The sequence below is a fragment of the Lacerta agilis genome, chromosome 3 (genome assembly GCF_009819535.1).
Source record: "Lacerta agilis isolate rLacAgi1 chromosome 3, rLacAgi1.pri, whole genome shotgun sequence".
In the NCBI taxonomy this organism is placed as follows: domain Eukaryota; kingdom Metazoa; phylum Chordata; class Lepidosauria; order Squamata; family Lacertidae; genus Lacerta; species Lacerta agilis.
In genome coordinates, this window is record NC_046314.1 from 32555933 (window position 1) to 32693497 (window position 137565).

The 137565-nt window shown below is 40.6% G+C and overlaps 1 protein-coding gene and 1 long non-coding RNA gene across 2 annotated transcripts; both read right to left on the reverse strand.

Moving 5' to 3' along the window:
* Positions 1-1892: 1892 nt before the first annotated feature.
* Positions 1893-76000, reverse strand: LOC117044557 (protein eyes shut homolog). The gene is made up of 7 exons (XM_033145375.1): positions 75934-76000; positions 68567-68671; positions 66980-67119; positions 58896-59062; positions 41403-41656; positions 35914-36018; positions 1893-1969 (listed from the first exon to the last, which is right to left on the reverse strand). Exons 1-7 carry the CDS (start codon positions 75998-76000, stop codon positions 1959-1961), a joined length of 849 nt encoding a protein of 282 aa, XP_033001266.1. The 3' UTR covers positions 1893-1958.
* Positions 76001-94942: 18942 nt separating this feature from the next.
* LOC117043496 lies at positions 94943-105306 on the reverse strand. The gene is made up of 3 exons (XR_004426197.1): positions 105119-105306; positions 99303-99430; positions 94943-95070 (listed from the first exon to the last, which is right to left on the reverse strand). It is a non-coding gene; the product is annotated as an uncharacterized LOC117043496 (long non-coding RNA).
* Between the last annotated feature and the right edge of the window lie 32259 nt (positions 105307-137565).

Here is a 137565-nt window from a genome sequence, read left to right on the forward strand (position 1 = left end):
AAACCCCCTCACTATTTAAGTAAAGTACTCAAAAAAGTATTTCATTTGAAATTATCCATATATTTTTTGTTGTCCTTGAAATAACTGCCTATTTGATCAGACATTGCTTTCATTTACATAGAAAATCAATGAAAATCCATCATTTGGACATATGTTAAGTGAAAACAGTTTCTGCAGTAATAAGCTAGTATCTTCTGAATTAGTTCAAGGTCTAGGCAGCAACAACTCTTTCATTAGCATAAAGAATGCTAAATAGCACAGAATAAATTTCGTTTCAAAACATCTCAGCAGGTAATAATCCTAAATCTAATTAGTGTCCTTTCTAATTTTTGTAATGTGTCGCCCTTAATTGAACTTGTATCACAAGATCATTGATTTGTTACTTATCAAAAAGTTTATAATATTATGTAAAGCGGATTTCCACACTTGAATGATCAAAATGCTGAATAATGATCAGTAATGGTAACTTACTGGTGTTTTTCGTGGGGCCCTTGAAGTAAACAGCAAGAGTGATTAAACAGATCATCACAATAGAACGATTAAGTACCTATCAGCTTTCATTATATTAAAATAATAATAATTTTCTTTCTCCCATTTTAAATATTTGACCATGGCACTGAGAATTATCTTGTAAACAAATGAGAGAATCCTTGACCTTTAAGCCAGGATGATGCATTGAGTGAAGAAACTACTGTTTTATGCTGCTGTGTGTTTTTTTCTGGCTGTGTGCACACTCGCGCCGCTGGTGGGGGAAGCGGCGTACACACCATGTTAGCCGCTATCTATATCTCTCCTGCCCTTTCCTATGAAATACTACATTTTGATGCCTTCCCCCCTAAACTGTCTTCAATCTGAACAGAGAAAAAGAATGACCTAGTTGCATTTTAAGCCAGTAATGTGCACACAGCCACAGTGGGGCGGGGGACACTGATGCATAAAACTAGAATTCGTAGTTCCAAGGTGTGAGGATCAGAAACTTTGTAGACACCACAAATTATAAGCAACATGAATCAGTCATGATGCCTGAGGTGGGGCGGGGGCACCTTCACAACAACACTGTGAGTGCTGCTTGCCTGGACAGGACTGGACTGGCAGTGAGGAGAAAGTGGATGCACTAAGCAACTTTTCCCTTTTCTTGCGAGGAATCCTATTCGGAATAAGGGAATTTCGCTTAAAAAAGGGAAAAGTTGACAGCTATGCCCAGGTGGCCCCAAGGTCATTGCTGCCTGGCCCCAGCAATGGCCATGTGGAGAAGGTGAGTCTGCAACCTTGCCTCTCCACATATGCTACTACTGATTATATTACATAGTGCTGTAACCCACCTTGGGGTGAAGAGCAGGGCATAAATAAATAGTAGAGCCCGACATGTAGATAGCACCGTGTGTGTGTGTGTGTGTGTGTGTGTGTGTGTTTGTGTTTGTGTGTGTGTGTTTTAAAGAGAAAATCCAAAAAGAAATGTAGCAACAAGAGGTCACAAACCCAACCACATCAACATCTGATGGAGGACGCCAGAATTTGTGAGCTGAGATTATGCGCAAGGTGGGGAAAGAATAACAGTTTTGCCTCTCTTGAAGCCCAGGCTCTCTTGTTTATTTATTTTATTATTTTATTAATTAAATTTGTATACTGCCCTATACCTGTAGATCTCAGGGCAGTTCGTAGCATAAAACCACACACACACACAGCACAACATACATAATTAAAAACAAGAAGAGAGTGGCAACCTACAATGTCCTACTCAGAAACTACCCCTCCCCCCAAATTCCTGTACACACATGCTGAAATGCAAATATCTCTTGGTGAAAAACTAAAGCAAACACAGCCTTCGGTACAGTGACTGATTCAGAGTGGAGAATCTTTACAAAAATTGGAATAAAAGTAAAAATTAATTGCTTCCACTAGCAGCACACCTATAATCTGGAGATCTCAAGTACTCTCCAGAATTAATTCATTAAGTTTCACAATGCCCCTGTGAAGGAGATAAGTACATTATTATACAAGTTTCATAGATGAGTAAATGAAAGTCTGCAATTAGGAGGAGTCATGGTAGCACAATAACAATATCAGCCCAGCGTGACATAAGAGTAAAACACCAAGATGCAGTGATTGGGTCTATTAATAAGAGAAACAAACAAAACAACATTCTGCTAAGAAAAAAATAACTACATTTTCCTAATGTGTACGATTTTAATCAGTCAAAGAGAGTGATAATTGCAAATCTAATACGTGCAGTGCAAAAGTTTGGATGGTTCTCAGCGTGCCAGTGAGTTGTCCTTGAGAAAACATAGGCTATCACCTAGAAGAAAGTGCCAGATGTCAATTTCTTTGCCCTTTCCCAGCAAAGGAATGAAATCCCTACCATTTCCTTAAAACCAACTGAATGGTTCTTGGCTGTCCGTAAGAGTGAAGCTCATGGGGAAGTGAGGGCCCAGCCACACTTTCCCTTAAGTTTGTGCCACTTTGCCCCAATTTCAACTTTTTCCTGGGTTGGGTTACCCACTTGTGATTTTTGCCTCAGATTTTACTTCAGACCTCTGAAACCCTGTGTTTTCCCATACACTATTCCTATAATCAGTAGCTCACTTTTTGTTTTATCTCCACCTTCATCTCCGCCCACTCATGGCAGAGAGTCAGAGAATCAGATACCCAGAGAATCACAAACCCAGGTAATCAGAAAATTGTATAAATCAGAAACTGAGAGAATCACCCAACATATACAAAAGGAGCTGGGACGCTTCCAATACATATTATGTATTAAAAGGTAAAGGGACCCCTGACCATTAGGTCCAGTCACGGACGACTCTGGGGTTGTGGCGCTCATCTCGCTTTAATGGCTGAGGGAGCCAGTGTACAACTTCTGGGTCATGTGACCAGCATGACTAAGCCGCTTCTGGTGAACCAGAGCAGTGCACGGAAACGCCTTTTACCTTCCCGCCAGAGCAGTACTTGTTTATCTACTTGCACTTTGACGAGCTTTCGAACTGCTAGGTTGGCAGGAGCAGGGGATGAACAATGGGAGTTCACCCCATCGTGGGGATTTGAACCACCAACCTTCTGATTGGCAAGCTCTAGGCTCTGTTGTTTAACCCACAGTGCCACCCGCGTCCCTGAATATTATGTATTGTTATTGAAGACAGAAAATAAAGCTGTGATTGGAATCATCACAACCACTGAAAACAAATAAGCGAGAACACACACAATTTTTGTACATATATTGTTTGATCACATGTATTATATTTCTTGAGGTATTCCATGCATGGATAATTCAGGAGTAAACAGTGGCTTTTCCTAGGGAAAGCGGCAGGAAGAAAAAAGCACCCCTCAGACATGTGATGATAAAGATACAAAATACTAGAAATCATTCGACAAAGAAAGTGCGGATGGGCTCTGAGTCTGGGAGATTCATTTCAGCAGTGAAAGACTGCTCTCAAGTGAGAACTGCAGTGATTGGGAAAGCAAAAACATTGTTTACTATACAAAATCCGGGGAACTATGGGCTAGAGAAATGAAAAAGGCAGATGTTTAGTGATTGCCCACACTTCATTTTGAGTTTAGCCCAAGTTAACATTAGCAGAACTCAGCCTTCTACGCAATTACTGTCGTTAATCACAACGAAATATATTCATTTTAATTGCTGTGTAACCAATCTATAAATTCACTATCACAGGGTATTCTGCTGCTGTCAAGGTGGGACCACTGACAGTACGAGGACAAAAATCTCTGGAGGAGCTCCTACTTGAAAAGGGACAATTGATATAATGAAAAAAGACCCGTTCCCCCGCTCCTCCTCCTCCTCTCCCTGCAACATTGTAAAATCAATTTGCTGACAGCTCATTAAAAGCTTTCTAATCATTTCAAATAAGTTCCGTAATACAAAATGGTTGTCATTTTACATCTGTAACTTTCACAACTTTTATACGCTGAAATGACAGCACTCAGATGGCATGCCCTGAAGAGAAATAGTTTAAGGACTATTCTTTAAAACTGCTCTCTTCCCTTTCCACAATATTGTTTCCTGAGACAGAACTAAAAGCTCTTCTTATGTACTGAATTTTGTGTCACACATTCAGTTGTGCATTTGGAAAGCACTATTTCTAAATGTGCCTCCATCTTAGCAATGTGGCGTACAACAAGATGTATACAATAAAACATAAAACACCATTGTAGAACACTGCACCCTGTAGGATCAATGCCTCCGCTCAACAGCCGCTGGCAGAGGCAGTGATCCTGCAGGTTGCAGGGTGCTCACTCACAAGTTAAATGTGGCTGTGCTGAACTTCCTTGGCAATTGCCCACACTTACATATAGCTCCGTTGGTTAGAGGGTGGTGCTGATAATGCCAAGGTTGCAGGTTTGATCCCTGTATGGGACAGCTGGTTATTCCTGCATTGCAGGGGGCTGTACTAGATGGTGAGCAGGGTCCCCGCCAACTCTACAATTCTATAATTCTATGTTGAATTTTATAGCATTGTGGTCACTGTTCCCAATTGGATCATCACCATTTGCATCTCACCTCAGGTCCTGGATGTCACTTAAGAATAAGTCCAAGGTTACCCCCCCCCCGGTTGGTTCCATGGCCAACTAGTCTAGGGCCCAACATTTAGGCCAGTGGTTTTCAACCAGTGTTCTGTGACACCCTGGAGTGACTTGAAAGATGGTCGGGGTGCTGCGGGCAACACTGGTCTCTGTCCCTCTTCCTTCCCTCCCTCCTCTGATGAGCTCTTATGTCTCTGCCTCCCAAAGGCTTGCACAGCTGTTTGTTGCAGCAACCCTGGCTACAAGCTCCCCAGGTTGCCAGGAGCTGGGGCCACCTCGGAATAAGTAAGTAAGCAAGCAGGCAGGCAGGCAGGGGAGGGAGCACAGCCAGCCAGTCCTTGCTGTTGGGAATGGACAAACAAGTCCCAGACCCCTGTGGGACAGTGTGAAAAGGCATCTCTCTTTGGAGTGGGGGGGGAAGCTCAGAGATCAGGGGCAGTGGCAGCAGCTGCCCAGAGGACTCCCAAGGAGAAGGGAGGAAGCTGAGGGAACACTCCACAATGGAGGGTGTTGAAATAGGGCTGAGGGGCTACCATCTCTGTAGGCAGGGGGTAACATAACTGGGCTCCTCAGCCCCACAGGGGTGCCGCAGAAAGAATGTAGCTGTGGGCTCAAAAAGGTTGAAAACCTCTGATTTAGGCTATCTAGAAATTTTGCCTTTTTGTTCTGACTCGAAAACACATTTCTCCAGTCTGTGAGAGGGTAACTGAAGTAAACTTTTCCTACCGCATTTCCTCTTTTGGATGCCTCTTTGATTTCATTCTCCATTTCAAGAGGACCTGGCACGAAGGAGCATTCATTCATGTTAATCCTCACCTGCATGCTAAACTGGTGCTTTCACAGACACAGGTTACCACCTCAGGGAAAACTAGACCTTGAGGATCATATACATTTGTGAAAATTGATGTCTGAAACTTCACAACTGGAATTGGATGCCTAGTTAGAAAATAGTTTGTTCTCTGTCCCACACCAGGCCTCACAGCTTGTGATTCACCGAGCCCAAGGGAGATCAGAATGTGGACAGGTAGCTTGCACTCAGGTTGCCAAGGTCTGCATGCCTATTCCAAGTCATTAGTAGATTGAACTGGAATTAGAATGCTGAAGGTTTTAAAGAACCCTTGGTCTGAGTTTGGTCCATCTCTTAGCCCTCAATGTAGATCAAAGCTGGTTTCTATATATAATACACTTTACTAAGCACATCCTCCAGTGATGTCCACCTGCTTGCACAACAGAAATCCATTTGTGCAACAGGACTTCTGGTGTTTCTTCTCCTCCCTCCAGGCTCTCACAACGTCCCAAAATCTGCTCCAAAGAAACACGCTACATTGGTTCTCGCCTTAAGACTTTTTGCTTTATTTATCTTTAAACAGCAAATACTTTCAATAAGATAAATAAAATGTTTTCTTCCTCAAAATGCTGCATATTAAAGACAAGGTTCCAGAGCTGAATTTCCTCTCTATTTTACCATGCGGTGTTACGGAAAGCAGCACTTAATATTTATGCAACGTATAAGGAGAATCTTTATACTGCTTCACATGCCACCGTTGAAAACAAAATACTTACATGGCTGATTTACTCTGACAGTTCCTTTTTTTCATTGCCATACCTAGAGCACACTATGCTAATTTAGCTACTCATATGTGCAAAGGCCTGCCCTGTAAAGTTGATCTATATTCTCCCTAAAAAAAGAACAAATGCTGTGTCTGCTGCCTACTGATAAATTTAAGCATCCCCTAGTTCTGTTGCCAGGGTTCTCTAGTCAGCTGCCGGGGCTCCAATGCCCTGACAGGGCTCCAATGCCTGCTCTGAGCCCACCTTTGTGTGTGTTTTTTACTTGGCATGGTACTTTGATGAGCACCAAGTGGCCACCATTTTATTTTCCCACAAAGACTCTGACCTAGGGTCAGCTCAGGGGCATTGTGGGAAGTTAAAAGGATGGCTAGACACAGCCACTCAACATTGCCTGAGGCCTCCCCACCCCTGGCAAAAACTCACTTACCAGAGTTGTACATCTGCGGCAACAGCTTCCAGCATGAGTTCCCTGTGGGATTGCACAGGGGCCTCACAATATCTCACTAGAAGGCAGAAGCTGCTGGAAGCCACATTGGTATCCTATGGATTTTGCCACCCAAGGTGTCTGCCTTAGTCCACCTCATGACATGAGTACTCCCAAGGGAATGTAGACCTCAACAAAAACAAAATTTCACAACCCCAGCTATACACACTAATACTAGAAATTCAGACTAAATTGCCAATAAATTTTCATGAGGACTAACAAAAATGCAAACTGATGTGAAAAAAGTAGAGATGCAAACTTAAGAGTGGAAAAAATGGAAACTGGGGAAAACCAAAAGTGACAGACTTCCTCATTCTTAGTTGCTTCACTTCTCCCCTGTTTATTCATGTGTATAAAAATTAGTTCATTTATTATCCATGTCCCAACAAAGATTTGATCATTAGCAAGTGTGTAAGTGCATGATTGTTCAACATGTAAAGCATAATGTTGACATTTGCAGCTATGTATGTTGGCACCAAGCAGGCACTTTTGCCACAATATTTTGATGTTTCATCTTGAGTTGGGGAAGGAAAGATATCTAGGTGTTACAAAAACATGCTGGTAATCCTAATAAGGATTTAAACTGCAACTTTATATTCTCCTACCTGGGAGTAAATCCCACGGAACTCTGTAGGGATGAGTAGATATGTATGTATAGGGTGGCGTTGTTCAGGAATTGATGACAGTTACTGCACTGTTATTATGGTTTGATCAAAGTTATTTTAATGCATTGCTTGTATACTTATATGTTGAAATTCAGTCTTTGCTAACAAGTCTACACTCAATACATGGTGCTAAGTTCATAAAAACATAATTCCTAGAAGAGTTGCTACTTTATATTAAGAACCTAGCTTATTTGAATCATTCTCTGGACACTTGTGGATGAGTTACACTTCTCTGAGCACAAGGTATCAATAAAGCTACATGAAATTCACAGTACATACTTACAGGAAAAGGAGAGAGAATGAAGGAGAGATGGATTGAACACTAATCCCATTGCACTTATACTGCATTTGCCCACAGGAGCAGATATTTTAGTGCTTTCTGATGCACTGATAAACGGCAATGTGCTCTCAAGTCCAGCAGCTGAGCAAATACGTCTGTGTCGGCTCTTCATGAATACACAGCCATATAGATGCAATCTCTTTAAACACTGCACAGAAATTACTGTCTTCTATAGAAGGCGTTTTAACTCTGTACATAAACAGACCTTGAAATTATAAATCACGCAGTGTGAATACCTGCAGGCTTAAAGGTTGGAATAAAAATTACCAAGCACAGAGGCCAGCTTTGAGCAACATCAGCCAGCAAATCATCCACCCAGGCTACAGTGGAAGGGACATTATTTCAAGCTACACTGAGTATTACAAGCTGCAAAACAAACCACCCTGAAAAAGATAATTAGATGCATAATTTCCTGTACTGACTGCATGCAAAGTCCAATCAACCTAAACGTGTCATTCTACTGACACATTTTTGCTATCCTTAATGTCAACTTGCTACAGCTTGCTTCCACCCTCTGTGCTGATATTTAGGGTGAGGAAGGGTGCCAGAGTGCCTTCAGGTATACTTTGCACAAACCAGGATATTAGAAAGACGACTTTAAAGTTCATCTGCACAGCAGATTACAGCATTCGTACAGAAATATCATGGTTTGTTGGCAAAATCGATGTGCAGCTTTTAACACCATGAAAAAGCTTCTATGCTTTGCATCAGAAAAAATGTGGTTATTTATAAATTTCGATCTCTTCATATATATTTATAAGTAATATATGAAGAGATCTAGAAATCTAACAAAATTCATTTAGTATAACAAACTATATTTTAAGATATGTTTGCAAACTGAGTACTGATGAACATTTCAATACATTTTAAGAATGACCCAGAATGTTACTTTTCATTCTCTCAATTCTAGTCATTAGTATTTTTTATCAATGCTTGAATAATTTTTTGGTCTCTGTGACATCTTCATCTCCACATCCTTATCTTGGTTATAATTCTAGTCCTTAGGTCCAGGGATAAATTGTGCTGCATACAATTTCACTTGAGCTCTGGCCTTGTTGTTGAGCTCTGGAACTTTTTGTTTCATCTTTGCTTTTCCAATATATAAGAAATATATGGGCAGGTATGATTGAGCAAAAGCTAAGCACTCCTAAAACCATTTAATTTCAGAGGAATATAGTTAATATGTGGACATCTCACTGCAATTAATGGAACTCAAAGTACTTCAATCTTTTTTATGCATTCAGGCAGTTTATTCCTTTTTCATGACATTTCCCTATTAATTCCTGCATTATATTTTTGAGCTTTCATGTAATGTAAAAGCCATTTTTTTGAAATATAGGGAAATATAGTGCAAGATGATTATGATGATTGTTGCTGTTATTGTTATTATTACTATTATTTATTAAATTTCACAGGATAAATCACAACATAAAAACACAAAATACACAACTAATAACCTTCCCCCCAGCACATTTTAAAAGGGCATCAGATGTCCATCAGCCAAAGGCCTGGTTAAAAAGGAAGATTTTGCCTGGCGCCTAAAGGTGTATAATGAAGGGTGCCAGGTGAACTCCTCTGGGGAGATAATTCAAGAATGGGGAGCCACTGCAGAAAAGGCCCATTCTCGTGATGCCACCCTCCAAACCTCTTGTGGAGGAGGCACACAAGAAAGTTTATCACTGATTTCTGTTTTATTTGCAACAGTTTTTTTTCCCCTGGAAGCCTTTCTGGAAGTGGGTTCAAATATAATGTGGAGATTAACAGTTAGGTAAATGTTGGAAAAACAGACTAAACTGCTGTGTGAATGCAGCCTGAATGTGTTGCCCATTTAGGCTCAATTGATGAGAAACTAACCCTATTGGCTTGCAACTCATGAAACCTAACTTCTTGCATGGTTTTGCTTGTTGGGACAGCAAGGTCATTGTGCCTCATCAGTTGTGTGGCAGGCAGAAGTTCAAACCATTCCCCATTCTCTTGAACATTCCTCACATACAGTTGACCTATTGCATCTATTACATCTGCTGCTTTTGCTTCGCTTCAGCAGACCTCAGTGGTTTCTGTGCAGCCACACTTAAATTGTCCCTTTCAGGCAACAGATTTCTCATATACCTGAAACTCTGGGGACCCAGACTTTAGTTCACAAAGTGCTCCCTGCAGAGTATGCATATTCTTCTTCTATTCTTCAGGGCAGTTCTCCTTATGAGAAGTTTCACTGGGTGATCATGTTCTCTACTTTCAGGGACCAAATTTTGAAAGGGCGATATGTATATTTATTCTCCTTACACTTGAGATACCGGTAACCAGAGGTCAAACCAAAGGAAGAAACCATGAGACACCCTTTGAGTCCTTGTCATGACATTGGGATTGATTGCAAAAACAGAACAAGAAGGTGTATCAGGGAAAGGAACAGGGAACCTAGACACGTACCTGGCAGGAGTTTGAGAATAATTCTATTAAAGAAATGTTTGCCACCCACAGGCTTAGAATCACAGAATTGTAGCAGTGGAAGGTACATTGAGGGCCATCTAGCCCAACCCCCTGCAATACAGGAATCTCCAATAAAGCATCCATGGCAGATGGCCATCCATCTTGGCTTAAAAATCTGCAAGGAAGGAGAGTCCACCACCCTGCAAGGTCAGAAAGTTATTTCTGCTGTTTAGTCAGAATTTCATTTCTTGTAATGTAAAGCCATTTATAAAGCCATTGAACAACAGGCAGAACCCTGAGGCACCCCACTTGCCACTTTTTACATGATGATGAGGAACCATAAGTGAGAACTCTTTTGTTGGTCAACCAGCTACAATCCACCTAACAGTTACCTCCTCCAGCCCATATTTTGCCAGCTTCTTCACAAAAATATAACGGGGGACTTTTGACCAAAGCCTTACTTAAATCAAGCTACACTACGTCCGCAGCATTTCCCTGATCCATCAAGTTTGTAACTCTATCAAAAGAAAAAAGAAATGAGATTTGTCTAGCATGACTTGTTTTTGAGAAACCCATGCTGGGTTTTAGTCACTTTCTAAGCACTCACAGATCCATTGTTTAATTATCTGTCCAAGGACCTTTCCTGGCATCAACATCAAACTGACGAATCGGTAGACTTGCACAACCTGCTCTAATGCTTCTCTTTCTTGTTCCAGCTGAGTCTTTATGAAATATTCAATACCACATAATAATTAAAAGATTATTTTTAATCATGGCTCCTCCCCCCCTGCCCCAAATTGAACACAATTCAGCAATCCATTTCACATCACTCTGCAAACCTAACCCTCTTTCTCAGGCTGGCAACACCTGTTGTTTTAACCACTCTTCATCTTTGTTCTTCACGTACCGCTTTTGTGTATGTCACATTGCAGGCAGGAAGCCTTTATTACACTGGAGACAGACTCCTCCTCCTTAATCTAAGGCATTTGTGTCATTCCTGTGCTGCATATTGTGTTAAAAGAACAGCCATTTATCTGTTTCTTTGTCTTCAGTTTCTATTACCTACACTGTGTCTAATTAAAACCCATCAAGCAGCCATGACTTCTTATCATGGCACATACAGATGCAGAATATTTTTGTCCTCCCATTATTTATGGATATCCTTGCTGTTATGTTTGACTAAAATATTAACTCTCCCGACAATCCAGCAAGATACTCCTCTCTCTCCTCTCTCTTTGTAATTTGAAATTAAAGAGATTGCCAAGATGCTGATGAAAACTGTCCAGAGGTTTGTCCTAGTTCCTGCTTAGTTATCAAGCAGAATACAAATTTCTGCTTATTTCACTGTGCAGTTGCTTGATTTTTAAATAGCACACAATTCCCATTAATTGCATAGCTCTCCTGATTATCAAAGTCCACTTTCTGTGTTGCGTTGGCTCATGCCAGCGGTAAGTCAAATTACTAGAAGCCAATTATTCCTTTGACCTTTTGATTGCTGAAACACTGATAACTGTAAGTGAATTGTGGGTAAAGAGACGGGCAACTGCAGAAACTGGCCAGGATTCAGAATCCTAAGAATTTTCTTTAGATCAAAAGAGAAGCTTGAGATAAATAAGATTTTTTCTCTCCCCCTCTTTTAATCCTAGAATTGGGGTTCACACAAAATCAATTTCTAGTAGGTTGAAGACGAAGAAAGGAAAACACTTCATGCACGCATAAATTCAAAGATTAGAAAACAATTGCCAGTTTACGTCCAGAGTTAAGACATATGGGCTCAAGCGGCCACAAAATTGGGAAACTGACAGATAAGGCTCATGCCTTAACAGATGTTCCTCATGATTGGCAGAGGTATTGTGCAAAAGCATAACTTCTGCTTGCTTACAACTTACCCCTCCATGCACCCATACTTTTCAGAACTAAGCCTACACAGGGAGGGTGGAGTGCCTGCAAAGAGCCTCCATCCACACCCAAGTCATTCCAGAATCATACCTACTACGAGCTGCCTCAGGCAGGAAGCCAGTAGCAGCAGCCATGTAGAGGCAATTGGAGGCTCCCTTGCAACCACAGCTTCCTCCACTCAGGACAAACACTAGCTCACCCTCCTCCCTGAGCTCGGTGGCAGCAGCACTGCTGGGAGAATCTTCAAGAGGGGCCACACACCACTGCTTCTTTCAAGGCAGTGGGAATAACTCCCTCCATAGAGAGGCATTAATTACTCCCTGGGCCCATCCATTCAATCCCCTCCTCCTAGATTTTTCCAGCCATGGTGGGCAGGGACCAAGTATCCTTTCCACACCTTCAGGAGGCTACAACCACACAAACAGCTACACACAGCAACTTGATGGTACCCCAGGGACCTTCAGTGGGCCTGCAACATTTGTTTTGCACAAATCCAAGCAAGTTGGGCATCAAAGTACTTCACAGATATCTCACAGCAGGCTACAGTGTGGTTGGTTTTTAATGATACAACATTGGTCTGGACCGGCTGATTTACCACTCTGTACAGCTCTGAAGGTGATTTACTGAGTGAGGGCACAACAGAGATTGAGAGGTATGATGTCTTCACTGCCGCAACTGCCATACGATCTACACTGCTGTATACTCATACCTCTGTTTGGAGAGATTTGGAATGGTCCTCGCACCACCTGCACTCCAGCCACTGTCTGGCCTACTTCATTGTCCAGAGCTCCTCAGAAAACCAAGCAGCCTCGCAGACAACTCTGGCTAGGGAGGGTTACTTATGTGTGAATGTGCTGATGGTCCTCAGCACCTCATTACTTCTCAGTGAAACTAGGCCTGGACAGGAGCACCTGCCACACTGCCTTGAGCATTCAGAATTCCTCACGTTTCTGCAGCATAAGAAGCTATGTAGGGTTCGCATAAGAAGTTATGTGGGGAGCTGGGTTAATGATGAAGATACACAGCTCTGAACTGGGAGCTTATGCAGAATCTAAAGAGATCTTTTCCCCGTTTCACTTTTGCAGAGTGTTTAATATCTCAAAGGGTCTATTAAACTGCCTTCTGTTTGTACGTCTGCGTCTTAAGCAGCACAATGGCCTTTCCTCTAGATTATGAGGTCCCATATTATTAAACCAATTTGCATTTAGCAGTTTGGATTAGGGGATTTTGTAATCAGCCCAATTATTCTTCCGAGTGTGACTAAATTCTGTAAGGTGGCAATTGTTTCTTTTTTGTGTGGGTTCATTAACAAATATTGGACTATGAGAAAAATGAAATGAAAAAAGCAACATAATAAGATTAGGAGGGCTGATCCTTCCCAAAAGAAAAGAAAAGCTGACCACTGTGCATTAGCATACACTAATTTGTTTAAACAAATGCAGATTTGAAACAGCTCATTTGCAATCCAGGAGATTTAGCTTTGGAAACATAGAAGGGGGAATACAAGAAAAAAAGTGAAAAGTCACACTAAAAGCCAGTAGATAGGAGGACTGTCAATGGTCAACTGCTTTCCTGTTGGCAGGCATTTGTACCTCTAACAGCTTTGATTTTCCATAACAGGTTTCAGAAGTGAGTCTGTTTAAAATAGTTTGCTGCTTGACAGAGTCAGACTGCATTACATTGCTGCGTTTGTCACCTGGCATTGTTTGGCTGTGAAAATGACCATCACAGATAAGCAATCACAGATAGAAGTTTTGTGTTTTCTTTTTTTATGTATGCAAGTAAGCTACCCTTCAACAGAGGCAGGCTTGTTTAGCTTCTCACCTCAGATGAGTTTCTTTCTCTACCCCAACATTTCAACATCTTACAGAGCAGAAAGATGCAGAGATGAGCCACTTCCGTGAAGTGTTTCCAAGGGCTATGCATGTGCAGACAACATACTAAGAAAACCAACCATCCTCAAAGCTCCAATTATTTTGTTTAATATACATGAAAGTAAGAAATGGCTATGTATATGCTGTCATTTTATTGGTGGTGCACTTCGTCAATCTCCACAACAGAATATTATGTGCTCATTTATGCAGAAAGATTGAACAGCATATTGTGACTGCTTATTCTTGTGCAATGTGATACAGTATATGAGAATGAAACTTGAACATGACTGGGATGAGATGCAGCTTTATAATTAAGATTACACTGTAACAGCTAAATTCTGTCATGACAAAACCTTATGTACAGAAACGGATGAAGGAAAATGTTGTGTGATGTGTTCTTTAATTTGCTAAGTTCTCTTGCTTCTGGAGAATTCACATAGAATCAAAGAATTGTAGGGTTGGGAGGTACCTCAAGGGTCATCCTGTGGGTCATCTAGTCCAAACCCATGAAATGCAGGAATCGCAAGTAAAACATCCATAGCAGACAGCCAACCTCTGCCTAAAAATCCCCCAGTGAAGCAGAGTCCACAATCTCCTGGAATTTTGGCCAGAAACAAACTGGCAGCCAATGCAGCTGTTTTAAAATGCAGGAGTTATATAAGTTCTAAAGCAATCTGGATGCTGCATTTTGGATCAGCTGAAATTTCCAAATAGTCTTAGTAAGAACTACTGATGAAGACAATTAAAAGTTAATAGAAATTTATTGTATGTGGCAAGGGAGCCAATGTAGAAAGCAATAACTTTATTGTAGTGACAAGTGGAATTGATCAAGCAACCTGAAGAATTAAAGATGATGAAATATTCTATTGTAACTTAGCCTAATCATGGGCAGCTAAAAAAACCTCATATTGCTTCGCTGTTTGTGCCTGCCTCCAGTGAGCTGCTCCTTCCTCTGTTGTTTGTCCTGTGCTGAATGTTAGGTTGTAAGGCACAGACCTATCCTTACAAATACAGTAATAGTAAAAGAGGTCTGAGAGAAGAGGCAGGAAGGACAAATAAAACAGTATTGCGTAGACTATGCAAGACATAGTGAGAGTGGACCAATAATTTTAGTGGGTGAGATCAATGGATTTCTTATTTGCACATTATACGGTACATTTTGAGGGTCAGGCTGATTCTATATAATCTATGAGTCTAATAAAGGAAGGGTGTGTTTTTAAATAATAATAAAATAATAATAATATAATATAATAATAATAATAATAATAATAATGGTTTTGTGTTGCAGATTGGCTAAGAAAATGAAAAGATCAATTCTCAGTGTGAAATTTGTTATATGTTGCCAAGGAAAGATGCTCTAATCACTGAACACGTACAAGTTCCAGTAGATACTGCTGTTAACATTTCTGAACTTGCTGATTACAAAACAAACAACAACAATATGCAGGCAATAATGCCATTTGCATCTGCCTCTTCAGGCATCTGATTTTATTCTGGCACTTCTAGTGTATTAATTTAGTTTCATGTAGAGATGGGAAGGCTGGGGGGGGGAAATGGAAAAAATGGGGGGGGACAGGGTTTTTTTCAGTTTTTTCCAAAGCCGTCCCCCCCCCCTCCCCGAAAAATTGAAAAAGATAGTTTGATATAGTTTGAATATTCCACAACACTATTCCCCCCCCCGCACATTTTCCCTGAAAAAAATGGCTTTGCCCCAGGCCTTCCAGCACCCACACTTTGGAGCTCCCTGCTGACTGACACCAGGCAGGTGCTCTCACTGTACTCTTTTTGGCAACTGCTCAAAACTTTTTGTTAGGGCCCAGCCCATCTGAACACGTAGAAGCTGCATGCGCTTTACTTCCTTTTAACCACTGCTGACTTTAATCATCTTTGAATACTCTGAACTACCTGCTTTTAACTGTGTTTTATCAATCATTTTAATGTTCTGTTGTATATTTTTGTAAACTGTTTAGAAAGCTCTCTTACCAACCCACAGTTTATAATATATAATAACAAATTCAAATTTTTTTTTTAAAAAAAACACACGCATTCCTTTTCCTTTCAATCAGAGTTTGATCCTTAATGCAACATACTATTCAGTAACTAGATGTTGGTTACTTCTGGGCCTGCCATGAAAAAAAATTGCCTTATGCTTTGCCCTGGCTGTCCTCAAGTAGTGATGGGAAGGCCTGAAAAAAAAAACCTGAAAAGTTGGGGGGGGGACAGGTCCCCCCCCGTTTCTTTCCAAAGCCATGAGAAAAATGACAAAGAGGAAGAGGAAGAAGAAATGGGAAATGATAGCAGTACTGGTATTTCAGAAAATGAGATAGAATCAACTGCATGTATATGTTGTGTCTTCTGTTTTGTTTTGTTTTTGTTTTTTGTTGTTTTTTAAGCACTAATCAAAGGATAGACCTTTTATGGAGCTTAAATATTGAGGTGGACCTTAACTTTGTTTGCTGTTGGTGCTAAGGGGCAAATCTGATTGTTTTTTATGTTGATGTTTTCTTGCTTTTTGGGTTGCTTTTGAGGGAAAGGGGGATGGTTACCTGTTTTATTGCAAACATACTACTTTTGTATACACTGCATTTCACGCAATTTGTAAAACTACTCTACACTGAACTTTTTTTTTCCAATTTTTCATTTTTTCCAGAAAAAAACAGGGGGGAAACTGTTTCCCCCCCCTCATGGCTTCAAAATTTCTGGAAATTTTACACCTCTAGTTTCATGCTATCAGCCTTTCCTCTATCATAGGTAAGGTGATGCCTTTTTTGAACCAAATACTACAATAATATGTGAACTTCCAAGTTACCTGGAATGCTTTCTCAATCAGGATAAAAGCTGCCAATAATAATAACTCAAAATTTTTATATGCCTGCATCAGCAAGTTTCTCAAAATGTATTGGCCTATTTTCCGGTGGAAGCAGATACAATTTCTGCAAATTCCTGCATTGTGCCACTTCCTGCGGTGTTCCAAAGGATCTCCCAACCATTGGAAGCAGATTTTTAGGGGATGCTAAAGGGGGCATCAGCAAAAGTAAACCTCCATCAGGGGGGAATATCCCATGAGCAGACTTCATTCACAGATCTCTATAACCCATATCTTCAAGATCTTTGGGCTGCATCCAATACCGTAGCTCCACTCACACAACAGACTTCTGTATGCACAATGGAATTTGCTTCTCCTCTCCTGACCACGCCAGCCCTCAAAATCAGCTCCAGAGGATTGGAGGACTCTCTGGAGCAGATTTTTTTTTGGGGGGGAAGGGGTGCAGAAGGAAACACAAGTCCCACTGAGTGAGCAGAATTTCACTTGCATAGCGTTGGAGACAATCCTTAATCACTGAGATAGCAATAACAACAACTGTCTATATACAGAACTTGCCCATGTGTCATTTCACTGCAATCTAGTGCTCAGTTATGGGTAGCGCAGTCCCACTGATACAATTAAGGTTAAATGGCCCACTTTTACCAATTAAGGGTTAAATGTGGCTACTGATAAGCTTGCATGTGGCCTCTTAGCAGAAATAATAAATACATTTGGGTCTATTTAAACCTAGATGTATCTATAATGCCTGAATGTTTTTAAAATATCAAAATATGACCAGGGTTGTACTCTGCATAGATAACTGGAACTTCATAGTCTGGCTTCTGATTGCTTATAAATTTGAAATACCAGTAATAAAAATGTAGAAATATTTACTGTTAATAACTATACATAAGACTGGTGTGTGAGAGAGTGAGAGTGAGAGAGAGAGGGAGGGAGAGAATCACAATATAGGACTGACTCTGCAGGTGTCCGTATTTTTCAATGCATCACGTTCTATAGATCACTAGTTTTATTCAACATAGTTGTGCTGCCCCATTGGCTTCTCAACGGTGATCACGATACCACAGAGTGCTCTCTTGGGAAAGGAGACTTAGTCATAGTCAGCCTTGCGATAGGGGAAACATTTCAGTGTGGACCTTTCTAATTCACACTTCCTGAAACAATACAACATGTGGTCACCAAGGTTGTGGAGAAGAGAATGCAGTTATCAGGCTGAAAAATGTTCCTCACCATTGGGCTACAGTATATTTGCAGCCCCTTGTGGCTTTTCACTAGTCTTTTCTACCAAGTACAATACAACAGAAGGAAATATGAGTTCAGGCTTAACAATGTACCTTTCAGCACCTGTCCAAGGGTACCACAAATCTCTGCTGCTTATGCCACAGGTTGGACACTCATGAACTTCAACAATCAAAATGTTACTTCCTCTAATAACATCCATAAATCTGCAACCTCAGATGAGCATCTTCAGCCTTCCCAATGATCTGGTACCAGCCCTGATTGGATAGTAGGAGAACAGATTCTAGGGCAGCTTGCACCCCACTATGTATCTTTAAAAAATAATAATAATGCATTTTAATTGGCTGCTCAAAAAAGAGAGAGGCTACACTGTATTTGACAGGCTTTACACCCCTTCCCCTGTTTCTTTCATATTTCTAATATCTATATATTGTATCATATTCTAATCTCCTGCATATTTGACATAGTCTCCCAGGAGAGGATGAATCAATGAATACTTCAAATAAAACAATGGATTTCAAATAGACTATCTTTATTCATAGGGAGAGGAGAACCACCCTTTGATTTTTCAACCGCTGGGCTGAACACATTCTTTAGAGTTTTCCTCTAAAAGGTATGAATTGCTTTAAGTTAAAGGCTGATTTTCAATGGCTGGTTTCTAAAAATATCTCCACTACCTTTTTATCTTTAGTAAACAAAGTGATTTCTCTCAGAGGGAAGGAAAACTGAACAGCTGGAATGAGACTTTCATTATCCCTATTATGAGATGAAATCTCACATTTGGGGGGGGGGAGGCAGTTCCCACCGTCATCCTGTAAATACAGAACAGTAGAGTGATGAAAACAGAGGGAAAATATATATGTGGGACCACCTAGTGATACACAAGCAAGCAATTTTTCAGATGGTCATAATATTCTGAAAACTTTAGTGAATCCATAGCATGCATTTCCTCCCTCCCTTTCTTTCATAGAAAGACTCACTAATTATGTCAATGCTCAAAACTGCAGCCCTACACATCCTAATCTGAGAGTAAGCCCCAATGACGCACAATAGGGTCTCCTCTCCTTCCAAATAAACATGAATTGTGTCAGGAAGGGATTGACAGATCAGGCTGTTTCTGTTCGGTGTCAGTTCAAACATAGATTCAGGTCATCCTATGTTTTGTAGATTAAGACACACACACAAAGAAAATTTGCATCTAACCTGTGCACATTTTATATGCATGCTTCCCCTAAAATATTAAGTTTTGTAAGCTTTTCCATGCATTTCCTCTCAAATGCAAATATTCCCCATAAAATATGCATTTTTTTAAAAAAAGCTGAAACTGCATTGCACAATGTGGAGAAGTCTGTGATCTGAATCAAACCTGTGTTCTAATCCAGCGATAGGTCTGGGTCCAGTAAATTAGATCAGATGACTTTAAAATGCAGACTAAACACATATCTTTTCCATCCCTACTGCTGGCTTGCATGGTTTTGAAAGGTCCTCTTAATACCTACACAGAAACCCCCTAATGATAAAGGTGTTCTCACTGTGGCAAGGCTGTAATAATGCATAGGTGAGAGATATAGTATATAATGTTTACCTACTGTATTAGGCAAGTGGGAAGAAATAATATATTGGCCTAGTTTGCATGTAGCCAAGCTATGATTTTTTGTGAACAAGCAAATATACCTCTAGTGCCCATTTACAAAATGGTGGCTGCTTCACTGCTGCCCAGGTCTTGCTGTTACTGCACTACTCAGAGCTAATCCATCGTTTGGCTTAACATTTTTTGCAAGCTCAGGCTGAACAGTAAATCAAGAGCAAACCTTAGTTGTAGATCGTGGTTTGTTTGGAGCAAGACAAACCATGAGCCTGGATTTGCACATAACTTTAAGCCATACCATAGCTTAGCTCCTGGTACTGTGTTGGGAGCTGGTCCAGGGAAGTAGAAAAGTGGTTGCTTGCTTGTTCATGCTAAGCTGTAGTTTGGCTTAGCAGCATGTGTAAAATGGGCCATTATAAAAGTACTCATATGAAGCTGGTCTATACAATCTAGCAAACTAGAATTAGTCCGTCCCCCCCATTTCAGGGACGTATCTACATTAGTGAAGAAACAACGATTTGAATACACTATAAACATGCAAGACCAGATGGCGCCAGAGAGTAGGAAATACTTAAACACAATTTTCCATAGGGCCTTTCTTCTTTCGTTATAACAATCAAATTTATGAATTATTTATAGCGGTTTTCCCCCTGTGCGTAGACCCACCCAAGTTGACTACTGGTTCTGGCCTCAGCAGCTCCTGTTATAGATAGGGATGGGGATGAATCATAATGCAAATCTACCCAAATCATGCATTCTGAACCAAAACCTATCTGTACTTCGAAAGTCATACTTCAAATTTTATAATGCAATTCTCCAATGAAATAATGTGTACAAAAATGCACATATTAGGAAAAAGTGAGCATAAAATGCCTACCTTAGTGAAAATAGCCTCTAAATGCATTATATTAGGGGGAAATTCTTGCAAAAATGTGTATGTCAGGCAAAATATCATGCAGAAATATATAAGGGTAAATTTGAACTAAAATGCTAATATATTTCCATTTTTTAAAAATAGCAAACAGATGCAGATATGTGCAGAACAGACTTAAGATTGAAAAAATGAAAATAAATTGAGAGAAACCAAAATTGATCAATTCATCCCTAGTTATAAACGGTTTCCTGTACACTTTTGAGGAGAAATTGCATTCTGCCTCCTAGCTCAATCAAGACCAATAACATATGGGTGTCTTTGAATAATTTGTGTCATCTATGGAAATTGCCTGAGCCTCCTTAGGTAGGGCCCCCCCTCATACTTTTATGATCCGTTGCAAAAAGTTGTCACCGCAGAATCTCCATTTATTAAAGACCTTCTTCCAGCTTTGGATATGGAAAAAACAAGCCCATATGTCTGCCATAGCTCTTCACCTCACTTGGCAGGCCTATGTGTCCAGTCCTCAACTGACAGACTTAATTTGGCAGAAGACAATTTATCCAGGTAAAATTTTCTTTCTGAAAACATTAAAGGAAGCTGTATTGCCAGTCTCAGTCCACTTCTACAGGAGACACTTCTCATAGGGGATTCAGAAAGTACTTAGACTACAGGGCTGGTGATGAATAATAGATGGGGCTGCTGTTGAAGAAGAAACAGATTTAAAGCAATAATTCTAAGGCGTATTCAATTCCTGTTGGAAAATTCCAAGCTAATAATGCTATGGAAAAAAGCCAGCTATTAAAAAAACGTGAAACATTCAGGCCATAACCAATGAATTATGTACTAATTACCAGAACATTTTGGTGAAATTTGCATTCTTCCAGTTTCCATTGTGACTTGACCCCCCTCCACCCACGAAAAAATAATCCCACTTATGTTATTAATTCCAGAAACATTTTATTAACTCATGTCATATCACGTTATGCATGACAGAGAGTTATTCAATGTGACTTAATACATTTGAAAAGATGTAGCGTGTCAGATGTCAGAAGAGATAGCAATATTCTCCACTGAAACCAAATAGCAATTAGTAATATCTATAATGGAAATTACATATCCACTCAAGACTCGATTCAGCCAACCTTATCCCCCCAACCCCAAATTCCAAAATAATTATTTTAACATCTACATAACTATCTCATGCCACTGGGGCAATACTCATCTTTGCGGCAGAATGCAGACTTTTTCTTTTCTTTTTTGCATGCTACTGACTTGTTATATATTCAGACTAAAAAGTATGATTTGGAAGTGCAGAGAGAACAAGGAGGTTAACAGAGAAAAGCAAAACACTGCAATAAAATCATAACACGGATTATCGTCCACTCTTATCATAATGATGCAGTCTTCTCGATTTATAAAAATGTGGAAGTAGCCCCAGAATAATGTGGATAATACACTCCTGATTTATAGGGTTCTGATTTATATGTTCCTTCAGTTTATTCATTCAATTAATGTTTATAGCACCTTTTCATAAACAAATTCTTCCCAAAGCAGTCAACAGACTACCTCAACAATATAAACAATAAAAGACAACAAGATAACAGTTCAAACCCCTTTATTCTGGCTGGCTGGGCGAAGCGAGTGCTGTGTGGATTAGGTGTCACTCTAGCCAACCCTCCTCACTTGGCTGACCCCCCCTCCCCCAAAAAAGAGCATACTGGCAACTTCCTAGCCAGCAAGAGCCAACACCACTCTACCCCCAGTCTCAAATCAATCACAGGACAGCGTAATGGTCAAACATCCTGCCCGCCCCCCCCTATGGTTCGTGTGAGCATCAGGATTTGGGAGTTAGGGTTGAATTTAAAATAAATCCCACTAATTTAGAACACCATCTTCATTGCAACATAATTTTCTTATTCAATGTGTTTAAAACTTGCAAACTAGTCACTTGTACAAGTCGAGACTCCAAAAGTATGCACCACTTGTTGTTTTGAAGAATACTTCCTCTAATTTCAAATTTCTTGCTTTGCTTATTAAAGCACAATAATAGATCAACTGACAGTTCACTTACATGGAAGATCTATACGGGCAGCTAATGCCCATTTCACGAGCGCAGTTCAACACTGATGGTACGGCATATTTGGATAGCACACAATATCACTTTAGCCAGCGCATTTGATTTAGAGATTTTAGATGAGAGATTAAAACCAAAGGAGGCGAGCAGATCTGTAAAAAGTTGAATGACTGTGATGGAGGCAGGAGATGGCAGAGAAAGAATTTCTCAGGGCAAGTAGAAATGGAAGCAAGAAAACAGCAGGAGGATATTGTGATAAGAGGCCACATCTGCTTCTGTAGGTCTAGCCAAGGGGATAGAGTTCAGGGGCTGATGAAACGAGAAGCAAGTCTATGGGAACAATAGACACAGGAGAGAGAAATATCAATAGCTCTTTTCAAAAAGAGGTAAAGAAAACCAAGTGCGCTGAAAAGTCACAAGGTGCTGTGCTGCTCTCTAGCTAGCAGAATACACATTTTGACTTGCATTCATTCCATGTGAATAATGACTATTCCTGTTGCATTTCCTGCGGTAGGTATTTCACCCCCCCCTCATCTATTTACTAAGCACCTTCAACACAATACGAGCCACACAGCTTTGAACGCTCCTGTTTAGGTGGAAATATTGTCAAGGTTGATGAAAGTGTTGTATGGTTGCAGGGAGGAGGGGAAGTGACCAGATAGTTGGAAGAAGGAAGGGAAACGGTTTAACACCTCTCTCTCTCTCCTCCATTGCAACAGTGCAATCCCATGAACACTTATACGGGAGTAAGTTTCACTCAAGACAATAGGGATTATAATGTAAATTGGCTCATTGCCCTTCCACTTGTGCAAAAGGGATTTCCTCCTCCTCATCCCTCAAATTTGATTGTGGGAGGGGGTGCACTGGGGAACCGCCAGAGCATCATGCAGGGGGAGGGAAAGGGGGATTGTACCATCTGGCAAGCAGGAGCGTTTGCACAAATGGAACAAGTGGCGGAGCGTGATTCTGAATTCTGCCCATAATATGAACACACACAATATGCCTCTGCATAATTAATCCACTCCTCTCCTTCTAAGGACGAAATTACTTCTTACAAGCAGATGTGTGTAACAAACTTTCAGCACTGCATAGCAACTCTACAAGGGGTTGACTTGGGAGTGGGAGAAATGGGGTGGCAAGCATTCAACTCTTTTCCTGCCCCCTGATTCTCAGCATCCAATTGCTCCCTCCTCCCTCCTCGCGGGGTTCCAACTGCAGGTTCAACAAGGAAAAGCAACATGGAAGAGTGAATTGGAACACAGCTCTCCCTCTCCCTCCAATCTTTTACGAAGACTCACCTATGTTGTGATGCCATTATACTGTGAAATTCCTTACCCCGGTTCCACATAATTAACTATTCAGGAAAGCACTGTAGGGAGATGTAACTTGACACAGGACTAGAATCATAAATGGAAAGAACTCTGTTGCACACAGTTCCCACGTGAAGGTTTCTCATAGGCATCTGATTGGCTATTGTGAGAAGGAGATGCTAGACTAGATGGGCCTTTGGCCTACCCAGCATGACCTTTCTGATGTACATTATTTGTTACTGACCCCATGCCAAGCATCACATCTAAGTCCATCCTAAATATGTGTCTTTAGAAAAATAAAGATTTGTTGCTGGTAATTTTAAGGCCCTCAGCATCTTTGGCTATGGGTATTTCTGCTGAATGATAGAAATGGTCTCCACCACACCACTGAACACGCTGCATAAACAACACTTCATAAGAGACAATAGTATAAATATTCTTAAAGGCCACCATTGCATCTCTCCTGAGAACCAGCATCCCTTATATAATGCTGAGCATGTAAGCTCTAAAAGACCTTCCTTTTATTAAGTTTAAAAAACTGCCCCCTCATGCAAGATTGCTTGTGGCTCCAAATACCAATAAAATCTATTTAAATGACATGTCTCATTACCGCATGCAAAATCCCAGCCCTTAAAATTTTACCTTCTAGCCAACAGAATGTTTAGTGTTCTGGGACTTTGTATTTTAACATACAGCCATGTTTTACTGACATTTTCATAGTCCCTGTAGTTCTGCAGGTCATTATTTTTGCTTCCAATTTCTGCATAAGGAGAGAATTTATCATATAAGCACAGAAGATTATGCTTTCAAGCCTGCTGAGTTTTCCTATTGCTGGTTTTGTTTGGGGTAGATTCATTTCTTGGATTGCGGGTAAGGGGAAAGGGGGGTTTCCTGTAAAGTGTCGATTGTGGAAACTGCATTGGCCACAACTCAAAGCAAACAATCCTTTAAAAAAAATCTGATTAAATTTGAGAAATATGATTATGAAACCCATTTGAAATACAGATTTCAGTTTAATCAAGGGTGAATGCAAACATGATAGAGCAAGGAGGCTACCAGCATATTATTCATCTCCTCAGTGAGCTTGCTTTCAAAAGGGAACAAATGAACATCCGACCAAACTGAAATTTGGCTCAAGCCATCAGTCACACCTCCCCTTGCTGTTGCTTCTTCCCCTCTTCCGCCACCACCACTCCTGGATAGAGTTAATGTCCCCACAGTTGACTCTCTGAAACAAAAATGGCACTGCTTTGTCTTGTTTCAGGCACCCATTTGTGAGGCACGTTGGTTAACTTTGTGCAGTTGGAGGAAGAAGAGGCAGCAGTAGTGCTAATGAGTGGATGGGGATGGAGAACAACTGATTAATTAAAGCCTTGTTTAATTCATGGCTGATCGTTGGCTTCATTGAGAAGCAAAGAGGAAGCAACTAGGAGTACTGTTTGCCCTGATTTCAGGTCTGCCTTTGGTGTTAATGTGCAGGGAAAGGGTTATAGTGGCATGTTCGGCATGCACAAGGTCTTAGGTTCAGTTCCTGGCAACTGCAGTGGAATCATGACTGAAAACCTTGGGAGTGGATCTCAGTCACTGTAGAAATAGATTCAGCTGTTTAACTGCTGTGTGCTATGCATGTGTTAGTGGGAGTGAGTGCTGTATATTGTGAATCAGTCTGTGCCTTGGTAAGGATGAATAGGGAAGGGATAGTGCTCATATTTTGGTGGTAACAGGTAGGAGATGGTGTGGTAAGCAGTCAGGGGTAAGGTTAAAAAAGGGTGGGGTGTGGATGGCTGCGGACAGTGGGTGGGATTCAGTTCAGTGGAAGCCCTGCACAAAGACTTCTGCTTGTGCAATGGGGCTTGCCACCCTGCACCCTAAAATTGGCTTGAGTTGGGCAAACCCACAAACAACATGCAGGAGTGGGGGAGAGAAGGATCGTTCCACCTGGCTAACTGAAATGCTTTCATAGATGGAACATTAATCATAGCATGATGTTTAATTTCACCCCATACTTCTCTCCAAACTTCACCAACATATTTTACTTGTGTGGATTCAAAGTGCCCTGCCTCATTACTTCTGGAGTCCATGCTGCATATGCAGATATGAAGTCAGTTTTCCCCCTCATATTTTTGTGCAGTTCTTGAATTGTGAAAACAGAAATCTATACATTTGTTGGAAACTTGTGTGAGGAACATAAACACAGGGAAATACACAAGTGCAGAAAACCAAACCAAAGAAAGCATGCATGCGTGTGTTTAATGCTTGGATTGATTAGGTTCTAAAAATCAGATTTTTTTTTCAAGAAGAGCTGTTCTATCAAAAGACTTAATCCCATTGGACCACATTTTATTGAAAGTTCACGCACATTTAGATAAATTGCAAACTGTGTTATTAGGGTAAAATATTAATAGCATTTGAATTCACTGAAGTATAATATACAGATTATTAACTAGGTTTTGTAATCTGTACTCTCACATATAATTGAAAACATTATTATTTTGAACACCAGAGGGCTCCCTTATTCTTCCAGTTAATGAGGTCCTTCTTCATCTCTTGCAACTGTGGGGCTATAATCAACATGAGGTTTCTCCCTCAAGAGTAAGAAATGCTTAAGTAGACATATATTGAAACTTGCAAGGAAAAACTCCTGTTATTTGGTAGTAGATCTAAACAATCTAATATGTGTTAAACATATTTCCCATTTTTTTCTACAACCAGACCAATATGAAGTACTACCCCCGCAAGCCATATATCATTTCAAAGACTATTTTAAAAATCATGCCCACATAAGAATCACCCCCCAAGTTCAGTTCACAACAAAGAACAATGTAATTCCAGCATTTCAAAATTATTCCACATCCACAGAAACTGAAGTCGGGGACTTGTTCCTCTCCTTTTTCTCCTACATATCACAAAATAAAACAAACAAACAAACAAAATCTAATTGATTTTCCATGGGAACGCTGAATATCGTCAGTCTCATCTGTGCATTCCATGATCAGTTGTACAGTAAAACCCTATGTGTCTACTTAGAATTAAAACCCCTGCATTAAAGGAACTTAATCTGAGGTGAGTATAGGATTGCAAATGGGAACTGTGTGTTTTCAATCAGCAAGTTCCATTTGGGTAGCTAACCAAATATGCAACTGACTCACACATTATTTACACTCAAATATTCCCAAGAATGCATATTTATATTTAAAATTCATCCCTCCCTCCCCACACACCGAATAATATCCACTATGGTAGACATAGTTGCCCAAATTCCCCCTTTTTTTAGTCTGTTAATTTCAAATACATACAAAGCTGGTTTTAAACAGTTCAAGTCAGCTGGAACTCCCAGATGGCTTTATGTTCATGCCAAACTTCTAAGACAAAATGACAGAGAGGGAAAATGCAATGTGATGCTACAAGAAACCACTAAGTAACTCAAATGGATCCGTGTTTGGAGACGTAAGGCATTCAAGTCCTGTCATTCTCCCACAAAAGCAAAGGGGCAAAGGGGGTCTTGACAAATTGTTGATCTATCATCAACCTGTCAGAAACCTAAAAAAGGTATTTGCCTGAACCTTGAGAAAGCAATTCATTCTGGTGCTTGGTTTTTAGGCAAGCAAGCAGGAAAACAATTTGTTTATCACCAATATATTACCCAATAGAATGAGCAGAGAAGGGAAGAAGGAATGGGAGTACTGAAGAATCAAAGCAAATAAACTCCGTTGGAGTTCTAATCTGTGAAAAGTACAGATACTCTTTTTTTGAGAAGAGGAGCCAAGTGAATCCATTTTTTAAAAAATAGAACACTATACTATAGACTGGAAAACTCCCCCCCCCCCAGACAAGTTGAAATGCACAGTTGAATACTAGGACCATGAAGCCGTCTCCAAAATAAATTTGCTAAGTAACCTCTGTCACAACCAGGAATAGTCCTGCTATTCTAGTTCCAGATCCTTCTGAAGAATAGACAGGTAATCTTGTTCAAATGTCCAAAACTGTATAGCTGCCTCTGTGTTAGCTTCTGTTACCGAACTTTTAAAGCAAGTCTATAAAAAAACCCAATTGTAGCTATTTTCTCGGGGATTATAGTTCCATTTTCTCTCTGTCCTTCCCATGAGATTTTATTTCTTGATGTAATATGTGACATCCTTATTTTCCCTTCTGCCATTTGTATAGCTGTTTAGTGGTGTTTTTTTTTTTTGTCGCCATCATTTTCATTTTTGAATGTGCATTTTATGTAAGGATTGAGCCTGACTTCATTGGCTTTGCTAGAAGGAAACTTAGGGCTCATCCCATTTTCCTTTGTGCTGCATTTCTAGGCACAGGACTGGGCTTTAAAGTTGCATCTCTGAGTGGGTTTTGGAAAACCCATGTTTTACCAATAAATCAGAGCAAACAACAATTGGGTTTTCTGCAGATTGTCATTTATTCCAATTTAGTGGTAAAATGCGGGTTTTCCCAGGGAAAGTGCCAACGACAATGGCTGGACACAGAGCTTTAAAAATGAGATCTGTTCCTGGAGGGTGTGGCACAAAAGGAAGTCTGAATGAACCCATTGTTGATAGAAAGCTAAAGTCTATTTTGGGGGGGACTTCTCCAGTTTTGCTGCACCTGGCTTGATGCGGATTCTGTTGTTTTTGTGCTTTCAGTGCTTGCCACCCAAGCTCTCGGTATTTGTTGCCAGACACTGCTCCCCAAATTATTTCAGTTTCTTTGAGAGCCAGTGTGGTGTAGTGGTTAAGAGCGGTAGTCTCGTAATCTGGGGAACCGGGTTCGTGTCTCCGCTCCTCCACATGCAGCTGCTGGGTGACCTTGGGCTAGTCACACTTCTTTGAAGTCTCTCAGCCCCACTCACCTCACAGAGTGTTTGTTGTGGGGGAGGAAGGGAAAGGAGAATGTTAGCCGCTTTGAGACTCCTTCGGGTAGTGAAAAGCGGGATATCAAATCCAAACTCTTCTTCTTCTTCTAAATGAGATTACATCATGAGCTTCTCCTACTCCATTACATTATCTGTTTTGCCTCTTCCATTGCCTCTGCAACCACTGCAAGCAATGAAGTAAAGCAACTGTAGATCCTTGGACTGCATACATACCATGTACGGTGTGCACTCAGCAGCTAGGGCAGAAGTAGGGGGTGAAAATGGCTGCACCAGAGATAGAACTCAAACATCCAATGTTATTACATAACTGCATGTGGCTCAGAAACCAATGACAGCCTGTCCTATTCCCAGATCTTCAGCTAGCCCACCACTCTAGCCCAGCCCATGGGGTGCATGAGCTGGATTGCTCTATTAATGATGAAACCTTCCCAGTCGGTCAGGAAAGTATGCTGGAACACAAGGGCTCAATATTCCAATAAACTGAAGTCATCCTGTCAAGACAGGGCTATGATGGTTCTGTGGAACTAATGTTCCAGTTGCAAGTAGTGAGGTGGAAACACAAGTTATAAGCTGGCTTCATCACAAGCTCAGGTCATAGCTCAACATACACAGAAAACTTTCAAAAGTGGATTGGTCATCAATTTTGGTTTCTCTCAGTTCATCAGTTTTCCACATTTAAGTTCAATTTGCCATATTTCCACATCATTTGGTGATTATTATTTTTAAGTCCTCATAAAAATTTATCAGCATTTTAGCATGAATTTCTCACAATATACACTTTTTATATGGAAATTTGCCTATTTAATTGTGTAAAGTATTTGCGTGTTTAGACCTTTTACCTTCCCCAAATAAATTCACACATGACTCAGATATTTGGTTTGGTTTTTGGCAGAATTTAGGCCACAACTTTATTGATTACAACCAAGTGAGTGGTTGCATAGGTTCTGGTTTGAGTATCTCCCTGCACCCATGCAGGCAGACCTGTCCCAGAGCCATGTTCATAGGACAGACAAGGATGAACACCAGGGACAGCTGATGGACAGCAGCCGACCTGATGTCCCCTGGACTCGGGCATGGGCAGGACCACTTTCAAGGAACACCAAACCAATGAGTCCATGGATTACTTTACCGGAATATCCTACCTTTGCATAGGCGTGGCCACATCACGTGCCACGCCTATCACCTGAACCAGAGCCTATCCGTAACTTACAAGTTGTGACTATTTGCTACGCAGCAGGTGAAACCCAAATGGCACCAGCCAATCAGCCAATTGGGGAAATTCCTGCTGTGCCCCTGCCCCAAAAGCAGATGACACACGATGGCATAGCAATGTCAAGCGCACGCCCTAAATATAGGGAGAGGTGGGTGGGTGTTCCAATGTGAAAGCCCCAAAGAGGAAGCTCAGTAGCCTCGCATGGGCTTAAAGAGGTCCCGCTCTTTCTAAACACCCCATTGGTCAGATTGCACCCCAGCAACGCGTGACCGACCTATCAGGGTTGTGGCTGATTCCAGATTACCCCTCACAACACCGGGTCAGGTGGCCAGGTCGCACCACAACACGTGCCCTCTTTTAATGAAGGACACACTTTTCCCTTACAGTAATGGATGTTAGCATGCCACTTCCACCAATAAAAACATTTCAATGCATATGCAATTCTGCACCCATTAATTGGCAGGAGAACTGTCTTGCAATATCCAGAGAAGTACAGATTTCAATGGATGACTGTTTTGCTCTGCACATTATTTTGGAAAGATGGAAATTTCTCGCCTATCCCTAGTATGAATGGAAGTAGCAAGCATGAACATGGTAACACCCTGTCAACAAGTTGATAAAGCTGACATCTCTGCATCCTGGTTAAAGCTAGTGCAGTGGAAAATCAGCAGACACATTACAATCCCAAGTCTGATGTGAATTTTGTCTGTGGACTCAAGTAACTCACATTCATTGCCTAATCTTTAAGGAACACAACCACAAGACTCAAATTTACACCTATTCACAACATTTGATCTGCTCTACCTTCACTTCTATGCTATATCTATTCCTCTCTATATACAACCATGCCTTATGCACCATCTTATTAGGTACTTTGAGGACAACTGTAAATATTAAGGAGGCACCATCTATTGTGTATGATGAATGTTAATTATGTACAAATGTAGACTAAAGAAAATGAAAATATGTGATTTTTAAAAAATAAGATACTCCAGGAGGAAAAGTTGCTATCGAAACACGCTGTGATATATATATATATATATATATATATATATATTATATATAATATATATATAGGCTATTATAAATTAATAAATTAATTGTCCCTAAAACCTTTCCTAGATTGCATTTTCATTTCATGTCTTCAAACTGAGATAGTCCGATAGTCCATTCAGAATCTCGTGGGTTCATGTTCTAAATAAATAACATATTTTTCCAAGGGCAAATGTACAAAAAACAGCAGCAGCCTTGAAGAAGCAAATAAACCACCCACACACCCACACCCACACACCACAGGGGCTCTTACTCTACATTCTCCCGATATCTATATTCACATATCTGCAATGAGAATGAATGAAAAGAAATGGAGATACAGTATGTATTCATTCCACCTGCAGGATGCAGAAGAATTTAAAAGGTCAGTGGGAAAGAACAGCCACAAATACCACGTCAAGTTGGCTTTAAAAGATAAACCTGCATTATATGTAACTGCTGAAGGCTAATCATATCAAGCTATATATCTGATATGAGGTCAGACAGCAGGGGGTAGGTGGGTGGAACGAATAGGCAGGATGGCATTAGCAATGGCAAGCAAGTTCCCTTACAAATAATATTTTCCTGATCCATCACTTGTGTGTGTTGTGGTGGGGGTGGGAGGGAAATACAGGATACTTTCTTCTACCAATGGGAGCAGCATAGAAAGGGCAACCATGTCAGTTACATCTTCAGCTAATGGCTTACAGTGATAGACAAAGCAAGAAAGCGAACAGAAAGGAAGGAAGGGCTGGCCATGTAAAGGAAAAATGCCCGTCGGTAAGCAATGCAATAGTGAAGAAAGTTATAAACACCCGAGAACTCAGCAGCAGAGCTCAAGATCAGACTGCAGATAAGTAGCAAAATGCACTGGAGAGTGACAAACCAGTGGCATCTATGAGCCAATGTTTCCTGCGAGTAATCTTCCATGGAGTAGTGCGTTCAGTCTGAAGTGTCAAGAACAGCACAAACGCTCTGACAGGCACCCTCCGAAACAAAGGGATTGAAAAGGAAATGTCAGGAGAAAGGGGAAGGATTCCCCAATATTCATAATCTTGTAAAGAATGGCTGGGGTGTCTGAAAGTCTGTATGCCTGCCATCTCCTCCTGATCCTCTCTGAGAGAGAGAAAGAGAGAGAGAGAGAGTGGCACCATAGGAAAGCTGAAAGAGAGAGCAAGCAAATAAGATTTTATTTAGGGAATAAACACCCCCTCCTCTCTAGAAACTGTAGCGGAGAAAGGCACTTCCCTTTGTGAACACACAAATTCAGCTCATAAACTTCTCCTGCCTTACATCTATCTGCAGAACACAGCAGACCTGGGGGAAAGCTGGATTACAATATGGCATCCATCATGCACCCTGGAGGAAACAGGCAATGCAGCGCCACACTGGAATAAAAGATGCTCTGCCCAATTCTGGGTAAGCTAGAGAGGAGCAACTACTGAGGTCCATTCCCTGACCTGAGATGAGTAGTGATTATAGATGTTGTACTGAACCAGAATGCCTCCATGAAACTCTAGCTTGCTAGTGCTACAGATGAATCACAGTGTGGCTCAATGTGTGTGTGAGAAGGAGTGAATGAATAAATGGGAGAAAATAAGAGCTGGCTTCAGTGCGACTCACTTAATGGAAAATCCCAGCAGCCAACAGTTTCTATGTGTGGAGGAAAGATCTATTTGAGGATGCTGTGAGGTGAGAGGTCAAATACAGGATGTAAAGCTACCCCACACTCATCAAGCTGTCCACTTGGCTTTGTTCGTGGTTTGGAGGCACAGTACTAAGGGAAGTTATCTGATCAGCACACAGCAATGGACATGAGTTTACAATGAGGCCAATGCACTGGGCTCAGAGGTTCAGTGGGAGATGCTTGTGGGTTGCAGTGCAAACAAGTCAATGTGAAGAGTTTTCCCTAAAAGTTGAAGGTAACACTTTGCTAAAGCTTGGGATGGTGGAGAAATTTGGCTCAGTTCACATTAATATGCAAATTACCAAATACACACTTTCCCAAACAGCCATCCGTTCACAATTCATCCCAAATTTTGCAGTACACTTCTCAGGCCAAGTAATGTGTGTTAAAAAAAGAGAAAAAAACATATATCAGGATGAAGTGTGCATAGACATCTCTATATATATGTTGGTGGAAATGGAGTACAGAATGGGAAAATTGCTTTGCAGAACTGCATAAAAACACATGTGTTAGGAGAAATCTGTGCTGAATACTCATTAAGACTTTTTTAATGCAAACTGATGTGGAAAGGTGGTGAACTGAAAGGAGTATATAAAGTGAAAGCTGAGAGAAATGGAAATTGACAGATTTGTCCATCCGTACAGCTGTACCCTCTGCATCTTGTAATAGGCACAGCCACTCACCCAAGGCAAGATGAGGCAACTGCCTTGAGTGGCAGGATCCGCAGGGGTACCAGAACCCAGTGTAGATTCCTATTCCCCACTTATTCCTGATGTAGAACTTCACTAACTCCTAGCAGGGAGGGGAGCACCATTTTGTGGTTCACCTCAGGTGCCAAAATGTCTTGGGTCGGCACTATAGGATTATAGTGATCCTGATATGCAAAGTATGAACATTATGTGCTAGAATCTATGAAAGCTGTATGCCAGAATCCCATTTCCACCTGCTTTTTCCTTCTCTTACTCTAAGGAAGATGAGAAAATTAATATTAATAGGGCTCCTTATCTTCTATGAAGTGTATCACACATTCAATGAAAGATAGATGGCCAAGAGAAACGATTTGAGATGTAATAGCATGTGCAGAAAATCAGAGGGGTGTGAAAAGTAAATGAAGCTTTCAAACAGAAGACTCCTCTCCTCTCTCTCTCTCTCTCTCTCTCTATATATATAATTATATATATATGAAATTGCAACACATCCCAAAAGAAATGCAGATTGAAACACAACACAAGGCAGATTAATGCTCCTGCCATCGTCTGGTATAAAAGGATTTCCAAAGAATGAGTTATCCTAGGAAGGGGCATCACATATTAAAAATTCGAAGACTAAGGAAATCGTCCCCCCTACCCTTCCAACATATTCCCATGAATACTCATTTTAAGCTCTCCAACATGGGCAGTGATCAGGGCTGGTGGGAGCTGTATTTCAGTAACACCCGGAGGGCCACAGGTTCCCTATCTCTGCCATGTATCTAAACCCTCCTTTTAATGCTGTGTTAATAATAAGCCAGACAAGCAGAAGGATACATTACAGTATCTGATGGGTCAAACACTCTCCTCTTTCCAGATACCTAAAGAAAGGACCATGTCTAGACATTACAATCTCCCTGTAGTGATGCCCTCCCAGCTGCTTGTCAGTGCATACTATACATCTCTTGTCTCTGAGTTCAATCAGAGTTACTACCAAGTAACTACCCACAACAGGGTGAGCTCCTGTTGTTCGGTCCCTGCTCCTGCCAACCTAGCAGTTTGAAAGCACGTCAAAGTGCAAGTAGATAAATAGGTACTGCTGTGGCAGGAAGGTAAACGGCGTTTCCGTGCGCTGCTCTGGTTCGCCAGAAGCAGCTTAGTCATGCTGGTCACATGACCCGGAATCTGTACGCCGGCTCCCTTGGCCAGTAAAGCAAGTTGAGCGCTGCAACCCCAGAGTCGTCCGCAACTGGACCTAATGGTCAGGGGTATCTTTACATTTACCTAAGTGTGTGTGTGTGTGTGTGTGTGTGTATGTATGTGTGTGTGTGTGTGTGTATATTATATATATATATTATTATATATATATATATATAATTGCACAAACCGCCCCAGGAACACCTGAAATTCACAAGATAACAGAAGACTTTGGAACACCAATTCTGCACTTAAAAGGAGAAGTAAAAAAACAACAACACATTTCTCTCTTCTTTACACAAGCCATCAAACCTCTCAACCACAAAAAATGCACCTTGAAGCCATTTTAATTTATCTCATGCATGCTTGACAAGGCAGAGATACCACTAATTATGCAGAGACTCAAATTGTGCTTTGTAATTTGATATTTAAACTATTTCATGTCAATGCAATTTGTACTAAACTGAATCACTCAAGATGCAGTTCCCCAAACATAAACATGAAAAGACATTTTGCTTGGTGTCTAAATGAGAATTTTTTCTCCAATGTTTCTTCTATGTGTTCTCTATCCAGGGGGTTTATTTTGGGAAGACTGAAAAAGCTGACTGAACCAAACAATAATGCGACTGCTGTTGCTTTGCTGGTCATATTTCATCCCATCTTGAATGTGAATTTGGGGTGGGTGGGGAGCAAGGGATGTTTTAAAAATGTCAATGAAAGACGACTTACTCAGTGTGCTGTCTTAAGACTGTATACACTGTTACTGATACTATGGCAAGGTATTAGGACTGATTTATAGTATTGGTGTTATACAAGTGCTACAAGAGAAATATCGAGGCATCTTCACTTTAGGCAAAATATGGCAAGGCAGTGGCATAGTGTGGGTTGCCAGTGTCCAGGGCCGCACGGAGGGGTTGGTGGGAGAGAGGAAAATGGATGGAGTGCGCATGCACATTGAACTGCCTAATAGCATCTGCACCCCTCTGGAGTTTGCAGCCACAGAGAATGGAAAAGAAGAGCCATTCTGTTGTCTGGACAGGTCACTTCCTGATTTGTATGGAGAAACTGTATTCAATAGAGCCCAGTGACGGAAATGCGTAGCTGTATTCAGGCACCACCCAGTGTTGAAATTTGGTGCCCCCTAACAATTTTGTGCTTGGGGCAACCACCTCCTGCCCCCCTCCCCAGTATGCCACTGCGGCAAGGCACTTTTTCTCCAGAGAGTCTCAATTCTAATTGTACAAAGCAAAGTAAGAACGAAAGATGAATAATATGTTATCAATATGACCAATTTAAGGGTGCGATCCTTTGGTTCCTTGGAAGGCATCCCAGGGACCCAAGAATAGATCAGATCAACCCCAGGGATGTTACAGAAGGAGACTGGATGTCTGAGGTTGATGTGGCAATATGAAAACGTACTGTCGTGGCTTATTTGCACATAAAAAAACTTCATTCTTGCTGACCAGAGTATATCCCACAGCAGCATAAGAAGATATAATGAAAATGTAGCAATCTTTACCAGATGGACAGTTGCATATGAAGCCACTCATAGCATCTTCACAAGTTCCTCCATTCTTGCAGGGCTTGTCTGTACATCTTTCCACAACCATGGAGCATGTTTCTCCTGAATATATAGGTACAGAAAGGAATATTCATCATATTGAATGGTGGTGTTGGTTTTTTTTTAAGTTAAAGAACAATGTTTGCAACACAAAACCACTACTTGGGTGGTTAAAAAAGCTAGCCTTGAGGCATCATACTGAAATTATGAACAATATGAAGAAAATAATATTGGTTATGTTGAAGGAATCAATATGTTGTTTACATAGTGCATTAAAAACTCAGATTCTTTTTCAAAATTGCTATGTGGCTTTGCATTCTTGCTCATAAGAACATAAGAAGAGCCTGCTGGATCAGGCCAATGACCCATCTAGTTCAGCATCCTGTTCTTACAGTGGCCAACCAGATGCCTGTGGGAAACCTGCAAGTAGGATTCAAGTACAAGGGCACACTCCCTTCTTGTAAAGGTAAAGGTAAAGGGACCCCTGACCATTAGGTCCAGTCATGTCTGACTCTGGGGTTGCGGCACTCATCTCGTGTTAATGGCTGAGGGAGCCGGCGTACAGCTTCCGGGTCATGTGGCCAGCATGACTAAGCCGCTTCTGGCGAACCAGAGCAGCGCACGGAAACGCTGTTTACCTTCCCGTCGGAGCAGTACCTATTTATCTACTTGCACTTTGACGTGCTTTCGAACTGCTAGGTGGGCAGAAGCAGGGACCGAGCAACGAGAGCTCACCCCGTCGCGGGGATTCAAACTGCTAACCTTCTGATCGGCAAGCCCTAGGCTGTGGTTTAACCCACAGTGCCACCCGTGTCCCTTCTCACCTCCTGTGGTTCCCAGCAAATTATATTCAGAAGCTTTTCTGCTTCCAGTTTTGGCTTAGCTCCACGTACCACTCAGGGCAGAGTAAAGAAAGCAATTATATTTTTAAAAACCCACTAACATTGCAAACCGATGCACACTTCCTTGCAAGTCCTGTTGAACACGGTGGGATTTACTTCCAAGGAAACACACATAGGAGTGCAATGTTGAGTTGTGTAAGTACATGAATTTCCACATAGCAGCCTGTGTAATGTATGAGCCAAAACTAGATAAATGACCCAATCTACCATCTCCAGTAAGTGGTGGAATCATCAACTTAAACATGAGGCTCCATGCAGTGAGGACCTGGCCAATTCTTTGAATGAGTCAAAGGAAGCTAAGTGAGGTTTCATCTTTGGTAGTCATAATCTATTTAGTTGCATCAGATATGCAACTTCCAAAGCTAGTAATAAAAGCAGATAACGTTTGACAAATATGGAGCCCTTTCATGATTTTAAAATGCATTCATATTCACTTTGACTGTTGTTCTGCCTGTATGTTAGTCTTTGTAAATGGTAGCAACTACAGGCTGTTCTTTTCAATTGAAAAGTACCAAAAATGACCGAAACCACTGTTTTAAAAAGCGTTCAATTATTCGTGAGAGGAACTGGCAAAAAGTAATGAAGTTTCAAAATAAAAACATCAGCCAGAGAACAAGTGGATTTCAACTTTTCCAGTAAAACACTGGATGCAGCACTTCTATGTTTGGAACCAAGCAGTGTGTTTTTTATTCTACTTTAAAGGGGTGCATATCATTCCCTTCTTACAAGAGAAAAAGTACCATGGAAAATTACATCCTATTCATGCTTGGCATTATCACATAATCACAACATTAGGGCAAGCAGGTAGCAGATAGCAAAAAATAAATAAATTCAATCTAAAGCGTAGCTGTCCACATGCATAGCTCAGAATAGATTTTCCTTTGACTTCAGCCAAGATTGGATCAAGAGCTACATTCTATTTATATTTATAACATGTGCCAAGTTCCAGTCCTGTCCGTTTTTCCTTTTTAAATGACTTTTCACATTATATCTGCACATTATCTGCTGATACTAGCTTGGATCCTAACTTTCCTTCTTGAACTGAAAAGACCAAAGAATAAGTTCATGGAACTTGTGCCTCCCCTTACCCAATGCATCAGTGAAATCTGAGAACCAGGTTTGGAAAACCTTTGAAGTGGTGTGGAATATGTTTCTACGTGGGCTTCAAATGAAGTGTGGAGTTGGCAGAAAACACCCTCCTGTATGTGGTCAGAGGAGCAATTTAGCATTCAAGCCATTTTCTTTAGTTGTGTGTGTGCAGGGAGCGTTTTCCTTCAGGGTAACTAAAATTTACCAACAATTCTAGTTGATTTCTTGATTTCTTAATGAACAGTTAGGTTCTATAATTTGAAGACAGTAATGTAAATTCAATCTACCATGTCCCCCCAAAAGAAAGAAAAGAATCAAATGTAGGTTACAATCCTCAAGTACAGTGGAGCAAGGTCTTGACTAAGGTCTATCTGAGCTTAAGAGCACTCACTACTTTATTACCATTGGAATGAAGAAATTGTATCTGGGTCACACTAAAGATCCAGCCTGCTGCATTTCCCTACCCCCACCACAAAACAACAACAGCAGACCCTCCAAGTGCCCCTATTTTCCAGGGGCAGTCCCAGATTTACAGAAGCCGTCCCGGTTTCTGATTTGATCCCAGAATGTCCCACTTTCCCTTAGGATATCCCTATTTTCATTGGAGAAATGTTGGATGGTATGGAGTGATGTGACCCCCGAGCCAAGGAGATAAGTAAATATAATTTTTTTAGTAAACATCTTTATAGGGAGAAAAATATGTTTAATTTTTATTATGTTTTTATATATGTTGGAAGCCCAGAGTGGGCAATCTAGTCAGATGGGTGGGGGAACAACAACAACAACAACAACAACAACAACAACAACGGAATAGGATGTAGCTATTTTCATTGGAGAAATGATAGAGGGCATGTATTAATAATAGTTTGACTTGATCCCCAAAAGTGCACTCCTCCATCGTCTCCAGATGGATGCCAACTAATAATAATACAGTGGTACCTCGAGTTAAAAACACCTCAGGTTACAAACTCCGCTAACCTGGAAGAGTTACCTCGAGTTGAGAACTTTGCCCCAGGATGAGAACGGAAATTGTGTGCTGTGGCGCAGCAGCAGCAAGAGGCCCCATTAGCAAAAAGCACGCCTCTAGTTAAAAACAGTTCCAAGTTAAGAACAGACCTCCGGAACGAATTAATTCATAACTAGGAGTCCCACCATATAGATAGCTAGCTAGATTTTCAAATTATGGACGTTCACCCTCAGAACTCCTTTTTTTTATTCACATTTTATTCATTTAAGGAATTTATATCTGACTTCTTCACTATGTTTCAAAGTGGCTTGAGGGACAGGAATGAAGCATAAAATATTTAAAACATCAAAAGATAGAAAACACTAAACAGGGGTGGCCAGCTCCCAAGCGATTTGATCTACTCCCAGAGTTAAAAAACTGGCAGTGATCTACCCCCTGTTTTGGGGGATTCAGGTCCAATTTGTTGAGGTTTTTTTTTTGGGAGGAGGAATGCCCAGTTTTTTTACGGCGTTCAGGGCAAAAATGTCGAGCTTTTCTTTTTTAGGGGAGTGTTTTGGTGGCAAACCTGTTGAGCTTCCTTTGGGGGAGGGGGTGGGGGGAGTCAGTGGATCTACCAGTGATTCTACCACAGATGTCCAGTGATCTACCGGTAGATCACGATCTACCTGTTAAGACATGCCTGCACTAGAACAACATTAATGGTGTAAGGGCCTCTGAAACAAACTATTTTAGTCTTATGTCTGGAACTTAGAAGGTCAGTCAGGTACCATCACTGCTAACAGGCCCAATGATGCTCAATATGTTCAAACAGCACAGGTTAATCAATCTAACAATGGTGGGCAACACTCCATTTCTTCTACCTCTTCTGAGCCACCAGAAAAGCAGGAATGAGCTTGCCTTGTCTAAAAGAAAGGGAAGATTTGCTTTTCAAAACTCCATAAAGACTAATCATGTTGAACTAAGAAAGGGGTGGGTGGGGGAGAGAAAATTTATCATTTGATTCAAGGTATTTTGGTTTTTGTTCCTCCTGTGGTCATAAAAGACAGATATAATTGAACTCAGAAGCCTAGTCATTGGAAATATCCCAGAATCACAAGCCACACAGGGGGCTGTACCAAAACCAAATTACTTTTGCCACTGAGGCACTAATTAAAATCTTTCAATAAGAGTGTTACCCCTCTGAAACATAATATTTTGTACATTATTTGACATTATAATAACAAAGCAGCACTGGTAACTCAATGCAATTTATTTGTATCTTTCAATTTGTTTCATGGGAACTTTGTGCTTCAATGCAGTGCTTGCTGGGTAGTAAAGATACCCCCCACAACACACACATTCACTTACATAGCATCTCTATAAAACCCCATCACATTGCAGCCAGTGTATCAAATCATGTATTGTTTTAAGTTTCAACTGTGTAATGAAAATGTATTATGTTGGTATTGTTTGTTTGTCATATATTTGAGGCATTATTTTCCCTCTTTGGTTTTGCTCAGCCACTTAACAGCTCCTTCTAAATTTTTAGGCCAATTGGTTAAGCTCTGTTCATTAGTGAAACATGACATTTTGCTCAAGCCCTGTGGATTAATGTGGGTTGTTGTTTTTCTCCTTTACTGGACAAGCTCTGCTAAGTCTTCAGTCCAGGGAGATCCTGTGCTCAGGTTGATAACTGGTATTCAGAAACTACCCTGCATCAGTGGCAACCACATAGTGGAAAATTAGTTAAAATCTGCATATTTTGCTCACCTAAGAAAACCATTTCTAGAACTACTGTTTTTAAGCAGTATGAATCAATACCAAAAGGATGGCCGTCTTCCTCACTTGCAACAAAAAAATGATGAAGAATCTTGTGAGGCCCTGAATTTCAGAGGAAGTTAAACACATAATTCCATTATTTCATGAGGATAGAGTGAAGCAGATATACTTAAATGTGCTTCACTTAAGGTAGGTGTGTCCTAACACAAGTTTGGATAGGCATGAATTCACCTCATAAAATGGAATGCAGCTAGACTCTATGATATTCATTCCCTGAAGAAAACAAAGCAAAACCATGTTCACAGTGGCAGAAATGTGTGCTCTGGTAATAGGTTTTAGGATATTTATTTTGGATAATGGAAAGCTAGGAGGGAATGGTAAATTGTCTGAGATATTGTACCAATTTATTAGCCTGATTCACCTCTTCTTATGCTGGCATTTAAAACAGTGTCTACGGGCTCACCTCTGTTGTTATTGTGCATATTTTCCAATGCCTGAAAATCCAGTCCTCATCTTAATTCTTAAAGTAGACCCAAAATTAAAAAATTGTGGTGGTAGGGAAAAAAAATACAAGACATTAGAGTGAACATTACATTTTCATAGGTATTGAAAAGCTCACACGGAGGCAAATTAAGAAAAATGCCTAATTAAAAATAATGACAATCTGAGCTTAAGTGAAGAAGAAATGGACTATGAAATGTGCCAAATAAAAGGTGAACACTGAAACTTGCCTTTGAAGCCTGCGGCACACTGACATGAGAAGTGGCCAATTAAATCTAAACAGGTGGCCCCATTTTTGCAGGGTGAACTTGAGCATTCATTAGCCTTCACTTCACAGAATGGTCCTTCATAGCCAAGCATGCAGTGGCAGGTGTAATTATTCACATTGGCCAGACAAAAGCCATAGTCTGAGCAGCGGTTCTGAACGCAGGGGTCTAAGCCAAGTTCACAAAATGTCCCAGAATAACCTGGAGGACACACACATCTGAAAAGACACAAAAAGAGAAAAGGAGTCATCAATCCACCTAATTCCAGATAGGAACCATAAATGTTTGATCCAGACTGTTCCCCAAACAATGCTACCAGTCACAACTTTCTGCCAGCATGGAATCCAGAAAGTAGAGCATGTCTGCTCAGATGTGTGCCGAGTGTGTCTGCCAGGTCTCCGCAACATAGAGGCTAACTTTCCATCTCTAATAAGCATCTGCTCTCCAGCTAGACAAGACTAAATTTAAAACACACAGAGACAGTGAGAACATAGGACCACCACCATCTAGAATTTAGGAAGGGAAATAGCTTTGTATGGGGTTGACTTTTTATGTCATCATCTTCCCTCTGTGAATTTGTTGGCTCTTGTAGCTGCAAATGCTTGGCTTCTTCATAGTGGTATTTTTGAATTACATAAACTTGCTTATCAATGGAGGAGAAGAATCCCTGGAGGAAACGTGACATAGAAAAGCAGGATTCTCAGGAGCCTGCTGTGTCTCTGGAGCTACAAAATTGGTTTCATGTGCTCACCTCGGATATTGATTCTCAGCCAGAGGTTGCAGACCTCAGAACACACCAAGGTGGCAGTGGAAGGTACAGGGTACAGAGCAATTCCTGCCACTCCCCAGAGAAGGAACTGCCAAGTGGGCAGTTTAACTTTCACCAGAACAAAATATTGAAGAGAAGGCAATTTTCATTGGGACCATGGATTGTGTGCGTGTGTGGTGGGGAAAGATTAAATGTTCCCACCCCAACTCCGGATGCCACCACTGTAATAATTGGGGGAGGAGAGCCAAGGAACAAATACAAAGACGATGCTATTTGAAAGTGGAAGGTTTGAAGTGAGAAAAAGACAAAATAGAAGAAAATGCCCAAAGTAGGAATAGAGAAATATCTTCAACACAAGCACCACAAACAAACGAGCAGCCTGAGATCCCCATTCCCTTCCAACCCAGTCTACAGCTTAGAAAATGGCTAGAGCAATCTACTCAGCCACCACAGTGCATAGAGACAGTCAGTTAGGTCATGTATCCACGGTAGTGACCAGAGGAGGAATGACTGCTGGGAGGAATGCAGAAAGAAGAAACACCATGGTGACCTGCATCAACTCAACTGGGCACCTTCATCTGACCCAGCTGCAACAAAGCATGTCTCTCCCGTATTGGTCTCCACACTCACAGCAGGCACTTGAACTCTCCAATGGTTTGACTTCACCCCTGAAGGCACATTCTTCCATTGTCTCCCAAGACAGACGGATGCCAACCAATCTACTCAGTCCAATAGTAGCATGATGGTCATGGCCAACAGCTGTGTCACTGAATGTAGAAAAATCCATTGTTTTCTAAGTTTTTTTTGGGGGGGGGGCGAGGCAGGAATGGAGTCTGAAAAGGGCTAACATGTTTTGTTTATAGCTTCATGCAGATAACCCATTAAAAAGTGAGAGAACAAATGGTGGTTATGCTACAATATGCTACAAAACCCTTTTGAAAGTAGCCAAACAGTGCGTTTTGGAGTTATACTAAATCATGGACCTCTTTCAGCAAGAGGAGCAGACAAAAAATGGCATTATTTTCTTGTTGAAAATCCCACCCCTCAGTCCCTCATCATGTCAAGTTCATTCCTGAAGGAGAGCACAGACAAACAAACAAACAAGTCCCCCTCCGATACCCTTAATGTATTCTACTGTTTTTGATAGCCTAAATATTTGATTTTTTAATTAATTGCCAGAAGTTCTTAATTATGCCCTTATAATCCCTGGGAGAGTTTATTTAAAGACCACAATGTTTTTTTTGACATTTGGTTTGCACTCCCCGGTTGCAAAAGTAAAGAAAGAACATCAATCCTGTTATAAGTATCATATTTCTAAATTCACGAGTGCTTGCAGAAATCTGGAGGAAAGTCAAGCTGGTATCAGAAATGGATGCCTTTGCTCTCCCCAGAGTTATCATAATAATTGGAAACCTTTCAGCTTACTACAGAAGGTCTGCTGCCCTCCTTTCATTTAGCTCAGTTAGTCCCTCCATTTTACAATATTGGTTTGAAAGAAAGAGCCTTGTTCATCCCCCTTGATTGTTGAACATTTGCTTAGCCAATCTGTTAAATGTAGATGACTGCTTTGTCAAATATGCACTAGCTACTAATTATTTCCTGTATGTAAAACATGATTAGGAGAAAGCATTATAAACAGTAGGTTCTCTGTACCACGTGTGACTGAAAATCGCTGATATATGTGTTCCCTCTTGTAATTAACATTTACTGTGTATAATCTGCAATCTAATAGTACTGAAACAGTCTTTGTTCAATGAGTACTTGATCCACACATACAGTAATGCAAACAGTGGAATTTTTAATCCCACTGATGGAAAAGGATGTTTATTTTCTTTTAAGTGACATGCATCTGCAGCTAATGAATTCATGTTACAATACTATCCTGATAATGAAATCTGTTCTCTGTGTATTTCACCTGTCAACAACAGAGCAAAATTCTCCAGAGCCAAACCTACCTCAACTGAATATATTCCGTTTTATGGACTAATCAAATATTTATTTTTCTAACTATACAAAAAGCAATAGAGCATATCCTTGGCCTGTTATAGTTACATCAATCCTCAAAAAACACCCAAAGCCATTTTTTGCTTCTTTACACTTACAGCTTTCCCCATCCCACAGAATCACCTTGCTCTTTCCCATAACAAGCCAACAAATCAGCAAAACAGAATAGAATTTCATTTTGTACACTAACATTTACCAACAATTTCCCCAGATGAATCCTATGCATTTTGACGCCGATGTAAGGCCACTTTGGTTTAATGTGGCTTACTCCTAGGTAAGTGGGTAAATGATTGCTGCCTTAATCTCATGTCTGAAAGTATAATATTTACTCAAATGTCTATAGGAGAGGAAGCTTCATAATTTGGGAGCAGCCACCGAGGCCGCCTATCTTTGTCTACTTGATGACTTGATTCATGGATGGTATTTTTAGGAAGGCAAGCTGAGTGAGTACCAAGACCACCATCCAGCAAAAGGAGGGAGCAGAAGCTATTATATAATCAACCTAACTCATTTAAAGCTTTATAGGAACACTAGTGGACCTTAGGATCTCAAATTTCTCCTGTGTGACGCCAAAATTCAGTGCCCACTGCCTTTCAAAATCATAGCTGCAGCACCTACAAGGCTTGGTGCCCAGTGCAACCAAACCGGTCATGTTCCCCCAAATCCGCCTCCGATAGGAAGATAGGAAACTGCTCCATCAGCGGTTTTCATTCAAGGTTCTGTGAGCATCTCCCACACCAGTTCTGTTAACTCTTAAGCACATTCCTTATTGCCAGTTCAACTACTTAGTGCCGTTTTTTCTCTTGTTTTCTTTAAATATAACTTTGTATGTTGTAGTGGTGGTGAAGACCGAGACAGGTAGTAGGAAAAATAGAGGGGGTTGGAATAGTGCAGGATATTACAGGTGTCCCTAAACCGAAGAAAAGGTTGAAAACCAATGTCCTAGAATACTGATTTGGATATGGCTGAGTGAGCAGCCTCAAAGCGAACTGGGTCGTTCAAGTGTTCAATTCAAATGCACAGATACAGAGAAAGATAGAAAAATGCAAGTGTTTGTGTGTTAAAATATGCTTGAAGGGCCCAGTTCCCTCCACTGCTTGTTATCCTGTTCCTGTCTCCAAGGGGGGAAACATCACGGGGGGGGGGGCAGGATAAAGTAGCAGGGAATTGATGCAGCTCCACAGAAGGCCTTTCCCCCCTCCATTGACTATGGGAAGTGAAGATGATGGCAGCAGAGTGACAATTGCACTTCAACCGCCATAATTCCTGCAGGAAAAGCCTGCTGCCAACATTTCTGCTTTTACAGCATCTTCACTTTCCAAGACGGTGGGGGACAAAATTTGAGAATTCGAACAGTGGTGCTCACCCTGAAGAGAAACAAGCCATAGCAAAAATTGGAGCAATAGTGCAATGTACTTTCATGCCCCTCTTGGGAAGTGGGTTTCTTAATTCTGCACAAGTTGAAACTTTCAGTTTTCAAGAGCAGCAGCCTTGAGTTTAGCATTCAAGCCTCTGGCTCACGTAACCTGGGGCCAGCTTTCATCCAACATCTTTGATGAGTTTTCCAACCCATTCCCAAATGGCACTCCTCTTCACCCAAGACCTGGAAAATGAGACATGACCTTGAGGAGTGACCACCCATGTTTGAAAGCCTAAGCTGCCTGCTCCAAAACCTCTTTTCCCTCTCAAAGTAGCCTCTCAAGCAAATCTTTCCTACATTCAGCTAAAACTTTTGGGATAAACAAGATCCTTACTCAAACTTACCCAGTGCTCACCTCCCTTCACAACAGGACCATAATGCTCATCTTCTAAGTCTTCAACTCACTCTCATCTTAACCAAGGTTTAGCTTGTATCTGTTGGGACTATATACGATTTTCAAAAATTGTTCTACGTTCAATATTTTCAAAGTTCTTTTTGTTATCATCTATAACAAAACAGGTAACTGAAGCATCTAACTGTGACCTATCTTCAGTGTTACGTTCCCTTTCCAGCTAGCCAGCCTCTTTGTCTTTACTTTCTTGTGATACAGAATGCATTTATAATAAAGATAAATACGCAATAATAAATAACACAATATTGCTTGCAATCTGACTGTGTTTGCCTAAGCAGTGTCTCATCTCCTGGAATGGCCTCTCCAGTGTGTTGACCCACCTAATTTAGCTAGCTACACGCATGTAACCACCGTTGTAGGGAACCCTTGGGGAGGCAAACATATTTATCAGGCTGTACTGAGCAGGGGCCTTATTTCCATATAGCAAACTGGAATAGAGACCCCTGGTAATAATCTTGGCTCTGGATCTCTGTGCTGTATGTATGTTAAATGTGCTATTTCCTGAGTCCTGAATAATATTCCTCTATTAAATACTGCTTTGAAGGATGCTGAGCAATTTTAAACTCTATGTAAAAGATGTATATCTATCAAGTGATTAGACGCCTGCTCTTCTAGGGGAAATAATCATGTTGGTCTCTAATGAACATGACCTTGCATTAATGTCCTAAATCTTTCTAGCAGCAGTATACTAAATGCACTATTAAAAGCTTTGAGACACAGGTTAATTTGCTATTCAACTTTGCTGCAAGGTTAAACTTAAAACAGCTCTTCTCACAGATTTTAGAAACACCAGTAGGAGTTTAAAAATAAATAAATTGTGGCTTTTAAAAATAATTTTAAAAAGCTTTCTCTAGAAGCGCTAGTTATAGGATATCTGCACTTTACTTAACAATAGCAAGAGAAGCAGTGTGTTTTAATGAACAGAGTTTGGTGCTTAGGCTGAAGAGATGTGGGCTTAAAGTCCCACTCAGGCAAATAATTAACCAGATGACTTTGGGCCAGCCATTATCTCTTGGAGGGATCTGCCTCAAGGGGTTCTTTAGAATAGTATCTTCCTGGAGGAGGGGAGGGATTTATCATTTTGTTAAATAAATATCCCTGTACTGTATCCAGAGAGACAGCATTCTGTTGTCAGGTCTATGATTCTGGCATTCCACACAGTGATAAGCTCTTTGGGAAGAATTTATACAGGAGATGAACTTGCCTTTTTTAAAAAAAGAATCTCCTTTGCAAATATTGATGATGATATGCTAATATTCTTGGAATGTACCATATTCAGCATTGGCATTTGACATCTGGAGACTTTGCAGTAGCAACCAATACCTGACAGTATCTGACAGCTGACACGTAGTAATAGCTATCATTAGCTGACACCTAGGCAGCAACATTTGACAGCTCACTTGCAATAGTCATCATTATCCAACATGTACCTGTCAACATTTGATGGTACCATACAGCTGGCATTCAGCAGCTATCCATTTCTGACAGTATCAGGTGTACAGCAGTGAATATTTGACAATCATTGACAGCTGACAAGTGACAGGTGTCCTCAGTTGACAGTATCAGATGTGCAGCAAACAGTATCTGACTATCTGACAGCTGACATGCAGTTGCATCTGGAATTTGACAACAGACTTGCAACAGAGTTTAGTAAATGTTATATTGACTTTGCTCACTCATTTAAGTAAATCATTATACTAGTATAAAATTTCTCAGCAAGAGTGATATAGTTCACCTGCCCTTTAGATGGATCTAGAGATTTTGGATGGGAGTTGCCCAGTTTTGTTTCTCTACGTGGCAACTTTAACCCATCCAATACTTAGGAGTTACTTTATATGTGTGCAACAAACCTTCTGGAGCAGAAACAGAATTTCCCAACATTTCAATATCTGTCAAATTCAGATTTTGGGGTGGGGTGGGGTGGGGGAATAGACTTTGACATCCACTTTTCATTCTAAAACTTGATTGTCACTTTTTGAGGCCAAATTGTCAAAATCCAAATTTTGAAGTCTGCATATTCATCAGGTATCAATCCTTTTCAAAAATGCCCTGCCATCATGTTTAAGGATCTAGTAACTCTTTGACAGCAAATGAACTTTGATAGTGACCACACACACACACACACACACACTGTATGGGGAAACAATGTGGCAAAAAATAGACATTAGGTATATCTTTTGCAACCTCAAAGTGTTAACCCAAATCCCACTCCTTTTTTTTTCATTGTACATGTTCCAATTATCTTAAATAGGAATGCAGATTAACAAGTACTGTACACCCTGCCCCAATGACTTAGAACCAAAGTTCTGGTGTGTGGAAGCCTATCCACAGGCTGCTCCTGCAGACTGACATTTATGCGGGAGGCTAGTCTTTTATGATTTCTCCTTCTCCACCAGCCGCCTAGTCCATTAAAATTGGGGCCCAAGTGCTTGTACATTTGAAAGGCAAGACAGCTAATTCCGAACACAATTTATGGCATGTCAATTCAGCTGGCTTCTTCACCCAATCCTAGTCCTCCCCTCATTTTGAGAAAACAGCATGTTGCCTTCAATATACAGCCATAAGAATCAAGCAGCATCATATCATTTAAAACCAGCTAAGCTATAAAACCACTTAAAACTACCATTTAGATACCCAGGAGATCAGTAAAAAATCAACAGGACCACAGCACTTATTTTGAAAACGCAACCTGAAATAAATACATCTTTAGTGCCCCACCTCAAGGCCTGTAAAGAAATGAAAGGTGGGGAGCTACAGAAACTGAGGGCACTTGAAACATATATAACGCTTTTTCAATACCTTGGGTACATTCAGAGATGGAGATTATTGTGTTAGTTTTCCTGGTTACAATGCTAGTGCTTCTGTCCCAGTGTGGTGTGGTGAGACACAACAGTGGACATCATAGGCCATGTCACATCTTTATGTATCCATTCCCTCACGATTCAACCATGAAAACAGTGGGAAATAACCATATGCCAGAATATCACCCCAGATTTAATCGTATGGGTGGCAGTGGCATCATCTTGTGGGAAAATTACAGCACAAACCTCCCATGATATTCTGGGTTAACAGGGTCGCAAACAGGTGGCCCCTCCCAATCAATTAACACATGAATGTGTGCTCCACTTCCAGTAGGTCCCATTGTATTTCCAGAAGTGGCCCTTACATTGGGTGCAAGACCACATGAAACAGCAAAATTATCAGGTAAAGAAACACCAGGAAAACGACAAAGTGCTGTCTGAACGCAGCTCCCTTTCCCCCCTTTCTTTTGAACAATGACATATATCTAACAGGGTCAGGAACCCTGAATCAGCAGCAGAAGCAGGGGTGATATTGGGGAGAATCTGTGCATCGACAGTGAAGCAAAGCTCCCACAAGGTGTGACAAGGCGGGTCAGGAACCATAGAGAGTGCTACAAGGCACTTCATAACAACAACAACAAAATATCTGCACAAAGTGCATATGAAATTGTGCCATACCAGGAAAAATAATAATTTCTCACTCCCTCATCACAAAGCAGTGTGAGAGAATGACGACACTTTTCAGAAATGAAATTTACAATATACAAGGGAAGCATGTTGAAAAGGGGAATGAGAGAACTCCTTTGGGACTCATTTTGAGGGGAATCAGTGGTTTGGAGGAGGGATTAATACAAACAAATTAGCAAAAAAATAGTTGGGGAAAAGCATTTTGTTTAATATTTTTTGGCAAAAATCCCTGAGCAGTTTATAGAAATTATAAAATCAAAATAAATGAAATACAAATGAAGATCAGACTACAATAAATGCAGTTAACATCCAGCATTTACATATGAGCCAACTCCTGGTCCCCATAAAATATTTGAGAGGACTGTGCTCCCCCAAAGTTGATGGGCATTGTCATTCAAATAGTGTGTGCGTGCATCATGCCATGTGATCATTTATGTGGGGTGGTGCTTATCTGCCCCCACCCCCAGTATTTTATTCAAGCTGGCACCACTGATCATTTAAGTCAGCAACAGAATAGGATAACTCAGTTCAAATTTAAAGGTGCATAGCGTGAAAGTCCTATTTGTCTGCATTTGGGAAGGTTCGTTACTCAGGAATACTGCTCTCAAGTCTGCAATTTTCAGACCAATTATCCACAAAACGCTATGGGAGATTCAGCAATTTCCCTCCCTCCACTTCTTTTACACACTCCAAATTGTGATGACAACTCTTGCAAGAAAAATCACTACAGATATTCTGAAACTTGGCAGGGTTCATACCCTCAGAAGGGGTGGCCCCAGCTGCAAGTGTTATTCATTTCCGTCAAAGGGGAAATAACTGCCATTTTAAAAATATTTCACTGGTGAAGGTGAGGTAACCAAGCAGATCCCAAAACTCCTTGCAGAAAAACTAGTGCAGCTATTGATATGAAATTTGTCAGGCCTTGTACCCTCAGAGGATTCTATCCAATTTCCCTTCAAAATAGCAATAATAACAACAAAAGATTAGAGAAGTTATCTTTTTCTAAAACATCGAGGTGTCCAGCCCTCAAAGCTCCAACAAGCCTCAGAGGAGAATCCTCCTCATCCAAACCCTAACACATATATAATAAATAAAAACCTAACCACTACACAAAGCCACCATGAATAATGTCACTTCTAGGGCAACCAGATACTACCTAACACATTATGCTTGTCTATAGCCCTCATTTGGCATGAAAGCATAGCTGTCAACCCTCCCTGCTGTTTCCCAATGCTATAATAAGGGAATTTCCTGCAAAAAAAGGGAAAGGTTGACAGCTATGCATGAAAAATGGGACAGAAAATAAGAGAAAGAATAGAAAAAAAATACTTTACAGTCCTGATATTTTTGTCATGCAAGGTGTTTTCAGTGGAGGAATATGTAAGTGGCAGAGAGGTGTGGGGGAGAATTACAACACATTCATTACTGCATTGCACCTTTCCTGGCATGCATCGGTAATTGGGTCAAAATCACAGCTTGGATTACATTGCTAACACATTTGGCAGTCGTTTGTGTGAACATTTGTGTTAGCTGATGTTTATGTGTCAGAAGGCAAGCTGCTTTATTTTAAATATGGATCACCAGAAGGATATATAAAACACACCTTATGGCTATGCCCACGGTCTGGTTTATGCACTGCCTGTGCAAGAACAGAAGCACATCACATAGCTCATCTTAAAGTGTAGCCATTGTTCCTTGAATGCACTAAAAATACACCCTATTTTTCACACTTAATGGGTTTCATAGATATTATCTGATTTTCATCACTGATCTCCTCTTTGTTGGAGGAAAAGAAAGCATGGCTTTACCTGGCAAACAAATCAGGGTGAGTCCAACTGGTGGCCCCTTGTGTTTGTATCTTATGCCAATCACCTCCTTCCATCTCTGCTTGGATAGTGGTTTGCATTCCTAAACCTGTCCTGGACTGGGTGGGCCGGTGGAATCTCTTGACATTCGTAGCATGGCCTTTATGTTTTCTTTCAACTGAATTTTATTTACTCATTTACTTATACATTATGAAAATGTTGCTTTTGAAAGTTGCATGACAAACTCCAACCCCCCCCCCCCCAATTTCACATACTTGCATCCAGGGATGATAGATTGCATTTACCCAGCTGGTCTATAATGCCGTTTCCCCCAAGTCTTCTATCATGAAAATAATACTGGGCTGTCACAGGCATTGATTAGAATATTCAGGATGGATAAATGTGACTCTTTTTACTTCTGTGACTTTTGCAAACAAATAAACAAACACCACTCCAACACAACTATAGATATTGTTTGCTTTTTTATCTCAAAGACCACCTGAGAGTCTTTGTTGAGAAACTGTGTACACCAAGCCTGACAACAGAAAATACAACCATTGTTTGAAACACCGAGAAAGCACTGGTCAGGTCAACATCTTCATCTATAACGTAGAGTGATAGTGTGGTCTCGGGGAACTTTGCCAGTTTTGATTTCTCCTGTTTTGTTACCATGGGAGGTTAATGGGGATCAGAACACGAACATATCCTGCTTGACCTTGCTTTGGCATTTAAGGGCTTCTGTGCACTGACGCCTTACTGCACACATTTATCTCATCTTAATGGGATGGCAATGGAAATCTCACCTGTGGACCCAGCACAAAAACAGAGCTTGGCATCGGTGCACAAAGGAAATCTGGGCCAGATTTAAGAAGGGTGAAATTATAGTGTTTCAGCTGACAATGCAATGCAACAAAAGATGTTCACATCAGGAAGGCTCAGTACCTGAAAACAGCAGAGGGCTCGAATGTATAACATAAGGGGGTAATATCTGCTTCTTTCACTAGCAGTAGTAATCCAAGAAATTGCATCGCATGCCTGTGAATTGCCAAATGTGTAGAAAAATGTGTTTTCCCCCTCCCACAGCAGAATCCTATTCCTATTACTACTGCTGCTGAAAGAATGTGCAATGAAACAGTAGAAGTACCATATACAATCCTGTTGCGCTGCTCTAATGCACTCTCATACTCCAACAGATGCACAGGCAGCAAAACGTTAGCAAGCTTTGCACAAACCTGGAATGTCAGGGACCTGGAACAAGCATTAAGATAATCCTCAGAGCCCTTTTCAGAGTCCTTTAACTGTAAGAAGTGAAGAGGTTGGCAAAGTGAAGAGACAGAGCCTTCTTGGTTATGGCACCCTGGCTTTGGCATTTTCTCCCGAGCAAGTCTTACTTGGCAGTGAGTCTGACCTTTTCAGTACCAAGCCCCTTTCATTTGTCCAAGCCTTTTTGATCTGTCAGTTTTAATTCTGGTTTAATACCAAGATGCAGTGGGCTCCATTGTTGGATATAATGTAATTTTAAAATGTTCTGGATTGAAGAGAGGGACATCAAAAGCAATAACTAAATAATAAATCAATAGATATATGAATAAAATACAAGGCACAGCAGTGATACTACAACCATTAACTCTGTAGCAGCACAAAGTCACATCTGTGCCCAGAAATGGGAAGATTGGGACACTTGGGAGCTTTGGGGGCTCCTCTGATTATATATAGCTAAGCCAGTGGTTTTAGCAGAGCTTGTAAATTGTGCAGTATCAAAATCCTGGTAAGCTCTAGGTCTGGCTCATTGCACTGTGAGCGGAGCCATTCCAGAAACATGCAACACTGACTGTGGATAGCACCTAACACTTTGGACAGAGCAATCAATTTTAGTAATCAGGCATTCAGTTGATCAAGTGACAATGAATTAGGGTGTACTTATCAAGGTCAAAAATATAATGAGGAAGGTGCAAAATCTGAAAGGTTACCCATAGCAGCAAAAATGTATTGTTTGGAGTTTTTGTTTGTATCCCTCTTCCCATTAAATCAGCATAATATGCAACATTAAGAACTGTGTTAACATAATTGAATGTTCTTTTTTCCCCCTTCAGGTTGCTGATGAAATTAAATTATACATACTGAATAAGAAGTTCGATCGAAAAGGCCAAGGCAGCTGAGAAATGAGTAGGACATTCACGCTTCGTTAGAAACAGAATCCATCTTCCTCAGTGAGAAAAACTTTCCTGTACTACTTTCTGAGAACATATCTCAAAACCCAATTGGGTGTTGCAACTTAGGGAGCTGCTTCTTACCAAGTCAGAAGAATGCTTGATCTCCCTATTGTTTACACAGATGGGCAGCAGCTCTTCAGGGTTTCAGAGAGTGTTGAGATTTCCTGCCTATAAAGCATGTGCTCTGCTGCTGAGCTAAGGCTCTTTCCAACTCCAGAATGAGTGAGTACTTTCAGTGTTTAAGCCTATCATTTTAATTTAGCTGTAATAATTGTAAAGCACAAGCGTTACCATAACACTCCGAAAGGCAGGAGTGTTATCCCAACTCCTACTTGTGTCCAAGAAGGAGGGGGCAGGGATTTCTCAGGCAGCGCGATGCCTCCCTTCTTATCGGAGCAGTCCCAATCCCATTCCTACTTGCATGCAAGCAGGAGAGGGCAGGAGGCTTCCCGTTGCCTAACTGAGAGATCCCTGCCCCCTCCTGCTTGCATGCAATCTCTGATAGGCAGTGTGAAGCCTCCCTTCACAGCTGAGAGATCCCCGCCCCGTTCCTGCTTGCACGCAAGTAGGAGTTGGGAGGCTGCTCAGATAGGCAGCATGAAGCCTCCCTTCACAGCTTAGTTGCTGGGGTTAGGGATGGTGGAGGCAGCCCAGAAGCTGCATCTTAGAGCCCCCTGCTCCACCAACATATGGGGACTTCCAAGCAGCTCCTGAAGCCAGCCAAAGCCAAGTGTCCCAGGCTGCTGAGACTGCCACTGCTGCAGCCAGGGACATTAGATGAAATCCGGGGACATTCCAGGGATGGAATTTTTCCGGGGAATTATTCGCAAATCCGGGGACTGTCCCCGGGAAACGGGGATGTCTGGTAACCCTAGTCTAACCAAGCATCCGTGCCTTATGAGTCAGTTGACCCTTCTGAGGAGTGCTTCCTGGTTCTGCAGAATATCCTGAACCTATGACCTTTATGTTTCTGGGTTTGTTTCCTGTCTAATACCTTTCCCATACGACAACTCCTTGGACTCAGATGGTTAATTGCCTCCTTTTCCGGTGAGGAAATGCTATTTCGCCTGCTTTCTACATGTGCCTGTGTTTCTTGCGCAAACTGACTTCTCACCCTCCCACTCTCTGCTGACTCCTTATCATCATTCCATTCTGTGCCAGAGAGAGGGGGAGGGGGACTGCTTACTGACTCATGCTGTGTTTCTCTACTTGGGGCAGATGTGTTCATGACAGTGGTGATGTATCAAGGATTATGTTGCAGTATAAAGAACAGTGAATGAGGAAAACATAGTTTGTACCAAATAGGCCACACAAAAAGTATTGAGGACGAGCTTGTGTACAAACAGAGGAACTCCTCTGGATTTGGGCCTTTCACACACAATGTCATTCTCACATTCTTTCCTGTTTTAACTAATGACCAACCCCACTTTTGTCATAGCTTTGCTAGTCCTGCCCCAACTCATATGTACTTTGTGGAATGACCCAAAGAGAAAACAGAAAGCATTGTGATTTTATGCAATTCCTATAGACATGCACTGGGGAACAAATCCAACTGAAGTCAGTGGAACTTATGCTCAGGATATGCTTACACTCTTGGATTGTTCATTATGACTTATACAAGCAGATATGCCTGATTCTGTCAAGGACAAAAATAGGACAAAGAGGGAAATTAGACTCAGCAACAAAGGGAGAAATTAAACAAAGCCCTAGACTTCAGTCTTGTATCACCGAACTCAATAAATCTCACCGAACTCAACAGGCCTTATTTATGAGTAGACGGGTACAGGCAATTAATTCACACATTTAATAGGAAATGTATTCACCATTGGGAGATTTTTTTTTCCATTTTCAACCAGTTATATTAAAGCTTCCTAGGCACATATACAGACCCCCCTCTCTGTAGAACAGATACTCGTCAATATGAAAAATCTGCATATAACTTCATGGTTTAGGTTGTCTTCAAAAGAACTGTGCTCTTGGATCAGTCAAAGTTGACAGATGGAGGATACAGGGCTTTATCTGTGATGTGGGCATTCATTTCCAAACAAACTAAGTGAATAGTAATCTTCATCTTCTAAAGACTGAACCAGAAGTAATTAGTTTCTAATCATGTCATTGTCAAAGGCTTTGAGGCACAATCCACCAAGAATTTGTCCTATACAAGCCCCAGTGGAATGCACAGGAGCCTTGGTAGATTTGTGTTGCTTTACCAGCTAATTATATCCGACGTCATCTAGTCTCTCAAAACAGTTTAGAATACCTGAAGGACCAGCAGCTCACTGGCATGCTACTTCATATTTTGTGTTTTGTGCTAGCAAGTGATTGAGCACAACATCACAAGCTATTTAGACTGGCACATAGAATTTGTCTCTTGCATGTAGCTGATTTTTCATGTTAACCACTGGGTGGGGAATGCTGGTTGCTTGCACAAATTAAGTATTTCTATCAGGTGTTTTTATTTATTTAGATAATTAACAGCATGGCTTTCAATTAGAGACTCTCAAAATGAGGAACAGCAATTAAAACTTTGAATGATACAAGGGTTAAAATATAATTGAAATGAAATGCAATGCCAATAAAACTACTTGAGCAGATGCAACAAATGAAATGTTCAGGAGTCAACAGAATTATGTGGAAGCAAATAAGTCACAGGACACCTATGCAAAACAATGTTTGGTGCCATTTACAAAGCCCGAGTTCCTGAATCTAGCAAACTTCAAGTGGCAATGGATTCCTCATCCTAGGGGCCACCACAGAATAGCTCTTCTCTCTGTAGCAGCCGTTGCTTAATAAATAGTGGGATCTGCCCAAACATTATTGTAGTAGTTCAATCTTAATTAGCAAAAAGGCCCATGGCTTCTGTTAGAGTTCTGCTAAGATCTCAAGAATTAAAATGAAGGCTGCTAGTTTAGCAAAGCCTTTATACAAATTTATGGTTTGACAACACTTAGAATGCTGTAAACAGTTCTGATCACCACATCTTTTAGTTAAGGTGGAGGGGAAAGGTTGTGTAAGATGGGAAATGGTGTGAAAAGAGCAGAAAACAATACATTTTCTTCTTACACTTGCCGTACTAGAAATCTGGTTTATCTAATGAAGCTGAATGGTGGGAGATTAGTCAGGACATACAACAGGACATACTTCTCCACACAGCACATATTTATTATTTTTTGTTGTTGTTATTATGTGTATTTTAATAGATTTTAAAAATATATTGTTTTAATTATATTCATACTTAATTACTGTACCTCTTAATGCTTTGAGCTTTTTTCTATTTTATCTGTGTTTTGCATTTTTATCTGTAAGCTGCCCTGAGTCCTGGTCTGGGGAAAAGGCAGAACATTAATATTAATATTAATATAAATATTAATAACAATGGCCACCAACTTTGATGGCCTTAAAAGAGGATTATATCAATTAATTGTAGGTAAGGCTATCAATAGTTATTACAGCTATATATTACCCCCTGTGTCAGAGGCAAGTATGACTCTGAATACCAATTGGTGAGAAACATAAGAAGGAAAGAGCTATTGAACTCAGGTCCTGCATTCCCATGGGGTAATTAATTGCCATTGTACACAAACAGGTTTTCTTAAAAGTGGCTGACATGCAGTATATTTGAAACAAATTAGCACTATTCTTGCTTCCACTGAAAGGCAGCTGGAAAAAAAAGGTTGGTGGGTTTGAAGCAGTAGAATGAGTTCAGATTCTTTCCCCAATTGGTTTAGTTGCAATCTGTCAATATTTCATTTTGTGACAATTCCTCTACTCGACCAGAGCAGCATCACAGCTTGATATCATATGCATACATGGTGTTGCTCTTGCACAATGAAGGCTATATACTACAACCAGGATTAGAAGCAGCATGTCTCTGAATACCAATTGCTGACACTCGGCAGGAGAAGGCTGTTGCCTTCATGTCCTGCTTGTAGACTTCTCATAGGCATCTGGTTGGCCATTGGGAAAAATCAGATGCTGGACTAGACAGGTCTCTGGTCTGTTCCAGTAGGACTCTTCTTGAACTTAGTTTGAACCGATTCATTGAACGCCCTGTGTTTGACCTGGGTACATGCTGCATCAGTAGGAATGTTAAGTATTGGTACATATATTACAGCATCTTTCACTTTATAAATAGAGCTTGGGTCAGTGCAGCACTTTCCTTAGCTATAGGCTACCCAGTATAAAACACAGATTTAAAAATCCATGAAATGAGGATCATCAGGTGTATAACAGAGCAGTATTCTTATATATCTTACCTCCGTCATAATTTCTTTCAGTTTAATGCCAGGGTAAGCATTACCTTATCCATACCCTGTCCGCTTTCTAATGGTAGGTTTCCCCTCATAGACAGATGCACTCAATTTGTGACACAGGGTTGTCATATTTTGAGTTTTTCACTCTTGCTTTGCCATTGGCATCTTGTGTACGTTGGGCAAAATTGTATACAAATATATGTATAATGAGAGAAAATCACAGTAAAATGCTGATGAATTGCCATGACAACCTTTTTGAAAACACAACACAACACAACAAAAACAAAACCATGGTGCAGTGATTAGGGTGTTGGACCAGGACCTGGGAGATCAAGCCTCAAACACCACTGAAATGGTTGAAAGGTGGAGTATAAATATAGTAATAAAATAAAGAACCAATGTCGAAACACATAGAACTGAATTGAAGATTGGAAAAATGAGAAACTGAAATGGTCAGATTTGCCCATCCTTGAATGACTTTGCCCACTGACTATACTCACATATGGCCATGCCAAGTGACATTCCAGTCCCGGAGTACCCGCTGCGTCATGTAGCCCTCAGGAGCAAAAAGGTTGTTTATCCCTCCTCTAGGCTACCCTACTATTCTGAATTGAACATAGAGAGCTGTAGCATACAAAAAAAAAGTATCATTTAACCAACTTTGACTAAACGTCCTCTAAAGTTAGCATGATATTATCCCTACAGATATTTTTCATATATATACTTTATATGAAAAACTCCTGCTATTTTACCCCTTCTTGTTCCTAAAGTGAATTTCATTTACTTTGTAGTAGAAGACAGTATATTTGTTAGAGATTGTACCTCAGTTTCCTTACTTTCTTTTTGCAGCAATGGATTATTATTATTATTACTCTGTGAAATATGACTTAGGTGATCAATCTGTTTACTTAAGCAGCCATGTTTATTGCAAATGACTGCCCATAACATTCTAGAATGTGAAGACGATAAATGCAACAGGAATGGCATTTTAACTGCAGTTGAAAGCAGTGGGAGAGAAGCAGTATTTCAATCATCTCTTGTAATGTCCCAAAGGTTTATGGAGAAAGCTGCCATAAGAGAGGCATGTTAGTACCTGTATTCGTTGATTCCATCTTCACAAGTGCCTCCATTCTGGCACCAGCTCAATTCACAGTCATTAATATTTTCCAGGCATGTCGGTCCCGTCCATCCAGGAACACAGACGCATTGATAGCCCTGGTTGTCTTCATCGTGGAAGCACCGTCCTCCATTTGCACACAACTAGAAGTGAGAATTACACACTCAGATATAAGGAAAGATTTCCACCTCTGCAATATCCTGGGGTTAAACAGATTTATGAAACAAGTCATAGCAGAGGAGATAAAGTTCCTTGGGATTTGAGAATTCATTGGTAATACGATTCATCACAGGAACATCATTAATAGTAGTGATACCTTTTATTTGTTTCTTTATTACATTTATATACCACCTTTTCCTCAAGCAGTTCAGGTTTTTCTCCACCCCATTTTATCTTCACAATGACACTTTGAGGTTGGTTAGGATGAAAGGCGTTGACAGGCGCAAGGGCACATCATTAAACTCATGGCTGGGTGGGGAATAGAACCCTGGTTGCCCGAATGCTAGCCTGAGGTTATGTACACATTAATGGCTTAATACTCAGCCAATACTGAGTTCTCACCTCACAGTCTTTCAACTCACATTTGCACATGGCTGTACACATTAGTACACTTCAATGTGTTTCCATGTTGCCTTCTGTCTATCCACACCGATGAGTGGACAAGGGGTTTGGATGTCTTCCAACTGCCAACTTGGCTGTGAGTCCTGAAAGACCAGCTCCCTGCCTTGCAAGCCTTTTCTCATCTGGCCTGAGAGGGCAGGGCCCTGACTGACTCCAGCTACAAAAGCTGAGGCTCCTGAGGAGCACAGAGACCATCTTAGCTGTATGCTAGTGCAGAACCAGGTCATCAAGCCTTAGCTTCCACAGCTGCCTCCTGCCATGAACCATCATTGGCATGACTGGCAGTAACAGCAAAATATATGCTCTATGCTTAAGATAATATTTTATTCTCTTGCTAATTGTGCTGTTTAAAATGTGCATTTTTGTAGCTGACTTCTTTTGTAATGTTTTATTTTGAAATATTTAAGACAATATTTTAGTTTCCTGTTAATTATGTTGCTTTCAGATTTTTATTCTCTTAAAATATAAAGCGGTATAAAATGAAACGGATAATAATCATAATCATAACAATGGCTTACATTTTCAAATCATAACAAAGCTGGCTTGGGGGAAAAACACAATAATCCTCAGTATTTCACAAGAAGAAGAGCTCTGCATCATACGCAACATAAAAAATAGTGGTGGGAGCACATTACAACCAGAGCAAATGGCAATGTGCACACACACAGCCTTTCATTCTAACTTCTGCATTACACTGACACTCTAATAATAATAATCTCCAAGGAAGGCATACATGTGGCAGTAAACTGTGATAGGGTATATTCTCCACTGTGTCCCTAAAGATTAGACAGCTAAATGTGAATATGACTGATACAAATTTGAGACACACTTACAAGTTTCCTGTACTAATATATTTCAATGCAAGGAGCGAAAGAACTAGCCAAAGATGCTTGGCAGGCAATGGATTGATGGTGTGGCCAAATAAAATCATTCTCATGGAAAGATAAAATCAATATGGAAAATTATTGCTGAACGTAATGGTCCGACAGGGTTCACTGTTAACAGTGTACTTTGTTGCTATGGATTCCAAATACACTAGGACATGAGAGTTGCCTTGCCGATTGAGGCCAAAGGTTCACTTAGCTTTGCACTCTGTTTCCATCAGTGGCCATCCAGATGCCCTTATAAAGCGCAAGCTATTCTACTCTTTGCTCTTAGCACCTGGCAATCCTAGGTGTGTTGCCTGCAGAAGTATAAATATGGCTGTTGGCAGGTATTTCCTGGAAGAATTTGTTTCACAACGGCCATGTAAGTTATTGATCATCACTACATACTGTGCAAACTAATTCTATAAGCAGATGATCCTGAACGAATATATTTCAATGCATAGGTTCCCAGGGATGATTGGATCCCCTCGGTTTTGCTTCCCCCTATTGTTCTGACACTGCAGTTCATTTCCATCACTCCCTCTGATACCAAACTGATCTAATGAGTGCTAATAGGACTGGAGCAAAGATGGGGCCACTGAGAAGAAAATAGGGATATGAGATTGCTTGTGGGTGAACCCTGATGTCTGGGAAGTAAATCTTAAGAAGACAAAAATATAAGCAGCAGTCCAGTGAAGAATAGGAATATTAGTAGCCATGCAAGGTAGTGATCAGTTAGAATAGGAATCTGGGTAAGGGAAATGGAAGGGAGTATCCTGGAGGGATGCGGGTGGCGCTGTGGGTTAAACCACAGAGCCTAGGGCTTGCCGATCAGAAGGTTGGCAGTTCGAATCCCCGCGACGGGGTGAGCTCCTGTTACTCGGTCCCTGCTCCTGCCAACCTAGCAGTTTGAAAGCACGTCAAAGTGCAAGTAGATAAATAGGTACTGCTCTGGCGGGAAGGTAAACAGCGTTTCCGTGCACTGCTCTGGTTCGCCAGAAGCAGCTTAGTCATGCTGGCCACATGACCTGGAAGCTGTACGCCGGCTCCCTCGGCCAATAAAGCGAGACGAGCGCCGCAACCCCAGAATCGTCCACGACTGGACCAAATGGTCAGGGGTCCCTTTACCTTTACCTATCCTGGAGCACATGACTGGCTGGAATCGACAACAATAGCACTCCTGTTAGGTGGAAAGATGAGAATGCATGCAGCATTTTGGTGCAGGTTCTCAAATTAGAATAATAGAATCTTAGAGTTGGAAGGGACCCAAAGGTCATCTAGCACAAACCCCTGGAGTGCAGTAATTGCTCCATTTTAAAAACAAAATAAAATAAAAAAATTCCTTCCAGTAGTACCTTAGAGACCAACTATGTTTGTTCTTGGTATGAGCTTTCATGTGCATGCACACTTCATTTTAATTTTGATAGAAATTGCAGGTGGAGATATGCATATGCTCTCACAATGTAACAGTAATTTAACCCTCCTTTAAAAAAAACAAAAACCCACCATTATTTATTAGTAGTAATGTCATGCAAAATTCTGGCAGTGCAGCTCCAGAAGAACTGGAATTCTGAATTCGAACTTTTTGACGTCTCCTAGAATAAATGTATTTGGAAAATATAAACACAAAATCTGGAGAGGGATATGGTACTGATGGATTCTGTTAGCATCTCTAGTACATTCTAAGTGTTAGAATGTTTGAAAAGAGAGGGAATAATTTCTATCAGTGCTCTCTCCACTGTGCAGCTAAGCCTCTATAAATCCCACCTTACCCCCTCATTCTTAGGAGGTATGAAGGGGAAATGGCGAAGATGGGCACCTTTGTAACAGTCAAGTAGGCAGACGTGAGTTTGAAATGCTCTGCAAATCATCTTATACAGTAGCTGATCCCCTGAGCATATGACTCAGAGTCACATCTCACATTAAAGTAACTTAGAATTTCCAAAGTGCGTACTTTGCCATTTTCTAGCTTCTGTTTTGTAGAAGAGTAGAGGGGATTGTGACACGAGGAAAGACCCTAAGAAAGCAAATAGCTAGGAGAACAGAGGCAAAGAGCAATTAGATTTGGGAGGTAGGACAGTGGAAATATTAAGGACAACAGCAACAATAAAATAGGGTTTTGAATGGTTGTGTGTGTGTGTGTATCCAGTTGGATATTTCATCCGAATCTTCCTGACAATAATGGCATCAGCTATGTGTGATCTGCTATATATGAAACTCATCCACTACAAATAAAAACCAATTTGCAGGGCCAGTGCAAATACCGTTCTCTAGTTTTTCAGAGACCACAAAAATCCCAGCAATGCATGATATTTCTATATGTAAAAACAATGTGTGTTTCCCCTAATCAATGAGATGTGACTGAAGAAAAGAGTGAATCAGGGAGAGATAATCAGCCATCCAGCTTTCCACTTCCTCAATTTGATTGAGACTAAACCTATTTAAAATGCTACTGAAATGTGTAATAACAACAACTCTTGGCAGAAATTTGCAATCTTAATTTGTCTTTGATTAAGTTTTAAATTGACCTTAAAATTGGATCTTTTTGCTATGTCATTAGTGCTAAATTCTGAAATTATGCTTGGGGCCATTTCTCATAAAAAGCCACTAGTCAGCTTGAGTGAAGCTGGCAAAAATTAATCCCTTATTTGCAACTATAGCAGTATTCTTCCTCTGCCAATTTTTAAAATTATTGTTTCCAATCTAAAAGCAGGTAAAACAGGCTGTTTAAAAAAGAAAAAATGATAAAAATAGAGGGGTTAAAATGAAACCTTCTTGCAGAGGGGAAGATGGCCAAAGTCTTTCCATATCTCTAGCTAATTTTAATTACCAGTCAATTTCCTGATAGGTCTCTAAAGGGCAGTTCAGCCAGTAGTAGCAATGGAGACCTTGATTTAGATCCAAAGTATTATGAAGTTGCAGAGGAGCTTTTCAGATTCTGCCTTCTGGAGGCAGCCTTGAACACACACACACAACACATACACCCTCTGGAGCATAAACTCATGGGGCAAGAGGGACTGCCATGTAGAATTACATAATCTACAAATAATAATAATAATAAGAGAATTAGGGAAACCAATATGACTAAAGCAACACAATCTTTATATATAAAATTGAATACAAATACATCTGTAACTGATGGGTTTCGTGACGAGCTCTTTAACCTGCACAGTCCTGAAAAGTGGGTACTTGTGAAAATCTGTTATACACACCCAAGGGAAGGGATAAAAATGGAGAAGATCTCAACTCATGGACATTTCCAGAGATAACTATGTCAGTGCACACTGAGGGCAACAAAGCACCTAATGGGCTCCCCCCTATTGCCCCCACACCAAGGAATCGCCCAGATATGGAAGGAAACATCCATGCTGACCCTAGACATTTTGCTACCTGAGAGACAGCAAGGAATCATGGTCACCCTCCCCTCCCCAATCTAGATGCATAGGGCCCAAGGCTGCCCAAGTTACATACTTTGGCACCTGAGGCAGAAAATCTCGCAAGCACTGCTCTCTGGGAATAATAATACTTCAATAAGACTTTAAGTGGTTATAGCTGTATTTGTATGTTTAACAGTGTTGGAGACCTTTTGGGTAATAAGTAATGAACAAGTCTAATAAATAATATAACAATCACTTTTCAAGACATACAAAATCAGTTGCCTGAAGCAATTGCCTCTGCCTGCCTGATGGTATGGCCAGTCCTGGGAAGAGCCATCCTGTGCTACATATGTGTGCCCTAAATATTCTCATGGGTGTGGATTTCCCTAACTGTTGGGCTGTATCATATAACCTGCCTCAGCATGATGCAGCACAAAAGTAAATGTGCATGTGCAAAGACATAAGACATTTTCCTACAAAATTCATTATGCAACTTTTGGCCAGAACAATATGTTATAGGAGACAGTTTTGACTAACTAGCATTTCTTTAACATAGCAGTGGCAGTGGGTGAGATTGAGGGGAACTGGACTCTGGCATGAATGAAAGGGAGCTTAATCTCCCCTCCCCCCGGCACTATGGTCCTGACAAAAAAGACAACTCATCAGAAGCTATTATTTGTCCTGGTTTGGGGGACTGTTTGTAACACTTGGGGACGGGGAGGGAAAGGGTTAAACAAATCAGATGATCCTGAGCTAGACTGAAACTACCCATACTGCTTTTTATCTATACAAACATATTATGACACTCTGAATTTCCCACATTGTTTGGCCCTTCCTCACTACATTTTTATTATACTTATTTTATGCAATTTTATTAGTAAATTGCCTCATGAGACGAGCCCCTGGAGGTACCTTTTTGCTGTTCTCAAAGTCTTTTGCCCTTTGAACCATATCTACATCTTATTATTTCTAAAACTCCTAAGTTCTGTCAGTATATTAATCATTCTGATTGCTCAACACTATTCTGCGGGAAAACGTCTCTTTGGCTCTTTTCCTGCTGTACGAATGTCTTAAAACTATAACTTAACCTTGGAGTCTGTGCCCATGAGATCAACTACAGTTGAACACAAGAATTCAATGGAACATCACCCAGTGGGTGACTTTCTCCCTGGATTGTACCTGCAGAAAATGGCAGAGGGAGCTTCTTCAACCTCACTGAAGAAGTTTAAGCATGTTGTTATTTGAAGGGGAAAGCCTGCACTGCACTTTGTGAAAGCCTACACTTACCTCTCTGTCCCTCCTTCCTCATCCTTCCTCATTCCCTTGCCTTGTATTTGAGTATTGAATGCTATTGGCACATCGTAAAATATGCAGAAAATGTTCAAAATGCCATCTGCAGAACCAGCTTACTTGTTTTCATATTTCAAATGTTTACCTCATGCATGAGTAATAAGTTTAAAGTTGTGCCATAACGCAACAAAGACCAGAACATTAGGAAGGGCAACAGCAGACTCCCAGCTTTTCACTGTGGTTAGGGGCATAAGGAGGTCAACTGCAGGACCCATCCGAAATCCTGCCCCAGTTCAAATGTCTAAGAAAGCCCAATGAGGCAGTGGAATTACAGAAATAATCAGAAATCTGCAAGAGTTTTATTGTGCTTACAAGAACTTTCAGCAGCATAATGCATTCAAAACGGCGCCAAACACTATTCTGAGTTATTTTTAGCAATTATTCATTTAATTAAGCAAATGTTATTAATTTATTGAACCTTGCGCCATAGAAAATCAAAAGGCCAATATATCTCATAAGTACTATTAACCTCTATTTTCATTTACTTCAGAAAACAAAGTAATTTACCTGATTAAATGCCCAGAAACCTACATATGAGTACAAGTAGCAGAAATATTATAATCTGTATAATGATTGTATGAATAAATTAAACATGTCTGAGAGCTTTTAACAAATATTACACCAAAATGCTTTAGTCGCTCCCATCAGAATCTTCAGTACATCAGCACTTTACAGCCTAAATGGCCATAATGATTATTGCACCATTTCAGAGTTGCCATGTGTAACAGATATTTATGCAATAAAAAAGAAGAATGAAATAAAATTTCCCCACACAGAAGACAATTTGCATTTTAAAATTTGAAATGGTGTGGGGGTTCATTTTGTATTCAGTTTCAAATGCGGTTCTAACTGGATTTTAATATAAAATAAACTTTGTTGGGTGGGTGTCCAGTTGGTGCCCCTGCATTCACATAAAAGTTTTTATCCAGTGAAGGCATCTTTTAATGGCAGAGGAGAACAGATATATTAGTTTTAGCAGAAAAATTGTCGGCAGCATCCTTTTTGGCATCCAAATTGCCAAGGTGCCACAATGCAATTCAGGAGTCCCTACTTCAGTGTAAGATGCATCTTACACATCCTAATTCACATTAGAAAGCCAGAAACTCTCTGGACAGATGTAGCTTGGGATTCATGATTCATCCAAATCTCCTGCATGCTCCTATTGCCTAGTGTCTAGTTTGAGGACAAGAACATTATAGCCAAGCAAGTCTGGGATTTAGGGAAGAGCAGATTTCCTCCACAGTGCACAAAAGTCTAAAGTTTCCCACAATACATGTAAGAGCATATTTAGGAATAGAGTCCAACTGACAGAACAATACATAAATAAATAACCATTCTGCTGTGCTGCGAAGGGTTTAGATTGTGCAAAATGGTCCTTCTGCCCAGCTTTGCCCACTAAGCTAGCCTCATAGCAGCTGTCAACAGAATGACTCAAATGTCACTCAATTGGTGCAGCTCCTCACCACCTTCTACCTGCTTAATATGTGGGCAGGAGTGCCTTCATTGAGATCCCCACCACCAGTAAGCAGCTTAAGGCCTTCAAATGGGGCATTCTGGAATCAGGGAGAGGATAGGGGCCCTGGATCCATTTGATCCCAAGCCAGTTTCACTGCAATCACTCAATAACATTGTTCCTGACCACTGTGGCAACTCCAGGCTGGCACAGCGATCATCCTGCCCCCTTCCACCTTCCATCTGGGTCACCTTGAGTAGCAGGGCTGTGGATGTGATAGTAGCCCCACCGCTCAGTGAAGCCATGCTGTTGTGGTTGGAAGGTTCTGATTGTGCCCTTATTTTATTTCTCAAAAAGTTATTAGAGCCATTTCAGGCATTTATCTAAGCTTACCTCTGTGTTTTCATGGCATGCTGTTCCACACATATAAGCAAGTTCATAAGGTTTGTCCACACACTGAGTTCCACGGTTGCAGCTTACATTGTGAAATAAACAGGCATCAATATCCACTTCACACTGGTGACCTTCAAATCCTATGCCACAGAGATTTTTCGAAAAACAAAACAGCGTTAATCCAAATTCTATTAAAATATTAAAATACTGCAGACTGAACCTGGCAGCATCAACAGTCTCAGTCATTTAGCAATGTGCACCTCTTGTGGACATCACATATAACAAGATGAGGCTTTCAAAGGAACATTTAGCAATATTTGAACATGGAATTGTTCAGTGCGCAGGCAGAACCTATGAACTTTTACTTGGAAGTAAATTCCACTAATTTCAATGGGACTTTCCCCAAGAGGGTCTGCCTAACCGTGCTGCCTGCAATACAGCTAGCCTACAAAAATTTGCAATGCAGTTTCCAACCCAAAAAATGTATACAAAAAAAAAATAGAATCTATGTTAGGTATAATTGGTTTAATTCACTCTGAAATGGGAATGTCTGTGAGTATTGATGAAAGGGTTCAACACTGGAAAATTCCACTGCAGTATTCTAAGTGATTCTGAGCTTTAACTCAGTTGATAATTGTCAGGTCTGCGTTGGTTTGCTCACAAGTAAGCAGGCATGAGTCTGAACTGTCTTTTAACAGTTTTATTGTGCAAACTATTTACAGTGCAGAGTGCTGAAAAACATGACCGTATCAGTCGCTAGCAGAATCTGGGAGTGGCCCCTTCCGGCTGGGACCCCAACATAAGAAGAAGAAGAAGAAGAAGAAGAAGAAGAAGAAGAAGAAGAAGAAGAAGAAGAAGAAGAGTTTGGATTTGATATCCCGCTTTCTCACTACCCTAAGGAGTCTCAAAGCGGCTAACATTTGGTATCCGAAATCTCTGCCTCCCTTCCTTGCATTTCACCCCTCTGCGCACTTGGGCGACAGAAATGGCGTGTCTCCCTCCTCAACCAGTGCAGGGTCTCTCCAACATCCCCAGAGCCTCTGCTCTCAAGCCTCTGAGCTGCATGCCCCTCCCCACTAGAGACATCACTATTTCCTCTTCTGGAAGAGGAGGTGCTGCTGGTCAGGTGGGGCCAGGGCTCTCTGTAGCATCCCAAGAGCCCTTCCATCACCCTGCGCTGAGGCGAGGACAGTTCCCTGACAATAATGAACAATTGTTGTTTTCTGCTAGCTCTGATGTGATGTTTTAATCTTCTATCACATGAGAGGTATTGAATTGCAAATTCGCCATCTTGGAAAAGTGGTAGCTGGAGATCTTTGTTTTCAGACTCTGTGACAGCAGGCCTTTTATGCAGCCAGAACTCACCAGAACTCAGTTCTCACACCTCTCAGGTGGGCGTCATTGACATTTTAAGAGAACAAGGGAGGCATTCATGGTGCATGTTAAGCAAAATTGTAATCAAGTGTAAATTAGGAGAAATGTACAAACTGAAGATGGGGGGAAAGAGAAACTGAAATTGACAGATCTATCCACCCTAATCCCTAAGGGTATAGAATGCAGCATTACCTGATATCTAGGAGAACTTACCCACTGGGCAGTTACACTTAAAATGGTCTATGTAGTCATTGCATGAACCTCCATTTTTGCATGGATTGCTGTCACATTCATTGATATCTGTCTCACAAAATGCCCCTTCAAAAAAATAAGAGAGAAAATTCTATTCATTGTTAGATATTAGGCTTATCATCATAATACTTTGTGTTGAGTAGGCTATTGCTCAGCATTTTAACTCAGAATCTATGCCATATGTAAAATATGTCACAGGTAATAAAATACATATTACAACACACACACACACACACACACACACACGATCTGGTTAGATGCTTTTTGATTCCTAAAGGTCCAAGATTGATCACTGTCTCACGGAGGATCTCCCAACATGCTAGGATCCTTGCAGATGAGCATTTGAAAGTAAATACCTTTGGTAGCTCACATGGCTGCCATAGTATTGTTATAGATCTATGGGGGCTAAATGTGTGGGCTTAGTAATGTTGGGATTTAATTAGAACATGTATGTTAAGATGGGATGTCAGACTTGCTTGTTTTAAGATTTGCCTTAGACTCATGTGTATTAAGTCAGAAAATCAGACCAAGCATATAATGAAGCCATGTGCTAGACTTAACCCAAATGTAAAAGCTAATAAACTCAGGTAATTTGAGGTGCTAGCCTGGAGATGAGCCATTTAGGCGACACAAAGCATGAAAAGGCAAATCTCATTTGCAAATGTTCAAGTTTCCTCCCTCCCTCAGTTGAGTATTTAATTTTAAGGACAATGCCACTGTTTTAGGGGAAGTTAGAATTTAGAATGGCAGTTAGGGGTTAAGGAGCAGAGTTACTAAGCAGTAGGCTTGGGAGAGATTAAAAAAGAGTAGGATGTCTGCTTTGAATCCAATGCTATGGCTATGGGAGAGGCCAGAACCTCTTGGAATGTAATGCTGGAGAGCCCTCCATTGGATTCAGGTGTATAGATGTGTAAATAAACCATATACCATCACAGTATCTGCAGTGCCTCTTTGTTCGAAAAGAAAGCACAGACTCTGGTAACCCTGTAATCTCACACCACTTGGAGATTTGAATGGCATGCAACAATATATTCAAAGGAGATTCCATTTTAATGCTAGTGATGGGCTAGATTATGCCCTGGTTTCAGTGACAGTATTTTACATTACATGTGTATTTCAACACAGTATATAATTATTAAGAACAAAATGTTGGCAATCTCCATTTTAATAGCTATTAACCTTTCTGGTCAATGAAAATGGTCTCTTGAGATCAGCTCAGAGAGTAATCTATAACCGAGTCTACCTAAGGAAGAGAAGAATATTACTGGCAAGCAGGGCGTGCCAAATCCATAAGGCTATTGTTGCCCAGGAGGAATCATGTCAAGTATAAACAGCAGTTGTAATCTAAAGTAAATTACTTTCTAAAATGTACATACATTTAACTAAGTTAACCGCAGAAAATGAAAAGTCATATTGAACATGGTCAGAAAGAAACATTCCTAAGCAACCCACATAGAATATATAGCTGAGGTATGAGTATTAGGGTGGGGTTTAGTAAAGGTGGAGAAATATACAATCTAAATTTGCAAAAAATTATTCATTATGCATGAGTTAATGTATGATGAAGTTATTTTACTATGCATTTTAATTATGGGAAGCCATATTTTTATAATTGTTTTATACTCACTATTTTGCTGTTTTGTTTTGTTTGTGAACCGTCATAGTAAATGAAAGGCATTATATATAAAATAACAAAAACAATCGTACTTTAGGTGATTCCGTTAATGAAACTTTATAACTTTTCGGCCCATGATGAAGTCAAGTTAATGCTGAACTCTTACACCTTTTATTTAACCTTTAATACAGATTGGAAACACATAATTTATAGCATTAAGATCTGATTAAGTGTTAAATGGATGTCAAGAGAGATCTTGACAGTAATCCGCTAGGCTTTTGATGTCTAATTATCACTTTGTTCTTGAGTGAGGGGTGGATAATTGAGGACGGTAACAATAAAAACACTCAAATAGGGTGTTTATGTATGCAATTAAAGAAGACATCTTTCTGGGAGCGATTTCACTCTAGCAGGTAGATAGAGCATAAGGGAGACAGATTGTGAAGAAAATAAATAGGTTGAAATGGCTTTGCTTTTTTATTTACTGAATTAAGTGTCCATGGCTATACACAGCTAATCTTTTGTTTTGTTTTGTTTTGTTTTTAGCATTGTATACGTTGTGTCAAGAAACTGTATCCCAAGACAGTGGGTGCTTGGTAAAACAAATTACCGGTAAATTAGCATACTTGGCCTAGTGTGTTTTCGAGTATTAAGAACACGTAATCCCAGGTAAATTCAGGTAGCAGGAAAGCAACAAATGAGGGGGTAGCATTTTGGATACAGAATGGACCACCCAAGTCTTCTAAGGAAGCTTACTAGGAGCTCATATACATGAACATGCTAGGCAAGTTAGCGGATCTAAGCCTCCTTCATAGTGCTATTACAGCCTCATTGAGCACATCAAGAGTTATGACCAGATGTTTAGAGGGCAGGAATGAGAGATGGTAAAAGTAAAGGTAAAGGACCCCTGGACAGTTAAGTCCAGTGAAAGGCGACTATGGGGTTGCAGTGCTCATCTCACTTTCAGGCCGAGGGAGCTGGTGTTTGTCCACAGACAGCTTTCTGGGTCATGTGGCCCGCATGACTAAACCGCTTCTGGAGCAATGGGACACCGTGACGGAAACCAGAGCGTATGGAAATGCCGTTTACCTTCCCGCTGCAGCAGTACCTATTTATCTACTTGCATTGGCATGCTTTCAAACTGCTAGCTTGGCAGGAGCTGGGACAGGGCAACGGGAGCTCACCACATCGCGGGGATTTGAACCACCAACCTTCCGATTGGCAAGTTCAAGAGGCTCAATGGTTTAGACCACAGTGCCACCCGTGTCTCTGAATGAGAGATGGTATGGAAAAGAGGCTGAGGCACTTGCTTCATGCTGCCGAACACCCGCCCTCCTGTCCCTATTTGTTGGTGTTGATGATTTGGCCTTGCTTCGGATATTGGTTGCTCGCCTGTTTTGGAACAGGGGCCAGATAGGAATTTTTCCATTTGGAAAATTGGCACTGGCCACTTGGTTTTTGCTTACCCACTTAGCAATCTTCACAACTTTGTAAGGTTTGGCAGTTAGGCAGCTTAGTGAGATGTGTGGGAGGGGAGGTGTGGCCATCACCTGCCCCTCCAGGCATAGGGTACTCCGGTAAAGGAATTTGGGGGTCCTGGATCTCATCCGAAGGCTGCTTGAGGGGCTAGGGCTAGGGCTAGGAACCCCGGAGTGAGCTTTGGTTGATCTTCATAGATGTTGCTCGATCCTTTGGTGTTTACCCTTCCAGACTTGATGCCAGAGAGGCAGGAGTCAGTTATAATCGATTGCCAATGCCTAAGCCAATACCACTCACTTTGCTGTAATCAATAAAGTTGTGGCCTAAATTTTGCCCAAAAACTGACCAGGAAGCTCCAAGACCAGAGGGATGAAGCGGTACAGAAAGATTGGAAGAAATTCAAAGAGTATTTAAAAATTCATGCTAAGATTAGTATTTAAGAAGTGAACTAGAAGATATATTAGGCTACAGTTATGGAAAATAGATAAGATTAAATAAAGATAGAAGTTTGATAAGGATATTTGATTCAGAATAAGATTAAGATAGATTGATGATTATATAATTTACTAACGATGTTATACAATGAAAACAGAAGGAGGGGATGTGAGGAAGTCAATTAACAATGTTAAGGAAGAGAATGATTATAGTGTTATAGTTGCGTTTGTTGTTGATTTTTTTTTGTATTTTTGTATTGTGTTGTTTTTATTTTAAGTATTTTTGTATTTTGTATAATTTTTGTTATTGTTAGTGTTTTTTTTGTTATATATTGTTGAAAACACTAATAAAAATTTATTGAATAAATAAATTTTGCCCAAAAACTTAAACCTAAATTATGTGTCAGTGTGAAGTTATTTACTTAGGGATGGGCTTGGAGGCCTCGGAGTGCAACCATTTTATAAGTTATGTGATCCTGTTGCTCAATTGAATCTTTTTATATGGTTTTTGAAATGTATTGTGGTATTTTATGTACAGTGGTACCTCGGGTTACAGGCGCTTCAGGTTACAGACTCCAGTAACCCAGAAATAGTACCTCGGGTTAACAACTTTGCTTCAGGATGAGAACAGAAATTGTGCGGCGGCAGTGGTGGCAGGAGGCCCCATTAGCTAAAGGGGTACCTCAGGTTAAGAACAGTTTCAGGTTAGGGACTTCCGGCGGCGACGCCATTGCGGGTGGTCGTGGGCTGCTTCGGCTGCGAAGCGCCCAGTCCATCCCGGGGGTTTGGAGCCCCGCTATCGCAAAGCGGGGCTCCGGTGGGGTGCGGGAAGAGCGTCCCGCACCCTGGGCTCCCCGGCTGTGCCCGTTGTGGCTCCGAACCCTTCCCTCGCTCCCCCTGTAAAGGGGGAGTGGGGGTGAAGGGACGATGGAGCCGGGCTATAGGGGACATGCCCCAACCGGGATGTAAATGCGGCGGCAAAGCCTGTGATGAGCGTCTAAGTTCTACCTGTCTTTTGTGAATTGAAAGAACCCGGTGGTTGTGAGTATTTGATTGACTTTGATTGACTTTTATATCTTTGGAACGATCCGGGGGGAAGAGGAAAAGGAGCCTGCCTCCCTCCCTTCGGGAGAGAAAGAAAATAACCAGTTTGAGTGACTGCTGCTACAATAATGGATACAAAGTGTTTGGAATTTGAAAACTGAGACTGCTGAGATTTCCCTTTGGGGATTAAGTGGGCAGAAAATATCTCCTTTTAAAGTTTTGATCTTTACACTCTGGCTTCAGAAAAAAATGGCGATGGGAAATTTGGACTGACGTGGGAAACGTGGGAAACAATTGAAACAAAGGAAGGAAGAGACAGGAACTGAAACTTGACACCCACCCTCTCCTCCAAAATGCTGGACTTCGTGTTTGAACTTGTTTTGAACTCTGGTCTAAAGGAGGAAGAAATGTTTGCTGTCTTGAGGCTGGAACTGCTTAATCGGAAATTGCAAGTCTTGAGTGGGATTATAAATAAAAAGAACTTACTTCCCACAGAGGAGGCTTTTCAAAAGTTTTACACAATGGAAGAAAACCTTGGCAGAGAGTTAGGAGGGGTACTTGAAGGATGGTTTGAAATGGCTGGGCGACTCCGGGAAAAGGAACCGTTTTCTGGGGGTGGCAGCCCCGGAACGGGAAAATTTATAATATCCAGACCCCGAGGTGGGAGCTCGGGGGCATGGGACATGGAATTAAGATATCTACATGAAGAAGAAGTATGGTGCAAAGAAACGGAGGAGCCTAGAAATGGTGTGAGGTGTACCCTGAAACTTGATGCAAGGTCTGTTGTGAATACTGCCTGGATCTGTGGACATTTGGTAAAAGAAGACATCTCAAGGAATGGTTCCGGCGAAAGACAGAGAAAGACAATGGACAGAGGGGGGGGTGGGATGAAGTACTAAATGTAAAATGCAAATGGTCTGCTATGGTATCTGAAATCGGAGAGTGAAGCTTGTTAATTATAAGTTTATTTTGAATAAGTAAGGGGATATTAGATTTTAAGTTAAAGCAGCATGATAATGGACAGAAGAAATAAGTTTAGTTTTTATAAGAATATTTTGTCAAGATTTACGATATAATAGGATGATGAAGATAATTGTGTTATCTTTAATCTAAGTTAAATTCTTTTTTATAGAGAAAAGGTGTTAAGAAAGTAAAATATGGAGTTAAAACCGAAGGTGAAGAGGCAGGGGAAGTCAAACGTCAAGATTCGGAAATAGAAATTTTTTTTTTTGCTAGGTATATAAACAAGAAGAAGAATCCTGGCATTATGTGTATTTGTAATTGTTTTGTATTTGTAGGTGTGGGTCTGGGTTAGTGTTGTATTATGAAAATGCTAATAAATTCTTCTAAAAAAAAAAAAAAGAACAGTTTCAGGTTAAGAATGGACCTCCAGAACAAATTAAGTTCTTAACCTGAGGTACCACTGTATTGTGATTTTGCTGTTATTATTTATTAATCATAATTTAGTAATGATTTATTGCAACTGTTGAGAGTGATTTTCTGCTTAATTGTTGTTTGTTATTGTGAGAATTAATTTTAGGGTGTACTATTCAATTCGAATGAATTGTCGAATTATTTCTTTAGGTGTTTATTTTAAATCATATTTTTATTATGATTTATTTGTATTGGATTAGATTGTGAAAAGATGTGTGATCTTGTATATTTTGTTGTTTTTCAGCTTCTAAACCATCTTGTGTACAGGAGGAATGTATACAAATTAGAAGTAAAGTAAAATGAAATGAATCAGTTTAATGCCATCACTTTTAGTAAAATATTATGAGCAGTACCAGTGGAATAATCAAAGCTTGATTTTTCTGGAATGTTTTTGGGAGTGTAAATTCCAATGATTTCTAGATGACAGATTTTGGGTTGTTATTGTTTTTTAAAAACTAAGTAAATGAATGCAACGCAGCTTTTTTTCAATTTGCTTTCCTTTTTTGCCTCCCTCCCTCCCTTCCCTCTGTATACAATGCAAAAAAGGGGCACATATCACTAGATTATTCTCTATGCTTTCCAAATTTGGGCGGTTTTCGCTTCCCTGATACCCAATTTGCTTTGACATTTACTTCACACTACAAAGAAGTTCAGAAACCAAAGCAGTGTAAATTGTAGCTTGAACACTCTCAACCTGATTTATAGAACATCCACAACAACATGGGTTATTAAAATTTAATATCTAATTGCTTTTAATGGCAGAGTGTTTATAAATTATAAACAATACAGCTGCACCAAAATTTAGGCAACACTTAAATGGGATCTGACACTGAACAAATTTAAAATGCAATGGGATGCTTACTTTTTCAAAAATAAATAAAGACCACACTTCTTAAAAAGCTAGTAGCAGAAAACAAATATTGTTAAATGACTGATATGCTTCCTGCACATAGTTAGCGTTTTGTTTCAAAATATACTTATCATTTAACATGTTCTTCAGCTTACTTAGAATGTGCATACAATAAATATTCCTACATGAACAATCCTAATAGAAAATTATGAAAGTTCAATGGGCACGCTTCCCAACCCTTTGCTTAGGATTGCAGCCTAGAGCTACTAATAAACATATTTGAAATTTCAGACCATGGGACAAACAGTGGGACAACTTACACCTATACCAAACAATGGCTTGCGAAGTCAAACCATGGTTGCAGCCAAAGCAACAGATTATGATATGTGATCAACTGCCAAACTAGGATCATGAAATGTTTGTGCACTCTGTTTCACCCTACTCCAGATCACGTACCCTTGTTTTCACATACCCCCTTTAATATCTCTGTCCTTTTTGCTTATTCTTTCTGCACTATGTGGTCCAGCTCCTTCTGCCATTTATTGCCTGATGCTGGAAGGTAGAGCAGGAAAGTGCCTCTCCGGAGCCAAACAGTAGACCATTAGAGAGCTTGAAATCAAATTTTCTCCACTGTTCCACCTGCCTTCTCATCGTCTTTGAATGTGAATTGACTTTAGGAATGTTTCAACATAATTTACTGTCCACAAATCACTGCTCCTAGATTTGCAGTGATTTGTTGTGAGTGGGAAGGAGGGTAGGAGAGGAGCCATGAATCTGGTCCGAACGCAATCCTCTATCCTCCATATCTCAGAGGAGATAACATCACCACCTCTGCTATAACAGCACATAAGAATCATCTCTGCTCAAAAAACTGATCTCCTGGTTAAGCCCAACAGCAATTTCTGTAGGTATTGATTTAAGCATAAATATGTTGAGAGATTAACTTGGAGAAAAAGTTACCACCATTGTTGTGCAGCTTGGGGAGCAAGAAGAATGGCATGAAGTGGAATTTGCTGCTGTGCATAACTTGGTGAACTCTGGGTGACAAGTTGTTGAGCCTGGCAGCATTTAAGGACCAACTAGCAAAATAAATATTTTTGTTTTGTTTTTCACATTGATGAAAAAAAATATTCAGCCTGGCTTTGATGGGGTTTTCCTATTTTATGGTATAGGAAATGAAGAGAAACGGGTTTCACGGCTGGGCAGAGATGTGAACCCTATTTCTACTGAATTAAGTCCAGCATTTGATCCATACATTGTACTACCTTCCACCACATATTTGATAGTAAGAATTGTGTATGATGGTGCATTGGGAGTATTCCCAAATGCATGCTACATCAACAATATTGTCCTTTTTTCTATCTAAGACACTTCTCTGCTTTTCTTCCTTCTGGGTGCACTAGCAAATTGGCATCTTGTTGTTTTGTGGATTATATATCAGTATTTACATGCTTAAAAAGTAAATATCAGTGGCACGTATAGTTTTCTAGAACACATATTTTATTTGAAACTACGTCTTTTCTGCATCCACCTTGTGAGTTACTTTATATATACTATTTTATGTATCCAGAAATGGCCTGCACAGTCACCTACAGACACATCATTAAGATTGTGTTCATGGAAGACAATCTTACTCAGCCATGAGCGATTGCCAAAGAAGACGACGATGACTATTTTATGACATAATGACATTGAGGAGAGGGAGCAGTCCCTGTCAGCTCTTTCTCATGTACTACATAGTTGACCAATTACCCTTGAAGAAATTTCTTTTAATTAATTACTATCTTTCGTTGCATGCAGAGTGATCATATTGGCAGAAATTGATTGGGTGTATTAGACACTTGATTCAAAGGTGGAAAATCCCGTTAATTTAAATAATCTTACTGATGTTAAAATGTATTGCACCCTGTAAGAATTTATCAGTTTGAATTCAGAGTTCAGGTTCAATGGTGTTTTTGCTCAGAATAAAGAACCACAACCTTGCAATGTCAGAAAAACTCAATGAAATCAAGCCCATGTGGTTATTGTTGTTTTTTTTAAATACACACAAACAAAACAAATGAATGCTCTTCAAGTCTTTGGATCTTTTCCTAGAGTAAATGCTGCAACAAATTACCACAACATACTTCAGAGTAAATGAGTACTCCAATGCGGTGACATGATTATTGTTGTTGTTGTTGTTTAGTCATTTAGTTGTGTCCGACTCTTCATGACCCCATGGACCAGAGAATGCCAGGCACTCCTGTCTTCCACTGCCTCCCACAGTTTGGTCAGACTCATGTTGGTAGCTTCGAGAACACGGTCCAACCATCTTGTCCTCTGTCGTCCCCTTCTCCTTGTGCCCTCCATCTTTCCCAACATCAGGTTCTTTGCCAGGGAGTCGTCTCTTCTCATGAGGTGGCCCAAGTATTGGAGCCTCAGCTTCAGGATCTGTCCTTCCAGTGAGCACTCGGGGCTGATTTCCTTCAGAATGGATAGGTTTGATCTTCTTGCAGTCCATGGGACTCTCAAGAGTCTCCTCCAGCACCATAATTCAAAAGCATCAATTCTTTGGCAATCAGCCTTCTTTATGGTCTAGCTCTCACTTCCATATATCACTACTGGGAAAACCATAGCTTTAACTATACGGACCTTTGTCGGCAAGGTGATTTCTCTATTTTTAAGATGCTGTCTAGGATTGCCATTGCTTTTCTCCCAAAAAGCAGGCATCTTTTAATTTCATGACTGCTGTCACCATCTGCAGTGATCATGGAACCCAAGAAAGTAAAATCTCTCACTGCCTCCATATCTTCCCCTTCTATTTGCCAGGTGATGGGACCAGTGGCCATGATCTTAGTTTTTTTTTATGTTGAGCTTCAGACCATATTTTGCACTCTCCTCTTTCACCCTCATTAAAAAGTTCTTTAATTCCTTCTCACTTTCTGCCATCAAGGTTGGGTCATCAGCATATCTGAGGGTGATAGGATTGTCTGTCTATAAATGCTCTTCCCCTCCCCATGGATAGCAGAAAGAAAGAAAGAAAGAAAGAAAGAAAGAAAGAAAGAAAGAAAGGAGACCTATTATCTGCTTTATAAAATTCTAAAATTATTTGTAGTCTGAGGTCTTTGTGTGTTTACATATATCATCTATATAAACAGGAATGCAATTTCATCCAAAATTCATATACAAGGGTCAGCAAACCATGCTGGAAGTTGCAAGTTATTTATGGTTGATGACAATTAATTTCTGTCTTGTAGAAACTAGCACCAGTTCAACTGGAACAGGGTGAGGTTGTTTAAAGTAAAGGCAATGACATGAAAGGATAATAGTATGAAGATGAGGAAAAAGAGAGATTTGGTAAGATGACAGAGTACTGGAAAAGGAAAGAAGTGAAAAGTCCACTTTGCAGAATGACCTTCTGACATGCATTCTTAGGGTCACTTCACACATTACACAAAGGCATAGCTGAGATGCTCATAGGTAAGGCACAACAAATAACTGGACCAGTCTGTATGGTCCGGATCATGTTGCTTTTTGAACTATGTTTTTTGCAAATATGTGACTGTTACATATGCGCCAACTTACACATGTGCATGTGATGTCACATACAGTATACAGTAACTGGTAACCATTAATCACTTTATAATACCAGCTACAAGACATTATGGAGCAATCAGATGATTATACAGTACGTGCCTAATGTGAACCATCACCAAGGCTGCTTAACAGCCAAAGAGGTGACAAAGAACATGGTCACAGCCCCCAGATAGTTTTTCTGCCCTTAAAGCAATAACATTTGTGTCCATGTACAGACACAGACTGTTTTTCTGTCCAAGCTAGTAGCGGTACTTATATCTTTGCACCAGGTAATTAACGAAGCCATTCCACTCACAAATTCTTCTGTTCTACTAGCAGTTCTGCCCTAAAGGCTTTAGTTCACAGAGGTGTTTTGAAGCCACAGAACCCTTTGAGAACAGGAGTCTCGCTGTGTGCATGGGGGTCTAGTTCAGACTCAGTCTGCATGTTGCCTGAATATAAAGCAAAGGCTATGACACAATAATAATAATCCCATAGTCAATGTGTCAAACAGAGCAACATTGAATAACAATAGTAATACAGAAAAATACATTTGTCCCAGTTGGAACAATGCAAAAGTTGGAATTAGTTCCAAACAAAATAAGGCTGATTCACAACTCAGTATCAGACAAAATTCACAATATATTTTCTTGGCTCCTCAGATACAAATTAATAATGTGATGTGATCCTTGTGGCCATATTAAATACAAGTTGTGTATCTTGTATTCAGTAATAAAGTCTGTGGGAAATGTTACAAACTGATAAATTGAAATGTGATAATAATGCTAATCACACCACATAGTGTGTTTCCCGAGTGTTTAATCAGCTTTGCATGCATTACCATAGTAATCCAAACAACAACTCTGTAATGTAGGCCAGAATTAGTTCCCAATTATATATGGGAGACATATATGCTCAGGGACATGCAGAGCAGAGTCAGTGAGGGATCTGGCCTCAAGAAAGTCCCCAAGGCCAGATAGAGAGGACTGTAGGGTTGCATTTGGACTTTGGGTGGGAGATTCCCCACATACAGAATAGAGGATTCCTCTAGCAGTTAGTCTCAAATGGGACTGGCAAAGGTGCTCCGTGGAGTACCTTTGCCAGTCCCAGACCTTCAATCTGGATTTGGGCCAGAGAGAACAAGGAAATGAGGAGGTTACAATACAAAGGCTCAAGTGCTTTTTTAAAAAATGTACTTTATCTTTTACATAGAGGATAAGTTGTAAGCAAGCACAATTTGCGACATTGCTCAACGAAACTGCAGGTCTATTCATCCTCATCACGGGACACATTTGTTAAGGCATTAACAGATGTTAAGGCATTAGCCTTAGCTTCTAGTTTGCTGCCTTTGTGGAGCTTGAGCCTATATGAGAGAGCTTTAACCTGGTTTTTTTTATCACTGAATTCATGTTGTTACTCCCATTCGTTGTTTCTTTCTTGAACAGGTTTTTATAAAGGTTTGCAGCGATGGCAGCAGCAGAACTAATTTTCCCTGCCTCTTCACAGCTGTCATAGTATTGGTTGCCTCCTAGCAGCCACCCCTTTTTAAACTATGCCATATTCTTTATCCACCACATCTCAGAATGATACAAGATCCAGCAGCCAGCTGCCAAGAATACCCCTGAGGCTGCATGATCAGGCCTCATGGTGCTGAAAAGCCTTCTGCACTATGCACAATTAAACCATGCGCTGGTTTGTAAGACTGGAGGATCAAGGAACAGCTATACAAATAGCTCAGTCTGTAGAGCATGAGACTCTTAATCGCAGGGACGTGGGTTTGAGCCCCACATCGGGCAAAAGGTTTCCGCATTGCAGGGGTTGGACCAGATGACTCTTGTGGTCTCTTCCAATACAGTACTATGATTCTATGATGTATGCCGAAGCTTACCATTACTTCTTTAAAATATATCACACACTTAAACTGAAGTTTCCTCTCATATACACACACAGCCCAGAACACAGAAGTCAGAATGCCTCAAGCCACTGAATCCTTGGATATCACTGAAAAATCTAGATTGCACTGTAGAATTCACTGTTTGTTTCTTAAGGGGAAAGGTGCTCACTTTTGAAATTAATGCCAGCCATTAATTGCCATTTAAATTAAGTTTTCATATTTCAGATATGTCACACAAATCGTACATCTTAATCCCCCCCTCAAAAAAAAACCTGTGTAGTATTTATCATATCTTTGAACACTATATTTGTTAGGAGCATTTCCAATATACTCCCAATTTGGTGTTAATAACTGAATGTAATTTATGTGTTATTTAACCATGCTTCCAATTCATCAATAAAGGTGCTAAATAGCATTGGGACTAGCATTGATCCTTAAAGCACCCCACTGGATATCTGCCCCCAAACCATTCATCAATCCTGTTGAAATATGAATCAACTTGTATTCCTTATGCTCAGCCAAATAGGCTGAGAGTATATTTCTCAAGGAAGGCTTTGAGGAGCAAATTATGCAGTCTCTTCTTCCACTTACTCTGACCGCTAGTTTCAGCATCAGACAAGTTAAACATTAGTCTCAGGAAATCATCCTATTTCAAATGCTGACCCTGCCTCAAAGAAGGACAAACTAACCCAAGAAACGTGAGATGGAGAACTGGTGCAGGTACAGCTTTGCAGTGAAGTCCTAGTCATGTGTATTCAGAAATAGGCCGAAGGCTGCAATCATGTAGCCTCTTGCCTGAGAGGAAACACATCTACAGGATTGGACTGCAAGTCCCAATGGCATCAATGACATTCACATACATGCAGACTTTTAATAAGCTGCATCTTTCTGTTGATCTATCTATGACTGATGCAATTTCTAATGCATGACCCAGTTTATAATGCAGTTGGTCAAGTATTCCTCACAAATATTCTAAAACAGCCTTTTTTGTTTTATGCAATAATCTTTACAAGCACATGTAACATCATGCTTCTGTACATTTATGTAGGCAGGACCATTCCCTCTGAATGCAGCAGCATGGCTAAAAAAAGTTCATTTTCTTCTTCTAAAAAGGTGCTCAGTGTGAGAGAGAAAGAGATTTGCAGTGTGGCGAAGTAAATAAGCAAAGAGAAAATAGCACTCAGTTTCTCTTGAGGTTTGTTTTCCCACACACACAAATTGCAAATGACATCTAAGGGACAAAATTAGGTACAATTATCTTTGCCCAAGAGCAAGCAGATGGAATAGATCACCTTTTAAAGGCCCCTATAATTATAGGATTTTTGATCCTGCACTTAGCCAACCAAATTGGAATTGCTATCATTAATGTACAAGACACATATGGAATGGGTGACCTTGAAGAGGTCACACATAATGTGGAATGTTATTATCTGTCATGAATGAGACCTGACACACACTACCACCCAACTATATGCCATTAGGTTTTTATACTAAAATGGGTTATAAGCATGGGGCTGTTTTCTGCACCTCAGACCTATTTCTGATTTTTAGAAGTGCTAGTTTTGCGAAGGACTGAACCTTTTCCTGTTATATGAATCTACAGCACTAGATTCAAAGTTTTACTACTGAAGTAAAAAGCCTGGTGCGGTTCTGGACCAGGGTATCTGAGCAGCTGCCTCTCCCTCTACACCCCACCTTGATCACATAGATCAATTAAAAGTCGTTTTACACACCCTTGTGATAAACCATGCTTTGACCCAAGTGCATGCATTTTAGCGTTACACCAGTGTTCTGGATTTTTCTTCCCTTAAAAGGAAGGCTGCTCTGACGTTATTACAGCTGATGTTTGTTGAAAAACTTTACTTGTCTCCAAAGTTTTCCCAATTTTATCTTATTTATGCAGTTATTAATTCCTGTTGCAGTTTCTTTTTTATGTCTTAAAACTGTTTTGGTGAGCTGGATTATGTTTTATATTATGTTTGTGTACTCCATATTTTTTTTAAATTAAAGATTGTAAACTGCTTTGGGGACAAAGTTCATCATCATTATTATTATTATTATTATTATTATTATTATTATTATTATTCTGGCTGGGTTGCCCCAGCCACTCTGGGCAGCTTCCAACAAATATAAAAGCATAACCAAACACCATACATTGAAAACCTCCCTATACAGGCAGTCCCAAAGTTGTTTTTGCTATCAAAGTTGTGAAGTGGAGATTTGGAAGGAGCAAAGATCCCAGAGACAGGGCAGGAAGAGGCAGGACAGGTCTTTTAGAGGAATGCCAAAGCTTCAGAGCAACAGAGGACCCCAGCAGCTGGATCAGGCCGGTGGCTCCTCTGGGTCAGCATCCTGCTTGCATAGCAGCGAAGCAGGTGCCCCAAAGGGAAGGAGCCCCAGAACAGCACCGGACTGTGGCAACCCTCTCCCCAGCACTATTCTTCAAAAAGCAGGGCACATTAAAAAAAAAAAACCAGATGAATGAGAATTTTTTTCTTACCTGTGAAGCCACGAGGGCACAAACACTTAATTTGTGGCTGCAACTTTGACTGGCTTACATCAACGCAAGTAGCCCCAGCATAGCAATTGTCTGGGTAAATTAAGCAGGCATTTTCCACAAATTGACAAAATTCCCCTGTCCATCCAGGAGCACAGAGGCACTAGAAGGAAGAAGAGAAGTTTGACTATATAGAATACAGAAAATATAGAAATATTTTATTGTCACTGTACCACATGTTTACAGTGAGATTAAACGAGCTCCCCCCCAACCTCTCAGTCCTTGTTACACTCTATGTGCTGTCATATGACCACCAACCCCGAACGTCAGCTGCAATTTTGCTGTCTTCCATTCAGCAGCCTCACGGCCCACGGGTAGAAACTGTTCTTTAACCTGTTGGTGCGGCTTATCATGCTTCTATATCTCCTGCCCGAGGGAGACTAATATTGCATCTAACATTATCATGCAAAGTAGAGGCACAGATGAATTGATTTATGGTGTCTATAGTCAATTAATAAACTTTGCTTGAGTCCTAACATATTACACAGAAAATTTGCTGATTGGTTTTACATAATGCCCAAATCAGTTCGTTAGCAAATGGAATGGAGAAAAAAGAGTGCATTGCTAAATGACTGAGACTGCAATGCTAACCCAATTTATCTTGGAATAAGCCCCATTGGATTAAATAGGACTCACTTCTAGGTAAATATGATTAGGGTGGCACTGTAAGGGAAGCATTTCAATGGAAAACCTAAATGAAGAAATGCATTGTTGTGCTACGATATATAAACCTGCATGCCACAAATTCTGTGGCCCATTCACCTGCTCAAAACAAAAAACAAAAACAAAAAAACCACACAACCCCCCCCCCCCAGAAAACATGGAACACAACAAGAAGTGCAAAAGAAATTACTATAATCTTCTTCACTGGGTTCAAAGATTCACTCTCAGTGAAACCATGGATTTCAACTTAATATATTATCAGTGTTTTTAGATAGGAAAGTTTCCTCATATTGATGCTACAAGGTCTCATTCCCTCTTCCTCAAAATTTGGAAAACAAGCAGGACTTTGCCAAACATCAGATCACCTGAACGTTTTGGATTGCTGCCAGTGTAATTTCACAATAGCCATACTCCTATATTTTGTTACCTCTTCATAAGTCCCATGGAGTGTTTTACAGCTACCTGCTACACATTGTTCCACATTGTGTAGCTGTGTGTCCCACAGCTGCGAAAGGGGGGTAGAAAGAGGATGGACAGGGTTAACAGCCCAGAGTTTTTATTGCTGATAGTTCCCAGAGAATTTGGTATTGAATGAGTGGAGACCCCAATATTAATGGCAGCCCATTCAGTTGGATGAGGGAGGCCATTCTGGAGAGGAACTCTAGTTTAGAAGAACCAGTAGCACTGATGGTCCCTTCTGCCTGCTTCCACCAGTCAAACATGTACAGGTAGATAGGCTGGCCCTTGAGCCCATACATCTGAGCCGCCTTAGCACTCTGACTGTGTTTACCCTCTGACTGGGATGTCTGCCAGATGCACAAGAGCCAGAGCCAGTTGTGTTATGACAAAATTCAGCAACATAAGAAAAAATTCTGGTGAACAAGACAACACATTGCTTATTATGAGGAAGGCAATACACTGACTCCCAGCTACCAGCTGAAATTCTTTCCCTTGATTCTTGGTCCACAGCAAATTGTGTGTGTGAGAGAGAAGGGTGGGTAAGAAAAAATAAGCTGTGAATCACACTTCCAGTCTCCCCAACTATTCTGTTTGGTGCTATGCTCTGTAAGTTACAGAGCTATGCTCTGTAAGGCCAGTGTGGTGTAGTGGTTAAGAGTGGTGGACTCGTAATCTGGGGAACTGGGTTCGTGTCTCCACTCCTCCACATGCAGCTGCTGGGTGACCTTGGGCTAGTCACACTTCTTTGAAGTCTCTCAGCCCCACTCACCTCACAGAGTGTTTGTTGTGGGGGAGGAAGGGAAAGGAGAATGTTAGCCGCTTTGAGACTCCTTCGGGTAGTGAAAAGCGGGATATCAAATCCAAACTCTTCTTCTTCTTCTTCTTCTTCTTCTTCTTCTTCTTCTTCTTCTTCTTCTTCTTCTTATCTCCTTTCTTATGGCATCTCAACTAGCTGTCCTGTGTCCTTATCTTTCTCCTCTGCAGATGAAAGGAACTTGCAATGTGTGGCTTGCCATTGATTTCTCTCCATGATTATCAGCATGATGGTTCTGGGAACTTTGTGTATCAATTATTTATCTTATCCTCTTAATGTCAGCTCCTATATTGATGATCATCTTTCTTAATTATCTGGAAGCAGGATTTAACAACCTATGAATTGCATCCTGTTATTATCTACTCAAGGTACAGTAAGCACCACTGAGGATGAGAAGTAATAATAGAAGACTTCAATGAGAAGTTAAGAGTATCAATCCTGGTGATAATTTCAGATAAAACAGTGGGGGGGGGGAGGTGGAATCTTGCTAATATTTTAATCAAGCCCAGCTATTCTTCCTATTAATTTAACCTTCCCATGTCACCAGAGATTAAATAGATTTGGAAACAATTTCCACATAGAAAGAGACAGCACACTTGAAGCAGTTCACTTCCCATATTTATAACATGGCTCAGCACAGGTTTCATTTTGCCCACAAGGCAATTTTCCCTAAACCACACCCATTTGCCCTACACCTGACATCCCATGCAGCTTTAAGGCTCCTGATTGGGCTTTGTCAAGAGAGGCTTGCTGTCATCAGCAATCAGCTGATTGCTGATGACAGCGAGTCTGCTGGGATCCGATATCCTATTGAGCTCATCAAAGGGAACTCCACAATACAGCCAATCCCAGCAGAAAGTGGAATGTGAAGACTGCACCTATCTGCTGATAGCAAGTTCGTTGGGTTCTGCTGCACTATGAAGTTCCCCAGGGATGGCTCCTTGCACAAAGCCCTCCTCAGCACTTTGAGGTTCTAGTGGTCAGCTGACTGGCAGCACTCCAAAGTACCATGCATGGGTCTTTGCTAGCCCTATGCAACCTGTCCTATTTGGCCCACTAGCAGTAGGGGAGACAAGGGTCTTGGCAGCTGGCCAGATTCAGTTCTCTACTCCTACAACGGCTGATGATGAGGTAAGTTGCACAGACAATTGTAGAATGTTACCCTTTTAAACAATTATTGCAGAGACTGTTAGCCACATTCTGTCACAGAAAAGGGACTAATTAATGTCAGGTAACGAAACTGGCAGTGACTTTGAATTTTCACTGTCACCCCAGTCCATCCTATCAGCAAATTCAAATAAATGCAGCAGGCAAAATTAATGGCAGTGTCAAACTGGCCTCACAGATACATACTGCTGGTGCCGTCAGTAAGCGCATAGCAACAGGAGGAACCGTAAAACTGCTCTGAAAATAAATAAATTCAATTGTGTATTTGAAACCAGCAACATGAAAATGGCAAATGAGAGTAGCAGGTTTGCCCAGCACCACCACTAAAATATTTTTGAGCTTTTTGCTTAGCTGGTAGAGTTGTTTGTAAATATTCATAACGATTTTCTCACTCTAGCCAACTGCTTTAAGATGTATTATGCCAAATATATCAATTATTTGTTCATTTGGGGTTTATTTTAATACTTAGAAAACAAATTTTGACTGAAGAAGCACAGATGGCATGCAAATATTCTAGCACCTTACTTGCTGCCATTTAAAGAGAAAACTTTTGTTAAAGCCAGATGATGTTTCCTTTGAATGTGATTTTTTTAAAAAATAGATTTCTCAGCAAGTTGTTTACTGTTTTCTCAGCATCCACAGCTCCTTACAAACATACATGGCTGTATGCAATGTACAGCTACAGTGAGTGTTCAGTCAGTGGAAGGAATTCTCCTTGTGCAATGGAAATTTATGCACCTCTCTTCCCCCTGCCAACCCCTTAAATCTTGTCTGGAGGTTCCTCAAAGCATTGGGAGCAGAACTGAAAGCCAATTTTGGGGGCACAGGCACACTGCGGGAAGGGAAGGAAGTCCTGTTGCACAAGAAGAACTCCTTGGAGAGAGCTTCCACTAATGGGACTCATTAGCTGATTTCCACCCACTATATTGAAAAGCTTTATCTCAATGGTTTCAGCCAGGTTTCTTGGAATAAAGGGCAATTAACCAGTTTCCAGTTTTTACAAAGTCCCATTTATTAGGTTTTCATGATTTTCAGGTCATGCAGACATGGCTCATGCTTTATTGCAGCAGTTGGGTCTGTGAGGTCCTTTTGGCCAAGCTGTGGTCATCCACATCACACCTGACATCATATATGATGTCTATTGTGGGGCAAGTAAAGATGTGGCTCAGTTGGATTTCAAATTGTGCAGACAAAGGAAAAAGAGCCACTTGACATTGCTGTGACTGGCAGGTGGGTGACTCCACCCACCTGTCAGACTTTGCCTGCAGACATTGGGGGAGATAAGTTCTCCAGCTCTACCCTATTAGATGGTTGCTATCTATTGTAGAAGTGGAGGGAACAGTGATCTGGGAACAAGCTAAAGTCTTAAGTTTGCAAGCAATTTCCCTAAAGGTTCATTTATGTATTATCCTAAGCCTTCAAAGAGTCCACCAACCTGCTTAATCTGCACCCCCCTAAAACAATACATAAGCTGAAATGCAGCTGTCCTTTAAAATCTGCAATTCTCTGAATTTTGCAATGCAGTTCTCCAACCAAATATTGCATACCAAATATGTGTACATCAAGAAAATTGCACAGTAAAATACTGATGAGCTTGTGAAGACTTCTTAAAAAGCAGAATTTAAGATTAAAAATAAACTTGACATGGGAAATGTGAAACAGTGAGAGAAAAAGCAGTCCTCAACCGCTCCTTGTGGTAAGATGGGGCTCCTAAGTTAAAGGCCAGAGACCAGGAAAAGCTCTGTGCTCTGTCTCCAAATGTATGAGGGGAGTGAGAACAGAGGCCTTGTGGTGGAAAGTCCCATACAGCCATTATCAGTAAAAATGAAATAAAACTGTATCAGTGGACAGCAATCTAGTCAGAGCCTTTGATTATAGGCTACTCCATTTTTAAATTCCCACTGGAAGACTATCAGGTAAGGAGAAGGACAGACAGACTTCCCTTGGGAGGCAATAGGAAAGCCTTTTCTCTTGTAACGTGTAATTTCCCATGGCATGGTAGCAACAGCTGTATTTCTCACAAAATATACTTAAGGGATAAGTAAGTAAAACAAGATTAAGCATCTTTTTGGATTTCAGCAGTGATTATCCTCAACAGGCCAAGGCACTTCCAGTTTTACAGCTGTTGAGAAGCATACTGAAGTTCATCGATAGCATGCTCTCTGGCAATAATTGGTAAATCAATATCAACTGGTAGAAGTTAACACAGTAGGATTTCATGAAACTGAAAGATCTTTTAGCTTTATCTTCTGTTTATCAAGTAGTTCATCTATCCAATCAAGACTGTGTTTCTCCCACGGTTTCTCAAAACAAGGATTAGTTAAAACAAATGGACATCTAATTTTCCAAGCAGTAGCCAATTTAAGGTTTTAACTCCTCGCTCCTTAAGCGAAGCCACAAGCAAACTTTCTTTCAACTTGGTCTTCTTCTGGTAGTACCACATGCAAAATGACTGGCTCACCTTTAGAAAATTTGTACTACAGGATATGTCTATCAGCATAAAAAGGTCTTTAAGGGATGTCTGAATGTTAGTAGTACTGGTGAGTGTGCCTGCCAAATCTCTACTGGAAGAATACCCCATAGTGTGGGACTAGCAACACCAAATGCCTGACTTCTAGCTGAAATTAGTTGGGCTTCTGAAACACAGGAAGCAACTATCAGCACTCATCTAGTGATCTTTTTGATCAAATTGGGTTATAAGGGTTCAGGTAATCTTTAAAATTGTCATGTGACAAAGACACATGAGAGCTGGAGCAGCATAGCAGGCTGGGAAAGTGCTAAGACTGCACGGTCATTCAGCCTACTGAATTTGTTCAGGCCTAACTGCTAACTGTTGAGACACTCTGGCTCATGTGACTCACTCTTTAAATGTAGCAACCATTTTCTCTCAGTCTGTGTTCAGTCAGTATGTAGTTCAGTATGTAATCTCATTCAAACTATTTGGAACCATGTTATGAAGAAGTTTATTTTAACTCAGTAAATATTTTATTGTTTCACAGAAGAACTCTGCGTCATTAATTTCTGCTGCACGACAAAAATATCCTGGACCCAAATTGTTCAGGTCTTTGTACATTAATATTCAAACCTGACCAGGTAGCATATGGGCAGCCATTGCAGATGCTGTAACAGAGGTATTGCGTGCTGTATCATTTTCATGCTTGTTCACCCAATTTGAAGAGATCGTTTTCAAGTTCTTCACAATCACCCGCTCCCACTTGAATAATTTGATGCAATCAGCAAACTTTGTTACTTCACTGTCCACCCCTATCTCCATCTTAAGGTTCACAAACATGTGAAAAGCATAGGTTCCAAGACCAATTCTTGTGGGGTCCACTTTTTATGTCCCTTCACTGGAAGAACTGTCTATTCCAGTGTTCTGTTGCCTGTTTCTTAACATGAATAGACCCTTCTTCTTATCCCATAACTGCTAAACTTACTCTTTATCCATCTTTGGTGATGGATTTTATCAAAATATTTTTGAAAGCCTAAATACACAATGTCTGCTTCATCCCATCTATCCATTTGCCTATCAATATTCTCAAAGAACTATAAAAGGAGAGTTAGACAGGACCTTCCTTTGAGGAAGCCATGCTGGTTGGCAGTGGTGAGCAAAGCAGTGAAGGCAGTAGAAATCTCTTGACAATTGTATGGCAAAAGCCACCACAGCCACAGAGCTCCCCTTACCTTGCTCTAACCCCCACCCCATGAAGACAGCTCCACAGAGGGTGCCACTACTTCTCCACCCAACCCCCATAAGCCACCACTACTCATTCTTCTTCAACTATACTCACATTTCTTCTATACTTGGTAGATCTGTCCTGAATAACGCTTTCCACAGGGTTTCCCATTTAAAAAATGTTAAGGTAACCAACCTACAATTTCCTATCTGTGGACCTCTTCTTAAAAGGTGGTGTTATATTGTCCACTTTCCACTCCATAGAAAAGTAGGCTGACCTTAAGGGCAAAGTACATGCGTTTGTTAGTTGTGAACATGCTGACCTTCAAAGTTCCATTCCATGGCCACAGAGTAGGCTCAGCCCTTGTTGGGTCCCTCCTCCTTAATGTTTCTTCCTAGAAATTATTGTTTTGGTACTTCTGCAAAGCTTGGGGTTTCCCTGAGCCTGCCGAAACCTCCCTCATGTATGGGTAGTGCCATTTTGGTTTCATAAATGGCAGGACTCACAACATTAACATCAGGACGGTAAAAAAAAAAATGAGAGCAAATGTTTTTCAAGGTATACTAAAATGTATGCCTGTGAGCACAACCCTTCAATTCACTGAAATTATTTCACTTGCATGAATGCATTTTATAACACACAGTGCATGGGCTATACATGTAAATATGCAGCCAGGCACCCTCCAGATGAAAGAAAGAAATGAGATTAAAAACAAAGGGGGGGGGGAAAACGGGAACCTAAAGGAAATAAGAAAAGGGTAGCTGGGCAGCGTTTATAAATGGCATAGAAAGACATCCTTAAAGTTGGTGGATTAAGGCAAGTGCAGCTGCCTACAGCCCCAGATAAAGATGCCACATCAGGGACTGTCACAGAGGAAAAAAGAACCAGGGATAGTTTAATCCTGGGTTGTTTGTGCCTCCTTGTGCTCTGTGTTTCAGCACAATATTCATCCTCAACAAAAACACCGATAATTCGTGCCAAGTCCTTTAATCCTCTTCTTCATGCTTCTCCTACTTTGTTTGACCGGCATTATTTGTCAGTCCCCAAAGGCCTGTCATGTTGGCTTCCAAGCATATATTGTATCCCGCTAGTCTATTCTCTCAGGCAAAGAAACTCTCAGCCTTTTCTGTGCCAGCATGTTTAGCTGCATCTCTTCAGAAAGTTTCTACGCCGACACCTTTCACGTCCTAATTGAGGACCATGCTTTTGGAGGCTGTTTTTATTTTCTAAAGTAATAACGCCCATCGTGCAACCTTATTGCCTAGGGTCATCACTTTTAAAAAGAGTTTTGCCTTCAGTTCTGGGACATGTTTTGCTCTCTTTTTGTTAAAAGCTTTCGTTGTGATTTTCATTCTCTCTTTTCTTGGTGTGGGCTCAACTTGCATGCTGATAACAGCATGCTTCTTGGTCCCATGTTGGATGACAGGCATTCACCTAGATGATTTAAGCCACTTATACCTTCTAAATCTTATACCATAATTAATTTTATTGCCTGATGCAAATGGGCTTGGGAAATAAAAAAACTGAGGAAAGGGGGGATAAAATATATGCCTCTGTTTTGCTGCTATTGTTACAACATCCCTACAGGATAAAATATAATCAGAAAGTGCCGGGGTTCGGTGCTGGAGCTCCCCGTGCGTGAGCTTAAGCTACCCGCGCACGAGGTACCAGTTGCGGGGAAAAGCGGCCAGCGTTCCGCGTGCTTATGAGCACGGGCGCCAGCCAAGTCTCACAATCCGAAGGTAGCTGAGTAAGACGGAAAATGACTCCTGAAGGTGCGTGAGTGAATGAATGCCTCAAAATAAAATAGACGCCTCGAAAACTAATGGATGCCTCGATTCTGAATTGGAACTACTTGTAACCTCCTGCACTAACGTTTAGCAATAAAAGAAACCAAACCAAGGATGTTATTTAAGCATAAGATTTTTCTGGCAGAAATTAAAAATTCCTAGACCTTTTCCCTTTTCCCCAAATTGACGACAGACACCGAATATATCTTTAGTGGCTTTGGCAAAACCCGCATAGGCTCGTCTTCTGGCCCTAAGCTAAGTTTCCCTGAGCTCTCAGTCCCTGCGCGCCAATTCTTCCGCGATACTAACTAAATAAAACTAAACCGAAATATCTTCCGCAAATCTAGCCCTAGGCTAAACCTAAAAGCCTAACTAAAACCCTCACCGAAATATCTTCCGCAAACTAAACCTAACTAAAAGAAACCCATCCAGCCCGCTCCCAAAAACCCTTAAACTAAACTTGGCTTCAACTGAACAAACTAAGGAAAAACGTAAAAGAACGTGCCTAAGCGGGGAGCCTCAGCCTTTTATTTAGGAACAGGTATGACATCACAACAAATAATTCAACCAATAAAACCACTGTTGCTACCCTCCAAAAAGGCGGGAAGCAGGGTTAACGTTCATTGATAACTTTAAAACATTACCGGGACTACAAGTTAAGGGCGGAATAATCCTAATGGCAAAGTGCCTCTTCATTCTTACTTTCACTTTCACTTTTAGGTGTAAGGATACGAAAAGTAGTTCTTAATAACCATTAAAATAAACAAATAACCGCGGATCTTTAACGGATCCATGAAGTGTATTCCGACAAGAAAGGAAAAGGAAATGGAAATGGGAAAGGGCTGGGGGGAGATGTACAAAACCACAAGATTTGTCCTCTCAGTGTTTTCCACTAAGTGAGAGCAAACAAGCTAAAAATATTTTAAGATCAAAGTGTATATATTTGGCTGAATTACACAGAAATGTGTATATTATGAGAACTTCACCTTAAAATTCTGGACTTTTTTATTTAAGGAAGACTAACAAAAATTCACAGATTGATGTGGAAATCTGAAGACATGAATGGAAGATTGGGAAAAAAACAAGAAAGTGAGTGAAATCCAAACAGACATATTTGCCCATCCCAACCTGTGATGTGCCATGATTTATCCCAAGAACAGAAGATCATAGGATATAGCCACCTTATCCTACGCCCATTTTTCTCTCCATCAAGTCTAGGGTCAACTGGCAGTGGCTTTCTAGGATCTCAGAAAGTGGTCTTTCCCATCACATGCTCCCTGCTCCTTTTAACTTGAGATGCCAGGGACCTCCTATATGCAAAGCAACTGCTCTGCCACTCAGCTGCGCTCCCTCCACTCTGGATTTTGATAGAGCCAAGTCTGAATATGGGAGTGTTCCATTAAAAGTGCTTTGTGATGTGCATCATTTTGCATCTCACTTTTAGTGATTTTTTCCCAGATGCCACATTTCATCGGGACCTACTGAATGATTTCCCTGGCCTAAAAACCTCACCAGATGGAAAGAGAGTGAAAATAAAACACTTGGAAGAAAATAGTGGGGGGTGAAAGCACTGTCTGTTTCTCAATCATCACATTGTTGGTTCTGAATCATCAGTGTCCTTGCCATGGAAAAGCAGATACAATGAGATAGCCTGCCCAGCTCAGCTTCCAGATTCAGAAGTCACATTGAAACATCAGTTCCAAGTTGATGGATGGGAAAAGTCAGCACTTGAAATCAGGGGTGGGAGGGAGAGTGCTTTTTCTGGGGGTACTCAAGGGTACACAACACTGGCACCTTTAAAAAAATGTTAAAAGTGTGACACATAACTGTAACAACTTCATGGTGAGTACCAGTACCATTTTTTCTTTAAAAAAAGAGGCAGAACTGGATTGGGGCAACCATTGAAAATGGGACTCAGACCCCCACCAGGTCCTATCCAAATGGTTTATCTCCTGCCAAAACCATTGGATAGGACCCAGACACCACCATCACCCAGAATACAGGCCTAATCCAAAATCAATCCATTTTATTCCATCCCTAACCTGTGTTTTTGCTACTCTTTAATTTCTAAACGGGACGCGGGTGGCGCTGTATGTTAAACCACAGAGCCTAGGGCTTGCTGATCAGAAGGCTGGCGGTTTGAATCCCCGCAATGAGGTGAGCTCCCCTTGCTCGGTCCCAGCTCCTGCCAACCTAGCAGTTCGAAAGCAAGTCAAAGTACAAGTAGATAAATAGGTACCGCTGTGGCAGGAAGGTAAACAGCTTTTCCATGTGCTGCTCTGGTTTGCCAGAAGCGGCTTTGTCATGCTGGCCACATGACCCGGAAGCTGTACTCTGGCTCCCTTGGCCAATAAAGCGAGATGAGCACCACAACCCCAGAATCGTCCACGACTGGACCTAATGGTCAGGGGTCCCTTTACTTTTTACTAATTTCTAAAAGTAGAGCACACAACAGGAAAGAAAAGTTTCGAAAAGGCTTATTGTCAAGCTGTCATGCAATCTGCTTAATTCCTTACAATTTGTTTGATTAAGTGATTGACAAAGTTGCTGACTTTTCTTCGGTAATAATGCTACAATCCATTCAGATGTCTTTAGTGGAATGAACATTATGATACAAATGTGATTTCTATCTAAGTGGGCATTTGGCATTGGTCCACAAATTAGCCATATCTTCTAGCAAGGCTAAAAACTGTTGTCCAGTTATTTGATACAGTTTAAAATAGAATCCCAGAAAAGAAGCAATAAAAAATCCATATTACTAGAGTTATTACTTCTTGCATTATTGACCCGAGTATATAGAAAGTACATAAATGTGTTGCTCTTGCTTGACTCTCAGGGGACGAAATACATATTTCTAAGGCTCTGATTGGCTGAGGTTTTTATATTTTTGAATTCATTTACCATATTTGATTACTTACACTGAATCCTCCAATTATATTGAGACACAATCCTTCATTCAGACAGAGGATGCTGAGCAGACTGCAGTATTCAATTACTTCCTCACAGTTCCTTCCAGTATATCCTGGCATGCAGCTGTAAATACACCAGAAGATTTCAGAAGACTAGAATTTCTAATTGCTAATTCCATTTAATTAGCTTCTAGAGATCCACCAAACAATGTCCTTCCAGCAAGAATACGTTTCCTATTTTTTGTGCAAAATGTAATGAAAATGACAACACATTCATGCCACCTACCGGCAGTCACTTAGCCAGATTAGCTTCATTTTGGTAAATAATGATGGGTTTTGTCTTTTTATCCATTGAAGTCCTTCTGGAAACTCAAGAATAAAATCAACCTTGAGCTAAACAGATATTTAACAGCAAACTCTGCATAGCAGCTTTAAGAAGCTATTATAACAGATGGCACTGTTACTGAGAAATAATGACAAATGAGGTTTAGAACAGTTAGCTAATGATCATTAAACAATGGATATGCTAACAGTGGTCAATAATGACTCACAATAACTTGAGGAAACAATAGTGCAAGCTTCAGCAATGGATAAAGACATACCCATTGTTTTATTTGCTTAATTATAGCTATATATTTTCTATTAAGAAGAAAATAACATTTTGCTCTGTAGTTGCCCATGAGGCCCAATTTATGAAAATGATTCAGCTGTTTTTATCTGTGGCATTGGTTCTGTGGTGTGGCCAATACCCACTGTTAGGAAGGTAATGCCTCTCTCTCTCACTTGTCCTGTTGGTTTCAGACATTATTGTGAGAGATTTGCAGTCAAACCTAACAATACTAGTTAGTATGTGAAGGAGTTAAGGTCCACAGAGTTCTAAATTGCTAGAGTAGGGTCAGTGAGAAAAGGAAGTCAAGCTTTCTCTTCCTGCTTTCTCTCTCTTTCATGCCATGTGAGCAGACAAACATACCTGGGGTATCCACATTTAGAGATTAACTTTGTATTTTGTACTCAGTAAGCTTTTACCTGTGCTATCTTTGTTGTAGCATTGGCTAAAGCATGAATGAGACCTCGGGTTATGTAAGTAAAGCATTTAAATTTACTAAAGTTTGTAGTCTATTCATTGTGAAGCAGGTAGAGATGGGGGAGCAACAGAGTGCATTGTAAAATTGGGTATTTAAAGGTCTAATAACCTATATCACATACAGGTTATATCACATATGCAACACATATCAATTGCTTTTTCTTTACCATTCTAGCTGAGTCTCATAACTGTTTGTATCACCCGCTAAAACATTGGCATTCAGGAGAGGGAGGATGCTATATTAAATTCAAGCCTGCACATGATATAAAGACCAAAAATATGAAATTTGGATACAAACTAGTCATACATCACAGCTGAAGTGGGGAAAATTAAATTGAATCTGTTTGGTTCTATGTTTAGAATAGGAAACGACTGTTTCCAAACGAAAAGCAAGAGTAGGCTGATAGCAACTCAATAGGGTGATGGATATAGGTAGCAAAATATCTTCAGAATGAGCACTGGTAAGTGATCAGCTATTGCTAAAACCAGACAGCTGGAACAAAATGAACGAGGCTATAATTTGTAGGGTTTTGAAGAAGAAAAGAAGCATGATTCAAAACACTGCAGTGTCACATTTAGCAATGCCAAGCAAATGTGAGCAATCTTTTATGATTTAGGGCTCCTTGAATGTGCTGTATACCGTGATGGAAAATGGTGCCCCTGATATGGAACGGCAGTAAGGCAGATAACACTGTTCTTTGGGCTTTGTATACACTTTCTCCCTGAACTTGCTTAGGGCTTGCACACATAGAGCAGCAAGGGTTTGTCTCACAAAGTTCCTAAACCAGGCTTCCTCAACCTCAGCCCTCCAGATGTTTTTGGCCTACAACTCCCATGATCCCTAGCTAGCAGGACCAGTGGTCAGGGATGATGGGAATTGTAGCCTCAAAAAATCTGGAGGGCCGGGTTTGAGGAAGCCTGTCCTAAACATATCCTTCTGTAAGTTGCTGAGTGTGCATGAACCTGGTAAAGCCACCAAGCAACCACAACATCAATATTATGCTCCAGGGGCAAGAGGAGTGAGCAGAAGGCTGGATTCAATCCCCCATCAACTCTCAACAAGCTGTTTGCTGCTACTGATGGCTATCTGACTGGGCACTATTATTTGTATTATTTATTAAATTTTTATACTGCCTTTCATCCGAAGATCACAGGACAGTTAACAATATGCTTTCTTCAACAGCCCAATTCTGAACATGGGTACACTTGGACAGCTGCAATTACCTGTAAAGCTGAAGGATCCAATGGTCAGCTATTAGTTCAGCACATCCTTGTGGTCTGCTTCATATTTGATTTTTTTTTTGGATTTCTGTTCCAGAATGCAGCTATAAACTAGAGCTGAGATCTGCAACGAGTTGCTGCTTTGTTCGGATTGGAAAAAGGGATACCACTGTGAAATGGGGACCAGTAAAATAGTTCTCCTCATTTTGGGGTGTTATTATGAGGGGAACTTAGAACTCTAACAACTGTGGCAAACGTCAAATAGGGAGATTTTCATAAATATCCCTACTTGCAGTCAAGCTGTAATAAATACTTAAAAAAACAAAAAAACAACAACAACAGCGTGTATAAGAGAGAGAGCAACTATTTATTTATTTATTTAAGGGGGGCAACCACCAACATTATTGAGTTGTTATAATTCTTAAGCAAATTGTTTTAAATCCAAAACTATTTAAAGTTCAATCACAAAGAAATGTGCTGTGAAGAGGAATTATGATTCTGGCAATGAATATTTAAGCAATAATAAATGTCATTGAGGCAACTTCCTGGCTGTTAAAAAACCAAGCTGTAAGAATGCCTGAAGCAGAACCAATGGCATGTCAACAAGCTTTTTCAGCAATAGGCAGGCCCTGCAAGCTCTGGGCGGGGGAAAATAATAATTATAGCCTGCTGTATATTAATGTCCAAATCCATGAATGAACCAATTATCCAAATAAAATATCTGAATCTGGCAATGATCAATGGAGGGAAAATAGAATTCCATTGAATTGCAGCTTTAGACTCCTTTTTCAGATCAGGCATCAAGTGTCCTTGCTTTCTATTCTTACCATGTATTTACAAACATAAACATTAATGCATTATAATATTAACACATTCATTTAAAAAACAAAACAAAAAAACCATACTTTTCAGAGTGCTTTTCTGCCTGAACCCCTGGAGGGTTACTGTCCATCATGGTTGACAATAGATTGACCAAAGACCTAATTTAGTATATTTTCATTACCTATATACCTAAACACAACTTTGGGTACACAAAAAAAATCAGTGGTAATGTGTAGTTTTGCCTCTGACTTAGCAATTCAGAGAGAACACTTGGAAACTCTAAGGACCTTAAGGTTGAGGTTGCTTTTATCCTCTTTGCTATTTCTCCATGTGCATTATGAACATTTCACACTGGGATTCTGTTCATACTATGGGCTGTATCCAACACAACCACATCCATCAAACACCTGGTCTTCATAAGTTCACCCCATGTGTGTTTTCATCCTTTTCAGAACCACAGATTCTTAATATTTTGCTTTCATACATACTCTAAAAAAATGTTTGTTTACTGCAGTTGAAAAATGCACCACAGAACCCACTTTAAGGCAGCCAAATAAAAGTCAAGCAAGTGTGAAGAGTACAAATTGTACTTCTTAATGGTGTGAGGAAATAGTCTATAAATCTGTACAAAAATGGAATTAGTTAACCATATACCTGGTTTCCTTCAGATATGTATGGATATATATGCACAGGACTATTTTTAACATGGTACTTGATGAATTAGATGGTAAATTATTATTATAGGTCTATGAATTAAGAATATGTAACTACATCTTTCCAGTGCTCATTTTCTAGAAGAGGGAACTCACCATGAACATTCCCCTTATCCTTCTATAATGACATTGACACCCACCTGAGAGGTGCTGGAACTCAGTTCCGGTGAGTTCCCACTGAAAAAAAAGCCCCACACCCTTCTCTTTTCAAAGTTGTTTTCATACACACATGGAACAGGATGCCTGACTTTCTACCTTCTTTTGCTAGAATCTGGAGTCGGAACAATATATTTTATCTTACAAAATTCATGATGAAACAATGAAAAGCTTCTTCCAGGCTTTAGCTTTTAGTCTTTCATCTCCCACACCACCTAAAACAAAGGCCAGTTTCACATACCACATCACTGATAAGTAGGCAGGCCTAGTTAAAAATGAAAGAGTTGCCTCATCCTTGCCTCCAACACCCAATTTCATAATATTTCGTGAACATTCAAAGAAGTTTTCAAACCAACTCACCTGCAATGATAGCTTTCCACTTCAGCTATGCAAGAACCATTATTCAGGCAGGGGGGTGGCTCACAGAATGTCACCAACTTTTCACAGAACTTGCCTATAAACATTGGCAAGCAACTACATGCCACATCCTGCAAAAGAGAGAGACTTCTTAAAATCTATTTGCTAAAATCCAGAAATTACCACTGTCAGCACACACACTCCATTGACCTTTGAGATCCTGAAAATGTGTTACCAGTGGACAAAAAATTTCATATAGGCATTTAATTTACTTCTCTGCCAATTTGCTTGGCATGTACCAATGGAAGTTTCAGGGGGCATGCTTTAGATTGTAAATTCAAATGTATGTTGGGCTCTAATAATTCAAATTTCATTATGCCACATCCCTGTGAAGAGTTGGCTACTATTTCCTTATAATTTTTCCATTATTTGGGGGGTAAACTGATAAAACTTACGTATCCCTCTATGTTAGACCACCTACTCATTTTATTTTCCCTTCTGACACTAAGCATTTTAGGGAGCAAATGATGTGAATTTAACCCTGGCTTAGGAGTGACCCAGAGGAATGTCACAGTCACACACTGGAAGAGTGAGGGGGTGGAGCAGGATAGTGGTGAGCTTGGGGTGGTATGTACTCATTGGCAGAGACAATTTGGCATTCTTGCTGGCACGCCTTCTCAGCCCCAACCTTGGCACCCTGTCCTATCCCTTTGGTGTCCCAGTACTCAGTGCTGGGAAGCTAGGGCGATGGTGCCACCCCTCCTACAGGTCACTCCTGTTTTGGCAAAACCATTGTTAACTTGAGGGGAAAGCGCTTGACTCTTTTATGCGTGCCTAAATGGAAAAGTGAATTAACAGTGAAAGGTGTTTATTGGTTTGTCTCCTTATCTGCTGTCATTGGATCTAGTACAAGGCAAACAAAGACTAAAATATGCGGGTGTCTAGGAGTTGCATGCATCTGCTAATGGGCCTCGTAAACTATGGTAACTGGGCCTGACTTGGTCTGCTTCTAACTAATATATATGGTATAGCTAAATTTAATATAGGAGAATAGTTTGGTTGGCCTGTTTTAATGTTTTGCCCTTTAAGATCCTAGACATCTGAAGGCAGCCCTGTATTGGGAAGTTTTTAGTGTCTGACGTTTCATATTCTGTTGGAAGCAGTCCAGAGAGGCTGGGACAACCCAGTCACACAGGTGGGGTATAGTATTTTTTTTATTAATTATTATTATTAGACAGCAGATTTACCAAACTGGATATGCCTTGTGGGCCAAATTTGTCAGGTGGGCAAGGCCACCCCATCACATGACATTATGACACCCCACAATTGACAGCTCCTTCATGGATCACTGCCTTGTCATTGGCAATTGGGAAAGGAGTATGGCAAGGCTGTATATTGTCTCCCTGCTTATTTAACTTATATGCAGAATTCATCATGCGAAAGGCTGGACTGGATGAATCCCAAGCCGGAATTAAGATTGCCGGAAGAAATACCAACAACCTCAGATATGCTGATGACACAACCTTGATGGCAGAAAGTGAGGAGGAATTAAAGAACCTTTTAATGAGGGTGAAAGAGGAGAGTGCAAAATATGGTCTGAAGCTCAACATCAAAAAAACTAAGATCATGGGCCACTGGTCCCATTACCTCCTGGCAAATAGAAGGGGAAGAAATGGAGGCAGTGAGAGCAGGGCTGTCTCGTCATAGGGGCTGGGTGGCGCAGTGCACAAGGGCGCCAGCCCCACCAGGGGTGCCCCCGCTAGCCCGCTGGCATACCAGGCGCCCCCTCCCCAACCCACGCCCGCCCCCATGGGCGGGCGGGCGCTCGTGCACTGGCGGGTGAGCTGCAAGCTGGCTGCCCTCCGGAGCTTGCAGCGCCACGCCCCTCATCTCCCGCTCGCCCACCCCCCTCCCGAGGGGCGGAGAGAGGTGGGCGGAGAGGCGGCCCACCGGGGGCACCGAGGGATCGTCGCGCCAGGGCGGCCGATCCCTTTAAGACGGCCCTGAGTGAGAGATTTCACTTTCTTGGGTTCCATGATCACTGCAGATGGTGACAGCAGTCACAAAATTAAAAGACGCCTGCTTCTTGGGAGGAAAGCAATGACAAACCTAGACAGCATCTTAAAAAGCAGAGACATCACCTTGCCAACAAAGGTCCGTATAGTTAAAGCTATGGTTTTCCCAGTAGTAATGTATGGAAGTGAGAGCTGGACCATAAAGAAGAATGATCGCCGAAGAATTGATGCTTTTGAATTATGGTGCTGGAGGAGACTCTTGAGAGTCCCATGGACTGCAAAAAGATCAAACTTATCCATCCTTAAAGAAATCAGCCCTGAGTGCTCACTGGAAGGGCAGGTCCTGAAGTTGAGGCTCCAGTACTTTGGCCACCTCATGAGAAGAGAACACTCCCTGGAAAAGACCCTGATGTTGGGGTAGATGGAGGGCACAAGGAGAAGGGGGCGACTGAGGACGAGATGGTTGGATAGTGTTCTCGAAGCGACTGGCATGAGTTTGGCCAAACTGCGAGAGGCAGTGAAGGATAGGCGTGCCTGGTCCATGGGGTCACGAAGAGTCGGACACGACTGAACGAATGAAGAACAACAACAACAATTGACAGGTAAATGCAGCCACCCACCTGTCAAAATTCCTTTCCCTCCTATCATAAAAGGGAAGCAGGGGGAGGCTTGTAAAAGCATTTGAAAAATCCTGTCTTCTCTTCCAAGTTCCTATCTCACACTAGTCTTTAATTTCCCCTCATAATCTCCAAGAGTGAATGCAGAACACGCCCCATTGTGGCGAGCAGCCATTGATAGTTTTAACCTTCATTAATAGAGAAGGAACTCCCAGCTGCGATCCACAACCAGACAGGGCCAGACGTCTTCAAGCAGGGGAGTCCCTTAATTCATCTACTAACAGAACAGCCATTTCCACAAATACACTGTTTCCCTCCCCCTTTCATTTAAGAACTTGCAAGTGAAGGTAACTTGTAGGATTTGCTCTACCTTTATACAATTTTAAGGATGTGATTTTAATCTCCTTTTGTAAATCCAATAAACTGGCCTACGGGAAAAAGTGATTTGTATCTTTTAAGCAGCTGCCTTCAGCAATTGTGTTTTTTTCTCAGAGGATTGCAAAATACTTCAGGGATTGCACTCAGAATAACCTTCTTGTTTTACTGTTTGCTTTGATTATTTCTGAATTGTGGTAGCAGTAAGTAACTGATCTGTAATGTAAGAATTTTTAAAAACACTGCATTTTCAAGTTATGCACCGTGGTTTCATCTAAGGAACCATATGCTCCCTTTAAGGTCTGATTGTACTAATATTTTATTTCTTTGTCATTCCTGTAATGTTTTAATAATGACCATTTTTATTGTTTTGTATTTGTTGCAGTAGTAATTTTATATCCTTAATTGTATCATTGTTGTTGTTAATTGAATTTATATACCGCCCTATACCCGGAGGTCTCAGGGCAGTTCACAAAATATTGTTTGATCATTTTTGAATATATGTTGCCTTGAACATTTCAATGGAAACTTTTGGTTGATAAATACCATCAAGTAAGCATTAAGAAATGAGGGCAGTAATCTAAAGCACCCTTATCTGTGGGAGCACAGTGGGACTTTCTTCTGAGTAAATATGTACAGAATTGTACTATAAAGGCTGAAATATACACTGTAAGTTTCACTTGAATTTAGTGGGAATAACTTCCCAGTAAAGGTGGTTTATTCCTTAGTCTTATTGACCAGTCTTACTGATTGTAAAAATAAAAACTGTGTAAGATTGTTTGGGTTTTTTGGTAGGGGTCAAGTTTTAATCTGAAAATGCTTAATTTTTGCTATTATTGGTGTTAATGTGTTGTATTTTTATTGTTAGACCTTATTATGGCTTGTGTAGGGACTATTTGATGTTTTTTGCATATTTACTGAGATGGTTTTATTTATGGCTTATGACTGCTTTTGGAATTAAGTAAATCTTTTTGTGTTATAAGCTGTCTTGATCATGGTTTAACTATGGATAGGTGTCATATAAATAAGCAATGAGGACGATGATTGGGGGTGGGTGGGAAGAGGGCCACACATAAGGTGAACTTTCTTCATACCAGTTTTGTTAGGTCTGTAATGATATTGCCGACTGCAGTCCCTATCCCTCTGGATCCTGAATAAAGTTGTGACCCAATTAAATTCCCTTTTAAATCTCATGTCTTTCTTCTGGTGCTTTGAGGCAATGATTAGCTGGGTTTATCTTTTAAGGTATTTACTCCTTTGTTATTTAAACCTTTTAAATTACACGGAAGATGAAGGAGAGAATACCGGTACTTCTCAAGATATCCCTCTGCTATCAGATCTTTTCTCTGTCCTCCTCAATTTACACTTTAGTTTAAGCAACAACAAAAGCAACAACGGGAAGTAATCAATAACTAATAAAGAGGGCTGTTAAAAAAAGCATTGTGTTTTGAGAAGACTCTCTTTTCCCCCCTTTAAGCGGTGATTGAGGGGAAAAATAACCAAATAATAGATTGTTACAAAGGTGGTACTCCACCCTCAATTTCTGCTGAGTGGGAGCAAGATTCTAGGAGGCTCCAGGTGCTTCGTCAGGGTCGCATTTCCTTTGGGAATCAAGATGGGGCTTGTCCTTCACAACAGCTCAACATTGCATCCTTTCTAAGCACTATTTCTGTGGCTCTGCTCCAGCTTGTCTCCAGCCAGTTCTCCCTACCTCCTGCATCTCCTTCCCAGAAAACCCCTTGCCAAGCAACCCCTCCCCTTTTCTCGGCTCGTCTGCTTCTCCCTGCTATTCCAGGCTTAGTTTTAAAAGGTGACAATTTTCCTGTAACCCACGTCATCAGCATAACCTTGGCAACATCCACTGGCACAGACCCAAGGATTTTCCTGTGATGGAACTTTTGTCATGCTTAGCTGCTTCAACCCCAGGTGAGGCCCTGGTCTGGAAAAGGAGTTTAGCCTGTATTTTTCCAGTGGCCTAGCAACTTCCCTTCAGCACTTTCCAAAATCAGCTAAATTCTTCCCTTTATTAATTTTTAACATTCATTAACTCTAGCAGTTATGGGTGCCCTTGCACCCCTCAAACTCTGCTACCTGTAACCTTCTTTTATTGGAGAACTCAGATCAAATCAAGAAAACAATAAGAAAAGAACACCTGTATTGTTATCATCAAAACTGTAAACAACATAAATGTCACATGAAGAGAGCATTGCTTGGTGGGGGTTTGTGGCATGACAGGATCTCATTGGGAAAGAAGAGACCCTCGCAAAACATAGGTTTATGGAGATGGCCCAACCCCAAATGCTGACGGAAGCTCTATGGACTTCCCTCAAGACTGGTTTAACAGGGTACCCTGTTAACACCACTTCAGGAAGGGGGGGTGAGTCACCACTTCACCCCCCAGGACAGAAAATGGACTAAAGGATACTGCCCAAGGCCTAGAACACCTGTATTGTTATCCTCAAAACTACAAACAACATAAATGTCACATGCAGAGAGCACTGTGAAAATTGATTTTAGCATATGAATGCAAAATTGCAAAAATGCCTTGCTGCTGATAAAATATCCTGACCTACCCAGTTTGCATTCTATCCATCTATATCTATCTATCTATCTATTTAAAGAAGAGGCCACAAAGAGGCTGTATACCCAAACTAGAATGTTAACAACAGGCTCACAAAGAAAGCCGTACAGCAGATTTTGCTTGGATTACAGCACCAGAACAAAAAGCTGAGTGCCTGGAAGCCGTCCCAGGCACCTCCCGGTATGGGAGGCCAGGAGAGGCAATTCACTACAACATAGCAGCTACACTTACATTTGGCAAATCTGTGCATGTGGCTCCATTTTGACACGGATCTGAGAAGCATTCGTTGATATCAGTTTCACAGTCGTAGCCTGTGAATCCAGCAGGACAGTTGCAAACGTAGCCAGAAGGACGATTGTGACATACAGCTTTGTTCTGACATGGCTGGGAGCTACATGGTTCCAAGCGCTCTTCACAAAATGGGCCTTAAAAGAAATGAATGCAGAAAACAAAAATAGGAATCTGTCTGTTAGGAAAAACGCACACACAAATCCATGGTTTCATTTTAGCCTGCCTTCCACATGATTTTTTTTTTCTGGTAGTGAGGCAAGGTCAAATACTGAAAGGGGCTGGCTGGTTTCCTACCAAAAATAGTGCATGTACATTTTACCTCATATCTCACTTCTACAAATGCTATAAACACACACACACACACGAATCTGGGGGCTATGGTTCACGGGGAAGGAGGGCAACTGCCCAGTGACTCTCCCTTTTAGACATTCATGAACCAGTGTGTGAAAGCACAGGGTGCTTCTACACAGGTGTTTATGTGGGATTGGTGTTTCTTTTGCATGAAAGTCATTCACAGACACACTGTACTTTTTCCTCAATTGAATCTCAATTTACTCTTTGTAAACAAGGCAAAACTAAACAAACACTTTTTTCCAAAATGACCCATTTGTGATTTCTCTCTGCTGAGTTTTCAAACCAAGCTTCTGTCCAAAAGCACCCAGAGACTGAATATTAGGATATTAAGATACTGGGAGAGGGACGATTTTAGTACAATTTCCCAATTTAATGCAAATAGGACTCCCTCCCCGACCTCCAACACTTCTGCTTCTCTTGAAATGGTTTGGATGCTTCATCTGAGCAGGAACCTCCAAATCCACTTTGACACTTTTCCTTAAGAATGTAGGAGACTACTGGTTAGTTTTTCTAGTAGGGCTGTTTCCCATACTACTTGGTACCATTGGTCCATGTTTACTCCTGACAGGTCTTTCCAGTGTCTGGTTATGATGTATCTGGGTGCTGAGAGTAGATGGATTATGAGTTATTTGTGTTGTAAGTGGGCATTATTGTCTTGGAAGATGTTTAGTAAGACCAGTTCTGGGGTGGTTTCTAACACTTGCTTGGTTATTTTAACTGACACGGGGACAAACAGAAAAAGACACCTTCACCCTGGTATGGTTCCCCTTCATCACACACACAGCCCAACAAGACAATGACAAAAATCTACTGACAGCATACACATCAATATGGCTAACCTGATCCAAAACACCCACCAACCCCACTCACACAGGAAACCAAAGATCACCACAGCCAACCACAAATGAACAATCACACCCTACGCCAATCCCAACCTCTCTCACTGCCAAAGAAACACAAGCGAACAACAGAGAACCTACACAATCAACGCTGACACCAAACTCTACATATATTAAGGAAAATACAAACATTATCACCCCACCTCACCCATCCACCCATCCCACCCACCTCTTTCCCCCTTCTCTCCCTAATGTCTCAACAACCAAAACTGATTTGTAAAAATGTTACATGGAAAAAAAATATGAGAGAGACATTGCACACACTTTTGTAAATCAAGAAAATCTTTAATAAAAAAAGAATGTAGGAGGCAGAAGGAATCCCACTGTTGTCAATAGCCCTTCTTGTGGGTAGGAAGGACCTACAGCACCATTCCTTTGGACCCACCTTGAAGGTGTATGAACTCCTCCTAGCCCCACCTCTTACGCATAATTATGGATGTGTGGTGCAGAATAGTCTTCATACAAAGATTTCTCTGGATCTTGGAATCCTGTAAAACCAGGGCTCCAGGATCCAGGGGAAGCCCATAGAAGTAAAGTTGGGAACCGCTCATCATTGCGGGTGAACTATAAGTCTCCCCTTTCTATATGCTTTACTCCTTTATGCACAGTAACAAAGGAGAGAGGTGACTGGGGTTTAGTCTCATCCATCAGGTCATTATGCAGAGGACTGTGGGATATTTTATTTCCATATACAGCTTTAGACCATTTTGTTGAGGCGTGTGTTTTATGAAATGTCCACCTGATTTTGATATACTGGCTGCTGCTTAGTATCTCACTGCTGCTGTTTCTATTTTATTGCTGCTTTACAACATAGCAAACTGCTAACTGTATTGGGTATAGAAGACGTAGGGAATGGATCTTACAATAAATAAATTAAAATATGTTGTCTCTTTCCTCCCATTCTGCTCATTTTCTTCTTGTTACAGCATGCATAAATATTAGGCTTCAAGTCCACTGTCCATACACTCTTTGATGTTAATGATTGCCGATTCATACTGGAGACTGCATGTAACAGACACATTCTTAGGCTCATTAGCAGAGGCCAAGGTAAGGTCACATCTTCCACACTTTCTTAAGTATCTCAGGGTAGCAAAGACAAACAGAACTATTTTTTTTGCGACTGAACTAGAAAGCACAGCAAACACTGAGCCACAACACACTTCTGCGTTAGTACCAATACATCTTTCCATGAAAATGAGAAAATATGGAGATCATATCTGAACCACTGTGTCTTAATACCGCTTGAGTAAATTTATTTTGTCAGCCTCTAATGAAATTTTAAGATTTCTGAGGCAGTTGTGCATAAAGGAATGTGCTTCAGGACACTGCATATGTTACATCCATATGAATTTCTTTAATCTACATGATTAAAAGGACAAAGGAGCTGTGCTGAAGGGTGAGCATCACAAGGCATGATCAAGTAGGACACTGATTTACTCTTAATTTTACTGCATTAACTGGTTGCTAGGAGCTGGGCTCAGGAAGGAATGATACACAGCAAGCAACAAACAAGGCAAAGTCAGAGGATAAGGGCATTCTATTCATTTTCGTATTCAGATCTGAACCTGAAGTTGCTGCTGAAAAGATAAATCATAAGTCGCTTCATCAGCAGTGAATAGTAGTACATTGTTATTTCTTAGCTTTTTTAAATGAAACATAATTCCAAGGTCCATGCATACTGTAAATGATGTAGCCTCAGTGAGTTATGTAAAATGTGCTTTTGAAATCTCACTAATCCCTTTCTGCATTGCTCAGTCAACAAATCAACAAAGTTACTCTAATCTCCATGCGCACACCATCGTGTTTCTATTTTCATGTCTGCTTCCCCAATTATCTAAGATAAATATTTCGTGTTCAAGATTTCCAGACTTCATACCCAGCATTCTTTAGAACTTCCTTCAGCACCAATTACTCGGGAAAGATATAGCAAAATCCAATTTACCTTTTAGTCCCCACTGACGACCATCACTTTGATAACATTTTAGAGCAGAGATGAAGAACATGGAACCCTCCAGATACTGGTGGACACGTTTCCCACATACTTGACCCGTCTCACTGGGATTGATGGGGGCTGTGGCCTCTTAACATTTGTGTGGCCACAGGTTCCTCATCCTTACATTTAGGCACCCCGTGGAAGCTTTCTCTGTGCTCAGCCTTCATATGCATTGTCATAAGAATTGCAGGACTTTTCCTCTTGTCACAGTACAAATCTTTGTTTTGTTTTTAGGTCAGCAGTAGCATTGAAGAAATGCTTTTACTCTTACAGCAGAATAATGGATCATCAAGTGATGACAGTCTCCATAGGGAGCCACTTACAGGGGACCTTATGTGCTTTATGATAGATGTTTGCATGCATCTTAAGGATCCATGCACAGGATACTTGATGTCTATTGTACAGGGCTGACGTAAATGAGAACATTTACATTAAATATTAAATGGAGACCTGTGGCAGCCCCCCCCCATAAAAAAAAACTTCTTGAGGGTTTTTTTTTGTTTTTTTGTTTTGTTTTTGCTAATAAACATTTGAAAAAATACCTGTTGCATTGCATTGCATTAACATATTGAAACAGGAACAGTTCCTACTTCCACTTATGTAAACAGGACTATGCAGTTGATTTTAAAACTCCTTTAAATACAGGCTGTTTCTACTATGACATTTTCCCTTCACAGATACACCAGATACACAAAAAATCACATGTGCCATCACATGCCAAGCCCCATTTTCCATCTTCCTATCTACATGTATTGGAAAGCCCAGTGTTCGTAAACATATTGAAATACACCAGTTCATGATTTCCACACATAACAACGTACACAGGGGATAGCTCCATGTATGCAGGCCTACTGCTGACAGTTCTTTTGTCAATGGTAGTCTGCATTAGGCCCCAAAATGGGGTATTATGGGGTTGGAGCAGAGTCAGGATAGAGGGAGTCATAGATCGACCTAATGCAAGGCCCATCCATTCATGAGGCCCCAAGATTGGGCTCTTTCTATGCTTGCCCAATAACTGATTGGTTCAAAATTGGGAAAGGAGTATGACAAGGCTGTATATTGTCTCCCTGCTTATTTAACTTATATGCAGAATTCATCATGCGAAAGGCTGGACTGGATGAATCCCAAGATGGAATTAAGATTGCCGGGAGAAATATCAACAAACTCAGATATGCTGATGACACAACCTTGATGGCAGAAAGTGAGGAGGAATTAAAGAACCTTTTAATGAGGGTGAAAGAGGAGAGTGCAAAATATGGTCTGAAGTTCAACATAAAAAAAACTAACATCATGGCCACTGGTCCCATCACCTCCTGGCAAAAAAGAAGGGGAAGAAATGGAGGCAGTGAGAGATTTTACTTTCTTGGGCTCCATGATCACTGCAGATGGTGACAGCAGTCACGAAATTAAAAGACGCCTGCTTCTTGGGAGAAAAAGCAATGACAAACCTAGACAGCATCTTAAACAGCAGAGAATCACCTTGCCGACAAAGGTCCGTATAGTTAAAGCTATGGTTTTCCCAGTAGTGATGTATAGAAGTGAGAACTGGATCATAAAGAAGTCTGATTGCCGAAGAATTGATGCTTTTGAATTCTGGTGCTGGAGGAGACTCTTGAGAGTCCCATGGACTGCAAGAAGATAAAACCTATCCATTCTGAAGGAAATCAGCCCTGAGTGCTCACTAGAAGGACAGATCCTAAAGCTGAGGTTCCAATACTTTAGCCACCTCATGAGAAGAGAAGACTCCCTGGAAAAGACCCTGGTGTTTGGAAAGATTGGGGGCACAAGGAGAAGGGGATGACAGAGGATGAGATGGCTGGACAGTGTTCTCAGGACTACCGGCATGAGTCTGACCACTGCAGGTAGCAGGTGCCGGGAAGTACCTCTGCTTAAGATTGCAGAGAGCTGGTGCTTATCAGAGTAGCTAATATGGGATGCAATAGACAGTGACCTTGCATAAGTCAGCTTTCTATGTTTGTATCCCTCAAATGGTCAACAGACACTGTAAACAGATTGTAAAAAGCAGAGGAAAAAGCACACAGCTAGCCAATGAAGCAAATCTCAACACACACACACACACACACACACACACACACGGCAGGAGCAAACCTAGAATACCTGTTCCTCATGAACAAAAAGCCAGAAGCCCCTATCAGCATTGTCATACTATTTTTCTTCTGTTAACATAAAATGGCATCCTAGTTTCAGTAATCAAAAAATCCTTCTGGGGGTGTGATATTGTGCATTTCCTGTTCCTTTATTTGTCTTGTTTTCTCGCCTAACAGCAGGAAAGCTTTAGAAATTTGTTCTCATGCAAAAATAAAACAAAGACAGCTGTAGGTCTGTTACATATGGCTGTGACCTGAGCATAATATTACAGCTTTAGAACACATTTTGAGCTTAAAGTGAAGAAATGTTGCTTTTTCTCAGAAATTAGGATAATTTGATCTCTCTCAAGAGCATAGGCCAAATGCCTCTTAACCTTTTCCTGTAATAAGCTGATATACTTTGCAGTATAGTCTCCTAATCACTAATTTAGGCTGATACAAAAACAGGTAGAATAGATTTTCTTAACTAGGGCACCAGTAAAATGGCGCTGATTTCTCTGGGGAAGTGTGAAAGGAAACTGCAGTCTAAAGGAAATCCTATAAATGTAAGAAACATTGCTGAAACAGCCAAAAGTATGGAGAAAGTCTTTTTCTGAAACTTTTCCTTTCAAACATGAACTTTATCTTGTGGACAATAGATGTCACGCCATCATCAGCAGCACTGGAGGGAGGGAGGTAGACCACACTGAGAAATGTAGACACTTGTTAGAGACTGGAGAGACCATCCAACCCTCTCCTTAATTAGGAAATGTGCTCTAAGTATGCTCAGGAAGACCGTTTCCTACCAGGGAGCATGAGATTTGTAGTTTACCTTGCCTGCTAAATTGAGAGAAGGAAGTTCAAGTCCCATGATTCTCATTTGTAATTTCCAATTAAACCTTCTCCTGTCTCTAGTGAGCCTGCCCAGATATTGGCTATGGGGTGTTTTTTCTTTTTTCTTTTTTTTGCCTCTCCTATGAAAGTCAGCCCTACACATTGACTGCCATGCAGTCTCACACTTTTCAGGGTTAACATTCTCACATACTCTGTAGTTATTACAGAGACGGTGCTTTCTTTACAGCAGTCACCTTGTCTGATCATGATCTCCCATTTGTACCATTTTCCCTTCCATGCTGTAGAAATGTCTCCACTCCATTATTTCCAACTTCTGCACCCTTTTGATTTCTTTATGGGGCAAGCTATGTTGTGACATCCATCAAAGCCAAGCCATTATTGCGGAAGCATTTCAGTTATTTGAACCCATTAATACTGGTGAAGTCTGAGATTTTCCCATGCATGTATATATTAAAAACTATTAAAAAAAAAAAAGGAATCTATGTGCTTACAGAAGGGTGAGGGGAGGTGAATACTTTCAGCCATAAAGGAGAAGACAAAAATGAAGCCTTTAAGATGGAAAGCTCTGCTAAGGAAACATAAAACACGCAAATAAAACTGTATTCCTTCCAAATAAACAGCTCTCTACTGAGATCCAGTAAGCATTCAAGTGCACATCTAGGGGGAATGGGCCTGTGATGCAAGACCCAATTTGACCTGAAAACAGAGCTATTAATTAAATGGGAGATGTTAATCTTCCCAATACAATCTGTGGACTGGTATCAGATGCACTTCTCTGTAAAAGCCTAAAACATATAGCTGACATCTCCGGTGAACAGCTTAGCAATGTTTGCGCTAAGGATGGGGGGGGGTTGTCTTATCTTCTAGCAAAGGAGGGTCACGACCTGCCTGTACTAGAGAGAGCCATACCAGTAGTTTGATTTTTTTTATTCCAACTGGTTGACTTTGCCCCTGAAGGCACACTCTTTCATTGCCTCTCAAGACAACATACCAGTGGTATTGCCAACATTTTATTTCACCCCTCACACCCCATATCACTGAAAATTGTCAGGGGATAAGCAAGGGTGCAGAGGGGAGGTCATGGACAATGGGACAAAAAACTCCTGTGGCGTACTTCAGCATTTGCAGTTGGTGTTGAGAGTCCTGGATAGGCTGCATGAAATGGCAAACAGTGGAGAGGGGTGGTGTGTGTGAGAGAAAACATTGAAAACATAAGAAAATGAGTTCTGTGTTCATAGTAGGCTGTTCTAGATTTCTGTTCCAACACACACCAGAGTTGACAGTTGAGAAAACCTCTGGCCCCCACAGTTCCATGCAAAAGTGTTTATTACCTCAAAACACAAGACAAGTCCGACACACTATCTACATGAACTTAAGAGATACTGGTGTGTCCTGAACTATTCTACTAACTACAGTTCTCTGGTCTTGGAGATAGAGATCCAAAAATACAGAGAGATTCAACCCAATCCTATCTATAGTTCTGCATACAGTACAGCACAGCTCAGTAACAGTAACAGTAACAGTAACAGTAACAGTAACAGTAACAGTAACAGTAACAGTAACAGTAACAGTAACAGTAACAGCAATACAAGTAAGTTCTGGGCCTCTAACCACCACTGCAGCCTTGGCTTTATACCCACCAATGCACATACATACATTACTTAGAGAAAAGGAAGAGTGTGTGAGTAACGCCAGCAGCCTCTAACCTTGAGCTGTCAACTGCAGCTGCCATCATGGGAGATGGGCAACTTGAGACACAGATCAAGAGGTTAGTGCAATTTCACCCACATTCCCAAATTACACCAACAAAGCAACCAAGATTAAATTGTGCAAGGAAGAGAAATAATGCAAACTGACTTATTTTGCTCCCCTCCCCCAATGACACAGAATCCAGCTTTCATTGGCACAAGATTTGCATTACCTGCTTGCAGACTATATTTATGTTGGTGTGTAATGTGCCCTGCCACAGTGTATTCTATGTGGTGGATATTCTATGGAACAGCCGTACCATGGAGAGTTCCAATACTGCTATGCATCATTTCTTTGAATGTTGAAGCACTGTATGCACTAGTGGGTAGCCTTTCACATGTTGTTGGACTACAACTCCCATCATCCTCAATCACTGGTCACACTGACTGGGATTGATGGGAGATGGGAGTTCCAAAACTTCTGGGGGGTCCTTCTGTCACCTGCTCTACGGTACACAAAGACTCTCAAATGTAGGCTAGCTTTGTTAGGCTTCCTATCCTATCACCTTAATTCTTCCAGATTTATACCAGTCCGTGAAATTTAAGACTGGGGAAAAGAGTGCTTGCATAGGAGCGTATTTGCTTCTAGCAGTCAACATGCTGCATACTGATAGCATTTCAGAAATCTGGCTCACGACACACAATTCAATAAATGTTCATATGTACACATTTACACTAACTCTCACTATATACTCTGCTTTCAAGTAGAATAACTGATATTCTCATATTAACATATATTCTGGCCACTGAAGCAGAACTTTCAATTGCCTTGTATACATGATACATATTTCTGGAGAGTAACTGAATATTTGTTAGCAAGGAAAATAGAAGCAAACTAATATGAGAATATAATATTACCCAGGATTTATCTGCAAAGAAATTCATTTTGTAGCAGGCTTTGAAAACTAATTGATAAAAATAACCCTTTTCAGTCGGTTGCTTTTATAGCTGAGGAGATAGACTACATTTCTGTAATGACTTATTGCCGTTAAGGAAAAAACTAATCAAATGATGTCCTGATCCTTAGAAGAAAACATAATTCAAATATGATGATATATTTCTATACCTTCAAAATCTCACAGCAGCATATGCCAGCTAATACATTTCTAAAGGTTATGGTGACTTAAGATAACCTTCCATTTCCTTTATTTCTTTATTATACTTTTGGTTTTTTATATTTTAAAACTTCTCTAATGCGCTAGCCTCCTCTCAATCACACGATGCCTAATCATATGTATGTTTATGCAGAAGTAAGGTCAATAGGACTAACTCTGAAAAAAGTGAGTCTTATTTGACTATAAAGTGGGGTTTAAACATACAGGAACATACTGATCAACATAAGAAATCAAACATTATAAATTTGCTTAGATGCAACAGTGAAATACTATACCTTTTACAATGCTTTTTGCAATTATAAATATGCATTCTGATTGTTGGGGGCATGGATTTTACAACACCTCTAAACTTTCTGGGGAAAACATGACGACACCATTATTATCTAAGGCTTACAAAGGGATATTTACAGCCAGAAGGATAGGATGTTGGATAATATCCAATTCTCATGTACTACTTGTGAAATGGACTCCTGCTTGCTCAAACGGGTCCTAGTATTCCTTTCCTCTTCCTACAACTCCCTATTTCTCCCAAAATTTGCTTCCGCAGGTTGGGGAGCCCTCCAGAGATGACCAGGGGATGTGAGAGTTGTACAGGATGCAAGGAAGGATAAAGTCCCATCACAAACATTAGATTAACTAGGAAATAAGCCAAACTACTTCCCCGCCCCAGTCTGAAAATCCCAGCAGCCTAGATCTTGAAGTTGCATTGACTTAAAAATATTCTTATGGGTTTTTTTTTATGATGGGCCATTTATAGGAACAATCTGATGTATCTTCTTTTGGAAAGATTTCCACTGACAAAATAGCCCTGGTTGTGGCAGGAAGGGAGGAGGAAACCTGGCAAATTCTGATGGTGGTGTGGGGAGAGGAGCTTTCTCATGACTAGACAAGCCTTTAGTCTTCACATTTGCAAGGTGAGGAAGATAATCATAAACCTATTACAGTGAAGTTCATTTGCTGGTTCTGTGACAGATTAAAACATCATTTCTATGCGAAAAGGCTTGTTTTTGTATGTAGAAGAATTATGTCAAGTGAGCTCCCACCTGAAGTCTGAAACAGTACCGGTATATTGCTAAGATGCAAGTTCATCATTGCAGTGAAAGTTAGGCCCAAAGCATATTGTAACTTTGCTACACAGTAAAAGTCTGACAGGGCTGTGCTTGCCGAGAACAAAACTTACAACATTTTGTTTTATTCAAACTGGCCGTTTGAAGTGGTGCAGCTAAGACAAGTAACTGAGTGTCAGTAAATAGCATGTGGCTATGATGCCACTGAGACCAGAAACAATTTTATTATGTGGTACCCTGGATATCGTTAGACTCCAACTCCCATCAGCCCCAGCCAACATAGTCAATGTTCAAGGATGATATAAATTGGAGTCCAGCAACAAAGGACACAGAACTCAACCCTCCTGTAAATGATTGGTGGAGCTGACTTAACTGGTTTGCATGAGAAAACTTGTATCCACATGTTAAGTGCACTGTGTAGATTGAAATGATCATATATAGGTTTAGATTTACCATATGAAAACAAATCAGTTTCTCCATCTATTCCTCATAATAAGACCACCAAGAGAGGCCATATTTCTTGGGGTGGGTGGATAGATGCGGACAAGCCATGTTACATTTTCTATAAATCTATATATCTATATAGATATATACATCCCAATTCACAGACTGCATGGACATATGAACAGAATATTTTTCATATATCTTCTCCCCAGTCAGAATTGTATTTTATTTTATTTTTAAAAATGTTCTGCCTTTGTAAACTCTTAACTATCCTGAACTTCCCTTTAAAGTTACTAAGTGTCATTAAATGCTTATAAAGTCTATATAGCTACATTAATTAATAAATATCAATGACACTGTAAAACTGACTTCTCCAAAGCAATTGATATTACAGCTCTCTATTTGATTAAAATCTTCGAAAGCTTAATAATAAGCAATCAGATGCAGATTTAATTTATTAGAGAAAGCAGGTTCTTCTGACCTATTGAATGCTCAGTGTCACTAGTCAAATAATATTCCAGTTGTGCTTAGCAGTTTTGCAACTATGCCCTTTAATTACCTACAAATGAAATGAGCCTCAGAATCACCACAAAAGCACATTTCACAAACATTTTGGAACTTCATTTAATGCATGCATTTGGGGAATTGGCCAAAATGGGAGCCTCCTTTTGCAAAACAGCTTATCCCTCATGAAAGTCCCACCCCTATTTGAATGATCATTTTCAGGAAGGAGGGGTGCATTCCTATGCTTAGTGGAACCCAACCATCTGTGGAGGATAGGGATCGACTGTGCTTCATATACTTGATACACGGACAATGCAGGCTGCCTCCCATAAACTGTTGCCAGGAGCAACTGAAGGATGATAATCTGTACCATAGTATGATCCATCCCTTCTCTTTCCAAGAGGGGAAGTGCATCATGCTCTGCATAGTTCTTGAGCTCCAGTTGCCCATTTGAGATTCACTTGAGTCCACTTCAAGAGGACCTTCCATATGAACTCCCCCTCCTCAGGCATTCATGTTCAATGTGTGGATTTGAGGGCACATGTGCAACACTGGGGGTGGGTTCAGTAGTGTAGCCCTGCTTTTCTGAAAGCCCTTAATATTGACCTTGTGATGAATGCTCTAGAGCTATTCAAATCACCCTTAATTCTATAAAATACCATGCTAATCTGAGGCTCTGCTAGAGTGTGGCTGCATCAACTTGGCAGTTCATTCCTGATGTTTCCCTAACTGTTGTTTTGTGCATTATATTTGAATCTTCACACAACTTCAAAGGCACTTCTGGAAAATTAATGGAATGTAACATAGCTCACGTGGTAGAGCATGAGATCCAAATGCAGTATCCCACATTGAAAAGAAAGGTTGCATTTCAACAGTTCTGTTTTTCTCCAGGTTTCTTGATTCCCATAACTGATGAGCTTGTAGGATAAAATCTAGAGGAAATTTGCCTTGGAAGTCTGAATGAAAATGATGCAGAGTTTCTTTCATCGCTTTTAATTATTTTATTTAATAAAAGCTACCTCAATTTAGCAGTAGAGCTTTTTTGTACAATACAGTATTACACATTTCTGTGAATGTCAATCTTTTGGCAGAGGTATTCTAACAACTTTTTCCTGCTTATTCTATATGGCGGAGAGAATGCACATCCAGCTTCACATTAAAATTATCTATATTTCATCTTCTGACATTTTCTAGTATTAAATAAATTCAAGGCATATGCATAGGTGCATTATTAATTTTACTTCCTCTGAGTCTACAGGATATACAATGACATAGGCATGCAGATTTGTATCCTCTATTCCGACTGACTTTCACAAATTTATTCGTGTGCACCAGGAGTATCATGAGCTTCTGATCCCCAAAAAGTCATGTATGTCACGTTTAGCTATTTACCAGTTATATAACTAAAGCAATTCCACAACTGATTTACTCATTGTGCATCTTTATCTGACACAGATAGAATGACTATTGCCTTCCATGAATAGGGGCCCTATGAAAACAGAGGGATCTGGTTATTTTATACAACTGTGCAACCGTATCTGTTTGTGTTCAGGCAAGATTTCCCCTCTGACAAGAACAGACCTGAGAAAAGTGAATCAATCAGTGACCAAAGAGAGAGAGAGAGAGGGAACTGCAGCTAGCTTGTGAAATCCCTGTCTGACAGCAAACATTTTATTTCCTGCTGACAAGGTAGAAGCTTTCGGTCTTGCATAGATGCTAGTAATGCTGATACACTAATTGCCGCAGACACCCTGAACAGTTCCTGCAGCACACTGGTCAAGGTCAGAATCATAGATTCATGTCTAGCAAACAGCTTGACGAATATTGTCTGGGCACAATGTGAACCAGTGAACTTTTTACTATCGTGCTCCTCTCCTGGGGGTAAGCAGATTGTGTTGCCCTGTCTCACTTTACATGATCAAGAAGACAATATGTCACCTCAGACTTCCCTGCCACCTCACAGTTTTCAGGAGCAAGGATCAGGAATATCCCTGGTTTCGTTTCTTTCTTTACTAGAGCAAAATAATATCTACAATTTCACCTTTTTGAAATGGGGCAATCAGGGGTGGTGCATTCCACTTTGCTGCTTGAGACAAAACAGGAAGTGCCGCCCTGTCCTGCTGCTGCTGCTGCCACCACCGCCACCACTAATACCACCATACCTGCTCCTGCCACTGCCACCTGCACCGCTTGACCTGCTGCCACTGCCTGCATTACCCATCCTGCTGCCTTCACTGCTTGTGGAGAAGTGACACTGCCATCAGCACCAGTGGGTGAGATCTTAGTGAGATCTTGGCTGAAGTTGCTGAGATCTCACTCCAATCCGGTGCTCATGCCAGCGCCGCTTCTCTGCCACTAGCACAGGCAGTGGAGCAAGCATGGCACCCATGGGGGTGTCACCTTAGGGGCTCAGGCAGCCGCCTCACCCCACCTAATGGTTGTGGGGCTATAGTCAATAGCTTGATGACTACATTGACCCAGTATATAGCAGCTGTGAAAAAGGCAAAATCCATGTGAATGAACATTAGGAAAGGAATTGAGCCACATTTGGAATAATGTTTGTAGTTTGGGTCATCTCACCTCAAAATGAATACTATAGAGTTGGAGAAGGTTCTGATTGGCCACTGTGAGAACAGGATGCTGGACTAGATGAGTCACTGGCCTCATCCAGCAGGCTCTTTTAGGCTGTGATCTGAAACACACTTAACTATGGAGTAAGTCATGCTGAAAGGGACGCGGGTGGCACTGTGGTCTAAACCACTGAGCCTAGGGCTTGCTGATCAGAAGGCCGGCGGTTTGAATCCCCGCAGCGGGATGAGCTCCTGTTGTTCGGTCCCTGCTTCTGCCAACCTAGCAGTTCGAAAGCACATCAAAGTGTAAGTAGATAAATAGGTACCGCTCCGGCAGGAAGGTAAATGGCGTTTCCGTGCACTGCTCTGGTTCGCCATGTGCTGGCCACATGACCCGGAAGCTGTACACCTGCTCCCTCAGCCAATAAAGCGAGATGAGCACCGCAACCCCAGAGTTGTCTGCAACTGGACCTAACAGTCAGGCGTCCCTTTACCTTTACCTTTAAGTCATGCTGAACACAGCTATGCTTACTTTCCAAGTAAATATGCATAGGATTGCACTGCTTGTGTACAATATTTGCGTTGTTTTCTAGTACATCATGAGAAATCTAAATTGGTTACTGCCAGAAGAAAGCAAAAGCACCATCCCTTGCTGTCAGAAAGTATACAGGAAAAGAAGTTAGTTTATCTAACTGTTCTGTCTGGTAAAACTGGCCACCCTCCCAGATTTCATTGTCATTTTCAAAATTACATTTGTTCAAACAAGATTTTTTTTGCTTGCTTAAGATAAACACTGCAGATTCCAGTAAGTTGCAAGAAAATGCACCTAAATTGAGCTAGTTTACTAAGATTGTTACGGAAGCACTGCAGGAATAATAAGTAGCTATATTTCAACATAACTATTTTTAGCAGAGCCCAGAGCCTTGAGTAATATGACATCTCAGATTCCTTATCTTCTAAATTATGCTAGCTAATACGTTTTATTTAAAAATGCAACCTTGTCACAGAGATTTGTCTAGCTTTGCTTCCCAGCTGTTGTCTTTTTACTGAATAGCTGTGCACTAGAAGTGACTCTATAATGCTACTTGACCTTCATTGACACAGTAGATCCTTTTCATTTTTCAAAAAGCAATGTCTCCATCTCTGACCATGATTGAATAGAATCACAGCGTCTGTCATTGGGAGCACTGACCTTTTAATCTGTTATAAATACAACGATGGATGCTTGTCCATTATTTCTTCTAAGTCCAAATAAAGATCAGAATTCAAAAAGCAAGCCCTGATCTTGGCATACTATATGTGAATCACATATAGTTCATACTAGTATTGACAAACCAGGTGGCATTTTTTGTTGAGCAATCAGAAAGCCCATGAGCAGAAAATCCAGATTCGGATTGCTTGATTTGTAGCTGCTATGAGGAATGTAAACTTTTGTTATACTTTTTATTTTATTTTAAATTTACCAGGGAACAGGTATCCAGGAGAAGGGAGCAAAGATGTCAGGGTAGAAGAAAAGGAATGAGATGTCATGGAAAAATTGGAGCCTGTGTGGTGTAGCATGGGACTAGCAATGGGGGCTGGGAACAAAGGAACCAAATTTAAGTCCATGCTGAGCCATGGAGCTCACTAGGTGACCTTGGGGCAATCATTCTCTCTCAATATAACTTCACTCACAGGGCAGTTGTAAGCATTAAAAGTGGGGAGCCTGCACATTGCACTAATCTCTTTGGGGAAAGGACAGGATAAAAACAAAAGAATAACTAACTGTCTCAATGTGATCTCAGGTTTATGCCCTCCCTGTCTAGACATCCTCTAGTTTCTGACTTCCAGCAAGAATTGTTTCAGGTTGTTTGTCATTGTGAGCACAGGAAATGTGTGCAGTACAGTATTCTGGATTGGAAGCTATATTCCATGCTTCAACCCATGATCAATGCCAAGCATGAAACTTTGATTAAATTTGTTCTATGAATACCATAGAGCTTGGAAGACAACGAGCTTATGTATATTCTCAGTATAAGGCTTGGTGACTACAAAGTTCATACCAAATCATAAGAACTCTAAAATGCTTATTTGAGCTCAGAGCGTTAGATAACTTTCCTGTTTTTCTCCCCACCATTTACAAGAACCCTGTTGATCTATTACACATTGCTTCACCATAAAGTACTTCCCTCACATCATCCAGAAGGAAAAGTAAGAAATGTGGGTCATAAAATCGTGAAGATAGAAGACCAGGGGGGAAGATGGTAGGAAGCACAAGGAAAATGTAAGTATGCAGTTGGCGTAAATAGAGGAATGCAAAAAAAAAGCCCAACAACACACACAGTAAGAAAAGCAAAGAAAATGGTGGAAAATGAAACAAATGCATAAATACTATTAAACGAAATTGCATGCATAGCATCAAAATCCAAACCAATATCCTCTTTCTCCATTCTCAAAACACAATCATGCAATTTTTCTTGAGGATAGAGTTCAAAAGCACTTCTTCTTAAACAAAATAGTTATGAGGACCCAAAATTGAAGTTATTTTAAACACCCCCTTGCTCCAAAAATGGTAAACATCCAGTTTGCTCCCTTCCACCTTGTAATGTCTAGTGTAACATCCAAATTGGGATACTGCAATGCTAGACAGGGGGCTAGCATGAAAGATAGTTTGGAAACTTCAAATGGTTCATAATGCAGTGGACAGGGTTTTAATGTGCTTTCTAGCTGCTAAGTAGTAGTAGTTCTGGACTTGAAATTATGCTGTCCACCTGACACTGATGACTGGGTAGCAGAAACAGAATAGGCAGAGAATGACAGAAGGACAAAGGAATAATATAGGATGCTTTTTGAAGTGCTACAACTACAAAAACAATGCCTCACACCACCAGTTGCTATGACATGTGACCTCATAATCAGAACTGGCTCACCAGGTAGAATAGAGTTGCTATGCTAGCTTCTCTGCAGGTGGTTCACTGTTGCTTAGTGGAGTGAAGAGCAGGGAGATAGTTGTGAGGCTGGTGCAGTGCAAACACACCAAACCAAACAATCTGGCACTCCTGCACATACATTTTAATTGCATCAGCCTCTCTGCCACTGCACCCCTCCCTACCAGTAAGCAAGAGCAACATACTTGCCAGGATGCTAGCATAATTCAACCATTTCTTTAGCTGACAAACAAAAGCTCGCTCCCATCCTTTCCCCTTCATCTCTTGTTTTCCTTTTAGTTTTCTTGTTGCCTTTTTGAAATCAGGTTTTCAATAATTTCACAGAAGTCCAAAACTTTAAATATGTGTATGTATCAGAATTATCTTTTCTTTTGTTATGCACAACCTAAAAGGACACTTTCTTTCCCCTCTCCTTTAAAACACCCATTAGCCTTTACAAACAGGTTATCCAATTGTCAGGATTTTTTTTTTAAAAAAATGCACCATTGAGTACCTTTTTTTGTTTTAGTGTGATCTAATCCTCTGAAGTGACGGGTGTTGAGGAAGTAGTTTTTATTTCAAGTCGTACTACCCTATATTTCCATGACTTTGATTCATTGCTTTTTGGATGGAGTTAAAGTCAAAATCTTGCTGAAAGGTGTACTAGCTGTTAACTTCAGAGTGATTAATGGCAAGACAAGATATCAGGTACCAGAGTTGAGAACCCATTAACTCGGGAGAAAACTGAAAAAGCCAGAGGGAAGTAACAAAAGGAGACCAGAACGCAATGTACTCCTCGATTGCATCTGCTTGATATGATCTTGAACTCCTGTTTAGTTGTCAAATGAATGTCACGTTACTTGTTGCATGTTTTATTGCCTGATATGTCAGGGCTTTTCAACACACTGGAATATATGCATTTTGGCCTTAAACTAGAGAAATAATAGATACCTACAACAAACTAATGTGAAATCACTGTCCGCAGAGAATACAGATGTACAGATTATCTTATTTTCTGTTCTGTCTCAGTTTCACACATGTTTAGTCATAATGTCTTTCTGTCCCATTTTCTGCAAATATTTAAAACATTCACACACTTGTTTAAATTATACACACTTTTCCAAGCACTTCCCCCTAAAATATGTCACACATTTGGAATTTCAGAGAAGTGTGCAATTTGCCCATGTTCTGGTCTGTGTATAAACCCAGAAACTGTAAATTTGGTCAGCTCATTTTAAAATGCGGCTTGAACCAGTCTCCTCCAACTAGCAAGGATACTTTAACTACATGTTTACAAAAGTAAATAAAAACTGTACTCCACAATTCAGTTAAACAATCTGGACTAAGCAACTGATTCACAAGGGGACAATGAACTGGGTTCATACATGCAAAGGCAATCCCTCTCAACCAGCCCTTTTTGCAACAACTACAATAGAAATCACAGTGGAAATGTTATCCAAGAAGTGTCACTTTGCCATCAAGCTCCTCCCTCCCTCAGCTGTTACCTGGCAATAGGGGCAGGGGAGAAATTAAATTTGGTTTGCATTTTACACACTTGGTAACCAAAACACAACTTTTCTTCAAAATGCACACTTTCCCGAATTTTTGGTATTTTGTAACATAATTTGTGTGAGTGTGTGTCTGTATAAGATGAAAGTGTGCATAAAAATGAAAATATTAGGGAAGATACCATACATATATTAGGTACAATTGCTTTGCAAATATATGTATATAAGGAAAAAAATGCATGAAAATCCTGATGAATTTTCAGAACTTTTTTTTAAGAATCCAGGCAGGTACACAAAAGTGACAAACGCAACTTAAAATGGGGAAAATGAGAACTGGATATTAAGACAGATTTGTCCATTCCTACCTAACAGCAGCCATCCCACGAGTCCACAAAAGAGGGAGAGACGAGAAGCAGGACCCTTCCATTGGCTCAACTGAAAGTTCTGTGGTTTGTGGATCTTTTTCTCTTTGAATTCTTTCTACTCCAGCTGCTCGTAATAAGAACATCACATCTTAGAACAGGTGCCTGGGATTGTCTCCTTCCCTTCTTTTTATGTCATGCCTTCTAGGTTGCAAGTGGAGGGCCTGTCTTGTAACTGATTGTTTTATATACACTGGGAAACTTGTCAGCTGATGGGTAAAAATTATTCAAATGCATGCATTTATCCAGGGGGCCAAAGTTTACCATTTGGCCTGCTCCAGTCCCCAAAGGAATCTGGCAGCACTGACTGCTTTGAAGTGGAGCCTGTTCTGCTGGGGTATGACTGAGGGAACAAAAATGCCCTTGGTTGAGCCAGGTACCCATACTCCCCAACACCAGACACAGTCCCCTGACTGAAGACGTGGCCTTGTTTGGCAAGGCAATAATGCTGTACTCAGGAAATCAGGAAGTGTTGCCCCAACAACAGGGGGGGGGGAACAAACCACAATCATTTTGGCCATTTTAAAGCCCCATCTTCAAGTGCTAACAGTTTTAAAAGAAAGAAAGAAAGACATTTCCACTGACACTGACTGGAAGGTCAACACTGAGACCCTCACACTCACTCCTAAGCACTCTGGAACTAAAACAAAAGGTTTACCCAACATAGGAGCCAACTCCTAGAGGCCATGGCCCCATAGGGTCCCCCAAAATTGATGAGCATTGCAATTCAAATAGTGTTTGTGTGCCAAATCTTGTGATCAATTATGTGTGGCTTATCTGTCCCCATATTTTATTCAAGTTAGCACTCCTGATACACAATGTTCAGGACCCTTAATATTAGAACACAAAGAGAAATCAAGCACATGTTAACAAATGAAAAATGTCACCTACCTTAGTGTGAATGCATAATAAGACCTAACAAACAGGCAACCATCGACTTTTCGCATATGTTTATTTCACCTGCCTTTGCTGTCATTTGTAGCACAGGGACTTGTTACCTGTCAGAAACCTGTACAGGAGTTTAGAACATCTAACTTCTCTTGCTCACTCACTTGCTCTCTCTTTTTAACAAATTGCTCTATGAATTTTACTGTGCTTCCTTCACACTTTCCATTGCTGTTAAACTAAATTCATATTCTCGTGTTTTTGTTTCATGTCACGTCTACCGAGAGCTTTGCAAAAGCAGTGGTAGAGATTCAACAGCAGTCAGCGGTGCCAACCTTTGTGATTTAATTGCCAATTCCACCACTTTTAGGGCTTCCAGAAATCTGACATTCTGTGATATGATAAAATAACAAGAATGAGGGCTTAAGTTTTTTTTAACGGTACCTTTTTAGCTTTTGTGGTTTGTCAGAAAACATGGTTATAGTGTGTCTTAAAGAACTATGTGACCCATAACGCTCATAAAGAAGGCTGGATTTATTTTTAGAAGTGAGCAACTAATATAAATTTCCACTTCGGAAAAAGAAGTCCACCTTGGTTACTAAAAGCTGAAGAGTTTAAATCTGAACGTTTGATTCAAATGATACATATAACACACATTACCACTACACAAATCCTCCCTCCTTTAGAACAAAGTGCATCCTTTTTAGATCATCTTCACTTAGGACATTTAGTTCTTATAAGCATTCTGTGTCTAGTATGACTAGCATATACATCTAGTGATCTACGTATTTTCAGTTGCAAACCCCTCCATTTTGCATGGGAAATTCTGAATCAGATACAGGCAGGCTTTAGGCCAGGCTTCCTCAACCTTGGCCCTCCAGATGTTTTGAGAGTACAATTCCCAGCAGCCCTGAGCACTGGTCCTGCTAGCTAGGGATCATGGGAGTTGTAGGCCAAAAACATCTGGAGGGCCGAGGTTGAGGAAGCCTGCTTTAGACTTTCCACTCCTGGTAAGCTTTCTTCATTTCAGCAGGTGAGAAAAATTAATTTTGCTGTTGCTGTTGTTTCTTGCAGAAACTCTTGCAAATCATTGAAAGGAAAACTAGTTGACCCTGCTCTATTTTCTGCATCTAAGTGCATAAGACTGATGTCCTTAAGAAAATGTCAGTGAGGTGATATCCCTGATCTTTACCAGTGCAAATCAGGAAATTAGGGACCCAATTCATTCTCTCCTAGGCTGTGTGCAGTCGGTTCAAAAGAGCAAGTTTTTGATGAAGGCCTCATCTGCACTATACATTTAAAGCTGTATCAAACCACTTTAAACAGTTTCTCCCATTGAATTCTGGGATCTGTAGTTTATTAAGGGTGCGTGCTGACATTTGTTAGGTGACACTGTGGGCCTGTTACCAAGAGTCCTCTGGGGCCAGCCATTCTTTCTGTACATGTACTTAGGTAAAACAAAGATCTATTCATGGATCTTTGCAATTCATTGGCTCTCTGTTACAAATATACTGTATATATTAGTGTATATATTCGCTCCATGCGTTAACAGAGCCTGAGGTCAGCAACTGTCTGATTGTGATAAGATTTTTTTTTAAAGTAATTCATTAAACTTGCATGTGCTACAGTGAATTGTGGTGCCAATAAACTAGAGCGGCAGGTGCATCTTCAACCCTGATGTTTCTATTTGGAGTTTAATTGCAAGCTATTAGAATTCTGCCAATATATTTAGACGAAACTAAAAGGTTATTAAAATCCCACTAAAACAGCTGAGAACTATTGAAATTCAGGCTTATTCACCCTCTCCTCCCCAGGTTGTCCTGTGTGCTTGGTTTCAGAATCTGATTATCTTCCCCGTTCCAAGTACATACAAGTTCTTTTCAGCACCTTGAGAATTTGTCTGCGTGCTTTCATAATCTCTTTCCAACCTGGCTTTATCACCGCCACTCCTTAAGTTTCATAAGCACCTCTTCCTCCTTCCCTCTTTAATCTTTTTTTCTGCCTTCCTTTGAGCCTTTGATACTTATTAACGCTTGTTCGCTGCGTATTAGCAAGCTTAACAATGAATGCATTTTTAAGCATAGCTATGATGTGCAAAGCAACAAATTTCACAACTATTTCCACCAATGCTGCTAAACTTTATCACAAAATTAAACACATTAGGTTCCTTCTCACAGTTCCAAAGGTGACAACATTTTCCATAGAACAAAGTCTTTCCATTGTAATCATTTAGCTGCTGCTTGAAACCACTTATTGATTTGATTGGGAAAATTCCAGTGGCCCCATGATAATAAGGGTGTCCAGAAACATCCCCACAGTGCATGCAACAGTTGCTTTGTCCTACTGTCTATACAGAGATGTCTGCTCTCCTGTGTTTTGTTTCAGATGCATAGAATCATAGAACTGGAAGGGACCCTGGGGATCACCCAGTCCTAGTCCAACCTCTGCACCTGTCCCATATGGGGATCGAACCTGCAACCTTGGTGTTATCAGCACCATGCTCTAAGCAACTGAGCTATGCAGTTCTGTTTCAAAATGGGATTTATAAACCACCATCTCATTAAATATATAATAATGCTGGACACAAATAAAACACCCATAAAATTACAAAATTGCTTCATCTTCTTAATTGTTTAGGATGCCTTGGCTGAAATTTCTGGAATAATATTCGAGATGATTGTTCCTTTCTGTACTTTCCCCCTTATTTATCTTCCTACTCACAGCATTTTCCTTCTTACAGAACCCCTTATTCCTACCCTGATTCTCTGACATGTCTCATATTTGCTGCCCTGTTTCTAGGTTTTCAGCTCTATTGCTGTCCACTTAACTTTTCTATCTTCATGCTTAATAGGTTGAATCCAATGTTAGTTCTACTCATTGAAATCAATGGGTCCACTTCAAGTCTAACTTAGTTGGATACAAGCCTACGTGTTTCCTTTTTCTGACGTGCGCTGTTATTTTGCATATTTTAAAACAATCTTTTCCTCTTTTTGGCCTTGCCCTTTCTTACCAAGCTTCACTGCTTTCTCTCTGTTCTCTCTCTTGGTGCCTCCAGTTCCAGACAGTAATCTGCCTGGATAACATGCACCTGTATACAGTGAAGTAATCCTGTTCGCAAAATAACTTTTGCATGTGCAACAGAAACTCCCCTTTTCTCTTTTTGTGCACCCCAACTTGACCCACCTGATCTGGAGGGTTGGGGGGAAACCCAGTATAGGTGTGGGGGGCAGGGAGATGACATTTTATTGTACAACTGGAAGTCCTTGGCTGAGCAGGGCCACTTTGATGAATACAACCACTCCACTCCCTTACTCTACTGCTAATCTCTATGGCTTTTTCATATTCCTCCTGTAGGGGACTCTCCTTCTAAATATTCAGCTTGCCTCCTATTTGTCTCACTTTAAGAAATGATTAAAGAACACCCATATCATATCATTTCATTCAATCATTGCCCCCCTTTTTTCTGATTGGCTTTCAGAATCCTTTCCTACTCCAAGGTTAATTCTTCACCTCCTTTTTTTTTTTGCCTGTGCTCTGTCTCCCAGCTAGCACAAAGTTTCCTCCTTTCCCACCAACTCCTTTTTAGTTTTAGCCCCATCTTTCTTAAAAAGTGGCCCTGAAGGCAGGGACTTGTGCTTTTCTAGTTTTGTATGGTGCCTAGTACATATTAAGGCGCTTTTATAAATGATAAATTCTAATTGTGATGAACCCTGCCTCGTTCAAAATTCCTTTAATGCTCTACTTCCAAATTTGAAACTGGGAGTTTAGCTGAGTGAAATTAATAGCTCTTTCTCCCTCTCCCTCTCTTTCATACACAAAGCTGCTTTCAGGGAGTGCTCTGGCATTTGTTTCATTATTAGTGCACAGGAAAGAAAAGGCATTTTTAGAAGTAGGTGAATCACTTCTCACTTGTCAACATGCTATTAAAGACCTTTGCACAGAGCAACCACTGGCTTTAAAGGCCACTGGTAATAGTAAAGTATATGGAATGTCCGTAAGTGCAGCCATGGCGAAGATTGATAAGCCATTTCTGCAATCTAAATGTAAGGCTCCTTTCCAACTTTGTTTCACTACTAATATTCTGAATTATTGCTCTGATCAAGTGGAGACTCCTGTCAGTGGAAGTGGAAAAAGTCAATTTTTGCCACCACAGCCATCCCCACAGCCCACAGCACCACCTCCAGAGAGTCTCCAATCCTTCAGAACATATTTTCTGAAAGGCATTGGAGACTTCAGGGGTAATCAGATAAAAATTGCCTCCTCCCCTTCCCCCTGCGGGATCCTCTGTTATATTAGAGCCTATATTTCTGCCAACATCCTTGAGGGTTTATTGTCACACTAGTTGAGGATGAGACATGTCTATCAAGTGCATTCTGCTGACTGTTGCAACAAGCGCTCTGTCAAAATCTGCCCTCCAGTTTCTTATACGTTTTCTTCTCCTGTGAAGAGAAGCTTCTGTTTTTTAATCCTCATTCATAGGATGGGGCACTTTAGAATTTCCTAAAATGCTTGTCACTGACAGTGCTGAGATGTGGATGTGCATCTGTTTCTGCTTTGCAATACAAATACGTCCAGGAGAAACTTCGTTAAAAGACAAATGTAAGAGTGCAGGTGTTCAGTTACAAAGCCGACTGAGAGCGAGTGCATATGCAAATAGCTACACTGGTCACTGTCTCATAGTTATTAGTCTTCTCATAACCATAACCTGGGCATAGTTTTAGCTGGCCTTTTCATATGCATCCTCAGTACCTGACAGCAGCCTTCTATGCTCCCCATATCTACACATTAATGTGTTCTCGGTTGCTGCAGCTATTGCCCATCTGTTGCAATATTAAGAAAAGATGGCAACAGACATTCCTTCTTTTGTACAAGCTGCAACAAAATTAGCTTTAAAAGATAGGAACAGCTGGAAGTCATTCCTTTTCTTTGTGTGTGTGGGGTGTGTGTGTGCTCATTTGTAAAAACAGGTGGTTACAAGGTATGCTACCATATGCTTTGCTTAACTTTTTTTTCTCTCTCTCTCTTATTGAAAGTGTATTTCTGTGGCATCCATGATGTCAGAATGCCCTTGTAGTGTTTACCATCCTCCAGCTGCTAGATGGCAAGGAAATGTGGACATGATCCTTGAAGGCCAAACTGGACATTTATTGAAATAAATAAGCATTGTGCTGAAGAAAGAGGTTTTTTTTATTATTAGTAACCAATGTGTTTTGGCCAGAATAGGCCTTACTCAGGTGATTTTCTGTGGGTCCATATGAATTTTGCCTATGGTGTTTTCATTTTTTGTTTGTTTCTTACCAAAACATGTTAGGCATTAAAAGAATGTGCAACACTCTTTCTTCAGTATCTTGAGACTGGCTCTCCTTTTTGCCATTTCCATTGGATGCTTCCCATTTGTGTGTGCAAGGGGTTATGATTGTGAGACACTGGTATGTGAGTTGCAGGTAATTTTGCACATGAAATCACAAAGATTGACTTCCTCAAGCAATTCTAGCTTCCAGGAACTGGCTCGAGGCAACCGAAGTAGTAAGTTTTGATTCTAGGTTTGTTTGCTTTTAAAATATATCAAACAGGGGGGGAAACCTGAGATGACCTGTTTACAGGAGCATCTCTCAAAGATCATTTGCTTTGTCTTTCCTGTAGAGCAAAATGAGGGTTTATAGTTCACTCAAGTGCTCTTTAAAAGCAGGTCCCTGCTTTTATGCTTATAATTTTATGTTGCCTGTTATTCATTATGAGAGTGTCTTTATTTTCTGTGTCAGTTTTACTATAGCTTGCTTACAATATTTGTATTCTTTACAGAATCCCTATAATTCTTCACATTTGTTTTGTCAACTTTCCGTAAGTCACCTCTGCATTCCATTTTCTTGTCACCCTGTATTTCTCTCCACCCCCTCTTTCATATTTATTATACATCAGTTCTCAAAAGAACACAATAACTGGATGCCTTTCTACAAATGGGCCGATAGTGTAAACAAATTTTCAGGGGAAGCTTTATATAGGCAGGCTTCTCTCTGCCTTTTTGTTTTGATGAGCCTGTGATATCCCTGCCCCTGTCAATATTCAATCCATCATTTTTTGGAAAGGAGACCTTGCTTACACAAATACAGAGTGAGTGGTGCTGCTAAGTAGCAATAAATTCAGAACACTGTCTACACAACCTGCCACTTATCTGGTTTATCTTCATGCACTGCACTGCATGCCCTGGCCTTACACTAAGAATTTTGGAATGAAGTTCTACAGGATGAAAAACAGACCAGTGTAAATGTGACCTTGGCTCTTCTTTCCCTAATTATGGAAAGTTTATACTCATGCCACTCCATGGCTCTCTTCCCTAGAGATGACATGGTGGAGGTTAATGCATTAATTGAGCGTTTAGGAAATCTTGGCTTCCCTTGAACATCTGAATCAGCTCAGAAAGGCTATATCCAGCTGGATCCTGTCCTGCCCACTCCATGTCACTTGCTTGCTTGGACACTTCCACATCATGCAACACAGGAGCAAATAGGGCTGTCAACCAATGGATTATTTAGTTGATTAATTCCCTGCTTTTAACAAAACTAATGAAATGCATATGAACAGTGCTAAAACTGCAGATTAGGCACTTTTGAAATTAACCTACTGATTAATCACCCTGTACAGCTCATTCCTATGCATATCTACTCTGAAGGTGCATTGAGTACAATGGGGCTTCCTCCCAGGTAAGATTTTATAGGAGCAAATTAATTTTGTGGTCCTTGTAAATAACCATTGTGTCCAGCAATGGTTTCCTATCTCTGGCCTATGCAAATTAGCAAGGCAACACTTGCACCAGCGTCTCCCTTTGAAACAGGTGAAAATTCATGACCAGGTGGGCACTTTGTTCACACACATACCTGGAGCAGTATGAAACGTTTTAGCCAGCATACCAACTCAGTGAATAATCTGAAGCATCCTCTGCCCCTGCAAATATGCATTCACTTTTGAGTATGTGGTGAGAATCCTGTAGATTAAGTTGCTCGAAGGGGTCCAACATCCAATGGAAACGCCAAACCTGATGGGACAAGCTTGCTTACCACTGCTGGCTTGACACATGCTGGACGCCTACAGACTATCAAGCTTCATTCATTGAGGTCATGCTGACCACTACTGGTAAATCCAAAGCCTTCCCCCAGGCTTCAGCACTGAGGAAGTGCTGTAGTTGCTGCTCTGTTATAAGATCCATGTAATGCCCGTACAAATGCATGCATCAGGAAGGATTTGGATGACAAAAGTACATTTCCTACAGATGCCATTGGAAAGGGCTGCAGCTCAGTGGTAGAGAATCTGCTTGGCATGCAGAAGGTCCCAGCTTCAATTCCTGGCATCACCTGGTAGAACTGAAAGAGCCCCCTCTTCCCGAGGCTCTGGAGAGCAGCTGCCGGTTAGTATGTCTACTGAGCTGGCTTGGCAGAAGGCAGCATCGTGTGTTCTTCCTGTTCATGAGTGAAACTACAAAAACTACAGAAACTGCAGCAAGTCAGGAAAGCAGAAGTGTGAGCCAATTGCACTTTCCTTGATGATGTGCAAAATGGAGCTTGCCAATCAAACCCATATGCTTAGTCAGCTTCTCTGTAACATCTGAACTGGTTGCTAGAGATAAATTCTGTCCTTGATACCAGCAGCCACATGAACAGGACTACTATTATTGTTGGGTGGGGGTTCCCTGCCCCCCACCCTCAAAACCAAGCTATAAATAGGCAGCTCATCCTGCAAGCACATCATCTGTTTCAAACAAAACAACCCTTTCAGCATTTTTAATGTGCCTTTGTGAGAAAAGGAAAGGGATAGAGATAATAGAAAGATGGTAAAGTAGAGCAAAAGAAAAAAAAAATTCCAGAAGCATGAGTCTTTTTGATTATTCAAAGCACAAAATGATGAATGTGTCTGACCTTATTAAGTATATTAAATCCTTTCCCACCTCTTTGTAAAAGAAAATAGTTTTTACACTTGACTACATCTGATTCACATCCATTCACAAGCTAAGGCACCAGACTGGAAAGACACCAGCTAATACTCCATTACTTTGTTTTTCTGTTTTTCTAAACAGATTCAGGGAGAGGGGCTGTGGTTTACAATTTCACCTCAGCCAGCATAATTGGAAATATTTTGACTAGAGTGAAGACTGGTTCAGGCTCAGAGTTGTTTTTATTAAGTGTACAGACTTCTACCATCACACACAGTTATGAATTACTTGGGCACAAGAGCTGCAGCCAAAGTGAGACTGTATAAAGGCTGCAGTCTTTTGCCTATTTAATTGTAAGTCCAGAATACTCCGTCATGAGGCACACAGCAAAGTTCCCTGAAGCTTGATGCCACCACTCTTACGATTTCATTAGAAATACACTCTTTGAGCTCTTTTTCAGCCTGCAAAGCAATACAACAATCTTCCACTTCAAATCAGACTTCCCACTGGAAAGTGAGCCCCATATAAGCAAGGATGTCTCTCTGCCAGCGCTGCCAAGTCATGCTTGAGCATAGAATGAACTGCAACCTGAGCCTTCAGGAAGGCATTTATTTACTCATGTGCAACAAGCCATGAAATGGGACAAAAGTAGTCACTTGAGTGGTATTAACTCACTGTCCACCCCCAAAGTTTAGCAGCAGTTGTGCTAACACAGGGCTTCTATAGACAGTAGTGACAGCGCCATCTTAGGCTGCCTTCACAAGGTAGTTTTTTCTACTTTTCCCTAACTGTTAAGTTCCACAATCTAAGCATTCACGTGATATAAAAGCCATTTCTTGAACTATAGTGCAAGTTTAGTGCTTACTTCTGTATTATTTGCTTCCAGAATAAACCTGTGAAAACAATATGGAAATGAGTGCTAAAGTTGCAGTATATTCCACTGGAAACGGCTATTACATTGTGTGGAAGTAAAAATATAAAGTGGAATAGTTCGGGGGATGTCATGAAAATGGAAACAAAATAGGAAACAAAATAGGAAATTCTTTCCAGTAGCACCTTAGAGACCAACTGAGTTTGTTCTTGGTATGAGCTTTCGTGTGCATGCACACTTCTTCAGATACACTGAAACATAAGTCACCAGATCCTTAAATATAGTGAGGGAGTGGGGAGGGGTATTACTCAGAAGGGTGGTGGGAATGGGTGATCAGCTGATAGGTGTGGAAAACCTGTTGACGACTCTTAACGGCTGCAATTAGTCTTGCAGGGAAAGGCAAGGGGTGAGATGGCTAAAGATAGCTTTGTTATGTATAATGAGATAAGAATCCAATGTCTTTGTTCAAACCAGGTTTCTCCATGGTTTTAAGTTTGGTGATTAGTTGCAATTCAGCCACTTCTCTTTCCAGTCTATTTCTGAAATTTCTTTGTATTAAGACAGCTACTTTGAGATCTTTTATAGAATGTCCTGGGAGATTGAAGTGTTCTCCTACTGGTTTCTCTGTCTTGTGATTCCTGATATCAGATTTATGTCCATTTATCCTTTGGCGTAGGGAGTAAATTGAAAATGGAGTAAATTGTCATGTGAATGCAGCCTTACTTTGCACCCTTCCCTCGGCTCCCTTGCCTTTGGATTGCCCCTTATCTTCTCTACACCCTGTGTCTTCAGTCCAGTCCTCAGTCTGTGCTGTGTGAAGTTGTAACATTAGCCAAATAGACAACTGTTCCATCCCTCACAGAAGTTGGACTACAAACTGATTTCTTCCATGGGCAACTAGGCATTCTGAGCCACCACACCAGCTCAGCCAATCAGTGTTTTTCAGTACCATAAACACAATACTATGTTGATTTGCAATTGACTGACCTTGTGTTCAGAAAATCAAAGGGAAGAGTGCCTTGATGCAATACGTAATTAACTTACAACATTCACTGCCAGAGGTGTGTGTGTTTATTTATGAAATGTATTTATATACTACCCGCTCATAAAATATAAGCACAGAGTACAGCAATATAAAAAACACAGCCATTAAAAGCAGTACTGAACCATAATTAAAATGATGGACAACTCAAGAAAAATGTAAGCAATTCTATAGTCCTGTCAGCATAAAGAGTTAAAAAAGAAGAAGAAGCATGCCAAATCTCCACTGGAAGAGTGTTCCACAGCATGAGAGCAGAGACACTAAATGCTTGACTTCTAGTTGAGGTTAGTCAGGCCTCTGTAACATGGGAACACAAATAGCAGTTGAAATAATAATAAAAAAATAATCCTTCCAGTAGCACCTTAAAGACCAATTAAGTTTGTTCTTGGTATGAGCTTTCGTGTGCATGCACACTTCTTCAGATACACTGAAACAGAAGTCACCAGACTCTTATATATAGTGAGAGGGTGGTGTGTTGGAAATAGGTCATTGGCTGATAGGTGAGGTAAACCTGTTGATGACTGTTAACGACTGCAATTGGCCTTGCAGAAAAAGCAAGGTGTGAGATGGCTAAAAAATAGCTTTGTCATGTATACAGTAATGAGATAAGAATCCAATGTCTCTATTCAGACCAGGTCTCACCATGGTTTTAAGTCTGAAGAAGAATGTTGAAACAAAGAATGTGCAGAAAGCCACTATATAAAAGAGAAATGCAGAATGAAGAGAGAATAAGCATTGTTTGCTACTTTCGCAGTTCTGCAAAAAAGCGGAGCTGTTAGATTGGTGATCTCACCTCGTAGTGGTGAAGGGAACATCGTGTGCAAATCATCTGTGAACTGTGCTGAGTTTCGGTAATTTGCTGCCAGCATGGCATGTTGCTTTGGGGATTGAGGAGGCGGAAAGGGAATAATCCCTTATCGCAACAATCTATAAATTGACTCAGCACAGTCACGGCGATCAATCAGAAGTATGCTTTTCATTTACACTTCACAGGCATTAGTGCTGGCCCTATAAAAATGTGAATGTAAACTTTTGCCATTTTAATCGCTTTTCTATCACGATGCTATAATCAAGTCCTAAAAATCCAATCAGAGTGCTCTTGCAATAAGGTTCTGCAATTGTGATCTCTCCCCCCCCCCCAAGCTCCTACCACTGGCATTCAAAACAACCTCGAATTGAGGAAAAACACTGATTGTGAGGAAGAAAGCTTTTATTTGCACACAAATGTCTTGGCAATCAAAGAGGTAGGAGGTACGGAAAAATAAATCACTGTACGGCAAAATTAGTTTGATGTGAAATTTCAGCTTGTTGCAATTCTGGTAATATATATTCTGGTAATATATATTCTGCTACTATTACATCAAGCTGTAATTTACTTCCTTTTTCATTTCCTTCATCTTGCCACTACAGTGTAAGTATAAATGGGAATGCAAGCACAATATTATGTTTATGTTCTTTCTTCTTAGACTACCAGCTTCTTAAAAAGGTCCCTGTAGTAACCTACAACATTTAGAACTGGGGTAATTATTTATATTTACAACGTGCTCTATACTTGAAGGATCAAAGCGGATAAGATCATTTCCAAGGGAAAAATATATATAAAAATGGAAATACGCAGCTAAATTACCAGATATCCACAACCATTAATATACAGACATCATAATGGTCAGGTATCCAATTCCCTTATTTTAAAAGAAATTGTGACGTGAATGTAACAACTGGGGCAACCTTATCCTATGTAGATCCAGGTAATCTTCTAATTTGTACATGTCTTGTAGAAGTAATATACCCTATTCCTTTTTCTGCCAACACCCCCCGCCCACCCGCTGCCACCCCTTGCATATCATAGTCAGATCTACCATGTAGTAATTCTAGCATAAGAAAAGGGGCAATAATTGTTTGTAGGGGTTATTTGAAAAGTCTGAAACTAGGACGTGATCACATCAAGCAAATTATCCCAATGTGGTGACTCTGAAATTATTATGAGCCAAGAGCAAACTCTTTTAATGGTCAGGCTTGGCTTATAATAGGTTTGGTCATCTTTGAACCACACCTCACATTGCCCCTTTCCTTACTTCTAAGTAAAATTCCGTAAGCCTGGATCCAAAGGTGTCCTCTTGCATGCAAAAGGGACTTTCTGTTGACACCATGGCTGCTTTACACATTGTACAAGAAAATTGAAACTAAATCAAAATATGTGCTCTGGCCCTTCCCAGCACTTGCATGTGGTCTTCAGAAGGTTTCGCAGAGGGAAATGTGGCCCTTGGGCTGAAAAATGTTCCCCACCTCTGCACTAGAACCAGGGCTGGCCCACCCATGAGGCAGACTGAGACAGCTACCTTGGGTGGCAGAATCCCAAGGGTTGGCAGCTCTGTAGGCGCCCCATCTCTGCCACCACTGGAGAATAATCAGTGGTGGTGGCAGTGACTTCTGGAGAGTTCTCACAAGATTTCACCGCTGTCACCACTTCTCTTTACTTCTCCGGAGCTAATCCCAGTAAGCAGGGCTTTGGCGGGGAGGAGGGGCAGGGATGGCACCTTCCTGTTTCACCTCAGGTGGTGAAATGGGATGGACCACTCATTACTAGAACATGGATGGATAAGAACTGCTATAGATCTATTAAAGGTTTGCATTTAGATCTATTAAAGGAACTGCTATTAAAGGTTTGCAAGAACTCTTGTACAAGGATTTGCGATACAGTGCTGGTGATTATTTTCATTCCACTCACAGTTCTTTGGATCTAGCCAGCAAGGTCTACCATCTATTCTGGCGATTCAATAACTGTAGAACAGAAATATTTCTCGGTGTTAGAATAAATGACTACTGGCAAATGAAAATGATAGACTTTATGGAACTTGCTGAACTGACAGCGAGACTGTGTGATCAGAGGGAGGAAACAGTGCAGGAAGATTGGAAAAAAGTAATATTTATTTGAAAAAAATATTGTAATGTGTAAATTTTTGAAATCCTAGGGAAGTAACTATAGGTTTCTGGTATAAAATTGGGTATAAATGATTTAAATAAATGATCTAGGGAATCTACAATGGATAATGAACTAATAAGCAATTGAATAAGATAATGGATATTTGGTTAATCTATGAAACTGTTAAAGAAGGAAATGAAACCCAGAAAGGAAGTCGCCCCAAGATGTTAAAGAAAAAATGTGAGGATTATATAAGAGTGGTTTGTGTTA

Excerpts from the sequence above, each read along its gene's own strand:
- LOC117044557 (XM_033145375.1), bottom strand. The coding sequence starts at position 76,000 with ATGGCAGAAGGAGCTGGACCACATAGTGCAGAAAGAATAAGCAAAAAG. Across the intron at positions 68,672-75,933 it reads GGACAGAGATATTAAAGGGG|GGGCATTTTGTGAGACAGAT; the intron begins GTATGTGAAAAC and ends ATTTTTTTGAAG. Across the intron at positions 41,657-58,895 it reads GATGGAATCAACGAATACAG|ATGTGTGTGTCCTCCAGGTT; the intron begins GTACTAACATGC and ends GTGTCTTTTCAG.